Source organism: Micromys minutus (assembly GCF_963924665.1).
Source record: "Micromys minutus genome assembly, chromosome: 14".
Classification (NCBI taxonomy): domain Eukaryota; kingdom Metazoa; phylum Chordata; class Mammalia; order Rodentia; family Muridae; genus Micromys; species Micromys minutus.
Window position 1 is genome coordinate 43,252,963 of NC_137983.1, and position 143,304 is coordinate 43,396,266.

The window sequence follows — 143,304 nt, forward strand, 5'->3', positions numbered from 1 at the left end:
TCGCTGTTCACACATGAAATTAATGAGAAATTTTAGACTTTTGGGTTGGTGGTAGATGACTTCAGGATGTTTACTTTCTGCTTGTATTTTCTGGTTACAGATAAAGATGTCTTTCTCCTTTTAACCGTCGCAGCACATTATTAGACACTATTGACCAGAAATTAAAAAAAAAAAAAAAAAAAAAAAGCCTTTGGAGGCCATATCGTCTTCACGATCAGGACCCATTTCCGTGTGTTGGGATCGAAAAAGTACCATTTTCAAATCCAGAGCTAAGAAAATACTGTTGATGTTGGAAATGAACTTGAAGGAAATTTTACACCTTGGATATGCAAATTTCTACCTTTGCATTCGTTTTTTTTTTTTTTAAACACCTAAATTCTGGTATTTAGTTGATGCTTTTTTAAAATACTAAATTGTTTACTTCTTTTGCCTAGGTCTCTGTGTTGGTTAGTTGAAACAAAAAAAAAAAATATGGCCTTCTACAGTTATAATTCATTCTTAGCTATTTTCTGGACAAGGTAAGGCTTGGAATTTCCCACAAAAACTGTATATAAATTTATGCATCTATATGGGAAAAAATGTGTTGTACAAGAATTAATTTCTGGCCAGACATGGTGAGGAATGTCTTTAGTCCCCACACTCAGGAGGCAGAAGCAGGCTGGTCTCTGTGAGTTCAAAGCAATCGTGGGCTCTGTCTCAAAAACAAAGTAAACAAACAAAAAGAAAAAAAAAAGGAAAAAAGCAACCAACAGAACAAAAGAATTGGCTTAGTACACAAAACCTTGCTGAGTTTCAGTACATTTTAAGGAAGAGCATATTTTAATTTGAACTGCTTCAGCTGAGAAAATTTGTAAATATATGAAGAGGAAAAATAGATGAGAGTTTTAGAGTTTCTGTTACTGATGAAGATTACACGAGAACCTCAGGTCTAAGGAGGAGTAAAATGGATCTTGAACAAGCTCAGCCCAGGACTATGTTCAGGTCTAAGGTCTCTTGTCATCTCACTTAGCATTCAGAGAAATACTGACTGAACACTTGTCACATTTGTTGTTTGTTTTTCCTCTTGATCATTTATAAATTTAGATAAGAACAAAACTCACTCTCTCTCCCCCTCCCTCCCTCCCTCTCTCCCTTTTCCTTTCTCCTCTCTCCTCCTTTCTTATTCTTTTTGTTTAGTTTAGGGGCAGTTTGTTGTTTTGTGAGACAAGGTCTCTACTTTGTATCTGTGTTCTGGAACTCACTCTGTAGACCAAGGTGGCTTTGCAACTCAGGTCGCCTGCTTCTTCTGTTCCTGAGTGCTGGGTTTAAAGGTGCCAGCCACTCTGGCTGGCTGGCTGGCTGTTGCTCTCTTTACTTGGATGTGTTGTATTTTTAAGTTCTATTAAGATTTTTATGTTCTAGTTTAACTACAGTATCAGAATATAAAAACCATTGGTTGAGATGCTCAATTCTTATTCCTATTTTCAAAGGCTATTGAGGAATTTCATGGGGATTCTGTTTCATCACTTTGAGGGAATCCATACACACACGGACAAAGCAGTATCACCTGATTGGTTAATCCTCACGGGACTATAAAGTTGTTTCATCAAAAGAGTCTTGGTTATCAGTTGGTTAGCTAACAGTACAAGTCAGATCTTCATCTACTTTATGAGAATAGAGACAGTACCGTCAAACATCATCCTTGACAGAAATACGTTTTCGAATAGATGTTTTTTCTGATAATATATTTTACATCTTTTTGTTACTTAATTACTCAAAGGGGCATGCCCCTGGCACCCTTTTGACATCAGATCACAGAACATCTTGTGGAAGTCAGTTCTATCTAAGTTTTCTCTACCATCTGGGTCCCAAAGATTTATCCAGGGTTTGACAGCAAGTGCCTTTACACCCTTGAACTATCTCACTGGCCCCTAGATGTTTAAATTAACAGTTTGAGAACTTGTAATTTGCTACGGCAAATTACTCTTCAGAATTAACTTAATATTTTTCATAAGAATATATTCAATGATTGAGCACAGTTCAGCTGTTTAAAAAGTTAATTTTTAGTGTAGAGGTACAATTTAGTGGTTGAATACTTGTCTAGCATGTGTGAACTACTTTTTTTGGCTTTGATTTCCAGTATAGTGCATGCTTTAATCCCAGCACTAGGGAGGCAGAGGCAGGCAGATCTCTGAATTCCAGGAGAGCCAGAGTTACTACCTACATCAAGAAACCCTGTCTCAATGTTAGTTCAAAAACAAAAAAAGTTATATTTCAAGTACACACACATACACACACACAAAATTGTATTTTATTCATTAATAAACATCAGTTGCTTATAGCCTTATAGTCTTGTTTTAACCAGATAAAATATCCTTTTGTTGTTGTTTGTGATGAAATGTTTGTGTGTTGTGTCACTGAAAGAGCGTTGTCCTTCTTTTCCAGATTGCCTAGCCATTCTGTGTACCCTCCCTGCTCTCATTTCCCATCACTTGCATTTTTCCACTTGCCAGATCCTCATTTACGTACAACCTGCATGAAAAACTGTGGCAGCAGGAAGTACTCCTATCCCAGCCTAACAGGCAGTAGTAAAATCCATCCCTTACTAACTAGACTCCCACAAAAAATGCACACATCTTGCTGGCTACAACATGCCCCTGGTAAACCTCAGCTGGATCAAATCCCAGGGAAGCCGAAGGCGACAAGCCCTCAGCCTACCAACGAAGCCAAGACCGAGATTACAGAAGAAAAGCGGCCCTTGAGACAAAAAATCGTGGATGAACTTAAATACTATTACAATGGATTCAGTTTACTTTGGATTGACACCAAAGTTGCTGCCAGGATAGTTTGGAGGCTGCTGCACGGACAGACGCTAACCAGACGAGAGAGGCGAAGGGTAGGCAAGAAACACATTTGAAATGGGAAATAAAAATTCATCTTAAAAATCCTTAAGTAACTTTCTTAGCATGCTCTAGGCCCTGGGGTTGATGCAGAGCACTCCCTGCCTTCCTGAAGTAGAAATTATAACTACTGATCAGAAACCAAAGCTTCATGGCATGCTAGGGTTGAGACCCAGGGCCTTGAGCATCTAAGCAAGGACTCTAGCAGGATCTAAATATCCTCCCTGCCCCACAGAACTTGTTTTGTTCTGATCTTGTCTTCAGCTGGCTGGAATTCTTACATTTTATAATTTGCCTGGGATAAGTGTGTGTGTGTGCATGTGAGAGTAGGTGTCTGCAGAAGCCAGAGGCATCTGATCTCTTGGAGCTGGAATTATAGATCCCTGTAAGCTGACAAGGGTGCTGGGAACCGAACTCCAAACTCTTGTCCTCAGGAAGAGCAGTGTGTGCTCTTAATTCTGAGACATCTTTGCAGCTCTATAATTGTGTTTTTAATCTTTTCAAGGACTTGAAAGGTTTTATATTTCATAATACAAAAATATAAACCAAGCAGGGTAGCACATGCCTTTAAAATCTGCACTCAGAAGCAGAGGCAGGGAGAGGCCAGCTTGATTGACAGTATGAGTTCCAGGAACGCCAGGGCGACAGAGAGAAACCCTGTCTCAGCCCCCCCCCCCATATATATATATATTTACATTTTAAAACTAAATGCAAATAAAAGATACTGTTAATGATAGGTACTAGGAACACCGAGGTAGGAGCATCAGTTGAGCCCGGAGTTCAAGATCAGCCTGGGCAACATAGTAAACCCCTCATCTCAAAATGTGGGCTCTTCAGAGATGTCATTAATGCATATTGATTGTCATAGGTTTCTTTGAAGAGGAAACCTCGCCTTTCCAGCTGTGGAAAACCTTAGTTTTTAAACACTTTGAGGCAAAGGCAGGCGCTGTCTTGATGGTGGCTCTTGTTTGGTTTGGTTGGGGCATGTCCTGCATATATAATGTTGCTTGTGCGTTTGTCTCTTCAGCTGTTGAGAACGTGTGCTGATGTCTTCCGCTTGGTTCCATTTATGGTGTTCATAATTGTACCTTTTATGGAATTCTTGATACCAGTGTTTCTGAAGCTCTTCCCAGACATGTTGCCATCAACTTTTGAAAGTGAATCAAAAAAGGTATATAGGATTTTAACTTTTTTTTTAATTAATAGACTTTAGTTTTTAGAAGTTTTACAGGTTTACAGGAAAACTGGACAAAAAGTAGAGTTGACTGTTCCACTTATTCCCTCTCACACTCCACAGGGTCCTGTTTGTAACAACTTGCATCAGTGTGGTGTGTGGTGTGGGTGACTGATGTCAATACATTAGACAGTTGTTAATGAAAGCACATAGCTGACGTTGGGGTTCATTCTTTGTGGTTTGTAAGTGTGTCAGCTCTGTACCTGTCTACCAACAGAGTCACCTGGAATAGTCTCACTGTTCTAAAACCAAAATGTCTTGTGCCCGTTTGTATCGACTGTGTTTCTCTTTCAGTCTAGTAACTACAGATGTCTCACTCTGTGGTTATGTCTTTCCCAGAATGCCATGCAACTGTAGCCACACACTTTTCAGACTGAATTCTTCCACTTAGCAATATGCAATTACAGTTCTCCCATGAGGGACTAGAGAGATGGCCCAGTGGTTGAGAGAACTTACTACTCTTGGCAGAGGAACCTGACCCAGTTCCCAGCACTCACATGGTGGCTCACAACCATCTGTACCTCCACTTTAGGGGATCCAATGTATAAAAAAACAAAAACAACCCAACAACTGAAGTTCTTCCCTGAAAAGACATGACTTTACTAGTTTTATTTATGGATATACAAGTGGTTCTTTTTTTTTTTTTTTTTTTTTTTTTTTTTTTTTTTTTTTTTAATCATTCACCTTTTGGAAATTGGTTGCTTCTAATTTGGGCAGTGTTGAATAAAATGCTATGAATATTTGTGTTCAGGGTTTCGTTTTTTTAACTTGAGCAAGAGTGACTGCACACAGTAAGACCATATCTAGCATTGTAAGAATTTACTAAGGTGTCTTCCAGACCAGCTGTGCATTCTGCATCCCACCTGAGAATACTGTTTCCTGTCTTTCCAAGCATCTGATATACTCTGGACATTATCCATTCTAATAGGTGTATATTGGTTAGCCCCTTTTGCATCTGCATAACTTCTTCATGAAGGTGTATGTTTATTTTGCCCACCACAGTATGTGTGTGTACACATACGTGTGAGAGAATGTGCATGGTATATGTGTGTGGGTGGTCTTGCATGTGTATGCAAGTGTGTAGACCTTATATAGGGTTCTGATTTATGTATACATCAGCTTCCCAACTGTATATTGAGTTAGGGTCTCTTCCATAAGCCCATGGCTTGCTGATTTGGCTGGTGTAACTTCCCAGCTTGTTCCAAAGTAGGACTACAAACAGGCAGTCTGTTTTTTTTTTTTTTTTTTTTTTTTTTCCTTTTGAGACACGATTTCACTGTGTATCCCTGACTCTTCTAGAACTTGACCTGTAGACCGGGCTGCCTTGAACTCACAGAGATCCTTCTGCCTCTGCTTCCCGTGGGCCACTTGCCTGGATGTTTTGAGTTCTTTCTGTATCTGTATACAAGTCCTTTATCAAATATATACTTTGTAAATATTTTCTCCTAGTCTGTGTCTTCACCCCCCCCACTCCCATTCCTGGGAATGAAATCCTGGGAATCCTCCATTCAATAAGTGGGAAATACTGTCTAAAACACAAGAAAGAAACTGTTTTGTGTCAAGACTTTTGGAGCTGAGGTTCAGTAAGTGAGTAAAATTTTGTCACAAATCTGCAAGTCTGGGAGCCAGCTGGCCAAGGAGGCAGACAAAGGGCCGGCAGATTAGAAAGCATCACCCACTGGAAGGGATTTGAACCTTGATGATAGTAAATAATAGAAGCTGAAACTTTAAACAGTAGCGGGTGGCATGTCAGGTCTGCATTTTAGGAAGATAATTTTGCTGGTGGAAAGCCTGAAGGGGACAGAGCCAAGAGAAGGAAGGAAGTAGGGGCTAAATCGTGAGGTAGACAGAATGAAGAACTGAAGATAGATCCGAGAAGAGGTTCTCTCTTCTGTGCTTGCTTTTGTTGAGACGGGGTTCTTCTCTATGTAGGCCTGGCTGGCCTTGGACTCCTTATGTAGACCAGGCTAGTTTTGAACTCAAAGAGGCCTGCTTGCCTCTGCCTCCCATGTACTGGGATTAAAAGTGTGTGCCACCACATCTGCCTCCTTTTTTCTTTCAGTGATGTTAAGAATAGAATCCAGGGCCTTGTGCATGCTTGGCAAGGACTTTACCACTGATCTATACCCTTAGACCTAATTTAAGGTTAAAGTAGAGAAAAAAAAATCAAACTATAATATTTAACTTTCTAAAGATGGTTTGATTTACTTAAATTTTGGATGGGTGCTCTTTGCAGGCTGTTAGAATTGTTGGGCTGGAGAGATGGCTCAGTGGTTAAGAGCACTGACTGCTCTTCCAGAGGTCCTGAGTTCAAATCCCAGCAACCACATGGTGGCTTACAACCATCTGTAATGAGATCTGATGCCTTCTTCTGGTGTGTCTGAAGACAGTGACAATGTACTCACATACATTAAAATAAATAAACCTTAAAAAAATTAGAAAGGAATCACAGGCCTTAATTTACTTAACATTTAAAACAATCAGGATCTAGAAACAACCCACAGCATTCTAATGAAGATGTTCTTGAATACAAGATGGAGACTGGGGAAGTGTCTTAACTATATCTTCTCTCTACCCTTTGCCCCAGCATTTTGACCATGATTATTTCAAAATTCTACCACTGCCTGTCATTTATCATTTCTGATGATGAATGAGAGTCAGCAACTATTAGTCGACAGTGTCTTAAAAATGCACATTAAATAAGGTGTGGTGCCTCACTCAGGAGGCAGGTGGGTCTTTAGTTTGAGCTTAGCCTTGAGCAAGTTCTAGGACAGCCAAGAGTCTATAGAGAGACTCTGTCTCAAAACCAAGAATGTATATTTAATTCTCTTCTGTCTGGTGCTTTTTTTCAAATCTATTATACCATATAACCCTATGTTATAATTACATATTTTCAATTTAAACTGTAAGGTCAGTGAGTATAGAGTTAGTGTCTGAGTATTCTTTGTAGTGCAGAATCTGGGGCTATGTACTAGAGTTTGGCTTAAGTAGCAACCTAGATGAGGTTGGGAGGAAATAACTCATCTAATAACAGAACCTCTCACTGAGGCTTATTATCTTGGTATTAGTGAGAAATAAATGCAAGATGAAGGAGACAAGTCAAAGAGAAGTTCTTTCAAAGTGGCCTGGTTCTTACAAACGTTCTTAATCAGGCCTGCTAATAATGTTACTATGATACGTGTTATGGGATGAACATTAGCAAAGAAAGGGTTATTTTTCTTATTACCAACTTGCAGTTATGATTAACTTTTTCTTCTTCTCTTAAGGAAGAAAAACAGAAAAAGAAGATGGCTGCCAAATTGGAAGTAGCAAAATTCCTTCAAGAAACAATGACAGAAATGGCGAGGAGAAACCTAGCGAAGTTGGGAGATGCTTCTCAGCTTTCCTCCTATGTAAAACAGGTGTCGGGCTCACCCCAGGCCAGCAACTTCTGGGCTGGAGTTACAAAGCATGTCACCATGGATCACCCAGTTGTTCAGAACCTTTGAAATACCACATATCTAAGTTATAAATAAATATCACTTACACATTTAGAGTAGTTTGCAAAAATAAGATCAAGCCACCTTAAAGTAATCATCTGAAAGAAAGATCAGCACACTCCTTAGAAACACTGCAGATTTTTCTAGTGACTAAGTTTGATTCTAGGATTTTGGGGGTGGGTGTTGGACTAGGTATTGAACCCAGCATGCATGCAAAGCAGTACGCAGTCTCCCACTAATCTAAACTATTTATTCCCAATGAACCACTGGATCCATTTCTTCAACATCTTTTTCAAATAATCTATTGATGAGGTTTTGTTAAGTAAGAGGTAGATTTTAATTGGCCTTTGTCCCATTGCCTAGGTCCAAACAGGTCACAAGCCCTCCACTAAGGAGATAGTTCGCTTCTCCAAACTCTTCGAGGATCAGTTAGCCCTGGAACACTTAGATCGACCTCAGCTGGTTGCTTTGTGTAAGCTGCTAGAATTGCAGGCCTTCGGAACAAACAACTTGCTCCGCTTCCAGCTCCTGATGACCCTGAAGTCTATAAAAGCAGATGATGAAGTAAGAGCGTAACCACAGAAGGCACTGGGAGGCACTGGAGGGTAGCTTAGCTAACACTGGAGGGTAGCTTAGCTAACACTGGAGGGTAGCTTAGCTAACTGCACAGTTTTCTGTTGGGTCTGCCATAGAGTCTTCCAGCAAAGAGAATGGTTTAAGAAGCCATTCCTATGACTACTTCAACATTTACTACTCATCTCCGTATTAGTTTGTTGTACCTTGTAAAGGTCATTGTAAGCAGCCAGTAATCCGGATGTCTGGATGTATTAGCTGGGAATACTCAGTATTCCCAGTAGTTAGGATTTGCTGGGAAGAAAATACTTTCTTGGCCACACACACACACACACACACACACACACACACACACAAACTGTTCTCCTACAGAGGAACTGGTGCCAAAATAAAGATTTTGCTGGGTGAGTTTGTCTGGTGAGAAGGTGACAGAACACAATGGTAGGAGGAAAACCAAGGTCTGGCCATCTTGCAGAAAGCACCATTTGGACTACAAATACTAATTAGACTCCTTTAAAACATGGAAAGACTTTCCTGAATCTCAATCAGCTGCTGTAGTATTCTGCTTAGAGGAGCATGTTTCCCAAAATGAAGAAGACATAAGCACATTGGCCCTATTTAGATTTTAGATGTTGCTTTCAGAACTGTGGAATGAACAATACTGGTCCCAGAAGAACCACAGTTTTGGATCACCCCATGCAGAACTTATTTATTAGTGCTCTTGTAGCCCAGAGAACCCAGGCTGTTCCTGGGGTGGTGGGATTGGAAACAGCACTGAGACACTCAGCCAATGAGATCAGGAAGTTTTTCACAACAGGTTTTTTTTTTTTTTTCTAACAAGCACTAAAAATTAAAAGGAAAAGATGATGTTACAACTGATAAGAACCAAACCAAGATAGGAAATACTTTACTGACAAAACGCTGGGGTTCTTGGCATCCCTTCATCTCAACTGCCTTCCTAAGTAGTCAGTTTACAGCAATCTGTGCAGGGACAGAAGGACAGATGGAAAAAACATCAGTGTTGGGGTTTCTATCAATTTTACTGGAATATAGGGATCAAATAAAATTGAAATCCAAAGGTCTAATACTGTCCCTTACACTTGTTGCAGATAATTGCCAAAGAAGGGGTGAAGGCTTTGAGTGTGTCAGAACTGCAGGCTGCGTGCCGGGCCCGGGGGATGAGGTCGCTGGGCCTCACTGAAGAACAACTGTGCCAGCAGCTCACAGAGGCAAGCAGCACTCCAGCCCTCCTCACTGAGGCCTCCTCCCTGGGACTCAGAGTCCTCATGTGGGAACTTCTTCTTTGCAAGTTGTGAGTCAGCCTCCCATGGCTGTGACAAATGCATCTGAAGGAGGGAGGTTTGTTTTGGCTCATGGCTCCCATGCCTTCAGCCAGTGGTTGCCTGATCCCAGTTCTCTGGTTCTATGCCAGAAAATATCACACAGCAGAGAAGTCTTGTTCATGTTATGGTGGCCAAGAAGCAAAGAAGGGAGAGCACACCTTTAATCCCTGCACTTGGGAGACAGAGGCAGGCAAATCTGTGAGCTTGAGGTCAGCCTGGTCTACACAGTGAGTTCCAGGGTGGCTAATGATATAAAGTGAGACCCTGAATTTTGTGCTTTAAGAAAGGCAAAGAAACAGGAGGCAAGGTTTCAAAATTCCCCCCTCAGTGGTCCAACCTCTTACCACAAGGCCTCAACTCTAGAAGTTCCACACTTCCTAATAACATCATAAGCTGGTGAACATGTTTTTTTAACACATGGAACTTGGGAGAACATTTAAAGTCTAAACAGCTCAGCCACCACACATAACTTGCCTTGTTTCATGAAGCAGTTAAACATACCCTGAAGAGGTTCATCTGCTTTCCTGTTGGACACAGAGAGGGAACCAGTTTTCTGCAGTGCAATTACAAACTACAATGATTATAAATGATCACAGTGGCAGCCATTTAGTAGCATTCTGCCTCAAAGGTCACAAGTGCTGGCTAGAGTCCTTCCTCAAGTCCCCGGGGAATAATCCATTCCCAAACTCCTTCAGTTTATTGGCAGAGCCAAGTTTTCTGCAGCTGTAGGAAGATGTCCTTGTTTCCTCGCTGGCTGCCAGCCTGCCTGTCCTCAGCTCCAGGAGCCACCTGTATTTCCCTCTTGGCTCCTACTTCCATTTGCAAAGTCTGGCTTGTGCCAGACCCTACTCATGCCTCAGACCTTGGACTTCTGGTTTGGGCCTCCAGGTCTTGTGATTAGGTAAAGCCCACCTTGAGCTTATCTCAGAGTAGACTGACATGGGACCTCAATCCCATCTGTAAAATCCCTTCAAAAAGCATCTAGACCCTTCAGCCTTCCCAATGCAGTCCTTGAATACCGTTCCTCATGTTGTGGCGACCCCCCAACTATAAAATCATTTTTGTTGCTACTTGATAACTATTTTTGCTACTGTTATTAATCGTAATGTAAATGTTTTTGATAGCCTTAAGTGACCCCTGTAAATGGGTCATTTGACCCACAAGTTAAGAACTGCTGATCTAGATTAATGTGTGAATAACTGAGAGGTGTGTGTATATGGTGAATCTTAGGGCCAGTTTAGAATTTGGTTACAACAAAGTGGGGTCTTGGCATAAGTTCTCACCCAGGGCTATCACTGTCGGTCTCTGCTGACAGATCTCTTCTTAGAGCCCACTTTGGCTACATTTCCTCTTGTGTTTCAAATCAGCATACGGTGTTGGCTTTGGTGGTAGGTATCTGTAGCCTCCATCGGAGAGAACATTGTATTCTACCAGCAGCAGCAGTATATTCAAAACCAAGAATTAGCTCCTATTAGGTTCTCATTGTTATCAGTGTAAAAATTTGTATATCATGTTAAGATTATTTGGGGCCAGTGCTGTCAATTGGAAGCCATGTTGGGGAGCCATTCTCCTCTTAGCACAGTACACTGACTGACTCGAAGATGAACATTTATAGAGGTTGAGAGACTGAGGCAGAAGGATTGCCATGAATTGAGACCAGCTTGGGCAATATAGTGAGGATTGGGACACATGGGCTGTAGAGTGAGACCTTGTCTCAAAAAATAAATAAAGATATTAAAGATAGTAACATGTGAACTATCTTAACCTTACATACAAAATAAATGAAATCATAGACAAGCCACGTTCACATTATTAGCAAAGTTCAGGCTTTGTTAGAGGTCAGATAGAAGGGCACTTAGGCATTGCTAGCTGAAAATTAAAGGCATGAAGACAAACCACATCGTTTTTCAAAATCTAAACACACACACACTGCTTGCCTTGGCAGCTGATATCTCTGATCCTAGCATTCAGGAAGCTGAGAGGTATGAGGACCACCAAGAGTTCAAGACCAGCCAGCCTGGGTCATAGAGGGATGAGACCCGTCCTGAAAAACAACAGAAGACATGGCAGACAGAAGCATCTGTTGGTGCCTGGAGCTGGAGTCAGGGACAGCTGTGAGCTGCCTGGTGTGGGTGCTGGGACTGAACCTAGGTCTGGGGTACAGCAGAACCTGGAGCATTATGCACTCTTAACCAGTGAGCTACCTCTGCTGCCCCATCCTAAATTTTGTTCCGTTTGTTTAGAGACAAGCTCTCTCACTATGTGCCCCTGCCTGGCTAGAACTCACTGTGTAAGCCAAGCTGTCCTTGACCTCGCAGATCTACCTGCCTTCATTTCCTGAGTGCTGGGACTGTGACATTTTTATACAACGGAAACACATCCAGATATTTAACGGGTACTACATCTACTGACACGATTCCGCCTCAATGGGGATAAAAAGCAAAGGACAAAGGGCGGCAAGATGGCTCTCTGGTAAAAACACTTGCTGCAAAAGCCTGACACCTGAGTTTAGTTTCTAGACCTGACAGTGGAAGAGAGAACCCCCTCTCAAAGGTGTCCTCTGGCCCTTGCTGAGACCCATACTTATCACACACATAGAAGCAAAGTACAAAACAATGTGTCACTCATTACATAACATTTACCCAAGAACTGTGACATAGTGGCCCGTGCCTGTAATCCCAGCACTAAGCAGCCTTGGGACAAGAGGATCACAGGTGAGAGACCTGGAAGCAAAATTAGACAGAACAACAAAAAAAACTTGGCCAGTGTGGTGCTTTAAACTTATGTCACGCCTTCATTCTAATGCTGACTTCTTTGGTTAATAAGGTTGTTTTTATTTCGAGGCAGGCTCTTATCATGTAGCTCAGGCTGGCCTCGAACTCAACATCCTGCCTCAGCCTCCCAAGCCTGGATCACAGGCTTGTACCTGGCTTCTGGGTTATCTTTTCAGACCATCTGTTTGTTTGTTTTTTTCTAAGAGAAGACACTTAGCCATTTTGATCCAGAACTGGATGGAGACCTTCAGAGACGGACCCAAGTGGCCGCTGGGCACTTGCCCGGGGGCAGAAGCCAAGAGGCTGGTGTTTTTACACTGTGCCTGGTTATCAGTGTGCTCTGGGAAAAGCTACAAGCAAGGGAAGCGATAGATGAATACAGGCTCTCTCTAGCTATGGCAGACTGTAACACCATGTCTCATTACCTTCCGTTCTCCAGTGGCTAGACCTCCACTTGAAGGAGAACGTCCCTCCTTCTCTTTTGCTCCTGTCACGCACCTTCTACCTGATAGACGTGAAGCCAAAGCCTATTGAACTTCCTCCGAATATAGAGGTAAGTGCCCCGATGGGTCCCAGCAGCACAGGCCTCTCCATGATGTCTTCCGGTCAGAGCAGTCACAACTCTGGGAATTTAGGTTAGCTGGCCTTTAGTACTCTTCATCAGCAACTCCCTATACTTGTCTCCTTTTAAGCCAATGGCTCCTTTTCTTTCCTATTTCATTTGCTCATATTTATATGTAAATGTTAAAGCAAATAAGTGGTAACATAGAATGTTAACTTTTTCAACTTTTTTTTCTTTTGTTTACTTGTAGTTGTTTTTGGTTGGCTAGCTAGTTTTTCAAAACATGATTTCTGTTTGTATCCCTGGCTGTCCTGGAACTAGCTCTATAGACCAGGCTGGCCTCAAAATCAGATTGCCTGCCCCTGTCTCACAAGTGCTGGGATTGAGGTGTCCTCTACCACTGCCAGTTTTTTTTTTTTTTTTTAAGATTTATTTATTTTACGTATATGAGTGCACTGTAGCTGTCTTCAGACACACCAGAAGAGGGCACCAGATCTCATTACAGATGGTTGTGAGCCATGTGGTTGCTGGGAACTGAACTTAGGACCTCTGGAAGAGCAGTCAGTGCTCTTAACCGCTGAGCCATCACTCCAGCCTCACCAGCTTTATTATATAATTGTTATTATTATATGACTGGGAACAACACCAGAATTGCCACTGTTTTGTGGGGGTTTTGTTTATTTGGTTTGTATCTCACTATGAGTCCCTAATTAACTTGGAGCTGACTATGTACATCAAGCTGGTCTTGAACTCAGAGATTCCCTTGACTCTATCTCCTGGATCCTAGGATTAAAGGCATGAGTCACTGTGCCTGTTTTTGTTTGAGAACAGGGTCTTACTATGTAGTGCTTAATGACTTAGAACTGTTTTTTTTTTTTCTTAATTATTAACTTTTATTTATGAGTACACTGTAGCTGTCTTCAGACACACCAGAAGAGGGCATCAGATCCCATTACAGATGGTTGTGAGCCACCATGTGGTTGCTTAGAACTGAACTCAAGACCCATGGAAGAGCAACCAGTGCTCTTAACCACTAAGCCATCTCAATCCTAGAATCTAAATACTATGCAACTTTTGTATACAGGGAGCTCAATATTCAGACACTAACTTGTAGGAACATATTCTATATAACTCAAGAAAATCTACCAGGCATAGTGGCACATGCCTCTGATCCCAGACTAGTCTGGTCAATACAGTAAGTGCCAGGCCAAACATCTCATGGCAACACAAATAGGGAACAAAACAACAAAATAGGGAAAGATACAGTCACACACCTTTAACCCCAGCATTGGTCAGCTCTAGGCCAGTTAGATTTACATAGTGAGACCCTGTCCATACACACACAACCTCCACCCCACACAGAGGAAGGCAGACTGCTTAAAGTCACATATTCCTTTACATAAGCTCCTGGGCAGAACAGTTTATACTTACATAATGTTTTCCCAGACTCCAAAGACAAACCTTGGGATACTGGCATCTCCGCCCCCTGAGTCAAAGGAGAACATTACAGACCCTGCGCCTCAGCTGAAGGGAACAAAGGTTAGTTATAGTTACTCTCTACTTGATTCAACTGAAAAAAAATTTTTTTTCAATCTTAATTTTCTTTTCCTCAAAACGAGCTGTTGGTGTAGCTCAGGCTGGATTCAGCTCCAGATCCCTTGCCTCAGCCTCTGAGCACTGAGATGCCAGGTGTACACCCGCATCTCTAATCCTCAGTGAGACAGAATTCACTGTACTGAATGTAGTACTACTTGGTAATAAAGAACATCATTACACTGCTCAGTCTGTTTCTAAGAAGCTCAGCACACATGACTGGGTGTGCAGCTCAGCTTCCACCCCCAGCACTCCCCAAAACATTTGACTACATTTAATTTTCAGACTTTTGCCTTTCAAAACCTACATAATCTCGCTGTTACAAGTTCCTGGTATTCGTGATAGGTCCTAGTCTTCACTGGCTTAAACCACTAATCTCTCAGTTCTAACGTTTAAGGATGAAGAGTTTATACAACTGCCCCCAGTGCCAACATCACTCATTACACCATCGGCAACTCTCTCCAAAGAAGCAGTAAGTAACCAAGAGAAACCTCTCTCCCCAGTTACCTGGCAGGGCATCGAAACGGTGTCAGGCGAACCACAGAACACTACGGTTCCTGCTGTCATCCACACAGGAGTGTAGGCTGGACTCTAGCGGTTTCAGAACTGCTACCCTTCCCCCACTGTCCAAAAGCAGAGGGAAAACGCCAGGGCCCTGGTGGAGCAACCTAAGCTTGAAAGTCTAGAAGCTAATTACACTATAGGCAGAGCCTTAGTTGTATGTGCTATAAATGCAAATAGTTCCCACATGTTAAGTAGTTTACACAGGCTTCTGATGTCAGGAAATACAAGCAGGAAAGCAATTAAAGTTTTAGAAAAATACATGCAAATAGGACATTTCTGTGCCCACTTTTCCCATTTGGGCCAAGTAATTTGGGGGAGGTCGTAAAGCATGATACAGGCAAACAGTAGGAGTGGGCAGTTGGGGAGAGATATGACAGGTCCACTGTATGATAGATAGCCTGTGAGCCTGTGGCTGGATCGGCATTTAGAAAGGCCCATGCTTGTCTGTACCTTCACCTTTGTCAGCAAAGCAATCACACACGATATCATGGCCACTGTCTTGTTGCTTTTCTTTGGGGAGGGTTAAGGGTGGAGGATGTTCGCTCTGAGTGTAACTTAGGCCCCCCTGGAACTCAGGTCACTTCAACCTCACCAGCCTCGGGGTGGGGACCACAGGCATGACACACACACATTTTGAGTCTGGTTTGTGGCCATTAGTTTGGTTAAGAAGGTCAAAGTGGATGCCTGCAGAATTTAAGCTGCTTGTGACCAAAGCCTAAAGTCCTGTTTTATACTCAGATTCTCCAGGCCAATTCCCAGGAGACCTCACAGAACAGCAAGGCTACTTCAAAAGGAGCCTAAGGATCCCTTGAAGGTGGAGCTCACTCTCTCCAGTCACTGCCCCTCAGCAGTGGCGTCCTGGAAGGAATTGTAGCTAAGACTGTCTGGCTTGAGATAAAGGATCAGCCATGAAGTCGTTCGAGGCCTCGTGACCATTCCGGAGATATGAGCAGTGACACCAAGTTCAGGCCATTTAGAGAAGCTTAATTACAGTCTGTCTCTACTGTATAATGTCATCTTACTAAATGTTGCATAAAGCCATTCCTACCACAGTGTGCTTGAATGGCTTCCTGTTTGTGTGCACTTGGGAAAGGGGACAATGATGGGGGACTGAGCTGGGGTGGGGGCGTGGCTTCAAGGCAAGCACTCACTGAACTGTACCCCCTGCCCTTTTGCTTTTTATAAATCTCAAGGTAATATTGAAATTGCCCGGGCTAGCCTTGAATTTTCTGGAACTGAAATTTGGAATCCCCACCCCCCCAAATCTCCCAAGCAGTCTAAGATTATATAGACTTATGTAACCAGGCCCAGCTGGATGTGGACTTTTTAAGAGGAAATGTATTGCACAGTGGAGTCAGCTTGGCACCTACCTCTCTGCCTCTTATGGCTTGGAATCCTTAGTCAGAACAGGGAGATTCCCCAAACCACCTTTAAGAGCATCTGACCAGCCTTTGCAGAAGGACTCCTTAGTGGAGCAGTACCACAGACACCCGTGGGCCAGGATGGACACACTTCCCAGAAAGGCAGAACTTTTTTGAGAAGTGAGCAGTTAAAACAGATAGTGATGCTGGAGGGATTGTTCAGTCATTAAGACCAGTAAGTCTTGCAGAGTCGGCATTGTTCCCAGCTCCCGCATGGTAGCTACGGCCAATTTTGAACTCTAGTTCTACAGAAACCAGCCCTTCTTCTGAACTTCAGTCATGGTGCCCACACATACAAACAAAACACTTATACACATAAAACTAAATTTTCAAAGAAGTTAGCTAGCTAGACCATGGTGCTATGCACCTTTAATTCTAGCACTCTGGAAGGAAGGCTGGTGGATGTTTGTGAGTTGGAGTCCAGCCTGGTCTACAGAGTTTCAGGACAGCTAGAACTCCATAGTGAGACCGTATCTCGAACAAACAAGACAGACAGACATCCCCATCCAGTTCCCAGGCCTTGAACTTACGAAGTGCTAGGATTAAAGGTGTGTGCCACTACCACACAGCCAATGAGCTCCTTAATTCTCATGCTTAGTCAGTCTCCTTTGCTAGCAACTGAACTCCACCCCAGAACATGTACCTCAAAATGCTTCCTTGTGGTTTATCTTTGTAGGCTGATGACCACTGTGTTCATACATCATTCTGTGATGTTGCCATTGGTCTAATCAGGTGTTTCACAATAAAAACTTCCCATTTGAAGTGGTGGGTTTTTTTTAACCCAGTGCATATTTTAGGTACGTAATATGGAAAAGGGATTATTAGCCAGTTAACTGGTTTAATCCTCTTCCAGCTCACTGGCTTCCCTATGGATTCCTTCTGGCGTTCTCAGTGGGCAAATGGAAATAGTTAAGGAGCGTGGTAATTGGAGTCTCAATCTGTGCCTCCCCCTTCCCCATCTTACTTGTTGGAGACAGGTTCTCACTGTGCAATCTTGGTTGACCTAGAACTCCTCCATGGATGCCTTCTATGCAAGAAGCACATAATTGGCTCTAGAGAGCCATTCCCAGCACACCGCTGGAACCTATGGCAGCATGGCAATTAAACACAGCACTTCTATAGATGTACTAGGGTATGCACACACCCGGCAGGCAGAACAGTAAAGAGGATTCTGAATAAGGGAACCTGTTCCAGAGATTCCCATAACTTCAGTGTTCTTGCTCTTTTGATTTTGCTTTTAGAGAAGAGTCTCACTGTGCATCTTAGGCAGGCCTTGAACTCACAATGCAGACCAGGCTGTCCTTGAACTTATTAACATCTGCCAGTCTCTGCCTTCTGAGTGCTGGGGATTAAGGGCATTCACCACCAGGGCCAGCAACTCCAGGGTTCTTCTAGCCAGGGGATGGAGGGCCGCTTCAAAGCCCTCTCTTCTCCCTCACAGCTCGCTACCCTCCTGCAGATGTGCTGGAGCTTGGCTTCACCAGCAGCTAACAGTCTCACCAGGTACGATCCTAAGCTCTAACATGCACTTGTAATGACATTAGACAGCTCACATTTTATACAGATTTCTACTATAATAGTAGCTACTGCTACTTAATAGTATGACTGCACTAATGCCATGTCTAATTCTGTACAAGACGGATTGGTCATGCCAGAGTTTTACAATTCTATACCCAGGCCAAAAGTTCCCACTTGCAGGTAGGTCTGTTACTTCAGAGAAAACTGGCTCTAACAGTATCAACTAATAGTGTGTGTTAGTGTGTGTGTGTGTGTGTGTGTGTGTGTGTGTGTAGGAGGGAGATATTTCAGCTTGCTGGCTCCACCCAGTGGCAGCTGATAAACAGAGAGTTCATTACCATTAAGGCCAATTTCTTACTTCATTTATGTTCAATCTCACTTACCTGAAATCAATATATGACATTAACAGAGCCAAGGGACTGATGATCTCTAGCCTATGGCAATTAGAAAAGATAGGGAAAGCAGTATTGATCGACGCCTCGGCCATATTTTAACCCTCAGGACACAGGACAGATGCTGTGCTGACAGCACATCTTCATTCCATGAGCTGGGTCCCCCTTTCCACAAGACCCCATCTGGTCCACTAAGTGACACAGCCATTTCATTTTCCTTCATGTCAATCTCACTACCTTTTATTTGATAGCCACCCCTGTCCCTGGGGATATCTGTGGGCAATTTGAACAGTCACAGCAAGGACTTCAGTTCCTTCAAGGTCCTAGTGCATCTCCACGAGTCACACTTTAGCAATGAAAAAAAAAAAAAAAAAAAAAAACCACTATGATACGGTCTCCAAGAAAATTATTTTGTGCTAAAATTCATTCCCTGGTCTTCTCTGCCAAACAATGACTTCTTTTGGCACAAAACACCACTTACAATATTTTGACAGTCACATGTGTACAGGGACAATGATAAGAACTCTGACGGTGATCCAAACCACAGCTGTATTTAAAGAAGCAGCCCTAAGCCCTATAGATGAAACCATATTGAACCAGCAAAAACAGACAGACAAAGGCTAGATAGAGCCGCGCTGGTTTGAATTAGATACCAAGGTACCACTAACAACCAGCAGGTGGCAGAAGCTGACCAAAACCAGAGAGATTGTTTTCCCTTTCCTGAGGGATGGGTGGAGTTTGTAAAGGAAAAATTATAGGAAGTCAAGATCAGGATGGGGGACCCAACCTGGTAGCAGAGGCCCTCACAGGGGAGGATATTTACAGGAGAGAAGGCTGGGGAAGACAGACAGACATTAAATGTACCGCGTGCCTTGGGTGACAAACTTTCTCTCACAGAGGCATACACGCACCGACACAGGGTCTGTCCAGTTCTACAGGCTGGCTAGTCTCATGCCCCCCACCCTCTCCTCTGAGGAAACAATCAAATGTGTGGGCTTGGCTCTATGTCCTCAAGACCTCAGTCTTTCCCTGCCTTTCCCAGAGCAGAGACAGAAGGCTTGTCTGGGAGGTCTCGGTGCACAATCCAGGAGGCTGAGGTCCCGGGGATGGGGGATACCAGCTCACGGCCCTTTAGTCCCTGTCTCCGTCCTTTGAGGTGGACACCTGCTCCCTTGTCACACGCCCAGGATAAAAATGAAGCAGCAGCAACTTTTATTGAGGGACCTAAACTGAAAATAGGTTTAAAACATAATTTAAAAAAATAAAACAGCAAAAGTAGCAAAAAATATATGACCTTTTAAAAAACATTTTCCTTTTTTGTTTGTTTGTTTTTAATATATAGCAACCGATGCCTCCCAGTCACCAGGAGCATCTCACCCAATGGGTAAATCTCTAGTAACGACCCTTTTAAAAAGACATGTAAATATATACTCAGATTTATACACTTTGTGTTTTCTTCATAGCTATGTACAGAGCCCCCAAGTCTAGGGCTCAGCCCAAGGGCACATCACTGCTTCCAATCTCTGCTTCCCTGTCTTCTGGTACCAGGTATTTGGTCAGCAAAGCAAATTAGTATTGGAATTAAGAAGCTACTGGTACCATCCATCTGAAACAGAGGTTGACTTCAGTTAAGGCCTAAACAGAAACCTCACTGCTTCAGGAACCCCAAGGCCCCTGCCACCGGAACCCAAGGGGCTGACGGGCCAACAAGACCACTCAGGAAGCTCTTGCTTGTGCACTGCCTACTCCACTTGTTTCTACTCCGGAGACCTCCAAGCAGTGCCAGGCAGCAGGGTGGGTCTTGGTCCAACACCTGGGAAGGAGGAAGTGGCCACCAGCAAGCACCAGCCTCTTGGCTCCTCTCTCACACAGCAGGCTAAAAAGAGGAAGAGAGGGGTCTTGGGGGTGATGGAGGGGTAGGCCACACAGGAAGGCCTCAGTCAGGCACTGGCTCTTGCCAGCCGCAAAGGAGAAGGAGAAAGGCAGTGTGTCCAATAGGGAATTGTGGGTGAGGGGCACAGATGATGACGAAATTGGGGGAAGGCTGGGGACAGTTGGTAGTCAGCGCCGTTTGAGTCCGCCATTGGCAAGCTGGGTGGGGTGTCGAGGCAGACAGGGCTCCTCAGGTAGCGGCTCATGAGAGAAGACAGAGTCCTCCCCTGAAGAGCAGGTGGAGCTCCGTGTGTCTGGAAAGCTGGGCGAGTACTGGTCCAGCGGCATGGACAGGTCCAAATACTCCTGTGACAGAGGATTGGTGGGTGACGCACAAACCGTCCTGTGACAGTGCCCCCTCGGGTGCCTATGTGACTACGGCCAAAGTTCCAGCCCGGGGCAGCTCTACCTGGTTGGAGGTCAAGGCCACAATGCGGTCCAGGTCTTCCACCAACTGCTTAAAAGTAGGTCTCTGAGAGGGCACTGCATGCCAGCAGTCCCGCATCATCATGTACCTGAAGCAGGATGGTGACGTCAGAGAGACGGGACAAGAGCAGAGCTGGGTCAGAGGGCACAGGGAGGGATGGACAGGGAGGCCACGTCCTCCAAACAGAGCTTTCATTCCCTGACCACCATGTTCCTGCTTCCTTCCCAGCCTGGACCCCAGGGACCTCCCTCCCACGAGCTATCACCTGAGGAACCCTACCTGCAGTCCCAGCATTCAACCCAGCTTGCCAATGGTGGACTCAAACGGCACAACTACTAACCCTCCCCACCCCTCCCCCCCTCGCTCATGCTTACAGCTCATTGGTACAGTTACTGGGCTTGTCCATTCGATGACCCTCCTTCAGCAACTTGAAAAGTTCTTCCACAGGCACACCGGGGTATGGGGAGCCACCCAGAGTGAAGATCTCCCACAAGAGTACCCCAAAAGACCACCTACAGGAAGGAGAGCACAGTTCCACTGTGACTTAACAGCACAGGGCCAGGCTGCCTTAAAGAGTTCTTTCCCAAAGTCCTCTTGAGAAGTTAAGAGTAGTAGGTATGCATCTTGAACATTTCCTGCCCCCAACAAAAAACCCTTAAGTCCAGGGATCAGGGCACAGGAGACAAGAGGACAGCCAGCAAGAGACTATGCACACTGTTCATGGGACAAGACAATGTGGTCCCCACCCCCATCCCACCCTCCCCCCCACACCCCAGTGAGGGAATAAGATTCAGTCTAGTCATGCAGGGCTGTTAGAATTCTTTCTCCAGCGTATCCCAGGTAACTGTGTATCTCTAACTCACACATCACTCTGGTGGGTGTAAATCCGGTCAAACAATGCCTCGGGTGCCATCCACTTCACGGGCAGCCGGCCCTGCAAGCAGCAGTGTATGTGTTAGTGAGGATGAGACAGCCGATGCCTCAACCCTTCCCTGAGTATACCAGAGACATCGAAGTGGGCAAAAGTCTAGTGGCGTGGAGACCCGAGCCGTGCCGAGCAAGAAACTTACATTGGTGGTTTTCTTATAGTAGTCGATATGGTGAATGTCTCGAGCTAGGCCAAAGTCTGCGATCTTCATGACATTATCCTCTGTCACCAGGACATTCCTAGCAGCCAGGTCTCGGTGTATACACTGCAGAGACCAGGAAGGAACAGAGATGACAACCCTGAGCTGCCCCTCAGCCATCCAGTCCCCTCTACTCCAGTACTTACTACGTAGTGGGCAGTAGGACCGAGTTATCTCACGGGTATTCGGCCCACATACCTCCATACCCTTTAGATGACCCCTCCCAAATATTCCTTAATTCCTTCTCAGTCACTGTAGCAAGCCCCCCTTTATGCCTTCTTTCTTGATCCTAACCTTTAGCTTTTAGATTGGTACCTCCACACCAGACCTGGGCATATGCTCGGTCTGTGGAGGTGTGTGTGCTGAGCACTGTCCTTCCTGGCAGATCATGTCTGCTCAAGCAAAGACACTGGGAGCACTGAAACTGTGCCGGGCATAAGACCCAGTTAATATTATCCTCGTAAGAATTCTACTACATAGAAGTACCCTTATTCTGTATCTGAAGAAATACAGGGGCTGGAGAGAAGAAGAGCATGGTCTGATATGTTTTTTTTCAGAGGACCCAAGTTCAATTCCGAGCAACCACATGGTGGCTCACCACCATCTGTAATAGGATCTGAGGCCTCTTTAGTCATGCAGGCGTATATGCAAATAGAGCACTCAAGCACGCACATACGTATGTGCGCGCACACACATACAACACAAAATTTTTTCTCCAGTTTTTCAAGACAGGGCTTCTCTGTTAGTTTTGACTGTCCTAGAATTTGCTCTGTAGGCCAGGCTAGCCCCAAACTCAGAGACTGGCCTCTCCCTCCGGAGTGCTCGGATTAAAGCTTGCATCACCACTGCCCAGCAAATAAGCAAAGTTTTTAATAGAAGGGAGGGAAGGAAGGAAGGAAGGAAGGAAGGAAGGAAGGAAGGAAGGAAGGAAGGAAGGAAGGAAGGAAGGAAGGAAGAAAAAAAAGTTAAAGAAATGTAAGGCTGGGTTCGGTGGCGCATGCTTGTAATCCCAGCCTTCGTGAGACCGAGGCAGGATAATTACACATTTCAGGCCAGTCTATGCTACACAATGGATCTGAGGCTGACCTCTATTGCAAAAATTACTGGGACCTTAATTTCAAAAAGAAAGACATATAAATTAAAATAGCTGCCTGAGTCTATGCAGAAAGTGGATAGTTACATAGACTCATTCCTAATTCAGTCTGATCCCAAGGCTACTGAGGCTCTCCCGACTCTCAGAGCCTAGAGCATAAGAGGCCAGGCTCAGTGCAGCCACAGCGCTAAAAGCATTAACAGTTGTGAGCTGGAGACAGGTATGGTAGCATCCCAGCACCAGATGAGGCAGAAGGACTGTGAGCTCAAGGCCAGCATGGACAATGCAGTCATAAATTGGAGTGCTAGGTAGGTCCAGCCCCGCTCTGCCTTTTTTGGGGAGGGGCACATTCAGTCTCCGTACCTTCTTAGAGGCAAGATACTCCATGCCCCGAGCCACCTGATAGGCACAGGAGACCAGATCTTTGGAAGACAGCTGTTCCTCGGGGTTGTGGCTGGGGTTGTAGCAGTACTCCAGCCCAGGAGGCCTCCGGGCCTGTAGATACTCCCGAAGATTGCCTTTGGAGGCATACTCCACAATGACATACAGAGGACCTGAGAGCAAAGAGACGGAGACCACAGGTCAGCAAGGGCAGCTCCACGTCACGGAAACCCCTCCTGGTATCACAGCCCACTGTCTCCCATGCCCAGTGTAAACGCTTCCCTGCCTCCTACAGAGGGAACACGTAAAGCCATTCTGCCCGAAGAAAGCCAGAAGAATTCTTCCCACTATAGTTCAGAGCGTTTCCAAGCAAAGCTAAGGGTAGGTGCCCTAATGTAGACTCTAATAATGTCACAGTTCCTGGTCACATTGTGAATCTAAGTGTTGGTAAGTAATATTAAATGAATGCCAATCAGGCTGGCCCAGCTCCTGAGCAACACATTAAATCCCCTGCTAAGGCACTTTCTCAGCTGATGCCCAGAGGTAGGACCTGCCCTTGGAGCCACCTACCATCCTGTGTGCACGCCCCCAGCAGGTTGATGATATTCTTGTGCTTCCCGATCATTTTCATCATCTCCATCTCCGAGATCAGATCCGAAAGGTCCTTCTCTGTTGCATCGGCTTCATGGGCAAACCAGAGAGCAGAGTGAGGGAGGTGGGAAGGACCGCTGAGCGCCGGGGAAACAGATCCCAGAGGAGCCCCCTCTTCTCCGGGACTTCCTTCTCTTCTCCTGCTTCCCACCCAGAAGCTACCACTACCATGTGGCACTGAAGGTGGCTGAAGACACCACAAGAGAAATCAGCCACGTATGGGACTAAGATGAGCACTCGAGCCCTGGACAACGTTAAGAATCAAGGTGAGATTTAAATGGTGTGACATCCCCCTCCGCTCTGGCAGTGTGTATATCATATGATGTCTTCAACTGGGTACAGACCCACTTTGCTTAGAAAGGAAAGAGACCACAGGACATAGGAGGTCCACTCACACTTCAACATCTTCACGGCCACTTTGGTCACGCGGTTGGGTTTGTCCTTATCCAGCCCGATGGCCTCGGCCAATACCACCTGCCCGAAGCAGCCCTCGCCAAGCGGTTTGCCTAAGACCAGTCTTGAGTGAGAGACAAGAAGTGAGTAACAGTTAGGACTGGACCAATGAGCAGCGACAGCCGGGGCTGGTAAAAGTCAGCTCCTGCACACCTCCACTTTTCAAGATTGAGTTTCTCTGGGTAGCCCTGGCTGTCCTGGAACTTGCTTTATTGATCAGGCTGGCCTTGAACTCGAAGATCTGCCTGCCTCTGCCTCAGAGTACTGGCATCAAAGATGGGTGACACCATCACCCAAAAAGATCAAGCCTTTATTTAAAAATTATTTATGTATATAAGTACATTGTAGCTGTCTTCTGATGCACCAGAAGAGGGCATCAGTTGTGAGCTACCATGTGGCTGCTGAGATTTAAACTCAGGACCTCTCTGGAAGAGCAGCCAGTGCTGTTAACCACTGAGCCATCTCTCCAACCCGCAGATCAAGCTCTGCTTCTGGTATATCACTCAACACCATTCCTACAGCTAGAACAAAAGCGTGGGGGTCCACAGTGGAAAATTCCAGCAGCATTACCTGTCCCGTGGCAGCTCCCAGCGGGGATCTTCAGGGAGCTCATATTCTGAGACTCCAGCTAGCATAGGGGTCCCACTGGAGGAGAGTCGTGAAGGCCGAACCAGGAGAACCCCAGAGTTCATGGATGCACTGGAATCAGCTGACACCTGTAAGAAAGAGTGGGGTCACCCTTCTAGCAAGGAGAGGGTGAAGCAGTAGCCAACTCCTCCCCAATCCACAGCTTGCCTTTTTAAACCATAAATAGCACAGATGTGCTTCTATTCCTAACACTGTGGTAAAACAAAACAAAACAAACAAATAAACCCACAAGGACAGAAACTCTGACTGAGCAATTTCTACCATCAGAAAGCTCTTTCCGGAGCGAGGCGGCGGTGGCGCACACCTTTAATCCCAGAACTCTGGAGGCAGAGGCAGGCAGATCTCTATGTTCAAGGCCAGCCTGGTCTACAAACTCAGTTCCAGGACAGCTACACAGAGAAAACTTGTCCATAAATAAATAAATAAATAAATAAATAAATAGATAGATAAATAAATAAATAAATAAATAAATAAATCAAAAAACCAAAAATCTTTCTGGGTTCCATTTTACTCACCTAACCAGCGAACATAACAAATATACCTCTTTGAACTTAAGGTTTCATAATATAACTAATTGCTCTTTTCTTGTCCCCAACTCTGCAAAAACTCTCTGCCTCAGATTTATGGATTTCTAATCCTTAAGGCCACCTTTCTGGGTCAGCAGTGTTCTGAGGAATGATTGATCTTTCACACGTCTGTACCTTCTAACCCATTTCCTCCCACTGTGTCTCGGTGGAAGGATGGCTTTGTGGCCAGGGTCCAGGGTGGACAGGCATGGTGCCAGAGTTAGTTTACAATGTTCAATGTGTCTGGTCCAGAAGATGGATCAAAGTCCAAAGTGGGAGAAGAGGAATGACCAGAAGAGTAGGAAAGGGAGCAGGTAGAGGCAAGACAGTGGTGAGCCTGCAAATCCCCCATCTACTTTCTGTTACCTGTCTGCGCAGAGGGATGCTCTTAGCCAGCTTGTGCACAGCCATCTGGCTGTGGAAGTCGCTCTTCTTGGTGCCGCTCTTCATCTTGTAGATGATGACAGAGCCTACCATACAGGAGATCAGGAAGGCCCCGGTGCAGTAGATAATGATCTCCAGGTAGAGGGGTGAGGTCATCACGGCTGGTCTCTCTTCCAGGGCTGGGTCAGTGTGGACAGGGTGTCAGCAGGTCATGGGAACTTTACTCAAGAGGTGTGCCCAATGAGAAACCCAGCACCTGCCCCTTTCCCCTGGATTCTTGCCATCAAAGGCACCTTGGGACCTCTGAGGTATCCTTAAACTCAAACCCCATGGAAGGTAAATTCAACCTAGACTCTTCTGCCAAACAAGCCCAACACTACTAACTCCAGAGCCAACTTGCTTAGCTGACCACTGGGTTGGATGGACACCAAAGACTCCTCGGAAGCTCAATCTTGCTCATACATATCATAAGGAAACAGGCTGTTATGCCCAAAAGACCAGATAGTCCTCAAAACACATTAGCGTGGGTCTCTAATGAATGTTCATCCTGTGTCTTACCAAACACCCATCACCTCTGTTAGATCAGATCAGTAAATAGCTAAAACACGGGCAAAGTAAATTAATGTCTAAATATGTCTCTAGATTTAAAAAAACATGTATTTGGCAGTTAAGAAATCTATTCATGGCCCCACAGGATTCTTAAAATATAAGGAAATGGGGTGGAGGCAGGGCAACCATTTTTCTAGGTTCCTTCACCTCTAGTTAGAATTCCCACTGTGCTGGCTAGTTCTCTGTCAGCTTGACACCTGAGAGGAGGAAACCTCACTGGAGAAAATGCCTCCATACGATGAGGCTATAGGCAAGCCTATAGGGCATTTTCTTAGTAAGTGATTGATAGGGGGATGGCCCAGCCCACTGCGGACAGTGCCACCCAGGTGCTCCTGGGTGCCATTAGAAAGCAGGCTGAGCGAGTCAGTAAGCAGCACCCCTTCATGGTCTCTGCGTCAGCTCCTGACTCTCTGGGTTCCTGCCTCTCTGGGTTCCTGCTCTGTTTCCATTTCTCTCTCCTTCCCAAGCTGCTTGTCACCACCGCATTCGCCACCCTGGCTAAGACACACACTTAACCAGTCAGTCTCTGTTCACCACAAGAAACAGTGTCTACCTCCTGGAGCTTCCTTGCCCTGTGCATATACAGCTCTCCTCCGACAGTCCTCCCTTTAAATCCTCAGCCAGCCAAAGTGACACCTTGGGAGTCCTCCCAGCCCCGAGAACCCTCCCAGACCAACAAGGACACAACAGAGCTGATGACAGGGAACGTATTCTGTGTGTCTGTCCATCACCCCCCTCCCATCAAGTGTACAGATATGAGGGCTCACAGGGAGCACTGACTAAACAGACAGAGACGGATGATAAAGACAGGATGCTCCTCTGCTAGTGGCAGTGTGAGACTGCTGGGCAAGCAAAGTGGAAGGGAAGAGTGGAGAAGGTATGCACTCTGCAGCCACAGAAGAGCAGCTCTCAGGCCACATGCAAAGCAAAACCATACTGACCCTATGGTTACCAGTCCACCACCCAGCAAGACCACAGGCTCCTTCCTTCCTGGGTAGTATACTGACATAGATCTTCTCACTTGGGAGGGAGGCCAGGTCAAATGGATACCACCAGGCCTCCTGAATGTCGTCGACAGACGTGTCTTAGGTAGCTCAAGTTTGATATCTGAGCATGTCCATCAAAGTACAAAGCAGAATGAAGCGTGGTCCAGCAACACTGTATGGAATCTGTATTGGAAGCCCCCATTGGCCAAGAACTTGTATTTGTGGAGAAGAGGTCTATGGTTCTTCTTGAACTGGCTAAGGAAGACCCCTGCCATTTAAACCCTCCGTACAAATAGATAAGGGTAGATGCTTCACCCAAGGATGGAAGGAGCATGTGCTGGAAAGCCCAAATGCAAGGTAAACCCAGAGCTCACACATGCATTACATTGACCAGGGAGAGAGCCAGGTATTCATGTGCAATGGGAGGCTGCTGAGTCAGTTTCTGAAAATCCAGGGACTCCCCCAACTTGTGCCTCAAAGCCAGAGCAGAAAGGGGCACACGGCAAATGGGAGCTGCCTCTTTCTGCCTCTCCCTAGCCCTGTAATGGATGCGTTGCTCCCGTGGCAAAGGCAGGACCCAGAAAGGATCGGTGCAGTGTATACCTTCCAGAACGGTCAACCATGCAGAGTGATGGGAGAGTCCGATAGAGTTACCCGCCAAGCACGTATACTCCCCCGCATCCTCAAAGGAGACATTCCGTAGATGAAGCACCTCCATTTCCTTGTCGGTGGTATTAACTCCAGCAGTCTAGAAGAGACGACGGAAGCAAAATGGACAAGCACAGGACATGAGACCTCAGAGAGGCGGAGAAACAGAGGGGACAGAGCAGGGGACCAAAACCAGAGGAAGAAACGCTCCCCAGCATCTCCTTTGCAACAAGGCAAAAAAACCACCAGCCAGCGAGACCTGTTAGAGGAAAACAGCGAGGCTCTGAGGGAGGCTCTCCGGCAGACCTAAGGAGACGACGGCTTGGTTATGACCCTTCACCAGACGCTGGCAGCCACTGGCCCAGCCAAGCATGCGGGCGGTGGGCAGCATGGAGAAATAGGGCCTGGCAGGTAGGGGGGCTGTTTGGTTTTAGGTAAAGACAGTCAGCAGGTATAGATGGCAGGGAAAGAAAGGCAGTCCCCACACTCTCCCTACAACACACACACACACACACACACACTCACTCACACTCTCTCTCTCTCTCTCTCTCTCTCTCTCTCTCTCTCTCGCACACTCGCACGCATGACATGCAAATACTGGTCTGAAAGGGAATATCTGGCCCCTTCTCTTAGTCACCATTGAAAATTTCAGTTGAGCATCATTCCTAGTATCTCACAAGTTCACAGACAGGCACAAGAACTTATACACAGAAACACATACACACACAGAAACACACACACAGGAGGGGGGGAACAGTGGGGGGGGGGGAGAAAAAGAGAGAGTACACAAAAGTACCTAAGGCACAAAGGGAAGCACAGATAACCAACACAGTACCAAACCAAACCAGCCTCCCAAGCCAGGGATTTTTCCATGGCTCTGGGCATTAGGAACACAGTAGGAAAAAAAGGTAGAGTTGGTACTGGCTTCCCAACCTACCCCAGCAGTGTGGAGCCTAAATCAAGTACCCAGTACAGGGTCCCATCCATCTCCCCATTACCTTTTGCCACAGGTCTGGTGACAGTGAGCCACGCAGACTGGTTAGCTTCACCAATATAATTGGAAACCTTACACACATACTCCCCGCTCTGGGCCTCTGTCACATTGAACAGGGTCAGCACCTCCGCATCCGAGCTATTAATCCCCGAATGCTGGAACAAACCAACGACACACCAGTCAGTTGGGCAAACACTGAGATGTGGCCACACTGTGCTCCTGGGTAACCTTCAGCCCGAGGAACAGAGGCAAGGGAGACACTGAGACCTACAGTCTTCTCTTCTGAGTGGGACAAAACAAAACTGCTAGTAAGAGTGGATGGAGACAGAAAGCTAAAATAGTAAGACAGGAGGGAAGGGGGAGCAGGGAGAGAAAGGGAAATGGAGAGGGGAAAGAAGAAGAAGAGGGAAGGGGAAGGGGTCGGAGGAGAAGGTCACTGTTCCAAAGCAAATATTCCATATGTTAAACTCCCTCCTCCAAGACCAGGATGGGAACATGTAATTGGAGAATGTTCTCCAAAAGGCTCAAAACTACAGCTGGCCCCCTTTCTTCCCGAATGTTCTCAGCTCCAGTGGCAAAAGAAAGAGACAGCCAGTAAATCTCTAGGACAGCCAAGGCAGGGGAGGATGAGCTCTAACTTCTGGTCACTCCTGCCGCAAGATTCACTGGAGACTTTGCCAGTTAGCTCCCTGGATTAATGGAGCACTCGGACAATGAGGGTCTGGGAGCGAGAGGAAAAAGGAAGAAAGTGCCATTACTCCTCAACCGGCTTAGAATTTATAGGTGGCATTTTATTTTCCCAACTGCTTAAACAATGCTCTTATTGTTTACCTTGTTCACCAAAAGATTGTAACTTAGGAAAAACAAGCAGGAAGACACAGGGAAACATTTATGTTGGAAGGCTGTGGTCCCCGGCCACAAGCAAGCAGGAGTTCCGATGTCTTGAGTAACTGACCCAAGATCCTGGACCACTCTCAAAGCTCTTTAAGAACCAACCACCAGCATCACCCACCCCACCCCCATCTTCTGCTGTCACCAGCCTGTGGCCAGATCCCTACTAGGATAGGCTATGTGTACCTTATGGGTAAGGCTGAGCCCAAATCCCAGGCACAGAGCCCCAGGGAACACCTGGTTACCTTCCCAGCGAACGAGCCAAGAATGAGGGTAAGATTACCTTCAGGATCTGGACATATGGCAAGTTGTCTGGACCAATCTTACTCCCGTTCACTTCGATGTGCTTCAGCCACTGGATGTGAGGCTGCGGATCACTGTACACCTTACACATGAACTCCACGTTGCTGCCCAGGGCCACTGTCTTGTTGGCAGGTAGCCCTGCCTGAAGGATGGGCCGGTGAGGGGATCGCTCTGTGGAGGCATAGGGAGGATGGACATATTAGACTCTTCACTGGCCTGGTCATGGCTGGGATGCTGACAATGGCAAAGCCTACACTGACCTCCGCAGTATCCTTGCCACTGCTTCTGCTAAACTCCAGCCCCCTAAACCTGATCTGAGAGAAGAGATCCCATTTCCTCCAGTCCTACGCCCACATTTTTAGACACAACCAATCCTAAATATTTAGAGACACACTCCCAGATTCCAGCATCTTAGATCCTTCCCAGACCTCCTAGATTAGAATCTTCTCCCCGAGCTACATCAATAGCAAGGCAGGTGTTTGTTGTGAGGCTCTGAACCATACAATCTCTGGAGCAGAACCCAGAACCTTTTCAATTACAGACCGAAGATGTCTATACCCAGAGACACAAAGGACACAGATGTAAAGACCCTGGCTTGTTAGTGGTGTTTTTTAAAGCAATGGCTACTGTTACACTGTATTTCTTGTTGCTGCATCAATCTGTGTCTTCCTAGACATGGAGTGTAACAGTAGCTGTTGCTTAATGAGTGATTTTTTTTTTTTAAAGTGAGCCAGGAATAGTTGTGCATGCCTTTAACTGTATCACTCAGGCAGAGTTCAAGCAAAGCCTGGTCTGCATAGTAAATTCAAGGTAGCCAGGGATGCATAGAGATACTTTGTCTCAAAAATAAACAAATAAAAGGAAGGAAGGTTGAGAGAATAGTGAGGCTCAAGGCAGACTCAAAGACAGAGAGAGAGAGAGAGAGAGAGAGAGAGAGAGAGAGAGAGAGAGAGAGAGAGAGAGACAGACAGACAGACAGACAGACAGACGGGAGGGAGGGAGGGAAGGAAGGAAGGAAGGAAGGAAGGAAAGAAGGAAGGAAGGAAAGACAGAAGGACAGATGGATAAACGAACAGACAGACAAGTGAGACTTAAGGCAGGCCCAAGCCTATAACCTATAATCTTAGCACTTGAGAGGTTGGAACAAGAGGATGGCTATGAGTTCAAAGTCAGGCTAAGATATATAGTGAGTTCCACAGCTGCCTGGGCTAACGTCTGAGATCACATCTCAAATTGGAAAGAAAGAAGAAAGAAATGGAGGGAGGGAGGAGGGAAAGGAGCAGAACTAAAGCTCAAAGCAGGAAGTTTAGTACCAAATGTCCAGATTCTATCCTAGGACTTCAGACTCCTCCGCTGCCTTTTCCCACCCAACCCAGCCTCTGACTCTCAGCCCCTTGGCCCCAGCCTTCTTACCCACAACGTCAAGCTGGTAGGTGTGGTTAATGCTCCCATACTCATTCTCCACGATGCAGGTGTAGTTGCCCTTGTCAGAAGGCACCACAGAGTCCATGATGATGCTCCAGGTGGCATAACGAACCTGTAGGGCACAGACAAGGGGCTTTGCCGAGGGTCTCAGGGGAAATGCACATGAGAGGGCACACATGGAGAGTGCTACAGTACATGAAACACAGAAGAACTGGTTCCTGGTCTATTCACATGCAGAACCCTTCCTGCAAACTAAAACTAGCAAGGTGTGAAGACAATGGCCATCTTGACGGCAGCATTCAGGAGCAGCGGTGATCCTGTCAAACACACCTTCGGTAAATTCTCCAGACTCACTGGGAGTCCTCTCCAAGGCTGTCAATTTCATTCCTGTGCCTGACGTGGCAAGTTTCACAAACTGTCTCCTTCAGGGTTGGCGAGATGGCTCTGTGGATAAAGACACTTGCCCCACATGCTGGAGACAAGCCGTTCCTGCAAGCTGTTCTCTGACCTCCATGGTGCACACTACCACTTGCACACATGCACACAAAATAAATGAACATGTAATAAAAATAACAGAGACCCGCCTCTTCTTCTAGCTGACTCTGGTGAGAGCCATTCTCAAGCGCCCCCTGCTCTCCCACTGAGGAACTGCAGCGGGCTGCTTACCACAGCTGCCCTTTGACATTTACTTCGTATGTAGTTACAAAATCTTTCTTTTAAGATTTATTTATTTATTATATGTAAATACACCGAAGCTGTCTTCAGACACACCAGAAGAGGGCACCAGATCTCATTACAGATGGTTGTGAGCCACCATGTGGTTGCTGGGAATTAAACTCAGGACCTCTGGAAGAGCAGTCAGTGCTCTTAACTGCTGAGCCATCTCTCCAGCCCCCGTGGTTACAAAAATCTTAACTTGCAAACAAAAGGACTTGATAAGATCAGGTAAAGCTTTCCCTGTATTCCTTCTTAAAAGAGAGAAAGCAAGATTAACCCTAGTACTCAAGAGGCAAAGACAGGCAGATCTCTGAATCTATAGAGTTCATTCCAGGCCAGCCAGGGCTATACAGAGAAACCCTGACTGGAGTGGGGACACCAAATAAATACTAACAACTAGAGAAAGAAAAAGATAAATTACTACGTTTAAGTGTGTGTCTATGTGTGTTTGTGAGTTGCCTGATGTAGGCATTGGGAACCAGACTCTGACCCTCTGGGACAGGGCGGTGTATGCTTCACTGCTAAGCTGTCTCTCTACTCAGCCCCTCCTACTTTTCTTATACAGGAGCAGTAAGAAGCCATGCATGGTGACATGTCCTTGTGATCTCAGCACTTGGAAGGCTAAGACAGAAGGGTGAGAAGTTCGGGCTAGTCTGGGGCACATACAGAAGGAACACGGTCCAAAAGGAAAAAGTCAAAAAGGTATGAGAAAAAGAGACTCTAGGGGAGACCTTGGGGAATCATCAGATCTCTGAGGAAGTGATTCTCATCAAAATGTTCTTCCTACAAATACAAAGGACTTGACCCCGGAGGGAGAGGAAGCAGTTTATCAGCATAGGAAATGCCTAATGGCATCAAAAAGCCACACAAACACGTTCGCCCACTGTACTTCTTGGCTAACGTCTAGGAGTCTGTCATTCGAATATTCAGTTATAGAAGGGGACTGGTGGTTTTCCCTTTTAGGACTAGGGGACTGAAGATGAAACTCAATGGTGCAGGCTTTGTATGCACAATGGAGGAGCAGAAGGACTAGGAAAGGCCATGGGAAAGAAAGGGAAATGGATAATGGGTACTGACAACTTAAAATACATCTACACTGTTGGATCTGATAATTCTACTTCCAGTAACCCGTCCCGAGAAAGGTCCTTTCAAAGTACGCAAGGGGGCCAGGTGCGGCAGCATGTGCTTTTCTTTAATCCCAGAACCCAGGATGCAGAGGCAGGGGGGATCTCTGTGAGCTTGAGGGCAGCCTGGTCTACAGAGTGAGTTCCAGGCCAGCCAGAGCTAAGTAGAGAGAGACCCTGTCTCAAAAACCAAAGAAAAGAGGTTGGGAAGGAGGGAGGGAGAGAAGGGCTAATGGTGGCTGCCATTGGTGAAGAAAGAGACTTGTGTGTGTAAGCCTGATGACCTGAGAGGGATCCCAGGACCTCAGTGAAAGAGAACTGAGTCCTCCTTGTTCCCTCTGATCTCCACATGTATATTCCCCCAAATTAAAAAAAAATTAAAATAGTAAAACTCAAAACAGTGCATTTCATAGGAATCTTGACACCCTCTTCAGACCTCTGTGGGCACGAGGCACACACATTGCATGTATGCAAACGTACATACATACACGCACATGAAACAATTAATTATAAAATAAATTTTAAAGGCAACCAAAACAACGGCAAAACCAAAGAAACCAAAGCAGACAATACAGATTCGCTATCCCGGTCCCGCATGCCTCGTCTTACTCTCACTTTTCGTTGGTATGTACATACCTTGTAGCCTCCAATCCGGTGGTCGGGTTTGAACTCCTTGCCGTTTTTCAACCAGCGCAAAGTGGGGCTGGGTGTCCCACTCGACGGGCATTTGAACTTCACCGTCTTGGCAGCCGGCACCGCATGCAGTTTCTTTTCCATTTTTTCTGGGGATGTCCAGTATGGAGCTACAGCTGTCCAGGAAAAGACAGGAGAGAGGGCAGCAGGAGCGTGGTCAGGCTCAGAAGCCAAGGACCAGGCAGAACCGCATGCACCCATCCACCTGTTCAGTACCCCAGGTCATCTAGAGGGGCAGCAACCAGGCACCATGGCCCACGGGCCCTCTGAGACTCCTCCCACTTTAGACACGCCTTCCTCTAAGTCCCAAAGGCAGTAAGATAGAAAACTGTGTCTCACGCCTACGGTTTGGTTTGGTGTTGTCTGTCTCTTTCTCCTCCGAGGAGGAGTCATCGTCGTCGTCGTCATCCTCCGAGGACGGAAGTGCATCTGTGAGGGGAAGGAGGGGAACTGAGTTCTGTCTAAGCATTTCTAGACTGCCATACAACCAGCAGTTGCCCTGTCTGGACCACCTCAGTGCGGTCAAAGACAATAAAACATCCGTCCTATAAGGACTCCCAATTTTCCTGAATTTTGCCTCAGTGACAGTTTGTGTTTAAGAACTGTGTGCTCCAGCGCTTATCCCGGCCCAGGACACTGCCAGAAAGTCCAGATGGCTCTAGCTAGGCCAGCTCCTTTTTTCCAAATTTACTTAATTCCAGCCTATATACCAAGATCTCTCAGCTAATGGTGCCACCTGGGTCCCTGAAACAGCAGCTGAGGAAACATTATTCTATGGACAGCAACCACTGAGAGTCCCAGGCAGATCTAGACACCTGGGCCTTGAGGCTACTTCTAAAACCACAGGTTGAGCAGTCTGCAATTGGAACTTTCTAGTTATGAATCTCCTGAGGGCTGAGAGCCGCCTGCTTCTCTTTCTAAAAAATAAGATTTGTTGTTTTTTTAATTTATATGTATGGATATGAACCTGTATGAACATGTATCGTGTGCATGCAGGAGGCCAAGGGGGGGAGGACAGCACAGGGTGTTGGATCCCCAGGAACTGAAGTTACAGGTTAACTACTATAAACACGCTGTGAGTGCTGGGAACCAAATCAAGGCCCCCTACAAGAGTGTCAGATTCTCTTAGCTGGGCAGTCTCTCCTGCTCCAGAACTGCCTTTTTTTGTAGATGTTTTAAGGCAGGGTGTCTCATGATGTAGAGATGTAGACAAGGCTGGCTTCAAACTCAAACAGAGATTCCCCCGGAGTACTGGAATTAAAGGTGTACACTGCCATGCCGGGCTATAGCTGCCTTCACTCCCCAAATGGGATGCACCTCAGATCAAAACAGGCTATTTGTGATAGCATCTTTAATCTCAGCACCTGGGAGGAAGAAGCAGGCAGATCTCCGTGACTTTGAGACCAGCCTGGTCTACACGGTGAATTTTGAGACAGCCAGGTCTGTGTAGAGAGATCCTTCACTTGGCAAATGGGATGCACCCCATTTAAAAATAAAAGTCTTGATATCCACCAGAGGTCTCTCTAGTCCCTGATGTCACTCTTGGGGACTAGGGAAACATGTTCCTCAACTGGGGACAAGTTCTAAATGATACCTGAGATAAATAAGGTACCAAGCTCCCATGCTGGCATTAAGGAAACTTCTAGTTTTTCTTCCTCAGATCCTGGTTTTGTGGAAGTCCCATTCTACAGGAAACATATTCCCAGCAACAAGAGGTCTAGGCTTTGCCCATCTGGCTGCCAGACAACAGCGTTTTTTCCTAAGAAGGCTGAACATGGTGGTGTACCCAAATCCTTCCACCACAGCAGGAACCTTACGACATGTCTCGGTTCCAATCACTAAGCCTCGACAAGATGAAGCTGGCTGTGCCCCACTTAGCGTGATCTGGACATGCTGTGCCGGGGAAATGACAGGGTCTTAACACCCCGAAGCATTAATAATCAGCTCCGAGGTAGGTCTTAGCTTGCTGTCTGCCCTACCCGGTCAACCCCCTGAGAGCTAAGCCACGCAGCGGGCAGGGAGCAATGTTAGTGGGCAGCAGTCCTGAAGCAAGAGTCAGGGCGGATCGCCGAGGGGAAGTTTACCTCCCTTTAAAACTAGTCAAGTCGGGAGGAGTGGATGGGGCAGGGGGCATTGCTACCAACCTGAGACATTGACGGAGAAATAGGTGGTATCGCTCCCAGAGGGGCTGCTGGTCACGCAAGCGTAGAGGCCAGAGTCAGTGGGGATGGAATCCCGCACCTCCACCTCCTCCCCTGTGATGCGGGTACGGTTGCTCTCCACCAACTGCACCCCATCCCGCAGCCAGTTGATGCTCTGCACATCATCGCGAAGCCGGCAGCGAAGCTGTAGCAGGTCACCGGGGTGGACCAGGAGAGACTCCACTTCCACGGGGACTCCCCAGGGCTGAGCTGCAGCCACCCACAGGGGCCAGGAAGAAGAGCCAAGTGGAGAAGGGAGGAGGAGAAAGGGAGTTAGGTGAGCCATAGGCCACTGCACTGTCCGGGCCTCCGTCGAGGCCAGTGAGCTGGGGACTGGAATAATGTACCACTTGGAAATGATAGGCAACCTGAGGTCCCCAGCTCTCCTCCACCCCACTTCTCCATAAGTCAAAGAAGGAAGAGGCAAAGTTAGGAAGCAGCCGCAGCAGCATTAAGCAGTACTTCAACTTCCTCCATTCTAAGGGGAAAGGTCTTTCCAGATCTAGAATGCCCCCTTCCCCATATGCTGCTCAATTCTTTGCCACTTCCCACCAGAACACCCCAGTCCTTCTTAGCCCTGCCAGCCGCACCCCTTTCCCTAGTGAATCAATCAACCCAACCCCTCACGAACCCAGCAGCCCCAAAGCCCAAGATGAGAGCAGACATTTGGTAAGCCAGGGCTCTTGGTACGCATGACTCAGCGTGGGTGGGGGCCCGGCCCTCCAGCAACACAGATGCGTATGTGGAAGGGACAGCCAAGGAAAGGTCAGCTCAGGGGAGCCTCCAGCTAACAGGTGTTAGGCCCAAGGCTTGCAGCTGCCACAACGGCACATTTGCTCTGGCAGCCGACATGACACACATAAACCCTTTCTCATCGCCTGCCTGGGTTCACCCTCTCCTGCACCCCGTCTTCCTCCTTGAGACGAGATGTCACACTGTGTTGGTGTGACTGAGAAAAAGACTCCCATATGTTCATATAGTGGAACGTTTGGTCCTGGATTGGCAGAACTGGGAAGAAGTGGGAGGTGTCGGCTGGAGAAGGTTTATCACCGTGGGTCAGTCCATCTTCTGTCTCTCTCTCTTTCCTCCCTCCCTTCCTCTAACTTGCAGTAAGTAAGTAACTAAGCTCTCAGCTGCTGTTCCAGTGCCATGCCCGCCTGCCTGCTGTCATGCTTGCCACCAAGACGGTCATGGACTTGCCCTCAGAAACTGTAAGCAAGCCCCCAGTTAAATGCTTCCTTTCATTTGCTTTGGTCCTGGTGTCTCTTCCCAGCGATGAAGAAGTAGCTAAAGTGTGAACACCACTAGGCCTCCACTTCTGTATCTCAACCAAGGTGCAAGACCTACCCCTAGGATCCGACCTATGGAATGCACCTCCTGTGAATGAGCTGCCTCGTTCACACCAACCAGAAAGACCCATATTCTTGGCAATACCAGCAGTCAGCCATACTGGCCAGGGGTGGGGGTGATTTTCCGTTTGTTAAGGAGGAACCAAAGAACTTTCTGTTCTTTTTGGATGTTCAAATGAATGGCTGGCCTGCCCTCCTCCTCTGAATGTTCTAGGTGTCTGCCACCCACCTAGGCTTAAGTGACAGGTGCCTGAAGACTGAAATAACTCTTTTCAGCCTTTGCCTCTCTCTAGGAGTTCACCAGTGTTCAAACTGACAGGGACCTCGGTTCTAACTACCATCTGGCCTTCTTCCTTTTTCAGGATCTTACTTTGTAGCCCCGGCTGGCCCGGAACTCACAGAGGTCCGCCAGCCTCTTCACCCAGCATGCTGGGGTTTGAGGTATGTAACCAACTTACACCCGGACTTCTGTTTTCTGAGACAAAGTCTTACTACACAGCCCAGAACACCTTGAACTCACAATGTAGCTAGCACAGACCGGTCCCACAGCATCTGACTGCAGCACACCCCTTCTTTTGCAGGGCTTGGGATGGAAGCCTGTGCTGGACAGAGGCTGTGCCACTGAGCACCTTACAGCTCCTCACCTCTCTCTTTTAGATCGGCTTTGTCTTTAACTGTCTGTATGTGCTTGTGTCTGTCTTTGGGTATTTGCATGTGGGACTGTGGGTCCCTATGGTGGCCAAGTGTCACATCACCTAAAGCTGGAGTTACAGACAATTGTGAGCCACGTGACATGGGCAGAGGGAGCCAAACTGGGACCCTCCTTACTCCGATCCTCTTAAGACACCGAGCTACCATCCAGCTCCTTACTTCTCAATTTAATGAGTCTCTTTCTGAAGTGGTCCATTGGTTTGCACTAGAAGCCTTAGGTACATGGGGGTTAAACATGGCTTTTCTTCCAAGGAGCTCACACACTGCTGTTTATCAACCTAAGGACTCTTCTCTCCTAAACACAGTGCCATCTCAAGTAGTGTCTGGATACCGGTAAGCTAATATATGTTTATTTTTGTGTTCTGTTCAAGGAGAGCACCAGAGGAGAACAGAACACACAGCTGATTAAAAATAGCTGCTGCGGACTATTCTCTCCATTTTTATGGTTTTGCCAAAAGAAGAAAAAACAGCTTGGACTTGATGCTGAAGGAAAACAGCAAGCATTCCTTCCTCCTATTGATCGGATTTCATTTCCCTCAAGTGATCTCACTGATTAAATATTTTGCCGCCCGTGATCCGCACCAGCGACTGGTCAACAACAGCCAAGTCAAATTCTCAGAGTCAGGTGTCACACAGCTTACTCACACAGGACCCAGAGACAAAAAGTGGCTCCCAAAGAATTCAGCAAAAAGAACAGACAGGCATGCTCCCAAGGGAAGGAGCCAGCAGTCCCATGGCCTTAAGTTCTAGTTGGTGCTGACCAATGTGGAAAATAAACTAACCTCTGAGCTACTAAAGCCTCAGGAACCAGAGTTCTTGTTCCCAGATTGTCTCTTCCTCCCATTCCTGTAGCTATCCTGAGACATCACTCTTCCCAGCCTCTGGTTTACAGTCACTCTCAACACTAATCACTCTCAACATCAAAATCTTACCCTACATAGAAAGTAAAACCCAAGTCCCCTCCCCCCCTTTGGTTTTTTGAGTCCTGGATATCCAGGAACTGGCTCTGGAGACCAGGCTGGCCTGCTGGGATTAAAGGCATGTGTAACAATCCCTTGGCCCAAATCCCTCTTGGCCTCCAAAGCTCCTGCCAATCCTGTCTTTCCACTCCACCCCAACCTTGTTCCTGCCTTCCACCCAAACGTGGCTATGCCTCCTACACCTTGCACCATCCCCCTGCACAGAAATCATACTTCTAGTAATATCAGTCATAACCTCCCGAGTTCTCCTGCCACAATCAGTCAAAGACTACCGTTAGAAAATCCCAGCAGCCCTTATAATCTACCCAGTGTTTAATTCTTCATTAATATTCAGTTCAGATAAAAAAAAAATTCTGCCCAAAGGTTCTTCACCCATGGTTGACTGAATCAGCAAACATAGAACCCACAGAAATGTTTGAAAAACATTCCAAAAAAACTGAATTTTAGACTATTTTACTTTCCTGCCTCAAATAAATCCATACCCATAAAACTGAATCCTCATCTCCTACACATCCAATAGACAGACAGACAGACACCCCCACATACATGGTTTCTCAATAGCCCTGGCTGTCCTGGAATTCACTGTAGACAAGCCTGGGCCTTGAACTCACACAGACTACTTGCCTCTGCTTCCCAGGTCCTGGGATTACAGTTGCCTGCCACTTCACCCTGCATCCGTACCACATACTAACCACCAATGTTCTGTGTATTTCCAACAACGAGACCATGCACTGTATGGTATTTTATGACTGTGTCATGTAGGCAAGGTCCTTCTACGTCAGAGTTGCTCTCCATACTCCTTTTTAATGGCTGAACAGTGTTTGGGTGTGTGATTGATCAGATGCCAGTGGATAGAGGACATCAGGGAATATTGCCCCTCAGTGATGACAGATACCTTGCCTCTCCTAAGAACTAGCAAGCAATCCAGACCAGAAATGACTCTTACAATTAATACTAGGAACACAGAAATGGGTCTTTTAGATGGCTCATAAATCAGCCAAGGGGCTATAAAGTATTAGTGGCTTTTTTCCTGGATGGCGAGGCCTTAGATGTATGGGTTCTCCATTTACAAAGCAGCTATAAAGAAAGCTACTTTGTTGTGGGAGGCATGGAAAGGTAACCAAAGTTGGATTCTTTGTGTTAGAGTGACCCTGACATTGACTCTGTTACTAGGTAAGGTGACTTAGTTGCACAGTAGCAACTCACTAAGGCTGTTAAGAACTGTGTGGCCCTCACTCACATCTTTTTTTGACAAGAGGTACTTACTTGGCATTCATAGCCTCCTCTGAAGGGATTTTCTCAGTCCATAGCAATAGGCTGGAGCTACAATGTGGCAGGTTTATTGGCCAACAAGAGACTAGCTTACTGCTACGTTCATTAAACAGGCTATGAAGGATGGAAAATGGGGTCATCTAATTGCTCAGCCAATTCGGAAATCTGTAAGTTGATGTCAAAGCGATACATGATTGGACAGTAGATAGTGGGGCGGAGGCAAAGTCTGTAGAAGAGGAAGAAAGGGGCAGGAGATTTGTGATGGAGCCGGCAGAAGTAGATGGTTCAGAACAAGGTGAATCAGATCGGTTTCATCTTGTGGGTTTATATCTTTATTAATTGACAGTGAATTTATTATTTAGATGTATTATAGGTTGAGAATTTAACATATAAATCTGTTTGATAAGTTATTGTTTGTTGAGTCACGTTCTTACCGAGTTGTGGAGGACAGTGCAAAAGCAACACTCAGGGGCTGGAGAGATGACTCAGTTGTTAAGAGCACTGACTGCTCTTCCAGAGGTCCTGAGTTCAAATCCCAGCAACCACATGATGGCTCATAACCATCTATAATGGGATCTGATGCCCTCTTCTGGTGTGTCTGAAGACAGCTACAGTGTACATAAATAAAATAAGTAAATAAATCTTTAAAAAAGAAAAGGAAAGAAAGCAACACACTGGGGTGGTCGTGGACTACCTGGAACAGAAGCAACAAGGGTGGGTGGCGTGGACTGAGCCTGGGTCAAAAGAAGCCAGTGTCTGTGAGTACTTAGAGGTGGCATTGGAGCCGCTAAGATAAAGATACCTCATGGTACCATGTGGCCCTATGGGAGCCAGCAGTAGGATGGGATGAAAGGTTATTCTCATTTTAGTATTTACCACAACCACATTCTAATCCTTGATAGAAGATAGGACAGGATAGAGGAGTAGGATGGGGTAGAGTAGGGTAGGGTAGGATAGAGTAGGGTAGGATAGGGTAGGGTAGAGTAGGGTGGGGTAGGGTAGAGTGGGGTAGGATAGGGTAGGTGGGGTAGGGTAGGGTAGGGTAGAGTGGGGTGGGGTAGGGTAGGGTAGGGTAGAGTGGGGTAGGGTAGGGTAGGGTAGGGTAGAGTGGGGTAGGGTAGGGTAGGGTAGGGTAGGGTAGAGTGGGGTAGGGTAGGGTAGGGTAGAGTGGGGTAGGGAAGGGTAGAGTAGGGTAGGGTAGAGTGGAGTAGGGTAGGGTAGAGTGGGGTAGGGTAGGGTAGGGTAGAGTGGGGTAGGGAAGGGTAGAGTAGGGTAGGGTAGAGTGGAGTAGGGTGGGGTAGAGTGGGGTAGGGTAGAGTAGAGTGGGGTAGGGTAGGGTAGAGTGGGGTAGGGTAGGGTAGAGTGGGGTAGGGTAGGATAGGGTAGGGTAGGGTAGAGTGGGGTAGGGTAGGGTAGGGTAGGGTAGGGTAGAGTGGGGTAGGGTAGGGTAGGGTAGGGTAGGGTAGAGTGGGGTAGGGTAGGGTAGAGTAGGGTAGGATAGGGTAGGGTAGAGTAGGGTGGGGTAGGGTAGAGTGGGGTAGGATAGGGTAGGTGGGGTAGGGTAGGGTAGGGTAGAGTGGGGTGGGGTAGGGTAGGGTAGGGTAGAGTGGGGTAGGGAAGGGTAGAGTAGGGTAGGGTAGAGTGGAGTAGGGTAGGGTAGAGTGGGGTAGGGTAGGGTAGGGTAGAGTGGGGTAGGGAAGGGTAGAGTAGGGTAGGGTAGAGTGGAGTAGGGTGGGGTAGAGTGGGGTAGGGTAGAGTAGAGTGGGGTAGGGTAGGGTAGAGTGGGGTAGGGTAGGGTAGAGTGGGGTAGGGTAGGATAGGGTAGGGTAGGGTAGGGTAGAGTGGGGTAGGGTAGGGTAGGGTAGGGTAGGGTAGAGTGGGGTAGGGTAGGGTAGAGTAGGGTAGGGTAGGGTAGAGTAGAGTGGGGTAGGGTAGGGTAGAGTGGGGTAGGGTAGGGTAGAGTAGAGTGGGGTAGGGTGGGGTAGGGTAGAGTGGGGTAGGGTAGGGTAGGGTAGAGTGGGGTAGGGTAGGGTAGAGTAGGGTAGGGTAGAGTGGGGTAGGGTAGGGTAGGGTAGAGTGGGGTAGGGTAGGGTAGAGTAGAGTGGGGTAGGGTAGGGTAGAGTGGGGTAGGGAAGGGTAGAGTAGGGTAGGGTAGAGTGGAGTAGGGTAGGGTAGAGCAGGGTAGGGTAGGGTAGAGTGGGGTAGGGTAGGGTAGAGTGGGGTAGGGTAGAGTAGAGTGGGGTAGGGTAGGGTAGAGTGGGGTGGGGTAGAGTAGAGTGGGGTAGGGTAGGGTAGAGTGGGGTAGGGTAGAGTAGAGTGGGGTAGGGTAGGGTAGAGTGGGGTAGGGTAGAGTAGAGTGGGGTAGGGTAGGGTAGGGTAGGGTAGGGTAGAGTGGGGTAGGGTAGGGTAGGGTAGGGTAGAGTGGGGTAGGGTAGGGTAGGATAGGAGCCTGTTGAAATAAAATACAGAACCAACCAGCCAGATGGTACGGGGGAAAGACACTTGCTGCAAAGCCCGACGACACAAATGTAACCCTGAGAACCCATGTGGTGGGAGAAGGGAATGAACTCCCCTGACCTTATTACATACATAATAAGTGACTTGTAAAACTGTTTTGTTTTGTTTTGAGACAGGCTCTCACTATGTAGTCCTATCTAACCTGCGACACTCACTATGTAGCTGGCTTCAAATTTACAAGAAATCTGCCTCTCTCTGCTTCCCAAGTATTGAGATTAAAAGTGTGTCCCTCCAAACTGATTGATAAACATTTTAAGGGGGCTGGAGTGATGGCTCAGAGGTTAAGAACACTGGCTGCTCTTCCAGAGGACCCAGGTGTGGTTCCTAGCACCCACATGGCAGCTCACAACCACCTCTAGTGCCAGTTACAGGATATCTACTGCCCTCTTCTGGCACCTTTGGGTGGCACATATGCACGTGGTGCATGGATACCCTTACACATAAAAACAAAAATAAATAAATCTTGGGGGCTGGAGAGATGGTTCAGCTGTTAGAGGGCCGGAGTTCAATTCCCAGCCACCACATGGTAGTTCACGGTCATTGATAATGGAATCTGATGCCCTCTTCTGGCATGCAGGAGCACATGCAGATAGACACTCATAGACACAAAATAAACCTTTCTACAAAGTAAAACAACAAAAACAAACAAAAAAATTTTTAAAAGACCTCTTAAATTAGTACAAAAATAGTCCTTTGTGTATATAGACTATGAGGAAACGTGCTGAAAGACGAGACAGGGCTCTGTCTGGAAACACAAAGCATCTAGATCCTCAGTGATCTAGTATGAGGCTGATAATGTCTAACTGTGAGTCAGCTTACACTGTCTACCCCGTCTACAGAGTATTAGACAGTAAGCAGCAGTAACAATAAAACTATACACTCAGCATCAGGACCTACCGAATGGCATTACTATTAACCATCACCAGGAGCCAAGCAGGTGCAACCCTGAATCCTAAAGCCTGTGTAGACAACTGTCTAAAACATAGAAGGGACAATCAGATGTGTATCCTAGCAACAGGGAAGCTGAAGAGGGGGACACAGAAGTCCTAAACTGGCTACACTATAAAGGATGCTGGATGGACCACAAAAAAAAAAAAAAAAAAAAAAAAAAAAAAGGACTAGACCAGTGGTCCCTTTAGAGCAATGGTTTTTCAACTCATGGATGATGACCTCTTTTGGGTCGAAAGATCCTTTCACAGGGTTTGCCTAAGACTATCTGAAAACACAGATATTTACATTACAATTCATTTTATTTTATTTCAGACAGTTTTTCTGTGTAGCCCTGGCTGCCCTCAAACTCAGAGATCTGCCTGTCTCTGCTTCCCAACCCCCACCAGTGCTGGGATCAAAGGCATGCAACTAAGTTACAATTCATAACAGTAGGAAAATTATGGTTACTAAGTAACCACTTCTTTAGAGGGAGGGGAAAGTGTGTCAACCCTAATCCAGATTTTCCATCAGAACCTGGAGAACAGAAGTGGGGAACCAGACTTCAGTGATCTTCAAAAAGTCAGCCACAGTCTTCAAGAAGTCAGACAGAGGGCAGGGATGTAGATCTTTCTCGTAGTACTTTTATGTTGAAGAACATGGTAAGTGTGAATGAAACCCTATTGTCCCGTCCCCCCCCCCCCACGCTTCTTACTTGTAACCCACACACTTCAGCTATTGTGGTAACTTCTCAAAAAGCCAAAAGGGGCGGCACTTTGCTTATGGCAGAGCAGGCCAGAAGTGCTCCGGTCTCTTAGCAGGTAATTCTGGTCTGCCTATGCTGATCTGATAGATTTGACTCTTAAATCTGGTTTCTGATATGAGTCCTGGGTAAGTGGGAGACTGAAGCCTTGAGGCCCAAATCCATATAAATCTTATTAAGCTTCATTTGGCCTGTACATCGGTCAATAGAAGACAGCCATTAAAGAAATCCCTGGAGACGCACCTGTCTGTGGAGACCCTACGTGCAGCCCACTCATGCCGCATGACGAAGCAGAGCTGGAGCAGTAGCTTATGTTACGGTATTATTTCCTAGAAGGGCAGGATGGTTCACTTGGCAAGAAAGCTGGCTGCAAAGCCTGGCTTGCAGGACTCACGTGGTAGAACCAACCCTACAAACTATACTCTGACCACTACACAAGCACAGTGGCATATACATAATGCCCCCTGCCCTCCCTCCTTCCTTCCCTCCCTCCCTCCCTCCCTCCCTCCCTCCCTCTCTCTCTTTCTCTCATACACACACACACACACACACACTCACACACACACACACACACACACACACACACACACACACACACACGCCCAAGCCCCACATTTTTGTGTGACTTCAAAGAGGAGGGACCACACAATTACACAGCCATTCATGCCGGTGTGAAGCTTCCCATTCACAGCCCGGCCAACCAGATACTGACACCCAGCAGGCCGAGCTTTACTCCAGGCTGCCGTCTCCCCTGTGAGGCAGCCTTACAGAGTCCTCTCTATCCTGTGGCAGTGGGGTTGGTGTCATGTACAGCTCTCTTCTTGTGTTACCTCATCAAATCCTACAGTCCGTAAAGGGGGGGTACCATCTATACCCCCATTTCAGAGAGGGGAAAACGGAGGCATACGGAGCTACGAGGCTTATTAGTACAATCCACCTGGGTAGAAAGTGCTACACAGGGCTGGGGTCCAAACCCAAATGCCATGGTTCTTCAGAACACAAGTCATGGCACACCTCACCCTCCTGTTTACTTCATTGTATCTTCTGTTGTGCTCCCCCTCGACCCCCCCATCCCCCGCCGAGACAAAATGGCCTGGGCTGGTCTTTTATATATTATGAAACTCATAGTGACCTCAAATTTATGTCAGGCCTCCTGCCTCTGGAGCGCTGAGGTAAATGAGCTACTGTGTACAGTTTAGCGCCACCATGTCTTTAAAGTCATTGATTTTTTTAGAGATCTGCAAAGCGCTTTTTTGGTTCAACCCTTTTAATCTCATCTAGTAGAGCCCAGTCTCCTGTCTTCCTGCATGGGGTTCTAAAGTTGGCAGCTCTGAGCTTATTCCCCACCCCCAATCTCACAGCTTAATCTCACCAATACCTTAAGAATTCCTTGCTATGTGTCAAGGCACACAACTTGAATCCCAGCACTCTGGAGGCAGAGTCGGGCAGATCTCCGTGAGTTCAAGGGCAGCCAGGGGCTACATGGTGAAAACCCCATCTCAAAACAAGCAAACAGAGCAAAACTAAGAACAGTGCTTTTAACTTGAAAGAACTCCTTCAGCTGAGCAGGTTTAGGAATTGGGTGTCCCCTCCTCATGGCATACCCCTAACTAATAATGCTGGCCCTTCTGGGCACTGCATTGGCCCTCCTTGTGATCAAGCTACTTGTTTTTAAGAAGTGGGGGTTGTGAGATTTCCTGAAGAGTCACAAAACAAAAGGCTCTGAGTGTCTGTCAGCTGTGAGCTGGGCTCCTCCCTGGTGCTTCTCAGTGTGACTGTTTAGTTAGGGATGACCTACTGATGGCTGGCAGACACAGCAATGTCCTGACCACAGGGAGGCTCACCGCCCTCCCTGCTGTCCTCTCCCCTCAGCTCTCAGTCACTGAGACCTGTCTTCTCACCCTTCACTTACAGCTTACGGCTGATAACCTCTAGCACCATCTGCATTAGTCAACGGGCCTGGGCCTCTTCTCCTTGGACAAGATCCATAGATCAGAGGTCCTGACTCAACAGCAGAGGTGACAGGCTGTCTCCTGTCCCCTCACACTCTGAGATCATCAGTCCATTCTCTCTCCAAGCATCCAGAGCTGCTGGGTACAGGAGGCAGCACTCAGTTAGCCCCAGCACTCAGGAGGCAGAGGCAGACAAGTCTCTGTGAGTTCGGGTACACCCTCACCTACAGAGGGACGGCCAGGGCTACACAGAGAACTTCTGTCTTGAAAAACAAAAACAAATCCAGAGTCTTTTAGCCATCTCCTCTCCCCTCTTCAGCGGTCCCGTCCCTGTTTCTTCACAGTGCTGGCATATGAAGCTTCCTTGTCACTTTAGAGACTTGGCATCTCTTAAATGCTTTTTCTCTAACAGCACAGGCAAATCACTTCAAATTCCTTCTGGGGTTTACAGTTGAAGAGCGACATCCCTCCCTCCCTCTTTCTTTCCCTGTGAGGCAGGGACTCCCAAGCTGGCGCTGAGCATTCAGGAAGGATGGTACCATCAAAGATGTTTACCACCAATGCTGCTTCCTGTGATGCTGAGGCTTCAAAGATCTAAACTAGCATTCTCTCTCACCTGAGCTACATGACTGTGTTCAAACCAACAGAGACCCACCTGCCTCTGCCTCCCAAGTGCTGGTATTAGAGGTGAGTGCCACCAAACTTGGTAACTAGCCCCCTTTTTGTTTGTTCAGTTCAGAGACAGCCTCTCCCCCATGCCCCATGTAGCACAAGGTGGTCCAGAGTCAAGATCCTCCTGCCTCAGCCTTTTGAGTTGAAATTTCAGATGTGTACCACCAAGTGTGGCCTTCATCCCATTCTTAAATGTACTCTCACCCTAGACTTGAAAGCGGCTTAATTCGAACATTAGCCTGGTTTACCTGACTGTTAGAGGGTTCTACACAAGCGTCATATCTCTCAAGGGTCAGGACTGGCAAAGACTCCCTTTCAGACACAGGTGCTTTGAGTGATCTCAGGGTCACCCCCATGAAAACACCAGTGGTTGGGAATTTGGGAGAAAATGAAGGGAGAGGGGGATCTCCTCTCAGCAATAAGAGGGAGATGGTGGTCTGGGAGTGTTTACAGTCTTGGCACAAGCCCCCAGAGATAAATGAGGTTGCAATTGTGGGTGTGGGAGGAATTTGGGGCGGCACTGAAAGCATCTTAGAAGGAACTAAGAACATCGCGGTGGGGCTCCAGGGCCCTCAGCAGAGGTTTTTATTACGTTATTTTGACTCTGAAATAGAACCGAAAACTTAACTTTCGTCTAGCAAGACCAAGACAGAACAAGCAATCTCAGCGAAATTCCAGGTGATAACCATCACTCTACAAGGGATGGGACATCATTGGGAAAGGGAAGTAGAGATGTCCTCAAAACAAGGGAGGCTGCAAAACTGGGGGAGCACAGATGTGTTGTGGCCACACCAATCAATTACCGGGACTTCTGTCCTGATCAGCAGTTTCGGGGCCCTGACCTGGGGTTTGGACAGGTTTTTCTTTTTTTTTTCTTAAATAGAAAAGGGAGAGGTGCAAGGAACATTTTGCATGCAAATGGGCCGCTGCCAGGACAGCCCATTAAAATGTAAAACTCCACATTCAGCTGACAGAATGGTGCAAGCCACAGTGCCGGCCACAGGGGCTGCAATAAAGCTCACAACAAAGAGGCCAAGGAACAACAGGGCTGAACGGCCTCTGTCAGCAGGTCCCCTCTCTCGTTGCCATGGGGACTCCACCCGGGCTTACTAAAGGTATTTCCTGAGGAGAAAGGCAGCACACACTTGCCCAGGCAGCCGAGCTAATCCTGACAGGAAGCCTTCGCCATTCAGGAGCCCAGGGGCTTGGGGCTGAAGTTTTGTTTTGTTTTTATTAAAAAAAGATTTCAGTCTTTTGTGCGTCCCACCTCATCACTGTAATTTAGTACGGAGCTGCCTGTGCCGGCCAAAGCCGAAGCCAGGGTCCTTGCGTCCACCACATGACTCTCCCTCCCCCCAAAATCAGCTCCCCAGGAGCTGAGCTTGAGGAGGTAACAGGAAAACCCTTACTTAGGAGTCCCAGGCCAAGAGTTTTGTTTCAACCTCACAAACCTTTCAACAAAGGTATCCACCAGGATTGTGTTCAGTTGGGGCTCAAACTTCATGCCACTGGCATTATGGTACCCAGGACCTGGTGTCCCCTGATTCCCACCGCAGCCCCGTCCAGTTAGAAGGATCATAATTACATGATTAAGAAAGAAATTAAATCCCCCCCTCTTCCCCCACAAAAGTTCTGGCTCTGCTGGTAAAAGTCTGGACCAGGCAGACTCTCTCTGTACCCTTTTCCAAAGCTGGGTCTTTAATACACTGTTCCTCTTCCTCTTAGCTCACTGGCCAGAAAGAACCCAAAAAGAGGGGATGCCCTGCAGCTTCAGGAAGGGCGGTCTGTGCTCAGGGCTCCCAGAAGTTTGAGTCACCGTGTCTCACTTGGCACCAGAAGAATGCAGCCATGGCAGATTCAGGGAAGAAAGCCAACCACACAGCTGGCACTGAAGGCAAACTCCTCTGTGACAACTGCCCCCTAGGGCAGCTTAAGGTCCACTAACATTTCCTGAGCAACTTTAAGTCAGAAGATCCATCCCCAATAGTGGTGTGAGGGGGGAAAATAAGGCGGGGAGGGGGGGACACTGAAGTGGCTAAAACCTGGGCCGTGTACTTGCAAAGCCTGTTTGGGGGTTATATTGGGGGTTATATTCCTCCAGTCCACATACACACAACATAGCCTCAATCGAGACAAAATCAGAAAGGAAAAGTTTGTGGAATCATTGAGATTGCCTATCAATACAATACCCACACCCAAAACACACACACACACACACACACACACACACACACACACACACACACACACGCCTATTAGAAAGCTTCTTTGGTTGTTCTAGGTAGTTTCAATTTTGGGTAAAAGTAGCTGGAGAGTGATTTGAAGGGCCTAACGCGGTGGGCCATAAACAGGTGAATCTTGTCATGGTGTCCTTCACCCAAAGTCACTTCCTCAATTCACACAATTGGTCACCAAGTGATAGAATGCCTAAAGCCGCCTCTGCTAAGTTGTTGGCCAGGAAAGGGGGGTGGTGGTCCTGTTGCTAGGGCGGCAGCTTGGACCCTCCCACTACTGGCAGGGAGCCCGGGCCTCCCAGCCATGTGTCTGCAGCTGCGACCTGTCATACACTTCCTGGTCTGGGTTCTGTAATGGAAAGATCATTAAGTGTGGGGGGGGGGGGGGGAATAAGAGGACTCTACAGGGAAGAGGTAACTCCCGAAGTCCGCTCTACTCTTAGGCCCTGACCTTAAAGTCTGCTCAGGTTCCTTAAAGAAAGGAATGCACTGCCCTGCCCCCAAGCGCCCGGGAGCCTCCTAGGGCCACCCCTCCCCCAGGCTTGGAAGCCCCAATTTGGAGAAGGAAAAGGCCAGCAGCTGGGCAGGAAAGGTTGCAGTCCCCAAAAACTTGCTGATCCATTTATTCAGTAGGAGTGTCAGCTGTTTCGGAATGTGCCTTCTGTCCCCCAAAACCACAGATGGTGCCGGGGTGAAAACGATTTTGTTATGTGTTGCCTGCGGTCTGTCTGCACCGTGCCAATGAGTCTGGGGGTGTTTAGGTCCAGAGAACCCAGCATTAGACCACCCAATCCAGAGTGGGCAAATCTTGGCCATGAAGAAATGCCCACAGCTGGGGAGACACCTTAGGGGTGGAGCACTTACTTGACATTCTTGAGGTTCCAGTTCAATCTCCACTATCAAATTCACTCACCGGCTTAAGAAAAGGTGTGTGTGTGTGTGTGTGTGTGTGTGTGTGTGTGTGAGAGAGAGAGAGAGAGAGAGAGAGAGATCTTTAATAGCACTCACACCTTACATCCCAGCACTGTGCATGTGTATGGGTGGGTATGTGCATCCAAAGGCAGGCAGGTTAACTGAACCTGGTCTACACAGCAGTGTCTAGGCCATCCAGACTACATCAGACTTTAAAAAATAAGATAAAATAAAGACCCTTATTTTTACTTTATGAAAATACACAAAATAAAATGCCCTAAGGTAAAAATAATCCAGAGAAAGCTGGTTACTTGGTAATAGGCCGAATGTCAACTAGGGAAGGTGACAGCAATGTGAGCATGGACATGGTGGCTCTTGCCATGTAAGCCTGGTATTTATGACTCGGAAACAGGAGTGCTAGCAAGGCTAGCCTGGGCTACATAGCAAGTTCCAGAACAGCCAGGGCTACCTAGAGAGACCCTTGTCTTTAAAAAAAAAAAAAAATCATACAACGATTAGGTTAAAGTAGAAAGCTTTAGTTACACATATTTGTACCAAACTCGTTCACACAAACTAAAAGACCCCAAAGATTGGGAGCACAAATGCCTGAAATGGAGCTTCATTTATAGCCATAACACTGGGGTCATTCTTCAGCCTCTATTTCTTACACACACGGTATCAAACAAGCAAGCCGTCTTTGCTTGAACACTGGAGAGCATGGGGGTTGGGAGAGGAGGGAAGAGTTCTGAGTTTGGGGAGGGGCTCTCTGTACCCTTTTTACCTGGTACTCCAGAACCATGGAACTCTTTGGGTACAGACTTGCCTCAGGCAAGCACCCCTAATGTCCTCTGGGAAGAGGCCTGGCTAACATTCACTTAGTGCGTTAAGCCAGAACAGTTCAGCAGAGACGACGGCTGAGCTGGAAGAGCCTAGCACTGTCCACTGTGATTCTGGGCTAGTTACCTCCTGTTCTGACCCAGTCTCCCCGTGCAACATGAAGGTCAACCCTCCAGCCCTAGGTCCCTTCTGGCTCAATGTCCATGCTTCACCCGAGTCCTAGGATGATAGTTAAGAGTCACTGTGCCCAGCCAACTTTTCATTTTGAAGGTTAGAATGTTAGGGTCTGAGAGATGGCTGAGAAGGAACACTGGCAGAAAGCTGGGGTTCAATTCCCAGCACCCTTGTGGAGGCTCACAGTGGTCTGTAGGTCCAGTAACAGAGGATCCTGGCAGGACTCATTGTATACAGGCGGTGCATTTAAATGCATTGCAGCCCAAACACAAAACGTGTAAAAGTTAAAAGAAGAAAATAAAATTTAAAAACAAAGATACCTTTTTAAATGGAGCCAGCATAGTGGTGCATTCTTTAATCCCCAAGCTCGGGAGGTAGAGGCAGTTGGTTCTCTATGAGTTTGTAGCCAGCCTGGTCTACATCATGAGATAAGCAGGGTAGCCTAGGCTATATAGAGAGACCCTGTCTCAAAAAAAAAAAAAAAAAAAAAAAGGTTGTTAACTTACCTAGGCATTCACTTATTCAGAAAGTATTAATATGTACCAGGTATGATTGCATCATTTAATAAATACATAAACTTTCCAACTTAAAATTATTCTACTTAGGGGCTGGAGGGATGGCTCCACTATTAAAATATAAAATACATCTTTGGCAGAGGACCTGAGTTGGTCCCCAGCATACACACATGGTGGTTCATAACCCCCTGTAATTTCAGCTTTAGGGGATCTGACCCCCCTCTTTAACTTCTGTGGGATGCAGTCACGTGCTCATTAGCACACACAAAATTAAAAATAAATCTTTTAAAAAAAGAACCTTTCAACCATAATATGGTAGGAAAAGAGAAACTGTACCATACTCTAGGCTAGTCATAGGCCACACAATCTTGATATGTTGACCATACGCTGTGGCTCCCTGGCAGCCTAGGATTACAGGGTACATGTCAAACAAGCACCCAAAGTTACAACCTCTACCTAAATGGTCTCAAACTCCCAATCCCCATGCCTCAACCACCCAAATAGCTATAATTACAGGCAGTCACCAAGACGTTCCACCATTGGCTAAGATTAGGCTTTGTGTTTCAAGACTTTGCTAAGCTTCAGGTTAAAGTAAGTATGCCAAAGGCATTAATCGTGGGCTGAACTGGGATACAAAGCAGATTCGATGTACTAAAGCACTTTTAAAAAAAATTTTCATTGTCATTCGGTACACACAAGCGCGCACGCACACATGCACACACGCACACATGCACACACGCACACATGCACACACGCACAACTTTGTGGAACCGGTTCTCCGCTTCTACTATTACAGAAGTTCTGGGGATTGAATCCAGCAGCAAGTGATCACCAGGGCTTGTGCAGCAAGTGCTCTTTCCTGCCACACCATCTCGTCAGCTATGACTTTTAATTGCTATTTTAGAATGTCGCCCGTTATGTAGGAAAGGTTTTGGGCTTGGGTTCAATCCCTGGGCCTCACGCAGTGGAAGAAGAAAACTGACTCCAGCCAGTTATCCTCTGACCTACATGCACACACACTTCTGTCTTTTTGAAATTTCACCATAATATTAGGTGTAGTGATATAGCCTCAGCACTGGGGAGGTGGAGGCAGGAGGATTGGGAGTTTGAGGCAGCAGGGCGTAGATGAATGCCCCATCTTTAAAAGAAGAAAAAAAAGTTCACTATAAAACAATGTTTTACATTATGTCAACAACAGGTTCACACACTCAACCTTAATCCATGTGTAGCTGTATCACAATCTTTTGAACTTGATTTAAACTTGCATTGTCTTATTGTGGCCAGGGAGGGAGGTCCAAATTCCATAAACACAGAGATATGTACCATATAAGCCTAGGTGTGAAGGGCTACACCTTGTAAATTTGTAAAAACACTTTATTGTGTTTGTATGATGACAAAAATCTTCTCGTAATACATTTCCAAGAACATCATCAAGGCAACAAATCAATATAAGTATCTCTCTGTATATTCAACCGTAATGAAATTAATGAGCTGGCGCTGCCTCAGATAAGCAATCTGCCCCCTTTACTTTGAGCTCTTTGGCCGTCTTATGCAGTGTGAGGCGTTCTTACATAACCTGTCTTTCCTTGATGTGGGCTTCAAATATCGCTCCCTAAATGAGTTATTTATTATACCTGCAAATCTATTAAAAGGTATGGCAGTGTACCAGTTTAATCTCAGCACTCCAGAGATGGAGTGTGAAGCCAGCCTGGTCTTCAGAGCGGTCACAGGACACCCAGGGCTACAGAGAAACACTGTCTCAAAAATCATGATTAAAAAAAGAAAGAAGGAAAGGAAGGAAGGAAGAGAAAATGCCACAGTGCAAACCACTAAACATAACCTAAATTATCTGCCGATAGTAAAGGAGTAAAAATTTTGTAACCTACACAATGCAATACTATGTAGTTACTAACAAAAAAAGAAAAATATGCATAAGAATATATTTAAGTTACAAGCCAATATATACAGTATAAATTCTATTTCTCTGATATGAACACAAGAATAAAATCTTAAAAAAAAAGATTCAGGTCAACTGTGACTACTGATGGAGGGTGAGAATCTAAGACATTTTTCTGTCTGTACAAGTCTGTAATTTCTTGTTGTAAACATATCAAAATAATGTTTTGGAAGTTTTCTTGTTTGTTTTTATATTTTATTGTTTAATTGATTTGTTTGTTCTGTTTTGATTTTTTTTTCAAACAGGGTCTCTATAGACCAGGCTGGTCCCTAACTCACAGAAACCCACTGCCTCTACCTCCAGAGTGCAGATAAAGATTCTACACCCATCAAAACAATGTTCTTAAGGACTGATGGTGTCACTCATCTGTAACTGCAGTACATGGGAGGTCACGGCAAGAAAGGCCTTTGCTGCATACTGAGTTCAAGGTCGTCCTGGCCTACATGAGACCCCCTGTCTTAAAAAAGAAAAGATAAAGTCATTCTTTTTTAGCTGCACAGATCTTTGTTCTAGTGGACTAAATAGGACTGTTTACCCTAGTATACAAGAAGCTGTAGGCACTAGGGGTGCAATGGGGTAACACACCAAAAATAAACAACAGCAACAACAACAACAAAAATATACCCTGGGGGCTGGAGAGCCCGCTCAGTAGTTAAGAGAACAGACTGCTCTTCCAGAGGTCCCGAGTTCAATTCCCAGCAACCACATGGTGGCTCACAACCATCTCTAATGGGATCTGATGCCATCTAAGGATAAAGAGGGTGTACTCACACACATAAATAAAATCTTTTTTCTTAAAGATTTATTTATTTCATGTATGTGAATATACTGTCACTGTCTTCAAACACACTAGAAGAGGGCACCAGATCTCATTACAGATGGTTGTGAGCCACCATGTGGTTCCTGGGAATTGAACTCAGGACCTCTGGAAGAGCAGTCAGTGCTCTAAACCACTGAGCCACCACTCCAGCCGAAACAAAATCTTAACACAAAACAAAACGCCCATACACCATACAGAATAAAATAAGTATTCAACTACAAACTGAAAGGGGGGAGGGGTAACCTAGGATTCTTTAAACTGTGGAGACATGGGGCTAGAGTGTTGGCTCAATGGTTAAGAACACTGGCTGCTTTTTGTAGAAGACCTTGGTTCAATTTTCCTGCACCCACCCACACGGTGGCTTACATCTGTATGTGATTTCAGTTCCAGAGAATGACGCTCTCTTCTGGTCTCTTCCAGCACTGCAAGCACATGCACATATGCACACCCAGTCACATAAGATGTGGAAACAAACAAACAAAAAAAAAAAAAAAAAAACCACGAAGAAGTGGCCTTTTAAATAAAATCTCACTGTGAACCCAAACTAAATCTTAAGGGTAAGAATTAAGCATATATTATTAAAAATCAAAAAGTTGGGCGGGAACAGGTGGGCATTTCATGTTAAAGGAGATGGACAAGCAACGGTCATGTTACAATCTAGGAAAAAATAGGAATATGTCTGGATAGATGAGGGGCGGGGTGTCAGTGAAGAAATGGGTTGGAAACCAGCCTGAGTGTAGCTCACTGTGGGGGACACAAGGAAGAAAAGGGTGAGAGCTGGACTCAATTTTCTTTGCTAATTAACCATTTGAAATTTCAGTACTGATGTTTCCTATCCAGACAGCACGTGAACATTTTGCTGAACTCCAGGCAGGCCCTCTTACCCACTTTGCCTACACATTCAGGGTCTGGGAAACAGTTGCGTTCAGGCGGTTGTCCCCAATCACCTCTCTTACACAAGCCGTCCCAGGAGGCTCGGTGGCACCACCGAACAGCGGATAAGGACAGTACTGGGTTTCAACTCTCACCCCAGCCTTGCTCAGTATGCAGGACAGGATTCCCGGATGAAGACAGCAGGAACCACGTGTGGTCAGGGACAGTAGTGGCAACCAAAGACCAGTGGGGGTGAGGGAGGGCAAGCGCTCAGGCCAGCGTTCACAGCCATGAAGAAGGTCAAGGTGGCAAAATAAAGTCAGAAGCAGCCCAGACTCCAAATGATTTCTCTAATGCTGTGACCATTTAATACATTTCCTCGTGTTGTGGTGAGCCCCCCCCCCCCGCCGCCATAAAATTATCTCGTTGCTACTTCATAACTGTAATTTTGCTACTGTTATGCATCTGAGGATCTGTTATGAATACTGTTAGGAAGCTAAGAGAGAGCAGCCGGGCCCCTGTTAGGGGAGAAACAGTTGTCTCTCTTTCCAGGTTCCAGGGTAGAGGGAAGTAAAAATCTGTGTGTGTGTGTGTATGTGTGTGTGTGTGTGTGTGTGTGTGTGTGTGTGTGTGTGTGTGTGTGTGTCTGTGTGTGTGTGTGTGTGTCTGTGGAGGGGGGTGGGGAATGACCAAACAGCCTTCCCAATAGCCTAGAGGAATGAGACCTTGTAAAAGCAGGGCAGAGCTACTGGTCAGACTCTCTGACCTGGCTCTCACCTCCTGGATAATGATTCCCCAGAACTCGCTTCCCCAAGAGCATCTATTACATCCCAGAGGCATCCTGCTCCTTGGTAGGAATGACCCCTTGCCTAGGCCCTGCAGACCCACTGGGAGGCAGCAGCAAAAGCTCCCTCTGGCTCTGCCCTCCTCACAGGTACGTCCCCAGACACCAGGTGACAGAATCCTGGCTGCATTCTTTGTATGGGGCTCCCTCCCTGCCCCCACCAACAGCAAGTCCTCTGGACAACCATTTGTTCTTTCTTCCCTGAGAAATTCCTCCTCCTCCCTGACTTTGGGGAGCGGCTGGCAGAGCCAGAGTGGAAAAATCAGTGAAGCTAATGGTGTAGCAATGCAGAGGCCCGAGCCAAGAACACAGCCTTGAGCAGCTCGGCTGCCCTGGCCGAGCTGCTGCTGCAGACACGTGAGTACCCTCACATTCTCTCCCAGGCTGAGCACTGCCCTCCCACCCCACCCCCTCCACTAGCAAGCAAGCACCTTTCAGAGATCCTGGCACCACCTCCAGGGAGGGAATGTACTTAGAACACATCTCAGACTTCATGGACCTAAAGCCTCCACCCTCGCTTGAGCAAAAAAAAAAAAAAGGGGAGGGGGCACATCATTCAACACCTCTTGTTTCATATAATTCCACTCTCACTCTAAAATCCTCTACCATCCAGGGCCAGTTAGAAACAAACAGGGTCTTTTCATAAAAAATTTTTGCTGGAGGGCAGGGAAAGAGATGTATTATTCCCCCAAGTGTATTCTTAAGCCAGCTATGTGACACTACCCCTTAGGCCACACCATCAGGCTAAAGCTGACTATAGCCTGCCTATCGGTGGATGACCCTACATACCTAGGTAGGTTCCCAAGCAGCTAGGCTGAGATCCACACCCTCTTGGACCAAAGGCAACTCAGGACCCACCCCCAGTGGGGTGGGTGTGGGAGGGCTACCAGGGAACTACAGCTGAGGCCAGGGCCAGATTTTGGCAGCACCCCCAGCCTTTCTCCCATAGGCACAGGTTTCTGTAGAACAAGGACAAAGCCCTGCTTTGTGGCACACGGGCGGCCGCAGCCAGCATCATCGGAGACTGTGCTGCTTTTCCATTAACTGTAACCTCCCCTCCCTCATCCAGCCACTAGACTCCTTCAAATCTGGGTGGGTGGGAGGAGCTGCAAAAACCTCAGCCATTAAGTCGCTTATGAGTTGCAGGTTTCCGTGGACTGAGGAAAAATATTTCAAGACTGGAAGTCTCACTCTCTCTCGGCTCCTTTAGGGTGCTCGGGGAATGGGTGAGGAGGGGCCTCTACAAGTGGCCCTGCGAAGTTTTGGACATACCCACTCACACATACATGAAAACGGCCTTCCTCAGGTTCAGATAGCTCCTCAGCTGGCTCTTATCTTTTGGAAGGGGGTATTCTGCCCCTAGGCCTGTGTCCCGGTTTCATTTCACCCATAAACCCCAAAGCCCAATCTGAAACTTCAGACTCAGTAAATGGGAGAAAGAAGGGGGGTGGGGGTGGGGGGAGGAGACTGGTTTTCCTGGAACCCTTATTAAATCAACTTTGTAAGGACAGCCAGAAACTGCAGGCTTCCTGGGTCCCTTCGGAGCAGGGGCGTTTGCAGCCCACAGAGACTGTACTCAATCAGGGGAGGGGCTGCCATCTCTTCTCCCCCTCCCCTAAAGCCTTCCCAAAGCTCAGAAGTGCAAGCAGAGTCTGGGATGGGTTGTTTTTAACTTCTGGACCAATCTTTGTGACGTAGAGTAGTTTTGTTTTTTTAATTGTTTTTAAGACAACAGCAGCATTACTTAATCAGTAGGGCCAAGACTACAGCACGCGGCATGTGTACAAGGTTCTAAAAGTTTACAAGGTACAGAGAGAAAACTATTCCCCTGACATCACAGTCAGGGTGGGTCTGTGTTCTGTCTAAAGCGTTCCCCCTCCAAGCAGGGTGTGGTGGCATGAGCCTTTAATGCCAGCATTCAGAGGCAGAAGCAGGTAGATCTCTGAGTTCAAGGCCAGCCTGGTCTACATAATAAGTGCCAAGACATCCAGGGCTACAGAGACTCTGTTGCAAAGAAATAATACAGTGACCCACGTGGCTATCACGGGTGATTAGACCCAGATGTCACTGTAAGACTTCATTCTTGACAGGATACCCTAGAACAAATGACTCGAGTGCACGGTGACAGGAAGTAACAAAATGTGGGTTGGAGACAGCAAGAAGCATGGGGAAAGCTTTTGGGATGACAAACTGATCTCTTGACTAGGATGGTAGTAACATGAGGTGTGGACCAGAGCAAGTTCCAGGACAGCCAGGGCTACACAGAGAAACCACATGTCAAACAAACAAAACAAAACAAAACAAAAAAAAAAAAAAAAAAAATAGCAAAACAGGTAAAAAGGACCACTAGATTCAGTCTCTGTCCCTGCCTCAGCAGCTTCAATGACCCTCCCATCCCCTTAAAATTCCTTACATGGGGGGCTGGGAGAGATGGCTCAGAGTAAAGACCATTGGCAATAGCCTTCAGAAGGACCTCGACGCCGGTCCAATTCCTAGCACCCAAATGGCAGCTCACAACTGTCTAGTGGATCTGATATCTTCACACAGACACACACACTTGACAAAACAGCAGTGCACATAAAAATGATTAAAAAAAATAAAGCCATTTAAAAGTCCTTGTAAGAGGACCATTCAGAAACTGCCTGCCCACAGTGCCTGGACAAGGTCTGAACTGCCCGCTTTCCTTCCTTGGGCTGCAAAGAGACAGTGGTAGAGGATGAGGCTGGGAAGGAGGGAGAGGAGAGGAGAGGACGGGGAGAGAACCCATGGATTCTATTCTAGAATGTCATCTTCACTCTCCCAGGCCCTCAGTCCCGCTCCCCTGACTGACACTCAGCCCTACTCCCTCTCTTCCTGATGCAAGAACAGCCACGCAAACTTTCACGGGAATGTATTGTGACATTTGAGCCTTTATTGTTCCCAACTTAATGGTTTGTCGCACAGAACAAACCAGCTTACTGAAAACTTGGTCCGTGACAGTATACTTCAAATTTCTCAGCAAGAACCATTCAAATATACTAAGTTCCTTGGCAAGATGCAAGCCTTCCATATGCTGGCTGAATTCAATCTTTCCGGATGTTACTTTCTACAGCTATGTACTCAATGAGCAATGCCGTTGTGCACACATCTTAAACCTCTGGACTTCAAGAATGCCCTCTCTTACCCCCACCCCCCCGACCTGTACCTTAGTACCCTAAGGTAAGATTACAGGTAAACACCTGTAATCCAGCACTCAGAGGGCTAGGATAGAAGACTGTGAGGCCAGCTAAGGGCTACACCGAAAGATCCTATATCAAAAATAAAAAGATAAAAGACTCCTATTTTCTTTTGAGACAGAATCTAAGTAGCACTGGCTGGCTATACAGACCAAATTGGCCTCAGACTCAGAGATATGCCTCCAAGTATTGAGATTAAAGGCATGTGGACCGTGGACAGTGTCACTGTGCGGTTTAACTATATGGTCTACCAGCAGCCGGAGATGGCTCAGAAGTTAAGAACACTAACTGTTCTTGTGCAGGAAAATGGGGTCCAGCACCCACAAGGCAGCTCACAATCATACTTTTTTTTTTTCTTTGCTTTATTTTATTTTATTTTGAGACAGGGTTTTTCTGTGTAGCTGTGGCTGTCCCAGAACTTGCTATGTAAACCAGGCTGGCCTCGAACTCATAGAGATCCTCTTGACTCTGCTTCCTAAGTGCTGGGATTAAAGGCATTTGCAACCACTGCCTTATACTCTCACAACAATCATTCTTAACTCCCATTTCCGTAGGATCCATGAATCCTCTTCTGATCTCTGCAGGGATCAAGCACATAATGCAGAACATACATACACACATGAAGAACATACATACACACATACATGCAGGCAAAACACGCATACACGTAAAATTTTTAAAGAAGTTTTAGTAAGTAAATAGTCTGCTTTGTACTTTTTGTCTCTCCACTGCTTGACAGTAACAATATACTACATATTTATAGCCCTATGGGTACAGAGGTCCCTTCTTGCCTTGAGCCTCAAGCATGTCCTTGTTCATATCTGTCTTTGGTGCTACTACTGAATACAACGTGAGCATACCAATTTCAGCCACTGCACCCCTGCTCCCTTCTCACTACCATCTGTACACACGGGTCCACTCACTGATCATCAAACAGGTCCCCGACAACTTAGAACACAGCCCTGCACACGTGGCCACCATTGGCATGTACATCCCAAGTCTTTAGCCCACTCTACCTACAGCAGCCACTAACTAACTCTCAAGCCTTTCGAGAGCAGAAAAAGGTCTCAACCTTTATCTGTGAGTCCCTCAGAAGCCACCAGGAATCTTAGGAGCAGTAACAACTTCCAGGAACTCATAACACAACACAGGCCAGTGGAGCCCGTGATGATGCTCCCGTGCCCCATCCTGCCTCCAGTTCTTTCCCAAGTCTCTTAAACAGGCCATCTCCAAAGCAAACTATTCATCAGGCCCCCAGGTAAGACCTGGAGAACCAAGTCCAAAAAGGCGAGTGGTCCTGACTGCCCACACCCTCCTAGAACACAGGTCACGGGAACAGCTTTCTGGAAGCCAGAAGCAAGCTCTTTTTGCGCTAGGGTGATTTCTCCAAATCTATATTCATGTCACTCATCATCCAAGTTTAAAGACCTAATTACACTGTTTCCCCAGAAAGAAAGCACTCCCCAAATTCCTCACCTCTGGCTAGCCTTTGTGATCCCTGCCTCTGACGGTATATGATATAAGTTGGTTTGGTATATGATCTCAGATCAGCCCAGGCGTGGGGAAGGGGCACTTTCTGGCTGACAACCTCACCTCCATGCCAGTAACCCACCCTGTTTCTTCAGCTCAGGGGGGTCCAGCTTGTTGTCTTACCTTGTTCGGGCAAGGTTGGGGCTGGCCTGGCAGTGCAGAGAGTGGCTGTGACCAGCACAGCCCAGAAGAGGAGGCACCTCCAGCCCCACATCCCAGTTCTTCAGTTAGAGGTTGGTAACAAGGCTCCGCACCTCCATGGATACTCCACCTTGAGCGTGGTCTGCCTTCTCAAGCTGACTCTGGGGGAAAGAAACAGTAGGTGTAATAGAAGTTGGAGAAAAGAGGGGTGAGGGGAAAAAAGAAGGCGCCTAAGATAATGTCCATGGTCAAGACATGAAGTAAGACTAGGCAATACAGTAAGACTAGGCACCTCAGGGCTGGAGAGATGATTCAGCAGTTAAGAGCACCGACTGCTCTTCCAGAGGTCCTGAGTTCAATTCCCAGCAACCACATGGTGGCTCACAACCATCTGTAATGGGATCTGATGCCCTCTTCTGGTGTGTCTGAAGACAACTACTGTGAACTCATATACATAAAATAAAGAAAAAGAAAGATTAGGAACCTCCCCTTATATTAAGGCTGGATGAGGCGACCCAGTATGAGGACAAAGGTCCCAAAAGCAGGCAAAAGCATCAGAATCAGCCTCCATTCCCTCTGTTAGGAATCAATCCCAAAAAATCCACATCTACACAAGGTAACATATGCAGAGGGCTTTTGTCAGGCTATGTAGGCTCCCCCATTCTCAGCTCAGAGCCCTAATTGATGTTGTGGGTTTCTTGTGGTGTTCTTGACCCCTCTGGCTCCTACAGTCCCAGAAGGATGCTTCTTAAGGTGCAAAGAGAATGGAGTCTATCTGGACACTGGATCAGAGGTAACAGGTCTTAATTAGGCTTAAATCCATAATATGGCTTGTTCCCTAATAGGCACTTTTGGGGAGGCACTTTAGGAGACAGACCCTCCTGGGAGGTTTCAAGTCAGCTGGAGACATGCCTTGAAGATTACAGAGATTCAGTCTCACATCCCTCTTCACCTTTTCTGTTCCTGGCCATAAGTGAGTGGGATTTCTCTGTTACCAAGAGAGATCCGCACTTGCCTTTGTCCCACCATGAAGCGTGCCCAAAAGCAACAGTCAACCACAGATTGAAACCCACACAACGGAGAGTTTAAATAGACCTTTTCTCTCTTTAACTTGATTACCTCAGCTATTTTGATAGAGTTGGGAAGCTAGATTCTACCTTTCAGTTCTACCAGAATGTTCTCAGTACAGACCAAGTGCCAAGTTGGCTGGGACTGTCACCATGATGTTCTTCAAGATAAATGCCTCGCTCAACTATGAAAGGAAGGTTAGCGCCTCATGGAAGTCCCAAAGAGCCAAATTGTGGTGAAGGGCTTGAGAAAGAAAGTTGTGCAGTTTCAGGTCCCCAAAACTTCTGATATAGGGTTTGTAGGCACGACCAAGTTCAAGACCCATCACATATAAGCAGTCCCCCAAAATGGCACAGAAATGGCATGAAGAAACCCCAATAAGAAAGCTGGGTGTGGAGGAGCACTCCTATAGTCCCAGCATTTGGGAGGCAGAGGTAAGGGGATCTCTGAGTTCAAGTCCCCCCGGTCTCTATAGAAAGGTCTAGGACAGCCAGGCATACATAGAGAAACTCTTTTCAACACCCCCTCAAAAAAAAAAAAAAAAAAAAAAAAAAAAAAAAAAAAAAAAACCCAAGTCACAAAGATATACATCTCGTAAGATGGAGGCAAGCAAGACAGAAGCAACAGTGCACATGGGTCAGCAGGGCCCTCCTGAAGCCTAAGGAGGTTCAAGATGCCAAAGAGTCCCAACCACAGGGTAGGCAGACTTGCTTTCATCGCCCACCCAAGCTCGGGAATTGGATTCATGGCCACATGGCCAAGGGTTGCAAACTGTACCAACTGAAGACTAGGTCCAAGCAAGGCTGAGACTGCAGCTGCAGCTCAGGGTCCCAAAGGTGTGTAGGTCCCCATGAGGGTCTCAAAGTAAAGACCTTTCTCAACCCGAAAGCAGATAGACCAGTGTGACCCCCCCCACTCTCCTCAACCCTTGCCATATACCTGCACTATCTGTAGATGGTTGTTGTAATGTTCAAGTTAAAACAAAATAATAACAAGAAAGAAAGACACACACACACACACACACAAAAGAGAGACAGAGAGAGCCTTGTTTAAGTATTGTGCAATCATTGTAAGGGACAGGAATCTGCTGACTTCCCGACACGAGACTTCATCCAGGACAAACCAATCCCTCTGGTAAAGAGTAAATAGACAGGTCAAGAGCAGGGTCACAAGTCAAGAAACAGAAGGTGCTGTAGACTGTCGTTAATGGGTAGGTAACTAAAGGAAAGATGGTGCATGTCATTAATCCCAGCATTCTGGAGGTAGGCAGATCTCAATGAGTAAGGCTAGCCTGATCTACACAGTGAGTTCTAGGACATACAGAAAGAAAGAGGGAGAGAGGGAGGGAAAAGAGGGAAAAAAGAGAGAAAGGAAGGGAGAGAGAAAGGAAGAGAGGGAGAAATAGGTTGAGTACCAGTTTACAGCTTCAGGTCACATGAAATACGGAGACCCCATAAACCCCCTTTTTTTTCAACTAGAGGAGGAATCCAGGGCCTTTCACAAGCTTAGCAAGTGTTCTACGGCAGAGATCCATCCCCACGTCTCCGGAGTCTTTCTTTTTGCCCCCTAACATGAGAAGAATCACAGGACCTCCAGTCACGCCAGCCTCCATCCCGGAGAACACATGCTTTTCACCACTACCTGAAGGCAGACAGGACACTGTGAGGTGGATCCAGGTACCTCTGACAGCAATGAGTGGAAATGGGGGTGGGGGTGGGGGTCTGCACAGAACAGCCAAGCAGTCAAGAGCCAGCTCAGAGGCTGAGGCAAAGCAGCTTACACGGACCTAGCTAAAGCCATGGATTCTGCAGCCCTCGACCCATCTCGAGTCTTGTGATGGTAAATTTTTGGTATTGTGTACGTTCTATTTTATTTATTACTGCTGGGGGCGGGTAGGGTTAGGGTTATGGGGACTGAGCCATCTCACTGGCCCTGTGATGGTAACCAAGGGTCCTAAGGATGAGATGACAAGTAACAAGAAATGGCTGGTCACTGTGCATGGAGGTGACCATCTCCTGTCTCCCAGGTGGTTTCTGTCCTCAGTGCTTCAGGAAAACATCCAAGCTATTCAGAGAATCTGCTTCCGGAACATGCCCTAATGTGGTGCCCTGCCTCCTCCTGAGCCGGGTAAGGGCCCTCGCTGGCAAGTCAGTCCTGGTTGGCAAAACCCACAAATCCTTGGCCAGCAGAGTATGTGCGCACCACCACTAGCTTGTCTCCAAAGGCTTACTAAAAAAAATTTAATACTTTTAAACCAAAAGTGAAGTAAATATTTCTCTTCTGGTTCTTTCTTTCCTTCTTTCTTCTTCCAAATTTAAGAAGGATTAGAAATGAAAGGAATATTTGCTGAATAAAATTTCCTTTATTCCTCCTGCTCTGTCTCTAAGGATAGTACCGGTCTCTGCTAAGCGATAAAAGAAACTGGGGGTGAGCGGTAGTTGGGGATCCAAGAGCTTAAGTTCTTTGTCCAAGGAAATGAAGTTGTTGGTAACACTAGAACTTGATCACCCAAGTTTGGGGAACATTAATTCAAGGTGGGAGAATGCAAATCATTTCGCCACACCTAAATGGGATACGGCTCAGAGGAGAAATCAGAGGCCGTGAGTTCATCCCCAACACAGGAAATTCGAAAATAAAAACCAGCCCCCCATCTGATGCGGGCAGACACAGGCAGACTCCCACACACTAGAGAAACCAAGAGGGCAGATAAAGAGAAATCCAAGTTAGTGCTGGAAATGACAAGTCCCTCGTTCTGTTTGGCGGACAGAAAGACCTTTAGAAACAAATCATTCAGGACCCTTCGGGACGCAGGGCCAGGTAGTCTCAGGCCTGAAGATACTTTAAACCCACACCTCAGATCCCAAAGTCACATCTAATCAGTACAGATAGGCCTGCTATGCAGAAAGTAGACTGAACAACAAAAACCCAAGTTCCACAGTAACCCTGAGTACTAAGTCTTTAGTATCAACAAAGGGTAGGTAGGAGGAGCCGGTGTCACCGTGAGATGACTGATTAGACTCCAGCAGACCGCAGCTTCCACCTGTCACTCTGTCCCCTGAGACAGCTGCCCACCTACCTCTTCCTAGGGGTGGGCTAGCTACACACACCTCCTTTTATCCCCGGTGATGAATGCTCTTCAGACACCTGAGACTATTCTGAGAGTATTCTGGCACCTTCCTCCTGACTCATGTCCAAAACAGGTACAAGAGTTCCTCCTGCCTTCCCCCTCCCCCCAGGCCTCAAGTTGCACAAAGATGCTATAGATACTTGGCCACCTGGTACCAACCCCAGGAGTGACAAGGTTGCTGGGCACATGCCATGCACGGCTCCGCACATCTGCAGAACATGTGGTGACACAAACCATGAATCCAAATGCCATGGGGAATCCTAGAGACTGGCACCCTTAGCCCTTAGGAGTCCCTTCCATCCTCCACTGCTTGACAGGTGTGACCCGTAGGAGGACACAGTGGTTCCCACACAGTGCTACAAGGGCCTCCCCATCAGTCCCTCCACTATCAGCAGAGGCTCCCAGCTTCCAAGCCCAAGCTGCTTAGATGAAGAGGTCTTCAAGGGAAGGCAATGAGATCACATGACCTCAGTTTTCATACTTGTGGGGAGGCTAAAATATTTATCCTGACGATGAGAGGGTCTCTTTTTAAAGTACTTACAAAACAGGAACTTCAGGCTATCTAGTAAGTCAGGGCCTGGGGCACTCAGCCTTTTACCTCAATTCTAAAGGTATAGAGAGCCTACTAACATCAAATCTCTGTCTAAAATGATGCAAGAAACCTAGCTGGTGCATTCAGGGCCAAGAATCTGCCATGGTCTCTTCTTCCTTTATATCCTCCTCTTTTTTTCTCTCCTTTTTTTTTGGGGGGGGGGTTGAAACAGGGTTTCTCTGTGTAGCCCTGGCTATTCTGGAACTCACTCTGTAGATCAGGTTGGTCTCCAGGTGCTGGGGTACAGGGTATGCACCAGCACCACCCACCTTCTCATCTCCCTCTTAAAGACTTTCTTTTTGCATGTGTGAGTATGTGCATGTGTGCTGTGACTATGTGCTGTATGTGTAAGGGTACCCAAAGAGTCCAGGAGACAAGGTGCCATGTGTTAGTAAGTGTGTGTTATAATTGTGTGCCATAAGTGTATGTGTACCCAAGGAGTCTAGGAGAGAGGGTGTCATGTATGAGTGTGTGTGAGTGTGTGTGAGTGTATGTTGTGACTGTGTGCCACATGTATATGGTTACCCAAGGAGTCCAGGAGAGAGAGCTGGAGCTAAAGTAACAGGAGGTTATGAACCACTTGATGTTGGTCCTGGGAAATGAACCCTGGTCTTCCTGAGGGACAATGAGAGCTCTTAACAGCTGAGCCATCTCTTCAGCCCCAGGTCTTCTCCCTGTTCTTTAGAGAATGCTGTCAACAACTGCTTTTATTCATGACACTACCCCCATGGCACAGTTCCTTACCCTGGGCATTGATTCCCAAGTGAAGGAGACCTGAACATTTGCCTTTCCACCTCACAGGTGGTTTCACGCACACATGTTCATGTGTGTAAACACGGCCAGTATAGTGAAAAGCCTGCTTCTGCTAGTACTAGGCTAACAGAAGAAATAGTAGTAAACTTGTATTTTTAAAAAATTACTTTTGAATTTATTTATTTTTGTGTATAGCTGTTTTGCCTGCCTGTAAGTCTGTGTACCACGTGTGTGCATGAAGAAGCCAGAAGAGAGCATCAGATCCCGCTGAAACTCTTACAGACTGTGAGCCACCATGTGGGGGTGCTGGGAACCAAGCCCAGATTCTCTGAAAGAGCAGCCAATGCTCTTAACCACTGAGCCATCTTTTCAGACCCCAAACTCAAGGGGGGAAGCTCGAGTCTCCCCTGTACAACACCCTCCTATAGGACGGGCTTCCTCCCTTCCCTTCCCACAGGTATTTTGCACACTACATTCTCACAGCCCTAACACTCTAGACCTAGTTGGCAAATCTGGTGGCTCCAAGCCACGTTGCAGCTGTTAAGCTATTGAAATATGGCTCCTGCCAACTGGGGTGTGCTAAGAGTGAAAAACAGAATGTGGTCATCAACATTTAGCAGGAAAAGAAAAATGAAAAACATCTTAACTTTTTTTTTTTTTAATTATTACTGGGAGCAGAGACAGTGTGTACTTCAGCATCCTTGAAGCTGTCCGTCCAGTGGCCAGCACTTCCTAATTTTTGTGTTGGTTTCATATAAGAGGATATTTTAGAAATAGCAGTAATACGGTATAAAAAAAGACTTAATATAAAATCTAAACAAATACATTTAAAGTGAATTTCACCTGTTTCTTCTCATATACTCTCAAATGAGGCCACGGACTGCCCCAAAACCTAAGAAGCTCCCTCCCATCGTATTTGGGAGTTTGTGCCAGTGTCTCTCTTGCAATTTGGTCCTCACAATTAGGTCAGGCCTGACCTAATCAATGAATCCCGTCTCACCAACTCCACTTTCACACGCCTTCTACTCCTCTCCCCAGTCCTCTGATTTCCCCATTAATGACCAGCCCCTCCTCCATGGTGCTTATGCCAGCTCATCAACTTACTGGGCATACTCACAGTCCCCTCCCTCTGGCTAGTTCTATGTCAACTTGACACAACCTAGAGTCATTTTGAAAGAGAGAACCTCAGTTGAGAAAAATGACCCACCAGAGTGACCTATGGGCAAGCCCATGGAGTATTTGCTTGATTGATGACTGACGTGGGCAGGCCCAGCTCACTGCGCATACTGCCACCCCTGGGTGGCTGGTCCTGAGAAAGAAGGCTGAGCATGCCATGGGAAGCAAGCCAGTTAGCAGCACCCCTTTGTAGCTCTGGAACCCTGGTTCCAGGTTCCTGCTCTGCTTGAATTCCTGCCCTGCTTTCCCTCAGCAATGGACAGTAACCTGGAAGGGTAAGATAAAATAAATCCTTCCCTCCCCAAGTTGCTTTTGGCCATGGTGTTCCATCCCAGCAAGAGAAGCAACAGAAACTCTAAGACACCAAAAAACCTGTGGCTTCTGGGAAGCAGGACTGGTGCCTATCTGCCTTTGTGGAGCCCCCAGGCCTCAGCATAGGAGTTGGGGGCATCTATGTTAAAGTGGAATAAAAGGCAAGCAAGCCTGAGAAGAACAAACCCAGGCCCAGGACCCTCTTTATGAAATGTCTGGAGCCTTCCATGTTTCGGATTTAGAAGTTGTTTGGATTTCAGAACATTTGGATAGGCTTTGCCAGTAAGATCTGAGTGTGAGATCCCAAACATCTTGGAGTCTGAAATTCTTTGCCAGCATGATATGTGCTTCTGGAGTCCAGGTTCTCAACCTGTATGTATTCTTCAAGAAACAAGAATAGATTTTCAGAGGAAGAAAAAAGCCGCAGCCAATTCACCATACTAACTACCCACGATACCAACAGAGTAATGTTCTGAACATATTGAGGCCCCAGATTTGAGGACTGTGATACTGAAGTATGACTCTCTTTAGATAAAAATAAGACTTACTAAACAATAGAGGAAACTTCCCCTCACAGTGCTTTAATAAACACTTTTTAAAAAAGATTTATTTGCTTATGTACACTGTATAAGTACACTTATTTATATGAGTACACTGTCGCTGTCTTCAGACACATCAGAAGAGGGCATCAGATCTCATTACAGATGGTTGTGAGTCACATGTGGTTGCTGGGATTTGAACTCAGGACCTCTGAAAGAGCAGTTCACTGAGCCATCTCTCCAGCCCTGAAATACACTTTTAAACACTAGGGTAGTTTTGCTCACAACACTGTAACTCAAACAAAAGAAATGCTAATTGTGACCACTCAGCTCCCTGTGGTAGCTCTAGACCTTCACCGGAGTTTAGTGAGTTCCATTCTGAGTTTGGTGCCACAAGTTCACATTCACATGCGGACACAACATATACATATAGGTAAAAATAAAATAAAAAGAAATGCAATGCTTGCATGTTTTATGAGGAAGCTTGGTCTATTACAAATATTTTAAGCATGAGGATTAAAAGAAGGAAATGGGCTTTCAGAAAGAAAGAAACACCCAAGATGGCAGATGTGGGCTTCTCTAAAAGACAGTGATCTGGCTTATTTTGCATCTGTTACAAAGTATCCAGATTGAAAAAAAAAACAAAGTAACCAAATGATTGGCAACAAGGCTTTGCTTTTAGCTCAGTAGTAAAACTATTTACCCAGCAAGTACAATACCCAGGGTTCTAGGATTCTATCCCCAACACTACTAAAGCAAAACAAATGTGTGTTCATATATATAAAATCTAAATGTCTTTTTATATCGAAAAATTACTAATTGTTGTATGGAGGCATGGAGCGTGTCTACGACCTCGGGAGGCTGGGGCAGTAGTATCTGACCTTGAGGGCTGTGAAAACCAGACTCAAAAAACAAACAGGGTCTGGAGAAACAGTTATTAGTACCTGATCTTAAAGATGAGCTGGGTCTAGTTGCCAGCAACACCAGGTGGCACCTGTAACTCTAGTTTCAGGGGATCTAACACCCTTTTCTAAATGCATCAGGGACCAGAAATGCATGTAGTACACATACAAACACGGAGACAAAAACACTCATATACATAAAATAAACAAATCCAAAAAACAAGCAAACAAAAAATCAAACCAACCAAACAAAAAACAGTAACAAGAACACAGCAAGTGAACAACAGCTTAGCTGCTGAAGACAGAGGAGCAGAGTCCAGTGTTAGTATATTCTTGGAATTCCTTACCCAGGTGAACACTATTTAAATTTCCAGGCCTGGGGGGGGGGGGGTTGGGGGAGAGGGGAGCTTTTTCCTAGAGGGATAGTAGTAAGTAAAGAATTCCTATTTAAAGCCAATGCAAACTTGGGGGCAGGGGGTGGATTTAATCCTTCTGGAAACACCAGCACCTTCCCTAAAGTTCCACATCTGGACTCCCATGCACATTCAGACCCTTTCCAGAGCCCCCCCCCGGGGGGGGGGGGGAAGAAATGCAAGACAAATTTCCCAAGAGGAAATTAAACTCCTCTCAACCGACGGGGAGCGTGGCCTTTTCAGAACAAGACATCAGAGGCAGTTCGAACTCCTCTTCCTCCTGCAGCCTGGGTCCAGACTTTCCAGGGAGGAAAAGGGGTCCTCACAATGTCCTGACAGGGCCCATGGCAGCTTCAAACGCAGCATGCAGGATGACCTTGAACTGTGATCTTCATACTTCTACAGAGTGCCAAGTGTTAATAGGAAGACAGGCATTACCAGAGTTCCTAGGACACTCTTCCACAGCCATTTTGATCAAAGAGCTTACAAAAACTGGAGGCAAGAAAAGGCCCTCCGGGGCCACCAAGACAGCTCAGCAGGTGAAGAAGGGGGAATTGCTGCTAAACCTGATTTAGATCTTAGACCAAACCCACATAATGGGAGAGAACCAAGTTCTTTTTTATTTTATTACATACATATGTGTGTGGATATGTGTATGCCAGTATAGGTGTCTTCAGAGACAGTACCCCTTGTGAACTGCCTGATGTGCATGCTGGGAATCAAACCCCGGGGCCTCTACAAGAGCAGCCAGTTCTCTTAACTGCTGAGCCATCTCTCCAGTCAGAGAACCACTTCCTGCAACCTATTCTCTCGTCTCCACTAGAGCACTGTGGCACCCACATAAATAAAATGAGTAAATAAATGTGATTTTAATAAAAAAAAATAAACATGAAATAAAAAGGCATTCAGAGACACTAGCTGCTAAGCCAAGTTCACAATGACCAACCCTTTTAAGCGTCTTGCATGGGGTCAGCATCACAAATAAGAAAAGAGAGGGTCACTAACAGCAAAATCCACAGATTATCTTGGCCTCCAAGGTTGATGTCTGCCTACGCAATGCTCAATTCAGTTTTCTCATCTGGAGTCCACTCTGAGGAAGGCTAGCTCAGTTTAGGGTGCAGATATATATACATATATACACATACATACATTCTAATCCTCTCCCACGTATGATGCTCCTCTATTCCTTCTGTTCCTCTGATTCAAAGGATTTTGATTTAACCTTCCAACATTGCTTCATAGCCTGAAGCCAAGGAAAACAACCCTCTTAAGACTGTATACCAAGGAAGCAAAGGAAGCAATGGCCCTGTTCATCCAACCTCCTCCCATTGTGAAAATACCACTAAAACACATACTGGAAATACACAAGGCTCTCAATCCACTGCCCCTCATTGAAAAGCTGACGTTCAGCTATGACTAACAGTAAAAGCAACATATTTCAAGTAGCTTGTCACTGATGATGTGTGTAACTGTCCCTGCTGGAACCAAGCCCCAAAGCAGCAACTTGGTCCCCAAACAACCAGCACTCTGGGGTTAGCTGGGTCTCCAGAGTGTGTCCCAACTGGGGAAATATGTAAACAGGCCATTAGGGAGGGAGGCAAGCCATCAGCACAGTTGGCGGGTATTAGTTGAGCTTGTTGGCCTTAGGTCACGAAAAGGAAGAGACACCACCCTGGTGTGGGGGTAATTGGCTAGTCTGTGGCTGGTCCCAGAGGCCAGCTACTTAGCTTTAAAACAAGCCCTGGAGAGGAAACCAGGAGCTTGGCCAAGGGAGGAAGACAGCCACTTTCTGCTCAACCATCTCAAGGCAATGGTTCTACAATTTAGATACTATTCCAAAAAAAGCAATGGTCCGGAGGTGAGAAGGACCAAAGCACATCTGGGAAGGAAACAGTCACTTTAATTACCATGTCTAGAGAAAGTGCGATTTCATTACAGCCTCCAAAACTACCGCCTTAAGAAGGAAACCAGAGAAGTGTTTTCAATTTAAAAGGCTGGAGAGGGTGAGAGGCACCCACTCTACCCAGCCAGCCACTAACTTTGGACCCTTCTGATACTTTGTTGCTCCCTTCCTCCAAGAGTGGACATTCCATCCCTGGCCCTGTAGTCATTGTTTAAACGGCAAAACCACTCCATTTTAAGCTTCTGAGGGCTGTGACCCAGGAAACTCAGTGAAAACACATGGTACCTCTGGCAGTTACAGTACCAGGTGCCGCACCCTGCTCCCCAAATGGAGGACGGAACCCCCTGAGGGGGACTGGGCGCGTGGCGATAGGTGGGTCTGCGGTGTCCACAAGAGACAGATGCTCCGACTATAATTAAATGGAGAGGCGATATTTGGTTCCAGTACACGTCAGGGCCAATTTTGGCCCAGACACACCGACAAAGGCTACCTCTAGTAAGCAAGCTGCTCCCAAGAAGGTCTGGAGATTCTTAAATACCGCCCCCCCACCCCCACCCCATCGTCGGACACCAGAAAGAGTGGAGGAATCTAAAAATCACTTGAGATCTATAACTTTCTTTTCTCTTCCAATCCTAAAGCCTCCTCTCCACGTCTCAGGAAATTTTAAGGGGTGGCGGTAATGGTAGTAACGACTAGTCCAAGAATCTCAGTTTTAATTTAGGAGGGGGAGGGGAGGAAGAGGGATGTTTAATAATGTGGCTGCGGTGTACCCGTGTAGGGTGAAACGGAACCAGATGCGGCAGCTACATCTGGGAAATGGGGGGTGGGGTGGGGGAGAAAAAACGCCATCCGAAATGCTTTGCAAATGAGTTAATAGCTTCTAGGCCCAGAAAAAGAGAACTCCCTCCTGCACCCCCAAGGTGTCCAGCTGCCTCCCTGTGGGTAAATGTCTATTACAAACCCCATCTATGTATTTTTTTTAAGTCAGTAAATTCCTCCAAAAATGAGTACTGGGTTGTCTTACCCCGCCGGAGACACCACAGGAGGAGGCGCAGGAAGCCCGGAGAGGGGGCCTGAGCCAGAGAAGCAACAAGCGGGCAGAGGAGGGCTCCACACTGGACAAGCTCTCCTCACTTCCTCCACTTCCCAGAACGATCCAGACCCCGAGGGGCCCCTTCCCCTTCTCCAGACCCCTTCAAGAGTCCTCTAGGTCTAAGACAAAATAGAACATCACCACCACCACCCCTCCAAGGGGCGGGGGGGCATCTTTGCTCGCTCTCCTCTAAAGCCGATTCAGCCATTTGGTGACGACACCTCCTTCAAACCTATTCCAAGACAAGCTAGCCTTCCCCGCCACTTCCTTTCCTCCTCAATCCCCCAACCTGGACCCCAGACTTGCCCGGAGGTGGAAAAACACTTGAAAAGATCCCAGATGTAGGGTGTTGAGCCCAAAGCCACCGGCTGAATCGGGGTGACTCTTCAAAAGGACCAAAAGATATTGTATACACACGTACACACACACACACACACACACACACACACACACACACTACCTCTCAGCCCACTCCCGCCCTCCTCCCCAGTAGGGAACACTCGGCTTCCGCCGCCTTCTCCCGGGCCGGGAATGTCGGGGTCTGGACTCGAGCGCATCAGCCACCTCGTTAGCTCCGGAGCGCGAGTTGGCGGAAAAGTTGGGCAGCGGGCAGCAGCAGCGGGCCCCGCGCGCGAGGAAGGGGCGCGGGCGGCGACACTGGCCTAGGGAGGAGGAACGGGGCGCCGGGGAGGGAGCGGAGCCGGGAGGGGGGTCGGAGGAGGGAGGCGCGGGCTGCGACTGGCGAAGCGCGGGGGCCGCTCGGGACGCCCAGCCAGCCGGCTCTGCGGGCGCCGGCGACTCTTACTCACTTGGCGCTGCGGTCCCGCCTCTGGAGAGCTCGCCGTGGCGCGGCGGGTGTCTGTGTCTTGCGCTCCGGCCGCTCGTCCCCGGGCTCCGTTCAGGTCCTGGTGGGGTCTCGAGAGCTCCGCGGCCGAAGCAAGACTCCCGGCGGCACACGGAGCCGGGCGCCTCCAGCCCGGGCGGGAACAATGGAGCCGAAGCTGGTGCCCCGGAGGCGGGGCGGGGGGGGAGGGCTCGGGGTCCGCCGCCGGGGGTCCCCAGATCGTGCGCCCCCGGCTCTCCAGTACGCGGCGGCGGCGGCGTCTCAGGCTTCTGGCAGTCCGAGTTCCATCGCCCCTCCGGGGGCTACGGCGTGCGTTGACTGCAGCACGGCTGTGGTGCGCCCCTGGGACCTGAGAAAAGTCCTCGGTCTCCGCCGCTTTTCCAGCTGCGGCGCGCGCTCGCGGCCGGGAAAGGCGAGGTCGCCGCAATGCGCTAGGCACAGTCCGTCCAGTCCGGACGTCGCGGCCCCGCTCCCTGCGCAGCCCGGGTCCTCGGCACGCAGCGGCTGCACCGGCGTTCCGGCTCCCCTTCGGCGCCACCGGCTGCCCAGAGCCCCGCAAAGGTACCCGCAGGAGCGCTTCGAGCGCTGTGCGCCGGCGAGGCGCGAGGGCTCGCTCTCTCACTCCCACCCGGCGCTAGTCCCACCTCCTCCTCCTCCCCCTGCAGTTGCCTGCTGGGCCTTGTAGTTCTCAAGCCACAGCCCGGGAGAAGCCCGGAGCGAACAGAACTAACTGCTGTACAGTCTGATCTGACTTGAGTTTCGCCTGGAGGGCGCCCGAATTTCAGGCCCTGGGTAGATCAGCAATCTGGGGACCGGAGCGGAGGTTGGGGAGGGGCGGGGGCCTGGCTATAGTTTTAAGGGTGTACTTGGCAACTTTGTCTTTGGTTATCTGTGTTGCCTTGGGGTATGATTTTCGTGCTCTAAATCTGTTTTCCGGTCTGTAAAAGGGAGATAATAATACACGTAAAGTGGAGGAATAAATTGGACCCTCATATAGTTCGCAATAAATACAAACTGTTTTTTATTGATGGATCCGTCGACTTCCCCCCTCAGACCCTTTCCTTGGATCTCAACTTTCCCCCAGCCACATAATTTAGGTTTTGTGGTTCACTCTGGAATAGACGGACCCTGCAAATTCTACAGTGCTGTTAGAGGTAGCCTCAGAAATCATCAGCTTTCAGAAAATAAGCAAGGAGAGGAGGGTTTTTTTTTTTTTTTTTTTTTGTTTTGGTTTGTTTTGTTTTGGTTTTGGGTGGAGAGGTTGTTTACTTGCTTATTTTTTGTTTGTTTTGTTTTGTTTTGCCTCAGAAACTAACCAGTCAACCCAGAGCCCCCCACATTCTACTATGAACCTCAGGGAAAATCGCTGAAGTGTTCTTCCCACCAGATCCATGCCCAGAGCAGCTAATCTGTGGTTCTTTAATCCAACGGGTCCAGTGGACATGGATCACATTGAGAATGTTGAAAAAATACAGATTTTCGGCTCTACTTGGAGATGAGCAATCCCAATGTTTTGGTGAAGAACAGTAACAATTAGGAGACAGTTGGTAGGGCCTTTCCCTAGTGGCAGGGGCTTAATCTCTAGCACCGCATAGGTGAAAAGTGATGTGTGCACCTGCAATCCTAGCACTAGGAAGGTGGAGGATCATAGGCGTAGTAAGACCGTTGGCCACATAGGTACTGGGAAGACAGCCTGTGCTTACAGACCCTGTCTCAAACAGGTGGGTTGGGGTTACAGCTTAGCCTGAAGACAGGGTTCTGATTCCAGCACACTCTAAACCTGATTAGGTGGCCAATGTCTTGTAGATTTGCTACATAGAAATGGGGGGGGTGAGGGAGGCACCCTACAAATTTTACTGGTGACTGTGATATGATGGTGTTTACTTGGGGACCACTGGAAGAGTGGAATATGCCACACTAGGTGTGGCTTCCACCTCTCAAAGACTTTGGACAAGTCATGCATCTGATGAAATCAAGCGTCTCTCTGGGTCTCGCTCATTAGAAGCAGACTGAATGAATATAAATATACATACCAAAAGGGGGCACACACATAAAAGCCACCGTGAAAGGGACTGTCCCCTCATGAACCATCAGCTGGGCAAGCTGTGACAGCCGGAATACCAAACTATCTGACCACTTCAGAAACACTGAGGAGACCACCAGGTGAGAAAATAGTAATCTCCAGGATATGATCACATTGGTTTATCTCCAGGGAAGGGTGGGGGAGAAGGGCTATTGTTGAGTTGATTGGTTTAGTATTGCATTGGGTTGTTTGTTTTGCCTTTGTTGATAGAGATAGTCTTACACTGTAGCCCAGGGTAGCCCATAACTCATTATATGGCCCCAAACTCCAGGCAGTCCTCCAGCCTTTGCCTCTTGCCTACTGAGACAACAGTTTACAAGCCCCCACCATGCCCAGCAGGCTAGGGGTTTAGCTGAGTGGCGTGTCCGGTGCTTAGCATTTGCAAAACAATCTGAGTTCAAATTTGGAGGAGGGGTACAGAGAGAACACAATGATTAAGTGCCTAAGAAGTAAATACTCAGCATTTCTGAACATAAACAAATAAATAAATAAATAAATAAATAAAACTAATTTAAAAAACAGAAATGATTTTGGAAAAAATGAACATCACCCAGTATTTAAGGGTTATTACCCACACAACCATACCCTTGCTCTGTTCAGCCCCTTGGCTCTTAGTCAGGCTCCAATTCTCTCCCGGAAGCTACCAAACTGCCACAGCCCAGCCACCGGGAGGTGTTGCTGCCTCCTGCTGTATCTACTGATTTGATATTTAGCATAGTTTTAGTAGTTCCCTTTTTTATTTTGTGGGTTCTCTCCAGCAAGCTTTGGAACTGTTCTAGGTCGCATGAATGTGTCTCATCTGTCTCAAGAGTTTTCAGGACATCTATAGATCCGTTGCTTGGGGAATGGCGCTGTGTGAGAAACCCGAGTTACTGAGAAGGCTGAGTCTATGACACGCTTTAACTTGACAGCTCAGGAGACGAGGCCTAAATCTCTGTTTTTAAGAACTGGGTAAATCCAGGCAAGTCTAGGCCTCAGGAGCTGTTCTGAGGTAAGGACAATCAGTCAACAACAGTTTCTTGACTTCTTCAGCGACTTCCTCAACAACACTTTCCAGTCCTCAAGCCTAGGTAATGGGATGTCCCTAGAGACAGAACAAGATAAAAGTCACCAGGAACCCCCTAATGTACTTTAAATCAGCCCTTTGGACTCACTTGGTTGTCTTTCTTGGTAATGAGAGACTCCAACATACTAGACTTCTACAGAATAAAACATTCTTTATGTTTACATATTACGTACGATTTGAGTCCTAAGCATCATTCTATGACAAATCATAGACCCTTACATTACCAGAGAAAATAAACTTACCACTTGGGGTAGTGGTGGGGACAGGGAGTCATGAAAACTGCAGGACTGACCACCGAAGGCCAACTGCATTGTCCATCGTTCCTAACAGAGCATCACACTTCCTCTCAGCAGTTCTTCCCACAAAAATATTTATTTAGAGACAAGATCTTACTAGGTAGTCAGGCCAGCATCAAACGTCAGTCAACATCAACCTTTCCCAAAGCAGGGATTCAGGCCTGCACTGCCAGACCCTTCTAAAACAAGAGGATTTTAACACAGCACTGGGCTGAGAATGTGGCTCTGTGATATGCATGCCTAGAAGTCAGCTTCTCTCTCTCTGTCTCTCTCTCTGTCTCTGTCTCTCTCTCTGTCTCTGTCTCTCTGTCTCTCTCTCTCTCTCTGTGTGTGTGTGTGTGTGTCTCTCTCTCTCCCTGTCTGTCTCTCTCTCAATGTGTGTTGCTCATAGTTAAATTTATTAAATAAATAATCTAGTCTTTTATATTTTTTCCTTCTGAAGAGCATGTAAAAGGTACAAGTTGAAGAATGTGCCCTTGCTGTTACCAGAAAGAAAGAAAGAAAGGAAGGAAGGAAGGAAGGAAGGAAGGAAGGAAGGAAGGAAGGAAGAAAGAAAGATCCAAGTGCCTATTTGGTATTGAGGCGCAGAGTTTGACACTGTCAAAAAGATTCCTCTACAGTGTTAGGGGAGTGGGGATAGGAGTAGCCAACTTACTAGCCGCCCACCTGCTCTCCCGGAAAGAGCTAGAAAAAGCTAGAAAGTTGACAGCCCCTTGAGGAGACAGTGCTCCCCAGATCCAGCCAAGGATCCTGCTTTTTCCGTTCTCGACCCTGCCCGGGGCCTCGGCACTCCCGCTCGGCTCTTGCAGAGCTACAGCCTCTCTTGGTGGAGCCCAGAGGCAGCTCGGGGACGCCGCAGGCCACAGGGTGGGGCGACGGCGGCGAGCCCCGGGCCTGCTCCGGGGCGAGGACGACTGGCAGTTGTCTCTTTACGGGGAAACGTAATCTTCCCTCTGAGATAACAAAGAGCTGGGAAGTTCAGGAAGGGTTTGTAGGCCCCTCGCCTTGCGGGTAGGTCCGCAGAGGGGGAGACAAAGGCCCTTGCGCTCCAGGACCAGAGATAACCAGGGGGCCTGCCGCCTCTGGGATCGGTGGGAGGAGGGGAGCGGTGCTGAATACAAGTAGGGGAAACGGAGCTCTCCCCAAAGCCCCAGCTGCCTTCTTTGTTTAGGAACACGGCTGCAGAGCCTTCCCCCTGCCTCTGCGGTTCTAGCAGGAAGGCAGGAATTCTATATAGACAGACTACCTCCAGGCTGTTGACTCAGGAATCAACTGTGCCCACTATGGCCTGGAACCCCCTCCTGCTCCAGCCATCAGTGCTCCCTGCTTGGGAGAGAGAGAGGATGGGCTCCCAGACCCACAAAGCCCAGCGGGCTTGCAGTCCCTGGAGAGCTGAGAACTGGCCCGGGTAGCTGGGAGAGCCTTCGCAGGAGGGGGAATGCAGGAGCAGGGAACTGCTTTGGCTCTCCGTTAAAAAGTAGCTGGTTCACAGGCCCTGGGTAGCAGGTGGGCAGCTTGTGCCTTTTGCCCCAGGCTCCTGGAGCTAGGGACAGCAGCCAGTTACCATCTGGCCGCCATTTGGTGACCCCTGGCTGTTCCTAGTGCAGCATCCGTGAGGGAGGGAGGGGGAGAATCTTGTTTGGCATGATGTTTTTTTGTAAATAACTTTCGGTTCCTTCTGGATGCTGAGAGCAGAGCGGGAAAGGGAGCTGCCACATTCATTCTTGGAGACTGAGGGCGTCTGTGTGTTGGGCTCTGCCTCCAAGAGAACAGCTTAGGAAAGGAAGAGATGCCTGAACTTTTTAAGAGACGCCAAGCAAACATGCAGACTTACGGAGGAAAGGCTCTGAGAAACATGGGAGTATGGGCTAAGTTGACATTAGGTCACTCTGGAGTATGGGTTCCGGATCTGCCACGCCTTTCTGCCTGTGTCCTTGCCAGTTCCCTTGTCAGATCCGTTTCCACGATGGTACCTTGAAGATCCCAAGAGTGATTTCTTAAGACGGTTGAACGGGTTAAATGAGATACTGCAGCGACTCCGCCGGCACGGGGTCCAGCGCACAAGAGGTGCAGCATAAATCCTGGCCTCTGTTATTCCGTTAGCCCGGGAACTTTGTTTTGGCCTAAGCCATCTCTTTTGGGGCCTCCTTTCTAGATTCTGTGTGGCTTCACTAACCACCCTTTACCTACGCCCCTGTTGAAATTCCTTTCTCCAGCAGCAGCGGCAGAGAAGGATATTTTTTCCACACTTGCCTCCCCTTCCTTTTGGCACACCAAGATAAGCAGCCAGCCCTCTTTGTTACAGGTTTTGCTGTGAAACAAGAAGAAAACAAAAACAGGTATGGAAAGGGAGGCTTATAAAAAAAAACCTCAGCAACTCTGTACAACCTTGGTTTCTGGGTTTTCCACCTCCTCTCAGAATGCTGGCTGCAGGCAAGTTGGCCTTTTGTCCTGTTGTTCTTCAGGCCTCTTCCAAAGTTTCCCTTCCTCCAACTTACAAACCTTTCCCAGTTAAAACCAACAATTCATCCAAGGCCAAGAGACTAGAGAGGTGACAGAGCAAACAATTTGCATTTCTGAGAAGCCCTGGGGGTGGGGTGGTGCTGGATGAGTTCTAAGGCTTCTTGCCTAGGGACAAAGATCAAAGATTCAGGCTTAGACTGAAGACACTTGGGGTTTGAACTTTGAAGTGGATTCTACCCGAGCTGCAAACAATTTCTGCGAGGTGGCTAGAACTTTGGGTGACATTGAGAGAGGATAGAGTGGAGAACTTCAAAGCCGGAGATGGAGAAAAATCAGATCCAGGAGATTGTTTGCCTAGCGTGCACATAACCCTGGGTGGCATACACAGCAGCACAGAAAGAAAGAATCCCTAAGGCTCCCGGCTTGCTGGTGGGAGGATCAGTAATCCAGGGCCATCCTCCTGCATCGGTGAGTCTGAGGACTGCAGGAAGCCCTATCTTTAAGAAGGGAGGGGAAAAAAAAGAAAAAGAAACAAACCCCAAAACATTCGGCTCCAGTAATTCTTTTCTTTGAGATTATTACACAGATTTTCTGCATACACATAGATTGGATAGGCTATGTTTATGTAGGTATGTATCTATACGGGTGTCTGTTTTCTTAACGCAAGATTACAGACACTGTGATCTTTTTTAATCCCTTTTATAAAAGGATATTTATTTAATTGTGTGTGTGTGTGTGTGTGTGTGTGTGTGGTCAGAAGAGGGTGTTGGACCCCTTGGATTGGGACTTTCAGGAGGTTGTGAGCAAAGTACTGGAAACAGAACCCGGAGGATGCCCAGCTTTGAATTACGGATGTACATGATCTATTTTAACCAAGTTCTCTGTGGACTAGTCAGATAATAGACGTACACACTGACTTCAGTGGTTTTCAGTCACCAACAATGCTGTGACAGTTCTTTTTACCTTCCCATGAACACCAAAATGGTAGATACCAAAAATCCAAGCATGCTGAGATGCCTTACATAAAATGGATGTTTGCATTCAACAATGTACTTCTTCCTATGTACTTCAAAGCTTCTCTACATTACTGATCATTTCCAATACAAGATAAATGCTGTGTAAAGATTGTTACTCTGCATTGTTTAGGGAATAATAGAAAGAAAAAAAATGGGCATATTCACCAGACACAATTTTTAAAAATATCTCGAACTCTAGACTGAATCCACGGATGCTGAGTTATGGAAGACTAACATGTTTGTTCATCTAGAATATCTGGTAAGAATCTCACAAAACTGATGGACTAAGCAACTATTGAGCCAGTGGGATGGAAGATGCTTTTGGAGTGTGTCTTAGACTTGTACTGCTGTGAAAGACACCATGACCAAGGCAACTCTTATAAGAACAACATTTAATTTGGAGCAGGCTTAAAGGTTCAGAGGTTCAGTCCATTATCATCAAGGTGGGAACATGGCAGCATCCAGGCAGACATGGTGCAGGAGGAGCTGAGAGTTTTACATCCTCATCTGAAGGCTGCTAAGACTGGCTCCCATATGACTAGGAGGAGTGTCTCAAATCTGGCCCCACAGTGGCACACCTCCTCCAACGAGGCCACACCTCCTCCAACGAGGCCACACCTCCTAATAGTGACACTCCCTAGGCCAAGCATATTCAAACCACCACAGAGTACGGTCTTTAGAACTTGACTTTTTTTTTTTTTTTTTTTTTTTTTTTTTACCACGGGAGCCAGTGATATTGCTTAGCAGGTAAAGATATGAGCTATGGTGCGGCTATGCTTGATGGCTTAAGTTAGACCCCCAGGACCCTTATAATAGAAAAAATTAACCCCTGCCTGTTGTTTTCTATTCTCCATAAGTATATGGTGTTTGCTGGCTAGTTCTATGTCAACTTGGCACAAGCTAGAGTCATTTTGGAAGAGGATACCTCAATTGAGAAAATCCCCCACCAGATTTGTCTATGGGCAAGCCTGTGGTATATTGTCTTGATTGATGACTGATGTGGGTGGGCCCAGCTCACTGTAGGCAGTGTCACCCCTAGGCTGGTGGTCCTGGAGGCTATAAAAAAGCAAACTGAGCATGCCATGGGGAGCAAGCCCTCTCTGAATTTCCTCACTGATGGGCTACCTGGAAGGGTAAAATGAAATAAACCCTTTTCTCCCCCCTAATTTATATTCATGTTTTTTTTATTACAGCAATAGAAATCCTAACTACAATACTGTAGTGCATATGTGCCCATATGCTGCATAGACATATACATACAACACACACACACAACTGCAAGCACTCATGTGCACATACACACACAAACATGGACACACACGTGCACACAACAAAGAAAATGAATCAAAACAAAACCCTCTAAACCTACATTGACTGGTGTCCTGGCCAGTTGTATGTCAACTTGAGACAAACTAGAGTCAACTAAGAGGAGGGAGCCTCATTTGAGACAATTTGTCTAAGGGATTCAGCTGTAGGGTGTTTTCTTAATTAGTGTTTAATGTGGGGAGAGCCCAGCCCATTGTGGGTGGAGTCATCACTGGGCTGGGGATCCTGGGTTCTATAAGAAAGCAGTCAGCAAGCCATGGGAAACAAGCCAGTAAGCAGCACCCCTTTCTGGCCTTTGTATCAGCTCCTGCCTCCAGGTTCCTTCCTGTTTGAATTCCTGTCCTAACTTTCTTGAATGACGAGTATGCCAAAAACCCCTTTCCTCCCCAATTTGGTTTTGGTCATGGTGTTTTATCACAGTGATAGAAACCCTAAGAAGCTAATACCAGATACTGGGGTTTTGCTATGACAGAACTGACCATGGGGAGGGTTGTGGAAGCCATTGAGAGACAATTCAAAGCTTGGTAAGCTATTCTTCAGTATCTTTGGAAGAATGTTGAAAGCCCTGCAGACAATGGAAACGTGGGTTGTGAATTCCAGAGGGAAGTTTGAGAGTCCCTTAAAGACTTACAAGGTGTGTTTGGTGTTTTGAGTTGAGACTCTGTGGTTCTTAACACCGATTACAAAGAGACCACCATCACTGGGGTGAAATGTGGGAAGTGTTTCCTCAGGGTCAGCACACAGAAGCTGTGTTCCAGGGGCAACCAAAGTTGTACCTCTGTGCTGGAAACTGAACTTTAATATTGTAAGAGTCTCCCAGGTGTATGGGTTTTGAAGGTTTGGAGAGTTCATGGAGAGCAGCTGAGGCTTGGCACTGTGAGAGGCCAGGAGAGCTATTGGTAAAAGTGTAGCCCAGTTGTAGCAGAAGACTCCAGTATATTGAAGATGCCAGTACCATTGGATGACCACCTAAAACAGCAACAGTGGAATACAGCTGGCCAAAGCTTAGAAGACAAAAAGCTGTGTGTGCTGTGGAGGACAGAGCTGGGGAAGTGACCCAAGTCCTTTGGAGGAGCTCAGAATAATGTGAGTGAATCCAGGTAATTAAATATTGAGTTAAATACACAGTTTGGAGTTGGTTTTGATCTGATTGTAACTGTCCTCTGGTTTCCTCTTAAAATAAGAAAGTATTAACTTATTTTATTATTTTACAGAAGCTCACAGTAGAGAGAGACTGCTTTTTGTTGTTGTTGTTGTTGTTGTTTTAAATGAGACTTTAGATTTTTTGATTGGTTGGTATTTATTTATTTATTTATTTATTTATTTATTTATTTATTTTGAGGCAGGGTTTCTGTGTATCGCCCTGGCTGTTGGCTGTCTTGGAACTCACTCTGTAAATTAGGCTAGCCTTGAACTCATAGATCTGCCTGCCTCTGCCTCCTGAGTGTTGGGATTAAAGGATACCAGTAAAATTTTGGATTTTTAAAAAGACTGAGTTTTAAAGTGCTCGAACTTGCTGTTTACAGTCCTGGATGTGTTTACATCTCCAGTCTGTGACTTCCACTCCTGCCCAGTAACGCAGTCCTTCTTCATCTTTCTCCTTATACCGTACAGATACTTGTGGATGGCAGAAAAACATGAACTTCAAAGTTTCCGACTTGGGCTAGTCGATTCTAACCTCTTTTGAAAATACGGTCTCTGTAACTCCTTCTATTTCTCTTCCTACTTTCAAATTACCTTCATTGGCCTGTTCGTTAAAGTCTTATTTTATCTTGTGTTTCAACAGTATCTCTAGTTGCCTCTTACTGGTTCCCCCCACACCCGGAACCCCCAGCCCATCCCTAGGTCTGGTTGCTTGCTGTGGTTGGAGCTGAGCTTCTTTTCTAAGACTGGGCTCAGGCTCCGAAGTGAAGCTGGAGAGGTTGGAAGGAAAATGAGAGGGAAGTTGGAGGGGGCTGGCAGGCCCTAGCATCTTCGGTGACTGAGCCTGTGTGTACGTGCTTTTGTTTGTTCTTTAAGGCTAATATTTGCCAGTGTCCACTGTAAGCTGGCCACACAATGAAGCAGCAGTGTAGTGATCTCATTTAACCCTCCCAACAATGAGGCAGGTACTATGATCAACTCCCATTTCACAGGTGAGAAGACTGAGCTGTCATCCAGAGGCTCAATAATAAAATAACTAGGCAAGGCACAGATGAAAGCCTCCACATCCACACAGACTGACTACAAAGCTTTCTCTACGGGAAAAGAGACTGCTCTCAATTAGCATGCCTACAGTGGGGATTTAGAACTGGTATTTCTTTAAATTTTTAATTATTAAAAAAAAAAGAAGTATCAAAAAAGAATGGTAAACAGCTGGAGCAGTCTATTGAAGAGGACTTGGAATTAGTCAACCTGAATCCACACCGGTTCTATCCTGTCTGATCCAGTGACTGGGTGTGTTTGTTGGGGAGTCTAGAGGCATGTGTGGCAATGCATGTGAGTGTTGAGGAGGGGGCCAAGTGGGGTGATAGAAAAATTATTGAGGGGCTAGGAAGATGACTTGGTAGATAAGGAGTTCAGATCCCAAGATCCCACATCTGCACTGGGTAGGTGGAGTGGTCCACTTGTAATCTCTGTGGAGGCAGAGAGAAGGGATCCCAGGAGGCCAGCAGAGTCTGCTCTGGGTTCAGTGAAGAGAGTCTGCCTCAGAGAATCAGGAGAAATCTTGGTACTGTCAGTCTTTGAGTCTGCCTCAGGCCTACACACACACTCACACAAACACTGTGTGTATACACCCACACATGTGTGCCCAACATGTATTCATACATGTTTACACAACATACAGACACTTAAAAACAACCCCCCCTGGAATCTGACACCTATGGGTTAGGATTTGTGTCCCCTCGCTGGGTTTCAGGGTCACTGCAGCTGCTCAAATTCAGCTGGTCTTACTGGAGGTGCTGGTCAAGAGTTCTGAGTTCATTTGAGGCAGGGCCAGCAAAAATATGGCAGGCATTTTTTTAAGGAGACTCACCCAGCCCGTGCAGAAAATGTATTTTAAGAAACCATATCTCTGTTATGAATAGGCCCAGGGAGAACGGAGATGGAAAAATTCTTCCAAATCAAGTATGCTTTCTGCTATGTATGCTTCAAGTTTATTTTTGTCTTTTTTTTTTTTTTCCACTCCCTTCACCTGAATTTAATTCCATCTGCTTTGGTCTTCTAAAGCTTGGGGTCCAGGAGTAAGAGGCAGTATTTCCGCTCAAGAATTGGCTTTGCCTGGTGTAGCAGCACCAACACCCTGGAGGTAGGCCGATCTCTGAATTTGAGGCCAGCTTGGTCTATGGCCATGATGTTTTCTTCCCTTTCTAAAACACCCTTTGCCGAGTACCACCCCTACCCTTACCTTCCTAAGAACAGAATGGGGGTCTCTAGCTGCCGAGATCAGAGTCGAACTGAACACCATGACTAAAACCAATGTTGTTCTGTTCACTTATTTTGATTTTTTTTTTTTTAACACAGAATCTCACTATGTAATCTGGGTCAGCTTACAACTCACTGTAGACCAGGCTGACCTCAAACTCATAGAGTTCCTCCTGCCTCTGCCTCCTGAGTTCTGGGATTGAACCATATGCAGTGAAGATCTATTTTTAATTTTTAAATTTTGTGTGTGTGTGTGCACGCGCGGATATGTGCACAGAAGTACAGGTGCCCATGGAAACCAAATCCTGTCCTGCAGCTGAAGTTACAGATGACTGTGAACCTGATGTGGGTCCTCCACAGGATCAAGCAACTGCAGTTTTAGCTGCTGAGCCATCTCCCCAGCCCTTTAGTGCAGGAAATGTGATTAAAAGAATTAAGTGCTGAGCATTAAATACAGAAGTGAAGAACACACTTCAGGAAAACAACACCCAACATGGACATCCTTCTCTCTGTGTTTGCCACTGAGCCAAGGCTTCGACCAGGAGGGCCACCTCCTCCTCCTCCTCGGCAGCAGCAGGTTAGTGACCTGCAAATCCGGTCCTCAAGACTTGATGGAGATTCGGGGAGACCTGCTGAGTCAGAAGCTCTGTGGCCCTTGGAAGAGAGCCAGGACATCCGATGATGTTTCTTTGCTGTTTTTCTGTTCTTTCGGGTCAGATCATCATGTGTTGGCAGCATAAAAGTGTGTCTGTCGGTGTCAAGTAGTGAAGCAGAGCACACTGTAAGATAAATACCCAGACACTGTCATACAGGCAGCAGGCTGGACGGCCACTGTCCCGGACCCTGGGAGGGCCTTGTTTCCTGCTTTGGTTTTAACTCTCAAACCTCTTGGAAAATCTAAATGAGACATTCACTGGTCTTAACCAAAACACAGACTAACCCAAGACAGTGTTTGTTTCTCTGCTCTCCAGGGTTCTCCTAAAGACAAGAGGATCATTGCTCTGTCTTACAGGTTTGTTTCTTTGGCAAGTTGAGTTGGGGTGACATTTCCTCAGCTATAAGACTGCATGGTCTCCAGACAACTTCATTCCCACAGCATCCTGGGGAGTGTGTGCTCTCTCTCTCCTCAGCCGAGACTCCCAAGGGTACACGGAGAGCTGTTCCCCAAGTCTGTGACCACAGTGGCATTTCCAGGAAGGAGGACCCACTATCTCCTAGCTGATCTGGTAGTAATTCCAGGCCTTCTTGAAGTAGGGCTAATTAAAACTGCAAATCCAACTATTTTAGTTGGTATAGAAAGTAGCCTTGGGCTGAAGAGATGGCTCAGTGGTTAAGAGCACTGGCTGCTCATTCAGAGGACCTGGGTTCAATTCCCAGCAACCATAATGGTAGCTCACAACTGTTTGTTAACTCCAATATCTGATATCTTCACACAGACATACTTGCAGGCAAAACACCAATGAACATAAAATTAAAACATTATATATGCAAAAAAAATGTAGCCTCATTAGACCTCAGAGTCTAGACCTGAAGTTCACACGACCTGAAAAGTTGTTCATAGTAAGCAAGGTATGAGTATCTCTCTAGGAGAATCTCTCAAGGTATGAGTATCTCTCTAGGAGAATCTCTCAAGGTATGAGTATCTCTCTAGGAGAATCTCTCAGCTTTAAGCTGTAGCCCTTGGCCAGGACCTTCAGGGTGACACTGGGGATGCAGAAGAATATTGGGCTCTTCATTAGAAAACTGCTAACTGTGGCACTGCAGGGTCCGTCCCTCTTGCTAGCATGGCCAGGCTAAGCAGTCTGTGCTGGGCTGTGCCTACTTCCACAGAGTTCTGAATGTTTGGATTTGTTTAAATGGTTCTGTGGAATACGTGAGGGACAATGTGGGATCTTGGTAGTAAAATGGTCTCTCTGTCTTAAGTTTTCTTTTCCGACGCTCAAGTTTCCTGTCTCTTTGTGTTTCAGTTTATCAATTTTTAATTTTTTTTATGTGTGTACAATCATATGTGTGTACACAGAGGCATAGAGGGAACAAAAGATAGGTCCTGGGTACCATGCCTGCGTGCAGTATTTGCTCTTAACCCATAAGCCATCTTTCCAGCTATCCTGAACACCCACTTTTCTTGTTTTGGCCTTAAACTTACAGACATGTTTGTGGCTCTACCTCCTGACTGCTGCTGTTACACAGAGCCATAGAGACAGTCTCTAACCCCCCCACACACACACTCACACACACACACACTTTCTGTCTTTCTTCTTTTGCACACCTGGTTTTAGAGCTGTGTTCTCCCTCAGGAAAACTTGGTACCAGTACCTCCCAAAAATTCACCTCTCAGAGGTGGAATAGAGCTCAGCTACAGCAAAGCCTACCTAAATTCAATATTCTCTGAGTCACATATCGGCTCAGACATTTGGTATTTACCTGGTTTTTGTAAATCTCATCTGACGCAAATTAAGCTTCCGGAGGACGGGGGGGAAACAGTTTCTTTGTTCAGTGATTCTCTGCCCCTCTGGGAGTTTTTTTTTTTTTTTTCCAACAATGCAATTGAGTCTATACTTGTTCTGCAAAAATGTTAAGCGGCAAACTGTGTGGCTGGCTGAAGCCGGGAGGTAGCCAGGAGGATGGAACTAGATGGATGGGAGACATTTGAGGCTGTGTTTGAAACAACAGAGGTAGCTCTCACAATCTCAGGACTCAGTTCTAGGACTGAGTTCATGGGAAAGGACATAGGCTCTCACATTTCTGGACAAGAGAGAAGGTGTCTGAAGCCCCAAAGTAAAGAAGATCTGGTGAGAGTGATCACATTTCCTTCTTATTCTGGAATCTTCGCAGCTTCCTCTTCTGCAGGTTGCTAAATTGGAGAGTAGACTCATCTAGTCTTCCAGGCCCTAAGTAAAGGTAAAGGACCATGTTCCTCTCCCTCAGCATTGTCCCCGTCATCTGGGAGGAGGTTTGCCAGCTTGGTGTTTATTGTCCCAACCCAGGAAGGTCTGGTTAGGCTAAAATAGAGGTTATCCTTTGTCTTGTACACATTACACAAGCACACACACACATAGGTAGACATGCACATACATGCACCCACATATATACATACACATGTAGGCACATATGCACACACATGCACAGACACATACGCACATGTGTACATATGCACACTCACACACATGTGCACATCCATGCACACACAATAAGAAAGAAGACTTCCCTTGCTCTGAGGTTTTTGGGCTGTTTCTAAAGCTCTCAGTCCAGTGTGCACAAAGACTGAACAGATCATTCAGCTTCAAACCGGACCATTCAAGACGTTGTGCCGTGGCCCATGGTACCATTCTCTGCAGTAAGAGGCCTTTGCTCAGAGCGGGTTTTGTGATCAGCTGGCAGAAAGTATTCAGAGGAGGCAGGAGGCAGGAACTTGCCACACAGGAGAGCCCTAGACAAGGATTTTATACTGGTTGAGTCAAAGGCACCAGTTTGTTCAAAAGCCATTTCTTACCTTACCACTGTTAGCTGAGACAAAGACCAGAAAGAGAACGATGATAAGGTAAGAAATGGCAGGTTGCTGCCACAGCACAAAGGTTGGCATAGAAATCACCTTCCCCAATGTTTATTCGGACTTAGTACTAAGGAACAGTAGTTTAGATTAACAGAAAATTCACCCACTCGCTTATTTAAATTAAATACCATGTATATACAATACATACTCTCTGTCTATTATATTCATCTAGCTTTCTATTCCCTCATCTGGAAAGAAGGAATGTGTACACACACACACACCACACACACACACACACACACACACACACACACACACACCACACACACACACACACACACACACACACACATAGTGGGTCCCTCTGTAAGAGCTGCAAGAAGATTCAGTAGTAGCCCAGGCTGGGCTTGAACTCACCAAGATCTACCTTGCTTCTGCCTTTGCAGGACTAAAGACATGTGGTAATGCACCTAACCCTGTGGGGTGCTTCGTTTGTTTGCTTGTTTGTTGTGACAAGGTTTTTCTGAGTAGCCTGTCCTGGAAGTTGTTCTGTAGACCAGGCTGGCCTAAACTCACGGAGCTCTGCCTGCCTCTGCCTCCTGAGAGCTGGGATTAAAGGCCTGTTCCACTAAGTCAATATCTGTTGGCAGTACTGTCATCAGAGGATAAATGGCCCGTCAGTAAAAAAGAACATGGATTTGTCTTTCTGCTTATAATCCCAACTCAGGAGGCTGAGGCAGGAGGATTCCTCCTTAAGGTCAGCCTAGACCACATAGTAGTTTAAGGCTATTTAGGGGTACATAGAAACAGCTTGGGTTTTATTTTTGTTGTTTGGTTGGTTGGTTTGTTTTGTTTTAAAGACTATTTCTCATGGGGAAACCAAACAAAAGCCTCACAGGAGTAGGATTCAATTAAAGGGCTGAAGATGGTGAGATATGGAATTTGGACCTATTTAATGCATTAGGGATAGAAGTCCAGTCACATCCCATTGAGTCAACAAAAGGGCAGAGGCAAATGATTCTTTGTTGATCCAAGCCGTAACTGGCTCAAACAAACCGTCAGGCTGTGGAAAAAGGGTCACGCTCAAAACCAAACAAGAGCGGGGAGCAAATAGATCACGGGACAAGTAGGTATTAACATCAAATATATGTCAAGCCCATGATGGAATCAGGAAGGTGTGGAGTACCGGTGAGGTGAGGAGAGAAAGCGTGCGGGCTCGGATGCTGGGAGAGGCTCCCCAGCTGAAACCCCGGCCTTCAGGTAGAAGTGAGCAGCATCCAGGAAAAGCCACTGTTCACATACAGTCAGCCGGAGAAGCTGCCAGGGGCTTAGCTGATCTGGGAAAACTTCCCAGAAGAGATGGCTTTCCTAGCCGCTTGAATAGGGCAGAAGATCAGGCTGCGGAACGGACTGCCGGGCAGTCTTTCGGGGCAACTGACAGCGATCCACAGTCAGATCTGATAGTGTGCTTGGTTATCGTCTTTCTGTTGTGGCTCTCGCTCTTTTATGTCTCCTTCAGGATCTCAGAATCTGCCAGGGGTCTTTTATCATAGGCTGGCAGCAAGCGAGTAGACACCAAGGATTCAGCATCCTTGGTGTCAGGTGAGACAAAGGGGAACTGGCACCGGATGAAGTGGTCCCGGCAGAATGGAAGCAGAATAGCAGGAGGAACGGAACTGTAGCGACTAGGAGCCTGGATCTACTGTTGGACCACGTAGTGAGAGACCCTGTCAGGGTGGGGAGGGGAGGAAAATGTGCTCAGGAGCGGGGGGGGGGGGGGATAGGGTGGGGTAGGGTGGGATGGGGTGTGTTTCTAGTCTAAGTGGTTCAGTCATTGATAGCCAAAAGAAACAAGCCTTTCAGGCGGTAGAATTAAACAGCCTCAGAGCTAGCTTCCCTGTGTAAACATCACTTATAGGCAAGCCTGCCAACTACATTCTAAAGGTCCTATACCATTTCATCTTGTCTGGTCATAACTTACAAGGCCGGTAGGGCCAGTGTATATTATTAAACCACCTTACAAAGATGGAAACTAAGAAGCCAACTCAAAGTATTCAAGGTGCTGTCCTGACTCCCCTCTGGGTACCCATCCCTGTTAAGTGTCCTTCTGAGCATGCTCAGTACCTGTAGGGTTTTTGAAGCCCTGATGCAAATTGCTTTTTGGTTTATAGTCAGGGTGTCTCTTTGTAGCCCTGGCTCTGGTCTGGAACTCAGTATGTGCTCTTGGGGCAGTGGCACAGGCTGCTTGGGCTCCAGTGTGAGGGAAGTGTCTTTACTTTGCTCCCAGCCTGGCTTCCTGTCTAGACATCTTGAATGGTCCACTGCATTTAGCATGCTGGGTTTGCCTGCCAGCTCTGTCAAGCCCACACAGTTCAGTATCCATTGCTGCCTCCCCCACATCAGGCCTGAGTTTTGGAAGGAGAGATTGGTCACTGAGGATTGAGCCTAGGAAACTGTATAATGAGAGGGTAAAGGGGAACGTAAAAGACACTAACATCTGAGAATCGTGTCCCCATGCAAGTACCCTCCCTTTTCTCCCACACCTGAGAGAATAGGTTGTCAAGGCAACTTCTCCAAGGCCCCAGCATCCACAGTTTCATTGGTCCCCATGGGCCACTGAACTTGACTGAAAGGGATGGGCCTGGCTCTTGGATTGGCTCTGGAAAGATGTGAATGGAGCCTAATCATCTGGAATATTTAATCTCCAGCCAAGACTTTCCCCTTCTTGGATTCTGCCTCACTAGGGTGACCCCCGAAGAAGAAGCAAATCTAGGAGAGACATCATCCTAGCTGGGAGAGCCAGGATGCTACGAGGGCTTGTTTTTCCAATAGACAACATACCCACTTGATACACACAGCTCACCTGCTCCTGACACAGGACTTTTAAGATGGAGGGAAGGAGAGAGTGATTCCCTCTCCCTAGCCCAGACAACAGAGGTGGTCTCAGCTCTAGAGTCTCCACTGTGGTTCCAAGAGACCAGAAATCAAAATCAAGGTAAAGAAACAAATCCCAACTGAGTGAGGACCTACAAAATAGTTGGCCTTTTGTATTTGGGACCATAACCATAATTTAACCAGCCTTAGGTTATCCTTTTTCAGTCTTCCTTAATCCATGTAATGTAAGGACTGTTATATGACATGTGCATTATATTAGGTATTATACATCATCTAAAAAATGATCTGAATGCAGGAGAGTGTGCATAACTTCTGTGGATACACAGAATCAAGAGACTTCAGCATCTGCAGATCTCACCACCCTGAAACTAATCCCTCATGGATGCCACAGCAGGGCCATACCTGATCTGAAACAAAACAAACCCAAAACAGCAAAGTGGGGGATGCCTGAGATCCTAGCAGTCAGGAGATGGAAACAGAGTTGGGAGTTCAAGGCCAGCCCCTGGAACAAGAGAACCAATCTCCAAACATCAAATCACACCAAAACGACCAGGGTTATTAAAAATAAGAAATGTTAGCTAAACAGTTAGAAGCAAGAGAAGCATGAGGAGGTATCATGTGTGGAGCAGCCGTGTGCAAGGCACGGTCTACTATTCATACCTGTAACAACCAACTTTCTCAGAGCGATTTTCTGTTTTAAAACACATGAATTTTTTTTTTTTAATTTTGTTTTTTAGGGATGTGCTCATGTGAGTATGTGTACACAAATATGGGTGTGCAAACTAACTCTTGAAGGCCAGAAGAGGGTGTTGAATTCATGGAGGCTGGAATTCCAAGTGTTTTCAGGACCCCTGGCGTGTTAGGTAGATGCTGGGACCTGAACCACAGCCTCATGCCTGCACAACAAACCCTGTTTCTGTTGAGCCATTTCTACATCTTTATCTCACAGAGCCTGGAGAAACGGTTCGGTGATAAAGTTTGGATGCACAGAACCAACATAAAGCTGAATACAGTGGTCTGTCTGTAATCCCATCCAGTATTGGGGTGTGGTACTGAAGACAGATGGATCCGGGGGCTCGCTGGCCAGTCAAGCCAATTGGTAGACCCAGGTTTAGTGAACACCCCTGTCTGAAAAAATACACAGGGCCTGGAGAGATGGCTCAGTGGTTAAGAGCATTTGATGCTCTTGCTGTGGACCTGGGTTCTGTTCCTAGAACACACATGGAGGCTCACAACCATCTCTAACTCCAGTTCCAGGGCTCTGACACTCTCTTCTGACCTCCACAGGCACCAGGCACCCACATGGTGCACATATATACATGCAGGCAAAACACTCGTATGCATAAAAATAAAATTGAATGAACAAAATAGACATATATGAAAAAAAACCTCAAGGTTATGGGGGTGGGGATGGGGAGGGGAGGGAACATCCAGTATCCATATGCATTTCTTTGTACACGCAAACACTGAGAATATCAGTTGTTAAGACTGTTTAGATCCTATGCATGAAGCCCTGAATTTTATCACTAGCAGCATCATATCAAACAAGTATGATGCAGCACATTATCCTTGGCTACATAGCAGGTTTGAGGTAGTCTGAGTTACTTAAGATCCCATTTCTCTCTCTCTCTCTCTCTCTCTCTCTCTCTCTCTCTCTCTCTCTCTCTCTCTCTCTCTCTCACACACACACACACACACACACACAATGTTTATATATTTAGAAATAGCCAGACATGGTGGCATAGACCTGTAATCCTTGCACTTGAGAAACTGAGGCAGAAGAATTGTCATGAGTTCAACACCAGCCTGGGCTACATGGTGAGTTTGATACCAGCCGAGGGTAAGAGAGAGACCCTGTGTAAAAAAGGGGGAAAGCAAAGTGAACCATCATCGGCGTGACTTGCCCTGTTGCCCTGGGTCACCTGGCTGAGGGACTCTAGTGTATATTAGGATTATTCACTGTCAGGCTTTGTGAAAACAAACTTGCCTTTTGTTTGGATTTTGCTGGTGGTAGTGGTTCTCTCAGGCAGGGTCCCACTGTGTAGCCCAAGCCTTAACTGAAGGTTTAACCACCCCAGCCTCCTGAGGAGGTTATGACAGGCTGAAAGCATGACTCTAATGTATTCTCACTGAATCTTTAGGACTTTGCCTCACCACTGAATTGTGGGAGGGGGACACTGAGTCACATCTCAGAGTCCCTGGTTCTAAGACTCGGGTGCATTCTGGCTTAGAGAGTCGGGTAGCAGCCAGATCTCTGCTTCAGCTGCTCTCCATCCTTCCCTAGAAAAGACAGACTCACAGGGGAAGGAGTGGACCGGATATAGACTCCACTTTTCCCAGGGCGAGGAAGGCTTTTAGACGCTCCGTCAATGAGCATGAGCACGGAAGAAAGTAAGTGGATTAGCTGGATGAATGGACAAGATAATAAATTGGTTGTAAACTAACTAAGGCCTAATTCTGCGCTAAGCATTACAAGGAACAAAGATGTCTGGGAAGTGAAGCCTTTTCCAGCACCATTCCAATCCCACCTTGTCCCTGAGGCTATTGCTAAGTGTCTTCTTGTCCCCCTTTGTACCTTCCAACCCTCTGTTCACTTCACATGGCTTGCTAGAAATTCTGTGCATATATGACTTGCCCTGGTATGGGTATGGGGGGAATCCTGCTCTTTGTCATCGAGTTCTTATGAAAACATACTCTTCCGTCTTTATCAAGTCTGAGGTCGCAAACTAAGGTCTTGGGCTGGAGAGATGGCTTAGCGGTTAAGAGCACTGGGCAGGCTTGCAGAGGTCCTGAGTTCAATTCCCATCACCTATATGGTGGCTCCCAACCATAACTGGTGTGCAGACGTGCATGCAAACAAAACACCCATGCACATAAACAGATAAACCTTCAAAAGAAACTAAAGTCTTACTAGGTAACAAATCTGCTGGACTCTAAGGATAGGTGGCTTCCTGGAAGAAATGAGTCTGTGAGCATGGCTGAAGGAGAGCTATAGGTCATTTTCCCCCTCGGAGGAGGCAAGGGCGAGGTGCAAACCAGACTCCTTACTCAGCTCAGAGGTCAGGTCCTCAATACCAGGTCTTGAAGGTGGTCCCTTCCTGTTCTCCAGAGCCTTACCGTTCAGTCTCAGCTCTGTCTACTCACATCATCTTCCTTCTGAATCCCTGGTCACTGTGGTCTTGGTGACTTTGCCAGGCTGGTATGGCAGTTTTAAAACCTCCTCTAGTAGACTAGACCCTGACCTGGATTGGGAATTGTATTTTGTGAACTGGTCAAGCTCAGCTCTAGCTTTAGTGTATGCATGCCCAGTCTACAGGGCTGACAGTATGGATTCCTCTGTCTTCAAAGGCAGAAGTCTTTTACTTCATCACATCTCCAACACCTGACTGGTTTCCCATCCCTTTCTTGCCCAACCCCCTTTCCATTGATGGCAAAGTTTTTGAAAAGGGAACAAAGCTCCTATCTCCCCGATTACTGCTGCTCCCACTGAGCTTGGGAACTTGTCTATCACAGATCCAGAACATCCCACACAGTCTGTATCCTAGCGACTCTGCAAGGTTACAGCCCCAGCATTTCTCAAATGAATAGAGCAGCTTGTGTGTGTCCTGTGAGGTAATATTGGGATGTGAATCTTTGTGAATGTGTGTGGGTGTGATATGGAGTTGTGTGTTGTGTGTAGATAATGATGGGTGTCAGTATATATGTGAGTTCTACATACACCAGTATGGTCAGTGTGTGTTATAGTGTTACATGTATGCTTGTATGTGTGTGCATGTAGGTTTTGTGTGTCTGGTATGTGTACATGAGTCGAAGCTGAGTCTGTGTAAAGAATAATGTATGTGTGGGGGTGTCTATGTAGGAGATAAGAAAATTCTCTAGCCTAATTCTGAGTGAAGAGTCAGGACTAGATCCTGGCCCTCTCAGACTACAGTCTGAGGTGGAGGAAGCTTCCACACCTCTCCCATGTCTAAATTTACTCCCCTAACTACCAGTAAGTCCTTCACAGACATATCACCAAGAGCTCATGTCACTCCAGCCCCTACTGGAGATGACGGTCCCATGAGGAAGGGCACTACCCTCCCCATCTTGGTCCAGTCCTTTACTACTAAGGGCAGGGCTGACCTTGCTCCAAACACTAGACATCTCCTAGACCCTACAGCCCAAGGAGATGAATTTGGCAGCAGACACCAAACAGGAAGGAACTGCTGACATAGGCTGAGATTGCCTAGGCCCTGCCGAGGTGATGGATGAAGAGCTTTCAAGAGAATCGAATAGAGAGCCCATGCATAATACATCTTTATGGGAGCAGATTCCAATTTGCATCCCATTAGGAAGCTGAGGTCTCAGGGGCCCCAAAGTACAACTCAAGCGTCTGTTAGAGGGAACCCTGAGAGGGGAGATGCCTTGGCTGAGAGACAAGACTAGTAGACCGGGCCATCCCCTCATGCCCTCTTAGGAGCCCCAAACGTGACTCTAGTGACTTTGGGCATGCTTGGTGTCCCCAGGCTTGTCATAAACAAGGCCAAAGACCAGATGTCATTAACATCCATCAGCTTATTATAGATCAAGAATAAGGAGGAGGCCAGTAGTCGGTGACACAAGCCTTTAATCCTCGCACTGAGGAAGCAGATCAGACAGATATGTGAGTTTGAAGTCAGCCTGGTCTACAGAGCAAGTTCAAGGACATACTACACAGAGAAATACTGTCCTAAAAGCAAAAATAAAAACAGGGAGGATAATAGTGTATGCCTCAGTTTCCAAAGATGTAATTGGGGCCTGAAAAGGCCACAAGCTTCTCCTGGCAAGGACCAGGTACTGGAGACAGTGGAGAGACACGTGGCACATAGGTACTGTTATGTTGCAGTGTTCATCCCAGAGAGCTAGGACATGCGGGCAGGCTCACACCAGCTCTGCTTTCCGTTGTCTACCCTATGCACCTAACCATTCCATTCGCTCCAGTTTTCTGATCTTGGAAGGAAATGCAGTCATCTGCTCTGCAGAGCCTCCGTGTGCTTGGATGAGACCCTGGAAACCTCACAGTGCTGTAAAACTAAGGAGGGTCTCTCTGGACCCCAGAGGTGATACTACAGTTGAGAAGGGAGGGCTGGCCCAGACCATAGTTAGAGATGTCTAGGGAAAGGGAGGACAAGCTGAAGCCCAGGATCCTGCCTTCCATTCTTCCTTCTCCTCCCTCCATGCCCCAGTGTCCCCCAGGCCCTAGGCTTCCACTGTAGTCAGCCAGGGTGGTGGTGATAGTAGTTAGGGCTGGCCAAGTAGAGCCTCAGCTGGGAGTCCTTTGGTTTCCTTTCTGGACAGAGAAGTCTGGGAGAGGAGGAGTCTGGGCAGTGGTCAGTACAGCTAAATTGAAGCTCTTGATATTTTAAGGGCAGAAAAGAATTCTGGAAAAACTGGAAGACTAGCCGGGTGTGGGGGGAGGTAGAATATAATCTGCTGGAGGAGCCCAGACCAGAGGCTTGGGCTACCGTGCACATCCCTAACTGCTCAGAGGTGGTTCCCAGCTTGTTTGTTTGCTTTTCACCTTGCAGTGCTGGAGATGGAACTCAGAGCCTCGTGCATGCTAAGCAGCCAGTCTAGACTGAGCTGCACCTCCAGCGTTTCCCTGGGTCTTAACTGGGGTGATGAAGATTTGCTGCTCCAGGATCAAGCCTCTTTGTATGCACTACCCAAGTCCCACTTGACTCTGTTCTGATGGCCACTGGCCTCTCTCTCGTGCCCCGTTATCCCCACAACCCTGACTCAAGGTCCCAGACAAACGTCGGAGTTCTATGAGGCCATTCTTTCTGTGGCCAGGTTGGTTGGTGCTCCTAGACATCAGCGGCTCCCTACAGTTTGTGGAGAGGCTGGAAGCTGTGGTTGGGTGAGTCTGCACAAGGCCCAGCTCCTCTTGGGATGTGCACACCCTCAGTAGTGCGGCAGGGCAGAGTTTAGGGAGGGTTCAGTTTCTCAGTTCTTAGATTCATTCTGTTGCCTGATACCATATAGCTCAGGATGGCCTCAAACTGGCAGTAATCCTCCTGCTTCAGCCTCTCAAGTGCTAGGATTCCTGGCATTTGATACCATGTCCAGTTCTAGACTTCACACTTTGTATGACATCAATGGAAGTGAATTACATTGGGGTTCTTCTAGTTTTCCACTCAGTGACCAGGGAAGTGGGGGGTGGGGGTGGGGGTGCAAGCTGATACCAGTACAGAGAACATCATTTGGTGACACACCTTAATTTGGAGAGGATGGGTGTCCTAGTATGGCTACAGGAGCTGGTGAGTCAAGCACAGAAACAGACTGATATTTCCAAACAACCTCAGGTCCTAGAAGGCTTAGCTATACTTCAATTTTCTTTCCTTGTCCATCTTGTTTTGTTTTGTTTGAGACAAGGTTTCTCTATGTAGCCTTTGCTCTTTGGGAATTGGCTGTGTAGACTAAGCTGACCTTGAACCTGGAGATCCACCTAAGTCTACCTCCTCAGTGCTAGGATCAAAGATGTGTGCCACCACCACCCAGCCAGTTTTCTTAAAAACACTTCAAGTCTCATCATTTTCTTCCAGGAGCTAAATGGGGGGCATGTTAAGTTCAATAAAAAGGTGAAAATGGATTTTTCTTCTTGTTTCTTTTTTTGGGAAGGGGATGTGAGGGGGCTTTTCATGTGCGTGCTGGGGTACTGAAGCTATACCATGAGATCCTGTAATGCACTGAGAGTCCTAAGTATACTGTAAGTCATGACATCATTGCCTGTGTGCGGCTTATTAGACTAGCCCTGCAGAGTGACAATAATGTGTTTCTGGGGCAGGCCATCACACTGGTAGGCAAGTGTCACACACAATTGTCTAGACACCAAGGCTTTTGGTCTAATGCCACAGCGTACAAGGTCCCAAAGCCTGACAGATGTATCTTGAGAGTTTCGAAACCTCCAGCATCTAGAGGGACCAGGTACTTTCGAGCCAAGTCTTCCTTGGGTTCACAGGCTGTTCTAGCATTGTCCTGTGGGGGCTGGGCATCGGTTCCTTGTTCTTTGTCATCATTATTATTGCTACTTTGAGACAGTCATTTATGACCCAGAATGACCTTGAACTTTTGATCTTCCTGCTTCCCACCCAAGATCACCACATACACCAGGACACTGGGTTTCACTCAGTGCTAGCAGCTTACCTACACACTAGGCAAGCAAGCCCTCTATCAACTGGACGAGAACCTCAGCTAGGTTGTTCTTTCAGACAAGGTCTGCCTATTTAGCCCAGGCTGACCTTAAAGTTACAGCATTCCTCCTGCCTCAGCCTCCTGAGTGCTGGGACATAGGTGTGCTCTACCTTGGCTGACTATTTTGTGGTTTTGAAAAGGTGGGCAGGTGTTTGTGACTCTGTTGATTACCTCAACAGTAAAATTATTCTTTTCCGACAGCTCAGTTAGACAGGGTTGGTCGACTGGTTGTCACAGCTCAATCGCAGGACATTCGGTGGTGGCCATTTCCCAAATCATTCTTGAGTTTGCGTTGTCACACCACACCAGTGCTCACATGTAAGGCTCACCACTTCTGCATAATCATTGTTTACCTGATTGTGGGGCCCTCAGCCAATAGGGTGGCCTGGCCTCTGATTATACCTTTTGTTCCGCGGTTTAGTGGGCTGTTATTGTGCAAGTTTTCACCCCTGAAGAAGTCAGTTTAAATGGGTAGCAGCGAGCACATGATTCTGCCGCAGCCAGATGAGTATAGGGTCCTAACCAGGAGCTTCACTTTCTTATATCACAGGCCAAAACAAACGTTCTTTGTCCGAGACTGCGTCTAAGCTGCTTCAAGACGCTTTTTAAAAAAATTATTTATTATTATTGGGTATATGGTGTGTGTGTGTGTGTGTGTTGATGCCCACATGCCATGGTACACAGGAAGAGGTCAAAAGACAACTTTGTAGAGTCACTTCTTCCTTCTATCTTTGTATAGGTTCCAGGTTTTGAACTCAGGTTGTCAGGTTCTTGTAGCAAAGTTCTTTATCTACTGAGCCATTTGCTGGCTCTGGGATCAAGCATGCTCCCTGCCTCCCTTGGCCTTTGTTATTGACCCCTCCCCCCATAGTTTTTCTTACAGATTCGGCTGTTCAGTTTTTGGGTTTTAATGCAAAAATCCCTCTAATTTTCACAGGCCAACTCGTTTGCTATAATGCTCATGTAGACTTGCCTCACTTTGTAGCAGAGGATCTCTCTGTTGTCAGTGTGACTTATTCCTTTCCACCTGGGGAATGCAGAGGCTTTTGAAGAGCATTTGTGTAGATCATTGTTCATTAACACGCTGACATTCTGTAAGTTGCCTGCTTTCAGACCATCTGACAATGCCCCGACTGTGCTAGGATAATGTCACATGGGAACAGTTACCTAACATTACCTTCTTCCCCTCCCCTGCTGTCCCCTCTTCTCTCTTTCCCTCCCCCTCCTTTCCCCTTTCCTTTCTTCCCCTCCCCTCCTTTTCCCTTTCCTTTTTCCCCTCTCCCCCTTTCTCCTCCCTTCTCTTCCCCTCCCCTTCTTTCCCCTCTCCTCTCTTCCCCTTCCCTCCTTTTCCTTCCCCTCCTTTCTCCTCTCTTCCTTCCCCTCCTTTCCCCTCCTCTCTCTTCCCCTCCCCTCCTTTTCCCTTCCATCTCTTCCCCTCCTCTTCCCCCCTCCCTTCTCTCCTTCCCCCCTCCCTTCTCTCCCCACCTATCTTTCTCCCAGAGACAGTTTGACTATGTAGCCCAGACTAACTTTGATTTTTGATTCTCCTGCCTCACCTCCTGAGAGCTGGACACATCATCATGTCTGGCTGCACATCTTAATTGTTCCCACGGTGTTTGATGTTCTCTCCTGTCCCTCTTTATTCCGCACTTATGGAAATGGTATCTACTGGGTGCAAGGTGATAAGCAATGTCAGGTAAACAGAGGAAAACAACAAAAGATCCTTGAAGACCCAGAAAAGATTCCTTTGAGGAGAAGGGACTATTGGGAAACTTGACTCTCATGGGACAGTTTACAAGGTTGTAAGCCTTTTTGAGGGTAAAGGCTAAATCTTCATGCAAACACACACACACACACACACACACACACACACACACACACACACACTCACACACACACACACACAGAGAGAGAGAGACAGTCAGGGAGAGATGGAGACAGAAAGGCAGAAACAAAGACAGAGAAAGAGAATAGAGACACAGAGAGACCTTGGTACAACCTTCATTTTTTTTTTTTTAATAGTCTTTGTACTGAAATTTTAGTCCCTGAAATGAACGATTCGCTTTGGGGTGGGGTAGAGGAGAGTGTGTCAAATTGGGGCTGTGCTATTTTCTATATTATACTATAGTTTAATATTTACAAACCAGAAAGGAAAAAGACTTTTAAGTGTTAATCTGGGCAAGTAAAACAGCCCCGGGGAGGGGTGGAGATGTTGATTCTCTATCAGTTTTCCCAGGGGCGATGGAGGAGCTCTCTGGCTTTATCTCAAGTTGTTCTTTCACAATTTGGTTTAGTTTACATTTCTTTTTGGCAAGGCCCATCTTGCCAGGGAACGCAGGGACCTGGCTGGCCTGTCAAGTATACCTAATGGATTTGGAAGTGAGCTGCTTTCTGGCAAACTGGGGAGCCAGCCGGTATGGGTCTCTGCTTCATCCCCAGACTTTGCAAAATGGCCTTTTATCACACTGTAAAGGCTGGGAGAAGCCACAAGGATGGTCTCCTTGGATTTCATGACTTGATTGATGGGATAGGTAATCACTCAGAGAGACCAGGAAAGGAGGAGGAGGACAAAGAGAGGAGGAGGGAGAGTCAGAGGGGGATGAGGGGAGGGGGAGGAGTGAGAAGGGTAGGAGGAGGGGGAGGAAAGGGGAGAATAGGAGGAGAGAGAGGAGGAAGAGGAAGAAGAGAAAGGAAGAGGAGGAGAACAACAGGATGGAGGAGAGATGGAGAGGAGAAAGGGGAAGAGGAGGAAGAGAACATGGAGAAGGAATGGGAGGAAGAAGAGAAGGAGAGAGGAGGAGGAGAAGGAGAAAGAGAGGCTCAAAACCAAAATAAAGCAAACACTAACAAATACAAAAAACAAAAACAAAAAAACAAAACAAACAAACAAAAAAAAACCTGAATGCAGACAGGATTCCTTTGGAAAGGAGGGGGCAGCGGGGAGTTGCAACCTAACCCCCTGGGACTGCAGCTCAGAAGCACAGCTGGGCAGTTCAGTGAACCTGTTAGTAACATGAACTTGGTTGCTGTATTTCTCAGCTTTGGCTCATGCATTATTTACCTGGCGTAAGTAAACCTGCTTCTCCTGCTGTTGCTGGGGAAACCACTTTGATTTATCAAGTTCTCTTATACTTGCCAATGAAAATGCTCCATAGTGGAAGGGAGGGAGAGGGCGATCCCGGGTCTCAGGGGCTCAGGGTATGGAGCAATAAGGGGAGTCCCTACTTCCCCTGGGGAGGGCTCATCAGGAATAGTATAGATTTCAGTGCTGGGAGCCCCAAAGCTGTATTTGCTGCTTTGTGGGAGTGTCACCCCTGCTAGCTGCCTATGCCCAAATCCCAAGGAGAGAGGTAGGCCTTTTCTAAGGCTCTGTGGAGGCCACAGCAACTGTGCAGAGATAGGCATCAGTCTGCACCGGGTCAGGAGAGAAGGGAGTCAAGTTTCCCCAGGGGCTGTTTCCCAGGTGAGTCAGGCCTGGGGAAATAGTTTCAAGAACACAGGTAGAGTGGTCCTCTCTGCTCCAAACCCCACTTGAGCTCATATTCAGAGAGCACCCTTTTTGATCACACAGCCGTGGGGGGCTCAGGAAGGGACTGAGACTGTGAGCTTAAATCTCAGTGGTTTTATTAATAATGTGCTCACGGGCATGTTATATAATCTCTCTGACCCTCTCCTCCCCACCAATGGAGGGCAGAGACTAGGACCTGCCTTAAAGTGTTTTGGGGAAGCAGTGTTCATTGACCCCAGTCTGCCCATTGCAAGGCCTGTGATTCAGGGTAAGGACTCAGCAACTTTGGCCCCAAGCTGCCCTTGCTTGACAAGACTCTGACATCACCCGCCACCAGGCGCTTTCTCTTTATTGCTATTGATTTTTCTTTTCCTCCCTTTGTTCTATTTATGGCTTCTTGGCCCTTCGAAATTGCATTATTCCTTTAGAAGTGGGCTGGAGGTGGAGGCCTCAGCCTGCTCTGTGTCCAGCCAGCCCATGTTGTTCTTTCGGCCAGTGACCTTGGTTCCTTCTCCCGGATGAAAAGTACCTGTGGAGTCTTCCTCATTCTTGGAAGGAAGCTGCTGTTTGTCCAAACTGAGTGCGGAGGTATCTGCCTGGAGAGACAGACTCAAGATCTGTCAAGAACATGTCTTAAATGCAAAGCACTTACTTAAGCAACGGCCATTAATCAGAGAATTTTGATATTTTTGTAAAACAGAATGAAATGCTTTAGAGAGGGATTTCCCAGCTGGGCCTGGTGGCAGGTGGCTGAGGCAAAGGGATTGAAGGTTCAAAACTTGTCCGGGCAAGTTAACAAGACTCTATTTCAAGACACAAGAAGCAAAAGGGCTGGAGACGAAGCCTAGAGAGCGCTTGGCAGCATGAGAGAGGCCCAGTCAACCCTCTTTGTACTAGAAACAAACCGCCCAAATGTCTCTGCTACCTCGGTCTAGATTTTCTTCTGTCCCTCCTCCTTGGGCGACCTTGCTTATAATCGAACTATGTTTAAATCTGTTTTAACGATGGTTGAGATTAGTATTCTGGCATTTTTAACATTTCTGCTCTTTAAGTAGGTGTTAAATGTCCTCCAGGTGACTTGATTTTAACTCCACTTAAGCCAGTTCACCTGCTCAAGGCCTCTGGCACTCCTGTTCTGTTTCTGAAATGGCTTCAGGGCCCATAGATCATCTGCCTTCATCTAGAACCTGATCCTAGATAGAGGATGTTTCACACTGGCCTCTTACAGGTCCATCTAATTTCTTCCCAAGTAAATAATAAAGGAAAGAAAACACAGATGGTGTCACAAACGTTGAGATTCTTCTGAGAGGTAGGATGCATGAGTTCCTCCCGAGGGATCTAGCCAAAGAGGCTCAGGGTAGGGGGGGTGGGGTGGCGATTTCTAGGCTGGTAGCTCTCTGTCCTGGGGCTTCTGCCAGTGACAAGATCCTGATATCACTTGTATTTCTAGTAAGTTCTTAGGAAATGCTGAAGAAGGTATTTAGTAGGACCCACTGACCTAAGCAGAAAAAACATCAAAGGCATTGGGGAGAATGGGGGGGGGTCAGGACTGCTAAAGGGTTCAAGGCCATAAAAAGAAGTCTGGAGAGTGTGGCTCAGTGATGCACGAGTAAGGTGGTGGTGATGGGGGGTGGGGGCAGGGAGGGGAGTGCAGAGGCTTCCAGTAAAGGATAAAGCAGGAAAGCCAGGAGCAGCAGCAGCAGGGGCCTGTGAGGCAGTGGGTGAGGGGTGTTTGAAGATGGGGGTGTGAGATCAATCTTTTGCTATTGTCATTCCATCTGATTCTTTCCAGAGTCAACACCCTGTAAGCTCCTTTGTTGTTGTTTGTTTGAGATGTGGTCTCATCTTGTAGCCTTGGTTTGCCCACAGACCAGGCTGGTGTCTGTCTCACAGAGATCCTGGTCGGTCTCTGCCTCCAGAAGGTTGGGATTAAAGGTGTACACACACACAGGGTCTGGACCCTTGGGTTTCATGGCTGATCTCAACTTTGTAGGCTCAAGCCCTCTTCCTTCCTGCCTCAGCTTGCAAAGCTCTAGGACCCCAGGAGTCTCTGGTCATCCATCTCCACTTGGCTTCTATGACTAACTACATTTTCTCCTCCTACTGGTCCCTAAAATGGGACCTGTTACAGCCTTTTTTTTTTTTTTTGTTCTTATATTTCCTGTATATGAGTGCACTGTAGCTGTCTTCAGACACACAAGAAGAAATCAGGTCCCATTATAGATGGTTGTGAGCCACCATGTGTTTGCTAGGGAGGTGGGGGTAGAGATTGCTGAGGGGTGGGGGGGTGAGGGGTAGGGCAATCTGAGGTTGCATGACTGTTACTTGTTTTTTATCTGCCTTTTAAAAAAAATTTGGTTTTCAGTCCTGAAGATAAAAGCTGAAACCTTGAGGTCTATCACTGAACCTCACCCGGACTTCCTGGTTACCATCTAAACAGTGAGGCAGGTTCAACCTGGATCACCTCAATGCAAGTTTCTCCACAGACCTGTGCTGCTAATAGCCACAAGCCTTAAATGAGTGTCTCTCGGTGCCTGGAATTAAACTAGGTGGACAAAGATTCTAACCCAGGAGCAGGCCCCACCTAGCAGGTGTAAGGGCGAGGCTGGTGTCCTGCAAAGATAGGACAGATAGTTTTGTTCTCCCGAATGAGCCTTCTGTTCGCAACCTTGCTCCCTCCAGAGCTGGACCGTGCTAGCAGCTGAGTTCCTGGGCCTCAAGGTGCCAACAGGGCCGGTTGTTCCACAAAGCTGCACTGCTCGGGAGAGATAGTCTTCCCCCAGGGAGCGAAAGCTGATACTGTAAACACTTAGGGCTTTATCTTTGATCTGCTGGGTCATCAGAATGGTTCTCCTGCCCAGGTAGAGTTCCCAGAGGGATGGCTGACCCTAACCTTTGGGAAATGCTGCCTGCCTAGCAGATGGTACTGGAGCTCCAAAGGGGCTGGAAGGAGCCCAACCTGAATCTCAGCCACCTAATTTCCAGAATTTCTTTCTTTCTTTTTTTAAAAGATTCTTGGGGGCGATTGTAATTTAATTTGTTTTTGTTTTCCAGACAGAGCTTCTCTGTGTAGCCCTGCCTGTTCTGGAAGTTTCTTATTTTAATTATTTTTTTTTAATGTGCGCAAATGTTTTGCCTGCAAACATGTCTGTGCACCACACGCATGTCTAGCACCTGCGGAGGTCAGAAGAGGGCACTGGATTCCCTGGAACTCTACTATGGTCAGTTGGAAGCCACCACATGGGCGTTGGAATCAAACCCAGGTCCCCTGGAAGAGCAAGTGCTCAAACCACTAAGCCATCTTTTGGTGCTCCTCTGCTCCCTCCTACTTTGGGGTAGCCTTGGCTCTGTCTGGCACTGAGCTTTCCTAAGCGCTGCAGCCACGGCTCTGGCTGAGGACACACCTGTGCTCACATTCTCGATTTTTCTGGCTCCCTGTGTGTCCTGGTTCCCTGCGGACAGGACACAGCAGACTCTGGCACTGTACACACCAGGCTCAGAGTGGGGAGAAGGAAATCTATCTCTGAGAATGGAACGGGCGATTAGAAGCTTTAAGTTCAGAGACGTCTGGCGTGTGGCTGAGATGGTGTGGTGGTTCCTGGGAGAGTCTGTATGTGTGTATGAAGAGTGAGTGGGTGCTTCTGAGTGTGTGCATGCTCTGGTGTACAGGAGTGTCTTCTAGCAGAAACTCTTATGTAGCTTCAAGTCTTAGGCTGGGACTTCTAGAAGCCCATTCACTCCCCCAGGTCTGTGATATAAACAGTGTCTCCAACCAGACACTCTGTCTAAACAACAGCATACAGTACTCCCTGAATTTAGAAAATACTTAAAAGGGGTTGGAGAGATGACTCAGCACTTAAAAGCACCGACTGTTCTTCCAGAAGTCCTGGGTTCAATTCACAGCAACCACATGGTGACTCACAACCATCTGTAACTCCAGTTTCAGGGGATGTGACTCTCTCTTCTGGCCTTTGTGGGTACTAGGCATCCCATTGGTAAACAGATGTAAACGCAGACAAAACATCCAGGCACATAATACAATACAGTACAATACATAAGTTTAAAGAACATTAAAACTCCCTTTTCTTCCCTGGCCTTCTTTAGTACCCATGATCAAACCAGTTCCTCACACATGCATGGCTGGTATTCAAGGTGCTACCTTCTGAATTTTTTCCAATTAGGAAAATTACAAAATGTATATATATATATATATATATATATATATATATATACATATATATATGTATATATATATATATATACATACATATATATATATACACACACACACACACACATACTCAAGAAATTTTGTTTCTTTTATATAAATTTTTTGATAAAATAGAAACATATTATATGTTGTACTACTTCATCTTAGGGTATTAGAGAGCAAACTACTTTGTATATAGTAGGCAATTACTCTCCCATGGATCTATGCCTCTGGCCCTATATATACCTTTTAAAAAAATGATGTTTTTTTTTTTTAATTTGAAAAATATTTATTTTTTTCTTAATGTGGATGGGTATTTAGCCTGCATGCAAGTCTGTGTACATGTGTGCTTAGAACCCACGGAGGCTGTAAGAGGGTGTCAGGTCCTCTGGAACTTGAGTTACAGATGGTTACAAACTGCCTTATAGGTGCTGGGAATCTAACCTCAGTCCTCTGGAAGAGCTGCCAGAGTTCTAACTTACTATACCGTCTCTCTAGCCACTACATGTATTTAAAAATATATATATATATTATTTAATTTTATGTACATGAATGTAAAGATATCAGATCCTTTGGAGTAGAATTACAGACAGTTATGAGCTACCATGTGGGTGCTGGGAATTAAACCCGAATCATTTGGAAGAGCAGTCAATGCTCTTAACCAGAGCCATCTCTTCAGCCATATATATATATTAATTTAAAGTTCAAGAATATCACAGGCAGTATTGATATTCCCCTTTATCAGGTTACTAGTCCACCAAAGAATAAAGCTGTGTCAGCTGCATGCTCCCGCCATGAACCATGCCTTCTCTGCCACCAGGGACTGGGTTTTCTCAAACTGTGAGCTAAAATGTTTGAACTGGTGCACCCTTAAATTCCTCTTTGTAGGGCTTTTGGTTACAGCCAGGAGAAATGTAAGGATTGACAGGACTGAGAAGTGGCTGTTGCAGTTCCTAGACTGTATTTGGAACTGGATTGTGGAAGTGATACAGAGTTTGCAGCTGGAAGCCTCAGAATCCCTACTGTGCAGTATCCACAGCTTAATGGGCCCTCTGCATAGAAAAGCCACAGAAGACCAACTTGCCTACAGAAATGCCGAAGTGCCTGAGTGAGGTTTCTGAGTGAAACAAAGACTCTCAGGGATTCGCTGGAGGCCATTTGTGTTACATTCTGGCAACAAACCCTAACAGCTAGAGCAACGAGGAAACCAAAAATGAACAAAACCTGAGAAACTGGCTACTTTCTGCTGTTGATCTGAATAAGGTGAATACAAAACAAAGGCACTGTAGTGGTTTGAATAAAAATGGCCCCCATAGGGCCCTATATTTGAATGTTAGTCATTAGGGAGTGGCACTACTTTAGAAGGGTTAGGAGGTATGTTGTTATTGGAGTAGGAAGTCTGTCACTGGAGGTGGATTTTGAAGTTTCCAAAGCCCAAGCCAGGCCCAGTCTCTCTTCCTGCTGCTTGTAGATCTGGATGTAGAAATCTTCATTGATTCTCTAGTACTATGTCTGCTTGCATCCTGCTATGTGCATGATATTGAACTAAACCTCTGAAACTATAAGCTGGCCCCAATTAAATTATTTCTTTTATAAGAGTTGCCCTGGGGCTAGAGAGATGGCTCGAATGGTTAAACTGCATAGCATACACGCTGCCTCCGGTTGTGGCTATACAACTTTGGGGGCTGGATGTCATGTCCTTAGGCTGTGGTTTGTTCGGAGCTGAAGCTTGGCGTACATTCTCCTTATGCCCCTGCCTTCTGTTAGGCATGCCACCCTCATTTTTACTTTACTGATGTATCCAACGATGTCCTCAGTAACCAATTTGTCCCCCTCTGTTCAGAATGCAACACAAGACCCCACACATATAACTGTCATCATTTCTTTATTGCCATAATTTTTAATTTTTGTGGAGTTGCTGATAGAACTTGGCAAGCAGTCGGCTGCTTAGCACACTCCAGACCTCTTCACTTAGTGTTAGACTGAATGCTTCTTAGGGTTTGTGTGTGTGTGTGTGTGTGTGTGTGTGTGTGTGTGTGTGTGTGTGTTTCATATGCCCTTGACTCTATTTTGTTTCCTAAAGTAGCTCAAATTAGGCCTTGACATTTTAAAGGAATTTAGGCCAACCATGAGAAGTTTCCTCAGCTTGGCATTTTCAAGATGCTTTATGATGATCAGGTCCTTATTATATTTATAAATATTTCTTTTTTCTCATCAAAGCTTTGCACAATAAATGTTCAAAAATTATTTGTTGAACATGGTGGTACCTGATTTTAATATCAGCACTCAGGCAGAAGCATGGCATAGTGAGAATAAATAGACACACACACACACACACACACACATATATATATATATTTAATTGTATGAATTTATGGGGTATAATATGTACATGTATAATGTATAAGATGTAATGATAAAACCATATTTACTCTTTATATCTCTTTAAACTTTTTTTTATTAATTTTTTTTCTTTCATGGCTACACTATGTAGCCCAGGCTGGCCTCAAACTCATGAAGACCTGTTTGCCTTTGTCTGATGTGTGCTGATGTGTGCTGATGTCCCATGTTCACTATTGTAATGGTCACAAATTCCAGCTCTCTTTTTAGTTTATTTTTGTTTTCTGAGTCAGGGGTTCTCGTTGCTGTTCCAGCTGATCTGGAATTCATTCTGTAGCCCATGCTGGTCTAAAACTAAAGAGATGCACCTGCCTCTGTCTCCTGAGATATGAGATTAAAGGCATGTGCCACCACCATGCCTGGCATGGTAACTTTTCATAGCAATATGAAAGTACCTAAGTCAGGAGTTGATACCAGGGACATGGTCAGGCTGTTCCAGGCCTGGCCATGCCGTTCTCAGGAAGAATGTGGAAGGCTTTGGGACATTGGACTGCCAAAGTAGTTGAGCTCTGTAATCAGGGCTTAATGGGTCATCCAAATAAAGCTGGGGAGACAGCAGCCCTGAGAACAACGTGGACAGCAGAGGCCCCTCAAAAGGTCTTGCACAGAAAAATACTACCACCTAGGTAGAGACCACTTTTGTGATATTTTAGCAACATTTATGGCCTTTGTCCTAACAATTTGTCTGAAGCTAAATTGAAATATATTTTAATAAATTTTAATAAATAAATAGATTTCAAGAAAGTCTAAGCAGTATACATAAGGCCTGTATAAGGTCAAGATAGATGAGGGAAGGGGTCCAGCACTGAGAAGGCGAACCATACTTAAGGGAAGGCTCCATGCCCAGCAGGAGATGGCCAACACACAAAATTAACTCAGTGATTTTTTTAAATATACTTTTTGTTTCTTATGACTTTGGGCATTTTTTTTTTTTTGTCTTATTGCTTGTTGTTATTGTTGTTGTTTTGTCTGTCCTGGAGCTTGCTCCGTAGACCAGGCTCTCCTTGAACTCATAGAAATCCATCAGTCTCTGTGTCTCCTAAGCATGTCGCACCACTGCCCAGCAGTCTTACTGATCTTTTGTTGTATATTAATGGTTTCTTATCTTATGTGTTTATGGGGTTTTATTTTGTGTGTGTGTGTGTGTGTGTGTGTGTGTTTCCTTTTTGAATTCTGGTTTACTTGTTTTGTTTGCCTGTTTTATTCTAAGGAGAGACAGAAGGGCATGGAATTGGATGGGGAGCTGGGAGGAATTGGGGAGAAACTGATCAGCATATATTTTATGAGCAAAATTATTTTCTTTTTTTTCCCAAAGAAGGTTTTTGTGTGTAATACGGCTGTACTGGGGCTCACTCTGTAGACCATATCTGGCTCAAACTCAAAGATCTACCACCTCTTGAGTGCTGGGATTTTTTTTTTTTTTTAATTATTTATTTAATGTATATGAGCATCCTGTTGCTGGCACACCAGAAGAGGGCATCTGATCAAACAGATGGTTGTGAGGCACCATGTGGTTGGTGGGAATTGAACCCATGACCTCTGGAAGAACAGACAGTGCTCTTAACCACCGAGCCATCTCTCCAGCCCAAGTGCTGGGATTAGAGGCATGGGTCACAATACCCAGTAGGGAAAAAATATTTTCAATAAATACTATGTTTTAAAAGTTGTCCTCTGACCTCCACATGTTTACTTCTGAAGCACATGTGTCCATCTCTGTGTTCAAATGCAAAATAAATGAATGTAAACATTTAACAAGAAAACAATGATCAGACACCATACTAATATCTCTGTCACATGGTTATTACTACTGACTCTTACTCAGGTCAGAGGTATCTGAGCTGGTCATGGGACAGCTTTCCTGCTGTCATGCACTCTGGGGCAAGCTTACCAGCAACCCCGAGCATAGCTCCAGCAGCCACCAAGGCTAGCTCCATCCTGCTGCCCAGGTGAGGGGCAGAGCCAGCTCTCATGACCCCAGGGTCAGCTTTCCTGCTGGCTGTAGATCAAGAGGTGAGAGTAGGGGAAGGCATCTCTTCCACACCTATGTTACTGCATGGCAGACAAGCTGCAGGCCCAGCTCTTCCATGCTCACACCCCCGGGGCTGGCTCACCCCTGCCTACACTGTCAGGGTTATACCCTCTGTTTCTTCAACTGTCACAGAGTTGGCTACTAGATATGGCATTACTCTTTAGCCTACTGTTTATTGGACTCTTCATCTATTTGTGAGTGAGAGTTTATTCAACCAATAATATTTTTTGTGGCACCCAGGGAACAGACTCTTTGTCTATAGCTCTTCCCAAGACTTTTCCAAGCCAGTCATGTGTATACGTTTAATCTCAGCACTTGGGAGGTAGAGGAAGGCTCTGTGAGTTCAAAGCCAGTCTGGTCTACATAGTGAGTTCCAGGATAGTCAGGACTACACAGAGAGACCCCCATTTCAAAAAACCAACTATCAAAAAAAAAAAAAAAAAAACCAACCAAACAAACAAGCAAACAAACAAAAACCATGTTGCAAGCTGCCCATCAAGGCCTTCCTGCCATCACAAGCCTTTAGGTCACTGGTACGTCTCACAGCTTATACAGGGATGAGAAACAGATGGGTTCCCAGTGTTCATTGAGGGTTCTTGTGCATCTTCCTTGGACCCTTGCCTTTAACAATGGAAAAAAAGGTTCCTAGAAATATTCAAAACTTGTATCATCGTGGCACGATTCCCAAAGGACTCATGGTTGCTACCCAATGGCAGACCTGATTCGTTTCTCACGGTGTACAGTCACTTGGTGTATCTCTGTGTTTCTCTGTGACACTAGGATAGGTAGGTGTCTGTCATCAATTCAGAATCCTTCCTTTTTTTTCCCTTTGGTACTTTGCCTCCAATTTTGGAAGAGACGTTCACCCTCCATTTCTAATCATGTTCTAAAGTTTGAATGTTGTGTGTAGGTGGAACCCTTGAGAGGTAGGCCTGCTAAAAGGGAAGAACGCTGCCACTGAAGAAGATTTGGGGACCCTAGCCCATTCAGGTCCTTTAGCCCCCTAAACAATGCTTATTAACTGTTGTGTTCCACAACCACAGCTTCTTATTGCTCTCTGGCCCGGCCCCTGACCTCCCTACCCCCAACCCCCAAGATGCTAATCTTGGAATGGAACCACCAGAATGAGGCAAAAAAAAAAAAAAAAAAAGAAAAGAAAAGAAAAAAAAAAGAAAGAAAAGAAAAGAAAAGAATCTTCCTTATTAGGTAATCTTCCAGGTATTTTGTAGAGATATGGAAAGCTGACTAATGTAGCATGTGATCTGGAAGGGACTGGCCCAATCCAACCACAGAGATCAGAGATAATTCAGAAGTGGGCACATGATCAGAGCTGGGCCCCTAAGACTCTTCATAGTGTTGAAACTGTTGGGAAGAGAGTTCTCCCAGGCTGAAGGTATAGTTCAGTTGGTGGAGTGCTTACCCAGCTTGCCCAGAGACCTGGGGTTGATTTTTAGTTCTGCATAGACCATGGGTGGTACAAATCCCTCAACCTTAGCACTGGAGAGGTGAAGATAGGAAAATAAAATAAAATAATTTTTAAAGTGCATTTCCCCCTTTTTCTGGAGTAGTTAGATACAGGGAACCATACAGCATGGGCTTTCTGGCACGACCCTGCTCACCGATCCTGCTGGAAGAAGGAGAGTCAAGACAGGGAACACTGAGTCAGATTGAGTGTTGGCTGACATTAGTTTAGGCTTAATCTCACTAAGCCAGAATCCATCTGCTCCTGGACATTTTTAGTTTCAAGAGCTAAATAAGTCACTTTTCGATTTTTGCTGGTTTGCTTTTTGGCTTCAGTCATTTGCAGTGAAGGGTCATAATTAAACCTGCCTCTTTGCAGTCTCAGTCCCCACTTCCCAGAGCTTCAGAGCCTCAAGGATTAGATAAAGTACCCAGGCAGGAGCAGAGCAGCCAGCCTTGCCAGCCTCACAGCTAGTCACATGAGGAGACCACAACGTGTGACTTCAGCTCTGGCGGCTGAGAGCCATGGCTGCTTGTCCGCTGGTTTGGTTTCATTTATGTTTGTCTCATTGTTTTGTGTGTGTGTGCATGTGCATGCACATGAGCATATACCTGTGTGCATGTGTGTATGAATGTATGCATGCACATGTATATGTGTGTACATGCACATCTGTGTACGTATATATGTGTGCATGCACTTGGGTATGTGCATGTGTGCATATGTGTATGTATTTGCATGCATGTGTGTACATGTGTGTGTATGTGTGCACACATATGTATGTGTATGTGCTTTGTGTGAATTTGTGTGTTCTTCCTTTTAGTTTGTAAGACTCAGCTGGGATTGAATTACTGGAGGCATTTACTTACCCTTTTTAGTTCGCTCCAGTGTCTTCTCTCCCTTCTCTGACTCTGTGTGTGACTTAAGGGTCTGAGTGTCTTTGAACTTCCAGCATCCTGGGCCTGTAACAGGGTGAGGACATGGTTGCCAGAAACTCACACTCCTTTCAATTGAGTTCATCTGTGTGAGTGAGACATCTCACTCACTGATTAATTCTCTGTCACATGTTTATGCAAATCATTATTTGCCTTGAGCTGACAGCCCTAGTCCTTGCTTTGTTCCGGATGCAGCAACAGAGGCCAAATGTGCCATGTTTTCTCTGGTGATGGCTGCCAGTTCTCCAAATGTCATTTCACAAGGGAGCCAGTGCCTGTGCTGAGGGCAGCCTGGGAGCATCTAGGAGCTTGTTTTTTGTTTTCTTCCTCTTTATTTTTTGTAATGCATTTAATGTGTTTTGTAATACATTATTTTTGTAATACATTTATTGGATTTGTAAAAAAAAACATTCTAATTGATCAACATAGATAACTAAAAATTGTTTTTTTTTTTAGTCCAACTTTACTTTGTGTAGTAAGCATTAACTAAATTCATCTATTTTCACCCATTCCACCCACACTTTCCCATATACACATTTTTCATATTTTAAAATATTGGTTAATCCTTTTAATTTTTAGTACAAAATACTATTATATGTAATATTCTGATTTTTTTGAGGGGGGCAGGAGAGATGTAGCCCAGCCCAGCTGGGAACTCACAGAGATCTGTCTGCCTCTGCCTCCCGAATGCTGGGGATGAAGGTGTCTGCCACATACCCAGGTCTTAAATTTTCTTTTAAAGCTAATAATTACCATTTTAGAGACTGTGTTCTATTTGTGGGCATGCCATAATATTTTCTAATTAATAAGTTTTCTAGGTGGTTTATAGCTTTTTAAAGCTACTCATTTCATGTAATCTAAAAAATAAACAACTTTGTAAATACATTTATTTATGTTTAAGAAAACATTTGATGGTTCTACTCTCTTGGTTCGTATTCTGTACCCTAGGGACCTTCCCGATGTCAAGATCTCCTGTGTGCATTGTCTTCCAGCTACACATGGCATCTTCCCTCTCTAAGGCATTTTATTTATTTGCTTGTTTCTTTCTTTATTTATTTATTATAAGTACATTGTTGCTGTCTTCAGACACACCAGAAGAGGACGTCAGATCCCATTACAGATGGTTGTGAGCCACCATGTGGTTGCTGGAATTTAAACTCAGGACCTCTGGAAGAGCAGTCGGTGCTCTTAACTACTGAGCCATCTCTCCAGTCCACTCCCCCCACCCCCCCTCCCCAGCCAGTGCTGTGGACATAGTACCTGCTTAGTTAACAAGGAATAACTCATTACCAGAAGCATCTCTTTGAAGTTTGGGTCAACTCTGAGCCATCTGAGAATCAGTCAGTCAGACAATTGAAACTCAGATACAATAATCTCAGGCCCAATCTTAAGAGTGAATAGGTTCAGGCTCTTTACCCTCATTCAGCCATTTTTCCTGAACTGCTAGAGTCAACCCTCTCTTTTATTCGTTCCTTTTCTCAGAAATTGGGCTGAGGGAAGGAAGCGTCAGCCCTCCCATGAGGTGATATGTCTGTGGTGTCTCAGAAGCAAGTTCTGAATCATGTATGTCAGCGCTGCCAAAGGACCTGGCCAGTGCAGCCAAGCACTTGGGATCTGGGTGGGGCAAGGAGGGTGGGATGAAGCCAAAGGGGTCAACTGAGTCTAGGGTTAGGACTGTCTGTCAGTGTTGTCTTCTGGGTTATCAGCCATTTCAACTATTAAGACAAGCCCCTCATGCCCAGGGCTGATCTGGGTGCATTTTAGTTGAAAGAAGCGATGTCATCTCATCCCTTCTGGGAAAGGAGAAAGGACCCACTGTACTGCTCAGACCCTGATCAAGGATGCCATGCCAGCCTCAGTTGCATCTTGCTCTCCTAGGCCCAAGTGAAGGCATTTTGTTGTGGTCCCTTCTGCAAAAGGCAAGGGTGGGGTTGTAGGATTTCAGGAGTCCTCTCCTCCTCCTGCCTGAAGAATTCAGCCCTGCTGCTCTACAGGGAAGTGGGTGGGGGAAGTGTTCAGCAGGAAGAAGGGACAGATGGCTCCTGCTGGACTGTGCTCAGAAATGTGGTGTGTGATATACAGTGTGAATGAAGTGTGGTGCCCTTTAAACACAGCCTCCCCCTGTGCTCCATTCTTCCTGGCTCGCTGACTCTCATTCACAGTACACTGTCACTCTCCCACAGGCAAAACCTTAGATACTTTTGAGCTGGGGCATACACATACACCAGCAGACTCTGACACACACTCAGTGACTCACCGCTGATCCATCAAGTACACACAGAGGGTGACTCAGCAGGGACCCTCATAGGAAGGCTCATACTCACTGCAGCTGATGTGCACAGAGGGCCTCTGCAGTGGTGGCAGGCACTCCCACCTCCCACGGGGTCCTTGGTTGAGCATCTCACCAAGGCCTGCAAATGATTTGCATTCTTGGCTCCTTGGAACTGCCTGTTCTTTGTCTTGTGTTTATGGCTCAACCCTTTCTTTACCTTGTTCTCTTCCCTGGCTGGTTTTAGAGCTCAGCAGGCAATCCCACAAACCCTGGCCAGCCAAAGCTGCTTTTGTTTCTAAGAAACATCTTAGCTTTGTGTGAGTTCTTTCCCCACAGGGTCTCATCTCTCCCTGGCCTGGATACCTCTGCCTAGCTTCCTAGGGTCCATGATTTGAAAGTCTCCACTATTCATGGCCTTTGGGTGGTACCTTTCACAAGATTAGAGGGACTGAGGGTGGGTCACAGATGGAGAGGATGGGTAACTGGATGGAAGGTGGTCATCGGGTCTCTGAGGGCCCCTTCCCTTCCCAGTGAACCAGACAAGTGCTTCTTGGACATTGTCTTAGCACTGAGCAAGACCAGCTCTTTCTCTCTGATGATCAGAGAAGGGAAGGTATTCCGTGTCTCCGTATGATGGACAGGCTAGGACCTCAGCTTCTGCATGGCCCTACCACAGAGTGAGCTCTAGGATGAGAGAAAAGGGGTAGAAGAGGGAACTCTAAGCACCCAGTGCATCTTTGCTGGCATATGGCCTCTGTCATGCTTCAGTCTGGAGATCTGAAAATCCCGATGCCGTGGAGGACCTGTTTTTCTCCTCCCCAAGAAGATGTCACAAATGAAAGGAGGCAGCAGAGAAGATTGATGGAGGGAATGGTCAGCTGTGGTCGGGTGCTTCAGTGTTTGTCTGGTTCTCTGATGCCCCCACCGCTATCCCCAGTGTGCTTCTCTTCATACTGAAGCATGCAGCATACTAGGTAAATCTGTACCGCTGAGTCCGGTTCTTAGCTCATCTCGTCTTAATGGCCCTGTAGCCCCACTGAGCAATTACCTACTCAAGCCTGGTCCCTTTGGCTCTCAAATGCCCACAGACCCCTCTCTGTCCCTTCAGAAGATGTGCTTATAGGAACAGACCTTTGTTGTGACCAGGCCTTGGGTCACAATGTGGTACCCAAGAAACAGTAAGGAGAGATGCCAAGGACGTGTGCTGCCCATGCTTAGGAAGCAGGAGTGACTTGCTATAGGTTCCCTCTGACTGCAGCAACAGAGTCCTAGCTGAATTCTGTCTCTAGACCACATGGCTTTAGGCTGAGTGCTGCTGTCTTGGGAGCGGAAGTGGTTATTTACTGAGGAATCCCAGCTAAGAGATGCCCCATGGAGTCTCCTCTTCTCTGCTAACTTCCCCATGATGTTTTATGCCTAGAAACACAGGCATGCTCGAACTAGCTGCTTAGAACTCAGGATTGAAATGCCTCTTTCAGCTCTAAAATTTTGAGCTTGGTAGGTCTTGGTCACTTTTTTTCCTTCCTTCTACTTGTTGGAGAACATTATCTTTGATGACCTTTGATTCACACCACAGAGCTAGAATCAAGAAGGAACCATCTAGCCTTAGCAATACCCTTTCTATGACTTCAGTCAACACACTGTGGGAGTCTCGGGTCAAGGCTTCCCTGCAACTGGTCGGTTGCCAACTTGGGTTCAAGGTTGCTGACAACAGTCGAGTTGAACCCTTGCCTGGTAGGCTCAGCAAGCCTCACCCTGCTTCCATCAACACCCTGGGGCTCCCAGCCCCTCAAGTGGAGAAGCTCCTTGTCTGCTGGACTTTGAAAGACAAGGCTGATCCTCAACAGCTCATGTTGAGCTCTCACTGGAAGTGTCAAAGAGTTTACCCACAAGTCCCTCTGTGCTGTGAGTCTTTTTGCAGACATAATCCAGTAATGAGAAGACCTACTCTATTTAAATATGCTTGGGTGTGGAGGAAGGCCAACTCCCAGCTCAGACCTACCAGGTAGAGAGCACTGGCCAAGATCCAGAACTGTAAAATGGTTTTTCTGCTGTTGGTTTTTGCAGCACTGTGGATGGAACCTAGACAGGGTATTGTCCCTAACCCTTGTAAGGTGTGATCTGCACCTCTGCTCCAGATAAGCTCGACATATGGAAAATTAACACCGTGCTGGCTGGTTTTGTGCCAACTTGACACAAGCTGGAGTTATCACAGAGAAAGGAGCCTCAGTTGAGGAAATGCCTCCATGAGATCCAGCTGTAAGGCATTTTTTCAACTAGTGATCAAGTGGGGAGGGCCCAGCCCATTGTGGGTGGTGCCATCCCTGGGCTGGTAGACCTGGGTTCTATAGGAAAGCAGACTGAGCAAGACAGGGGAAGCAAGCCAGTAAGGAACATCCATGACCTCTGCATCAGCTCCTGCTTCCTGACATGCTTGGGCTCCAGTTCTGACTTCCTTTGGTGATGAACAGCAACGTGGAAGTGTAAGCTGACTAAACCCTTTCCTCCCCAAAATGCTTCTTGGTCATGATGTTTGTGCAGGAATAGAAACCCTGACTAAGACAAACACAATGCTTAATCCAGTTGTATGCTAACTTACTGTCTACTATAATGTTGCTTTACTTAGTTGTCATAAAACCCTTATGAAGTAGCCACCCGTCTATGTGTGTGTGTGTGTGTGTGTGTGTGAGGTAGGCACTTCTCTCTCTCTCTCTCTCTCTCTCTCTGTGTGTGTGTGTGTGTGTGTGTGTGTGTGTTGTGTGTATGTTTCTCCAAGTAACCCTGTCTTGGAACTTGCTCTGTAGACCAGGCTGGCCCTCAAACTCAGAGAACCACCTGCCTCTGCCTCTTGAGTGCACTACCACTGTCTGGTACTCTTAACCTGTGTTGCAGTGGAAAATCCTGAGGAATAATGTCAGACCTGAGGTGACACAGTACCTTACCCAGAGGTGACTGTGCAACTTTAATACAAAACTCCAGCAAGCCATGGGTGGTTGTCCCTAACTGGTACTTAGCATGGACCCACTGGTAAGCGCTGGCAAAGACTTTCTCTCTAGTTGTCAGCCTCTATCCTCCCAGAGTAGCAGGGTAGTGACCCTTGAGCTATGAAATGGGTCACAGCCCTACAGGACACCTTTGCTCTGCCCTAAGTCTTCAACTGACAGGTGGCCTTTGTCCCCACCCCAGGTTTGTTTCTTACTGGTTTGTTTCAGGGATACTATCCCCTGGAGGCCGAGCCTAGGCTCTGCTCCCCCTCACTGCCCAACAGGCTCTCTAGGGGTCCAGCAGAGCCATTGTTCTCCAACCTCAGCTATTGGGCCTCTTTTGGCAAGGCCTTAGTGGCTTCTTATTTACCCATTAACAATTAAGCTCTAGGCATTTAACATATAAACATAGAAAACATCAGCATAATTACTACAGAGATTTCAAAAGCTTTTGGCAAGGGAGGGCCTGAATATTTACTTAACAAAAGAATTCCTTACTCCAGTCTTAAGAAATAATTCACAATAGGCTTAAACAAAGCTAGCTTCTTCAGTAAATTAAAAACATTCTTTTACTCATTCAAAATATGATCTCTCTCTCTCTCTCTCTCTCTCTCTCTCTCTCTCTCTCTCTCTCTGTGTGTGTGTGTGTGTGTTTTCAAACACTTCACACACAACTTTTTTGGGAACACTCATTACTTCTTTCCTGAGTGCTCTATCCTCAGTCACCGGTTCTCATTTCTGGGGCCGCCCAGAGTTCACTCGTGGAGGGGCAGTGACCATAAGAGAGGCTGTTTTGAGCTTGCCTCCTCCAGAGGAGCATCTTTTATTATCAAAGGAGAATAACTGGTCAGGATCTTGGCTCTGCTGTGTTTTCTTTGTGATTAGAGAGAGAAACACAGGCCAGTCTGTTGGGTTCAGGGTTGAGGGAAGGGAGACAGAGAGACAGTACCACTGAGTTTCCTGGGACAAAAGGGTTTCTTCCTTAATCTTCTAAGTCTCTATACTGATGCTGACCTTGTTAGTCATTTGGGATACGAGGGTACAGAAGAATACAGGATAGTTAGGTGAGTGACCAACAGGTCAGCTACACAGTTAGCTGGGGTTAAAAGGAAGGCTAGATGCCAGTCCTCCCTGCCTGGCCTTGGCAGATGGATGAGACTTGGGACAGTTTGGGGAGGACTTTGAATAGACCACAGCTGAGTTTTAGTGGATGAGGAACAATAACAGTAAATGAATACATATGTATTTGCTTTGTTCCCGGCATTGAAGTAGCTACAATGTGTGTGTGTGTGTGTGTGTTTCGGGGGGCAGAGGAAGGTTGTGACAGGGACTTGCTATGAATCACAGCTGGATGCTGCCTCAGTCTCTTGAGTGCTGAGATTACAGGTATACACTACCATAGTAGGCTAGCATCTTGCACTTTGATTCATATAATCCTCATAAAAATAACCATAAGGAATTTTATTATGCTTTGGACGATGCTCCAAACGCCATGTCTCGAAAGGTTGGTCCCCAGGATGGTACGACTGGAAAACTGAATAATTAGACCCAATAGCAGGTCCTCAGGTTAATGGGGCTCTGAACCTGAAAAGGATACAGAACCCTGGTATACGGCTTGTCTTTGTAGCTGTCCTGTCACCATGTACCGGCTTGCTTTTCCATGCACGTGTGTATGCATGGTGCACACACATGCATGTGAGCACATGGAGACCAGACGTTGGTGTGGGAGTATCCTCCTTGGTTGCATTCTGAGATGGGTTTCTCACTGTTAGTCTAGAACTTCCTGTCTCAGCTAGACTGAAGGCTATTAAGTCCCATCTCTGCTCCCCAGTGTATCAGTTTTGGCACGCTGGGAACCACCCGGGTTTTATGTGACTATTGCAGATCAGAAGGCAGGCTGCTGTGGCTGCTGAGTACCCTTTGCTCACCAAGCCTCTCCCCCACTTAGATGAGAAGGGGAGGGAGAATGGGGGGCAGGAGGAGGAACTGGAAGAGGGTAGCATTTGGGAAATAAATAAATAAATAAATAAATAAAATAAAATAAAATAAATTTTAAAAAAGGGAAGGTAGTTGTTGTGATACCCATACCTTTAATTCTAGCTCTGGGGAAACAAGGGGAGGCAGATCTTTGTGAGTTCAAGGCCAGCCCAGTTTATATTTCTAGTCTGAGGCTAGCCAGTACAATGAGACTTTGTCTCAAACAAATAAATGATAAATAAATAACATGTTTAAAATAAATAAATAAAAAAAAGAAAAAGAAAAAAGGAAGTGAAAGGGAAGGGTAAGGAAGCTGTGTGGGAGGTGTACACCTTGAACCCCAGCACTAGGGAGGCTGAGGCAAGAGGATCATGAGTTCAAGGCCTGCTTGGGTCACATATCAAACTTAAGGCTGATCTGGTCTATAGATCAAGCCCTTGTCACAAACAAAGCAACAAGTGAAGTGGGGATGGGGAGAAGGAGAACACGAAAAGGAATGACAGATACAGTTGGGGTCCCTCTGCCTTCTGCATCCTGAATGGCCCTTCCTTCTCCTAGGGAAGGATGTCCTGAGATTGTGTTTATACTTCCTCCGATTCCTACCAACTACATAGTGGCTCACAACCATCTGTAATGGAATCTGATGCTCTCTTCTGGTGTGTCTGAAGACAGCTACAGTGTACTCATAAATATAAAAATAAATAAATCTTAAAATATGCATACATAAATGTATACATACATGCGCGCGCATGCGCGCGCGCGCGCACACACACACACACACACACACACACACACACACACACACGAGTTCAGGCCGGACAACAAGACAAGACTTTGTACCACAAAACAAAGTGAAAACCAAGAGAGTGGAGAGTGAGTACAACTATCAGGCAGAAGACAAAGAAGAGAGAGAAGAGCAGGAGGGGGAGACAACAGCAAACAGGAGACTCTGCACATTTTCTTTCTCCCTAATTAAAGTCTTAAAAGAAAGACCTATGGTATTAATAAGGTACACTTTTAGATGTGTCCTTTGAGGGCATTCTTGAGAGCTCTAACTGAGGCCAGAGGCCTGCACACGTACACACTTCTGCTTCTGCTTCAGTTTCTGCCTTCAGGTTCCTGCCCTGACTTCCTGTCCTGAGTTCCTGCCGAGTTCCCTCAGTGATGGAGTATCACCCAGGAGCTGAAATAAACCCTTTCCTTTCCATGTTGTTTTTGGCATGGGTGTTTTTATCACAATATTAGAAACTCTGAGACAGTCCTGGTTTCATTCTGCCCTTGTCCTGAGAATCTGAGAGAGACTGGGTTCAGAAATGATTGCTTAATTTGCTCAGTGGTGATTTAAACACAAAAATAGCATCCAGGTGATGGCACAGTTATTGCTTACTATATTTATGCAAATTTATAATTTGAAAATAAAAGGAAGACATGATGAATGTGCAACTTAGTGGCCAAAGTGACAGAACCAGTTCAAAGGTGGCTGCAATCCTTAGAGAGATTGCTGTCATCAAAGGGATGTTTTCTGTGCCTGGCTTCAAGGTGGGTGCTGGGGAGTGAACCCAGGTACTTATGCTCATGGACCAAACAAACACTCATAACTTCCCCTTCTCTCCAGCCCCTGCTTATCTCTTAAAATAGATACTTTTTTTTAATTAAAAATTTTGGCAAAGAGCCAGGCAAAGTTATATGTGTATGTAATCCCAACACTTTGGAAGCTAAGGCAGGAAGATGCTAAGTTTGATACCAATTTAATTCACAAAGAATGAGGCTGTTTCTAAAAGAAATAGAAGAATATGGAAGGCAAGGAAATAAAGTTGACTTCTTCCGGTGCAGGTCAGGGTTTTTCTACAGGCATAAACTGTATAACCACACTAATAGTTAGGATGAAGAGTAATTCTTTTATCCTGAGAAGGTAAGCCACGGATTCCATTTCTTGAATAAACATGGAGTTATTTGAGTCATCTTGAAAAGCTTCATGACTTTCAAGGAATATATTTATTATATGCAAATTTCCAAAGTGACATATATACATTTGTATATAAGAGCCCCTTGCCTTCTTCTGCTTTTGTCCTTTGGCTCCTTCTGAGTATGTGATTTTCCTACCTTAGTTGAGTTTCTACCAGTGAGGTCTGTAGTGATGTCTCTCTCTCTCTGTCTCTCAGTAATCTTCCTCTCTTCCTCTCTCTGTCTCTGTCTCTCTCTCTCTCTCAGTACTATCTCTCTCAGTAATCTGCCCCCAGCCCCCCCCCCCTCAGTAATTTGTGTCTGGTCTCATTCCTCCCTCCCATCTGAGGTTATCTGTTCCACTGTAATTTGGGGATCACTTTGCTCTTTTGCTTGAAGTAAGAGTTTGGAATATAAGCATTTCATAGCCTGTCTCCCACCGAGCAGCGGTTTAGCTACACATTGTAACTTTTGATGTGTTGTATTTTTAACTAGTTTTAAGAAATGTCGCGATTAGTATCTTCTTTAGGAGGGAGGGGGTGCTGGGAACTGAACCTACAGCCTGGTGTGTCAAAGCCGTGTTCTACCACTGAGTTTTATCTCCAGCTCCAAGACTTTCCTTAACAAAAGAAAAGCTAAAGCTTTTTATTTTTATTTTACACGTATGTGTGTCTTGCCTGCACATACTCAGGTGCGTCTCATCTGATGGTAACTGATCAGAAGGCGTTCGACTCTGTGGAACTGGAATATGGATGGTTGTGGGCCACCATCTGGGTCCTGGGAACTAAATCTGGGTCCTCTGAGAGAGGCAACAAGTCCTCTCAACCACTGAGTCATCTCGCCAGACCCTTTAAAAACTGTGTGTGACCCATGTGTGCTTGCAAGACAGCCTTGGATGGCCTGGAACTCACAGAGACCCATTGCTGCTGCCTCCAGAGCACTGTCAAAGGAGCATCTCCATAGTTGGATAAGACTTGCCTTTTGACATAGGAGTTAATATTATTGAATATCTATTTTTCTTCCCCCACCCTGACTTCAGGCAGGCCTCAAACTTGCTATATAGTAGAAAATGACCTCAAGACCTTCTGAATTTTTTTTTCTTTTCTTTTCTTCTTTCTTTCTTTCTTTTTTTCTTTTTTAAAAAGATTTATTTATTTATTTATTTATTTATTTATTTAATGTATGTGAGTACATTGTAGCTGTCTTCGGACACACCAGAAGAGGGCATCAGATCTCATTACAGATGGTTGTGAGCCACCATGTGGTTGCTGGGATTTGAACTCAGGACCTCTGGAAAAAACAGTCAGTGCTCTAAACACTGAGCCATCTCTCCAGCTGCCCCCATCCCCCTTTAACATTGAAAAATTGTGTGAGCATGAGCCACGCATCCTGGCACCTTTGATCCCAACACTCAAGAGGCAGAAGCAGGGTGATCTCTGTGAGTCCAAGTGCAGCCTGGTCCACACAGAGTGTTCCGTGTCAGCCAGAGCTGCTATGTAGAGAGACCTTGTTTCAAAACAAAAAGTTTTTAAAAAGTTATATGTATGTGTGTACAATGTGCATGTACATGTTTGCCTACACATACACTGGGGTTGGCAGCTACTTTTGGGTTCACGTGGCTCACATACATGCAAATATGTATACACTCATGCAATATATATTCACATACACACACACACACATATACAGGGAAAAAATTGAAAAAGGTAGGAAATTATGGGCTCGGGCACATCTTCAGAGATGCCATCTAAATGCAAAGCAGAGAGGGTCGGAGGACTGGCTTTGGCAAAGAGAACCGGCTGGAACAGGTTTCCCCTATAACCCTCAGGGGAACTAGTGATCCACCACCTTCTTCTGGACTTCCGGTCTTCCGAAGGGCAAGAACGGATTTCTGTTGTTCTTTAAGTGTAGTTCTGAGGAAGAATGAATGATGGAGATGTAGAATACCATGTTTGCACACTACGAAAGGCAGAATGCCACATGTAGGCGGGGTTCATAGCACCATGCTAGGACTGTCCCAAGTCTCTCAAAGCCACAGGGCAGATCTCTCACAGGAGTGAAGAGTTTTGTCATAGCTGAAAAATGTGGGCTGTGGCGGAGCTTCCTGCGTCCCACAGAAATATCTTACCAGAAAGAGCATTTAGGAGAACATCCAACACAGGAACTGAAAACATTGGTTTGAGATCGTGTTTATTTATACTTTAAAAATTTAAGGAAAAAAAAGTTTCTAAAACCACCTGGAACGGATACTTCGATCAGCAAGGCAGAATTTTAATAGCTGTTGGTTCAGTTTGACTATTTTGGGGTCAATTTTGGTAGCTTGTTGCTATCCGGAGATGTGCTTCATCTGAACTTTACGTGAACAAAGCTGTAGTCAGTGTTTTAAACTCTTTCGGGTAAGTAGAGTCTGTAGTTTTGTTTCCTAATGGCATTCGAATGCTTTCTTTTTTATTGGCTAGGCACTTGCTGAACACTTGTCTGGTTAATTAATTCCCTTTTGGAAAGGACCAGCATTTTCATGTCATTCATTCTTTTATTTATTTATTTATTTATTTATTTATCTTTGAGACAAGGTCTCATTAGGTATAGCCTTGGCTGTCCTGAAACTCTCGTCAAGTGGTTTTCAACCTTCCTAACGCTGGCAACCCTTTTAATACAGTTTCTCTTGTTATGGTGAGTTCCCCAACCATAAAACTATTTCTGTTGCTACTTCATAACTGTAATTTGCTGCTGTGAGTGGTCTGCAGTGTAAATATCTGTGTTTTCTAATGGTCTTAGGTGACCCCTGTGAAAGGGTCATTCGACCCCCCCCCAGAAGGGGTCGAGACCCACAGAGCGAGAACTGTAGCTCTGCATAGATTAGATCACAGAGATCTGCCTTACCTCTTCTCTCTTACTGCTGGAATCAAGGAGCATGCCACACACACCCCTCTTATGTTTGTGTATGTGAAGGTACAGCTAGCTCTTCAAAGTCAGTTTTCTACTTGCACCACAGAGGTCCTAAGGAGTGCTTCCTAGGATCACCTGCTGAGCCATCTCGAAGACCCAACATTTGTTTTTTGATGAGACAGAGTTTTGCTGTGTAGCCCAGGCTATATCAAAATTTGCTTGCCATCTTCCTGCCTCCAACTCCTGAGTATTAGGACTGTCTAGCACAATGCTTGCCTGGCTTAAGTTTCATCTTTGTCTCCAGTTCACACACTTTAATTAAGATCGAATTGTAGTATAAGACCTTCTAAATACAACGAAACCAACAGCCTACCCTCATTTGTTTTTTTTTTTTTTTGTTTTTTTTTTTTTTTTTGAGAAGCAACTTTTCAACCTTTTTCCAGCTCCATCAACTGGCTCTTTTGGTGTTCTCCATCTCTCTGTAAAATTGGTGCTCATGTGCTTGCTTAAGTTCCTGTTAGAGCTGAGACCTGGGCATATTTAGGTGGACATTCTCCTCTTCTGTGCCTCAGACTCAGAGTTCTGTCTCTGCCTCCTGAATGCTGGGATTAAAGTCATATGCCACACCATGCCTGGCTTAGTTAGTTATTTTATCTTATTTTATTTGTTGTTGTTTTTGAGATAGGGGTCTTTGTAGCCAGGGCTGGCCTGGAACTCACTTGGTAGCCCAGGCTGGCCCTGGTCTACACTTACAACTTCCATTGCTTTCCCTTCTATTTGCTTGCTTTTCTCTATTCGTATTACAAGGTCTCCCTTGGTGTCCCTGTTTTATCTTATATTATTATGTCTTTCCTCTCTGCAGCCTTTTGGTCCAGTTCCTTTTGGTTCCTTCTCTTATACAGCCATTGTCTTGGTATCTTTTCTTTCCGGGTGTAGCTTTATGTATCTCCTGGCTTCCTCTTTCTTGGTTAGCTTCTTTTGTGTGAACCGGTGTGTCACACCCTGCAGCAGCCTCCCAAAAGATAATACTTAGATAAAACATTTTGTACTTGACAAAGAAAAAAATTCCTCTCTTCTTCCAGATGATTAGCATTTTAGTAGAATGTAAGTTCCGGTTAGAAATAATTCTTTTCCAATCTGAGGCCACCTTTATTTCTAGAGAACAGTTTTATTTTATTTGCTTATTATTATTATTTTTTTTTTGTTTTGCTCTCTGTTGTCCCTCATCACACAGGTCTCCCGAGGAGACCCTTGAATCCCACAGGTTGCTGAGGATGACCTTGAACTTCTGCCTCTACCTCCAGAGGTTACAGGTCTGTGCATAGGCTGTTTGCACATCAATAGGGCTTCTTCCTGGGTAGGCAAACACTCTACCTAGGAGCCACAGCCCCAGCCCACTGGCTGACTTTTGAGGAGTCAAACAGCATTCTGATTGCTCATACTTTATTGCAAGTATTACATTTGTATATGTGAGGTAAGCATTATATGTTTTCCTATTTTAGAAATGTGCAGTGCCGTTTTTCCCCTTAATGCTCAATATTTTGATATTTTTATGTGACAAAAATACCAGAGGAAGAAAAGTTTATTTTTTAAAAATGTAGTTAGTATTTTTTTTTTTCAAAGACAGGATGTACATCCTGGGCTAGCTTAAACTCAGAAACAGCCCTCTGTTTGCCTCACTATTGAAGGTGCTAGGGTTACAGACATGTATCACCATGTCCAATTGAAGAAACCCACCAGTTTCTACTAAACAGCAGTAACGCCATTTTGCAAGACTTGCCAGGCACGCATACAAGAGAAACTAGAGTTCCGGGCAAGGTCAGTTTGGGACAAACAAGTTACAACTAAGCCAAACAGGATATCTGTGGTCAGCCATCTGGCGAGAAAATAGAGAACTAAGACAGCCTGACCTCAAGATAAAAAAACAAGCCAACACTCAGTGGAAAATTCCGAGAACAGGGTGGGTTGGCCCCTGTTTGAACCGGTCCTCATTTAAATGCACCAATGAGAACCCTGTAACCATGCTTCCCGCTTCTGTAGCCACGCTTACCGCTCCCTAACCCTATAAAAACCCACCGCCCCGACCTGTCGGCGCGCCAGTCCTTCGAGCGACTTGGACGCCCCAGGTACCTGTGTATCTGAATAAAGCCTCTTGCCGTTTGCATCCGAAACTTGGTCTCGTTGATCCTTGGGAGGGTCTCCTCTGAGTGATAGACTTCCACGCTCGGGGGTCTTTCATTTGGGGGCTCGTCCGGGATCGGAGACCCCTACCCAGGGACCACCGACCCACGTCGGGAGGTAAGCCGGCCGGCCAGAGTTTTGTCCGTTTTGTCACATTGTGTTTGTCCTGTAATTTGCGCTTGCGTCCGAATTAGTTGGCCATTCTGTTCTGGCGGACCCGAGGAGGAGCCGACGGGCTCAGACTCCCGACCGCAGCCCTGGGAGACGTCTCAGAGGCATCTGGGGTCCGTTTTGTGACCCGCCCGACTCAGACCCGTGTAGGGTTATTTGGAGCGGCCCCTCTATCTGAGGGGTACGTTGTTTTGGAGAAAGGGGGGAAACCCTCTCCGCCGACTCCGTCTGAACTTTTGCTTTCGGTTCTACGCCGAAGCCGCGCCGCGAAAATTTGTGTTTTAAGTCTTGTCTTGTGTGTGGTGTTATTACTTGTGTTTGAGACTTCGTCCACCATGGGACAAACTGTCATAACACCGTTGAGTCTCACTTTACAGCATTGGAAGGAGGTCCGGACCGCCGCCCAAAACCTTTCCGTGGAAGTCCACAAGGGAAAGTGGACCGCCCTCTGCCAGGGACATTGGCCTCAGTATAATGTGGGGTGGCCGCGGGACGGGACCTTCGATCTTTCCATCATCGCCAAACTAAAAGCATTGATTTTTCACCCAGGTCCCCATGGCCACCCTGATCAGGTCGCCTACATCGCTACCTGGGAAAAACTGGCATGTGACCCCCCGCCATGGGTCAAGCCATTTGTCCCCCCAAAACCTCCCCTTCCGTCGGCTCCCGCTCTACCTTCTCCTCTACAGCCCACACGGGTGGAAACCCCTCCCCTGTCTGCCTTGTACCCTGCCCTTACTGACCCTCCTAAGCCAAAACCTCAGCCTCGGGTTCTCCCTCCGGACGAGACGCCCCTCGTCGATCTCCTTACAGAGGAAGAACCTCCCCCTTATCAAGGGCCCTCGGCTCCTCACACTCCCCCTGCCGAGCCCGATTCAACCAACGAGGCAGGCCACCCTCAGGCGCCGTCACCAGTAGCTGGCCGCTTGAGAAACAGGCGGGAGCCGATACCCCAGGCTGAGGCCCCTTCCTCCTCCGGAGCCTTCCCACTTCGCCTGGGAGGAAACGGCCGAATGCAGTATTGGCCGTTCTCGGCTTCTGATCTTTATAACTGGAAAAATAATAACCCTTCCTTTTCTGAGGATCCCTCCAGGCTTTCTGCCTTAATTGAGTCTGTCCTAGCAACCCACCAGCCCACTTGGGATGACTGCCAACAACTCCTGCAGACCCTGTTGACCTCCGAGGAGCGCCAGCGAGTCCTCCTGGAGGCGCGGAAAGAAGTCCGGGGAACAGACGGCCGCGTTACTACCCTCCCCAATGAAATTGATGCCGCCTTTCCCCTGGGTCGCCCCAATTGGGACTTTGAAACCCAAGAAGGTAGGAATCACCTAGCCCTCTACCGCCAGTTGCTCATAGCGGGTCTCCAGCGGGCTTCGAGACGCCCTACCAATTTGGCACAAGTGAAACAAGTATTGCAGGGGCCTGAGGAGACCCCCTCGGCATTTTTAGAGAGACTTAAGGAAGCTTATCGGAGGTACACTCCCTACGACCCAGAAGACCCAGGACAGGAGACTAGCCTGCTGATGTCTTTCATTTGGCAGTCAGCACCGGACATCAGACGCAAGCTAGAGCGTTTAGAGGGTCTAAGAGAGAGTACTCTCCGAGATCTACTGAAAGAGGCAGAGAAGATTTTTAATAAGAGAGAGACTCCAGAGGAGAGGGAAGAAAGGATCAAAAAGGAAGTAGATGAGAGAGAGAGAGAGAGAGACCGTAAGAGACATAGAGAGATGAGTAGGTTGTTGGCCACCGTAGTGTCAGGACAGAGACAGGACAGACAGGTGAGGGAGCGAAGGGGGCCCCCAGTGGACCGGGACCAGTGTGCCTACTGCAAGGAAAAAGGCCACTGGCTAAGAGATTGCCCAAAGCGGCCTCGCGGGCCTCGCAGGCCCAAACCTCCGATCTCCCTCTTGACTCTTGAAGATTAGGAAAGTCAGGGTCAGGAGCCCCCCCCTGAACCCCGGATAACTCTTGATGTGGGGGGGCAACCCGTCACCTTCCTGGTGGACACCGGGGCTCAGCATTCTGTTCTTACCCAAGACCCGGGACCATTGAGTGACAAATCTGCCTGGGTCCAGGGGGCCACCGGAGGGAAAAGATACTGGTGGACTACCAACCGTAAAGTCCACCTGGCCACGGGAAAGGTGAGTCATTCCTTCCTCCATGTACCTGAATGTCCCTATCCGTTACTGGGAAGAGACCTACTGACTAAATTAAGAGCCCATATACATTTTGAAGACTCAGGGGTTAAGGTCTCGGGACCCCAGGGGCAGCCGCTACACATCCTAACTCTAAGCTTAGAAGATGAGTACAAACTCCATATATCGGGAGCGGAAAAATTGACAGACACTCCAACTCCAGTACAAGATATGTGGCTAGCAGAATTTCCCAGTGCCTGGGCCGAAACCGGGGGAATGGGGTTAGCACACCAGCAAGCCCCGTTGGTCATCTCCCTAAAGGCAGCGGCAACCCCCGTCTCTATTAAACAGTATCCCATGTCCCAAGAAGCCAGGGAGGGAATCAAACCGCATATCAGGAGACTTCTAGATCAAGGAATACTTAAGCCCTGCCGGTCCCCTTGGAACACCCCTTTGCTCCCTGTAAAGAAGCCGGGGACCGGGGATTATAGGCCAGTTCAAGATCTAAGAGAAGTAAACAAAAGAGTAGAAGACATCCACCCGACCGTGCCCAACCCATATAATCTCCTGAGCGGGCTGTCACCTTCCTATACTTGGTACACTGTTCTGGACTTAAAGGATGCCTTTTTCTGCTTGAGACTCTGCCCCATTAGTCAGCCCCTATTTGCCTTCGAGTGGAAAGACCCGGAGATAGGCATTTCAGGACAGTTAACCTGGACCAGGCTCCCGCAGGGGTTTAAAAATAGTCCCACTCTATTTGATGAGGCCCTACATCGAGACTTGGCGGACTTCAGGATTCAACACCCCAATTTGATGTTACTACAATATGTAGATGACCTCCTGTTAGCAGCAGCCACTCAAGAAGAATGTCTTGAGGGGACTCGAGCCCTGCTGCAGACCTTAGGAGACCTGGGGTACCGTGCCTCAGCCAGAAAGGCCCAGTTGTGTCGGAGACAGGTTATCTACCTGGGGTACCAGATCAGAGAAGGTCAGAGATGGCTGACCGAGGCCAGAAAAGAGACTGTGATGCAACTTCCCATACCTAAGACCCCTCGGCAACTAAGAGAGTTTTTGGGGACTGCGGGCTTCTGCCGCTTATGGATCCCGGGGTTCGCGGAAATGGCAGCACCGTTGTACCCTCTCACTAAGACAGGAACCTTGTTCGAGTGGGGTCCTGACCAACAAAGGGCCTTTCAAGAAATCAAAAAGGCACTCCTCGCAGCTCCGGCCTTGGGTTTGCCAGATCTAACCAAGCCTTTTGACCTGTTCGTAGACGAGAAGCAAGGCCATGCCAAAGGGGTATTAACTCAGTCATTAGGGCCATGGCGCCGGCCAGTTGCCTATCTCTCCAAAAAGCTGGACCCAGTTGCCGCGGGATGGCCACCATGCCTCAGAATGGTAGCGGCCATTGCTGTCCTGACCAAAGATGCCAGGAAACTGACTCTGGGACAGCCCCTGACTATACGGGCACCACATGCCGTAGAAGCCTTGATCAAACAACCACCGGATCGATGGCTTTCTAATGCCCGGATGACTCACTATCAGGCCCTGCTCCTAGACGCAGAACGGGTCCAATTCGGGCCCGTGGTAGCCCTAAACCCCGCAACCCTGCTTCCGTTACCAGAGGCTACCGAAAAACATGACTGTCTTGAGATCCTTGCAGAAGCCCATGGGACCAGGCCTGATCTCACGGACCAGCCTCTGCCCGATGCCGACTTCACCTGGTACACGGATGGAAGCAGTTATATCAAGGATGGAGAGCGCAAAGCTGGGGCAGCAGTGACCTCCGAGGTCGACGTGATTTGGGCAGAGGCTCTGCCTGCAGGGACCTCCGCTCAACGCGCTGAGTTGATCGCCCTCACCCAGGCCCTTCGGATGGCAGAAGGTAAGAAACTCAACGTCTATACCGATAGCCGGTATGCCTTTGCTACTGCCCATATTCATGGAGAAATCTACCGAAGAAGAGGACTATTAACCTCAGAGGGAAAAGAGATTAAAAATAAGACTGAGATCTTAGCTTTGCTCAAAGCCTTGTTCCTCCCGCTAAAACTCAGTATCATGCATTGTTCTGGGCACCAAAAGGGGGAGACGCCCCAAGCCCGGGGCAATCGCCGGGCTGATGAGGCAGCCAGGCAAGCAGCCCTGGAAACTCCTGCAGCCATCCTTCCGGTGATGCAGTCTAACAGACCATTAAAATACTCAAGAGAGGATCAAAAACTCCTAACTCAGATGGGGGCATCCTATGACTCCGCTACCAAAAACTGGATTTGGAAGGGTAAGACTGTCATGCCGATGGCATACACCCGCGAAGTGCTGGACTGTTTACATAAATTGACCCATCTCAGTCCGCGAAAGATAAAGATCCTGCTAGATCGAGAGGAGCACGACAAGTACTTGCTGGAGAGAGACTCCATCCTACAGGACGTCACAGACAAATGTAAGGCTTGTGCCCAAGTCAATGCAGGGAAAACACCACTCAGCAAAGGAGTGCGGGTCAGAGGGCACCGCCCAGGGACACACTGGGAAATAGACTTTACCGAGGTTAGACCAGGCCTATATGGATACAAGTATTTACTGGTCTTTGTGGACACCTTCTCTGGATGGGTCGAGGCTTTCCCGACCAAGCTTGAGACAGCCAAAGTGGTGACCAAGAAGCTGCTTGAAGAAATCTTCCCCAGATATGGGATGCCACAGGTACTGGGGACTGATAACGGGCCTGCCTTCGTCTCCCAGGTAAGTCAGTTGGTGGCCAAATTGCTGGGGATTGATTGGAAACTTCATTGTGCCTATAGACCCCAGAGTTCAGGGCAGGTAGAGAGAATGAATAGAACCATTAAGGAGACTTTAACCAAATTGACGCTTGCAACTGGCTCTAGAGATTGGGTGCTCCTACTGCCCCTAGCTTTATACCGAGCCCGGAACACTCCAGGAGCCCACGGGCTCACTCCCTTTGAAATAATGTACGGGGCACCGCCCCCGTTTATAAACTTCTTTAACTCTGACATTTCAAGTTCCACTAATAGTCCCTCTCTTCAAGCTCACTTACAGGCTCTCCAGATTGTACAGAACGAAGTCTGGAGACCTCTAGCGGCGGCTTACAGGGAGCAGCTGGACCAACCAGTGGTACCCCACCAATTCCAGATTGGAGACTCCGTTTGGGTCCGCAGACATCAAACTAAGAATCTAGAACCACGCTGGAAGGGCCCTTACACCGTACTGCTGACCACCCCAACAGCCCTAAAGGTAGACGGGATTGCAGCCTGGGTCCACGCCTCCCACGCCAAGCCGGCACATCTGGACACGGAAACCGGTCCTGAGACATGGAGAGTCCAACGCACTCAAAACCCTCTAAAGATAAGACTTACTCGTGGGCCCCCCTGATCTTCTTCCTTGTTTGGGAAACAGGAGCAATAAGGACGGGCAGCCCACACCAGATTTACAATTTCACATGGGTAGTCAGAAACCAGGCGGGAGACATCATGAACATGAGTTCCTCCACCGGGCCCCAGCCCCATTGGCCAGACCTCGAAGTAGATTTGTGTAAACTAGCCTTAGGGGCCAGCCTTGACTGGGGAACCCCAGACAAATTTTGGCCACAAAGCAAACCCGTCGATGCGCCTGACCCTAGCTTCGACGGGCACTTGGGGGGATGCAATAGTTACACCAAGAGAGCCTCTCTGGCAGATGACACAAGTGGGCTCTATGTTTGCCCCGGTCCCCATCGAGACCGCAGCCTAAATCGCAAGTGTGGTTATGCTAATGATTATTATTGTGCAGCTTGGGGCTGTGAAACCACAGGAGATGCCTGGTGGAAACCCACCTCATCCTGGGATTATATAACCCTCCGAAGAAAATACCTCCCCAAGTATTTGCAGAACAAGTTAAAAATTGTTACAGAAGTTCCCAATAAGGCACTGTGTAAAAACGACTGGTGCATCCCCCTGGTGATCGCCTTTACCCCTCAAGGAAAGACTAAAGATTGGACTGGTAGAGGATTTGAATGGGGTCTCCGTTTAAGAGAGTGTACTGGGGGGACCCTAGGGTGTCAAGATCCAGGCCTCACTATGCAAATTCAATTAATAAAAGCACCTGTTACCCGGGCCCAAGCAATCGGACCCAATATAGTCCTGTCCGACCAGAAGCCCCCTTCTCAACCTGTCCACATGCCGCCCCTAGTACTATTCCCCAACAATACAGAAGAGCCCACCTCCGTGCATGCTCACCAGACCCCAGAACCTACCTTGTCTCCTGTACTCCCGGGAACAGGTGATAGGTTGCTCAGTCTGGTGCAAGGAGCTTACCTTGCCCTCAATCTTACTGACCCAGCAAAAACCCGGGAATGTTGGCTATGCCTGGTCTCAAGGCCCCCATACTATGAAGGCGTAGCGATACATGGCAACTACACTAACCATACTAGTGCCCCTTCCAATTGTCTAGACACCCCACAACATAGGCTCACTATATCCGAAGTCTCTGGTCAAGGCCTATGTGTCGGTAAGGTTCCTAAAACTCACCAAGCTGTGTGCAATACCACCTCCCCCGTAGTTAAAGGAAACTACTATTTGGCAGCATCTAATGGCGCTTACTGGGCGTGCGATACAGGCTTGACCCCCTGTATCTCAGCTAATGTGCTAGAGGAGACTTCTGATTTTTGTGTCCTGATTGAACTATGGCCAAGGATCACTTACCACATCCCAGAATTTCTCTACGAGCACTATGAAGGCATAGTTAGACTTAAAAGAGAACCGGTGTCCTTATCTCTAGCCCTGCTACTTGGCGGATTAACAGTGGGAGGTATAGCGGCAGGAGTAGGGACGGGGGCTTCCGCTCTCGCAGCCACTCACCAGTTCAAACAGCTACAGGTGGCCATGCACACTGATATCAAGGCACTAGAAGAATCTGTTAGTGCGCTTGAAAAATCACTTACTTCTTTGTCCGAGGTGGTTTTGCAAAACAGGAGAGGATTAGACATACTGTTCCTGCAAGAAGGGGGATTGTGTGCAGCTCTAAAGGAAGAATGCTGTTTCTATGCAGACCATACCGGACTTGTCCGAGACAGCATGGCTAAACTCAGGGAAAGGCTAAAGCAGAGACAAAAATACTTCGAGTCTGAACAAAGTTGGTTTGAAGGCATTTTTAATAGGTCTCCTTGGCTCACCACTTTAATCTCCTCCATGATGGGACCCTTAATCATATTACTGTTGATCCTGCTCTTTGGGCCGTGTATTCTCAGCCGCTTGGTGCAATTCATGAAGGACAGGCTCTCAGTTATACAGGCTTTAGTCCTAACCCAGCAATATCACAGACTTAAACAGTATGATCCGGAGGTCATAGAATCCACTCCCTGAATAAAAGATTTTATTCAGTATACAGACAGAGGGGGGAATGAAGAAACCCACCAGTTTCTACTAAACAGCAGTAACGCCATTTTGCAAGACTTGCCAGGCACGCATACAAGAGAAACTAGAGTTCCGGGCAAGGTCAGTTTGGGACAAACAAGTTACAACTAAGCCAAACAGGATATCTGTGGTCAGCCATCTGGCGAGAAAATAGAGAACTAAGACAGCCTGACCTCAAGATAAAAAAACAAGCCAACACTCAGTGGAAAATTCCGAGAACAGGGTGGGTTGGCCCCTGTTTGAACCGGTCCTCATTTAAATGCACCAATGAGAACCCTGTAACCATGCTTCCCGCTTCTGTAGCCACGCTTACCGCTCCCTAACCCTATAAAAACCCACCGCCCCGACCTGTCGGCGCGCCAGTCCTTCGAGCGACTTGGACGCCCCAGGTACCTGTGTATCTGAATAAAGCCTCTTGCCGTTTGCATCCGAAACTTGGTCTCGTTGATCCTTGGGAGGGTCTCCTCTGAGTGATAGACTTCCACGCTCGGGGGTCTTTCACAATGTTCAGCTCCTTTATTATTTTATTTTTAAATTTTTTAATTTAAAGATTTATATAGGCAGTAGGGAACCAAATTCAGGTGTTCTAAAAGTTCAGGGATTGCTCCTAACCACTTAGGACATCTCTCTAGCCCGATTTCTTATTTTATGAGTCAAGTTGGCCCCAGGCTCTCCATAAAGTTTTGGTGTGTGGTGGGATAAAAGCCCAGAGCCCTGAATGTGCTACATGTGCCCTCTGTTAGCCTCTCAGCCCTACTCAGCTTCATATGTTTGAAGATTTCAGTGCTATTGTTTGGCCCTGAGGTGGTAGGTTCATCATGGTGGGAACAAACGGTGATATGTCCATCTCATGGTAACCAAGAAAGAGAGAAAGACAGGATGAGTCAGGGTCCTGGTACTCCCTTCAAGTGCTCATCCTCAATGACTTTCTTATATCGGCCTTCAACCTCCTAAAGGTTCATACTCCCAATGCAACATCACTGTTGACCAAACCCGTTGTGTATGGGTCTTTGGAGGACATTAAACATCTGCACTGCAACAGTGTCTGACATCTTCCTTTGTTCTCGGAACTATGTGATCTCTTTCAACCCACACCTAGATGGCTTTAGTTCTGACATTTCTTTAATGATGCCTTTTCGTTAGTTCACCCGAGTTAGCATTCTAGAATCCATTATTTGAAAATTGGAAGTCACGAGCTAGTTGTACAGCTTCCTGAGGTTCTTTCTATTATCTTATAATTCCTCTAATTTTTTTTTTGAAAAAAAAAAGTATTGTTCTTCAAATATAACCCTTATGTGTTTATCAGTCACCAACAGAGACAAATCAAGAATAACATGCTATCTTAATGTACTTTCTTTCTTAAGATTTTGTGGGGTTTTTTTTTTTTTTTTATGTGAGCATGTATGTGTGTTCAGGTCTGTGTGCGCTCATGTGCACACATGCCACTGTGCACATATGGAGGTTAAAGGACAATTTGCAGAATGGGTGTTTTTTCCCACAATGTGGGTCTGTGTGATCAGTCATCAAGCTTGGTGGCAGGTCTCTTTACCTACTGAAGTATTTCCTGGCCTTAATGCACTTTCTTTTTCTATAGCAAAACATATGAGGTAATTTATAAAGACTTATTTAGCTCACAGCTCTTGAGGCATATTCCTCTCACCTCTCAGAATACTGATGGGTATCGAACCAGTGTCTTGACCAAACTAGACAAGTGTTGAAACATACCACAGCCTACCTCTTCTTTCTTTTCTTCGGATTATGGTCTTGTTACATTTCCTAGACTGTCTTGAAACTTGCACGTCTCCCAGCCTCAGTTTCTCAAGTATGTATAAAAATAAGGGCCCTGTTGCTGCATCATAACTCAGCCAAAGAGTCCACTTGTGGAAAACGAGGAAGCATGCCGGCTTGGGTCATAAGATGATAAAGTCACCTATGTCCTCATGGGAGGGGAGAGTGTCCTCATTTAACCTTATCTGTGCTCAAAGGCTGACCCTTATCTCCAAACAACTTCCAACATAGGACTTTGGGATTGTTTCCAATACAATAATTCTTGGGAGACAAATTTGAAAAAGAAAAAAAAAGTCTGGGGGTTGGAGAGATTGCTCAGTGGTTAAGAGCATGGACTGTTCTTTCAGAGGTCCTGGGTTCAAATCCTAGCCACCCACATGGCAGCTCACAACTGTTTGTAACTCCAACATCTGATACCCTCATACAGACATACATTGCAGGCAGAACACCAATGTGAATAAAATAAAAATAAATTAGTTATTAAGAAAAAGTCTCTGTGTATATTCTGTGCGTGGTATGTGTCAGTGCCAGCATGAGCATAGTGTGTGTCGTGTTGGGTCAGAGGACAGCCTTAGGTAGTGGTCTTTGCCTTTCCACCTTGAGACCACTTTGAGTCTCTCACTGTTCATGGCTATGTATGCCAGGCTAACTGGCTATGTCCTGTCTCTGCCTCCTAGAAAGCTTTGAGTTCAGAAGCTCATGACCAGGCCCGGCTCTCCGTGAGTTCTGATGATATAAACTCATGTCCTCATACCTGTGTGGGAAGTACGTTACCCATTGAGAAGCATCACTGAGAGGAAGTTGGGTAGGTGGGTGTACTGGCTGGTTTTGTGTGTCTACTTGATACAAGCTAGAGTTATCACAGAGAAAGGAGCCTCAGTTGAGGAAATGCCTCCATGAGATCCAGCTGTAAAGCATTTTCTCAACTAGTGATCAAGTGGGGAAGGTCCAGCCCATTGTGGGTAGTGCCATCCCTGGGCTGGTGGTCCTGGGTTCTATAAGAAAGCAGGCTGAGCAAGCCAGGGGAAGCAAGCCAGTAAGTGACATCCCTCCATGGCCTCCATATCAGGTCCTGCTTCCTGGGCTGGTGGTCCTGGGTTCTATAAGAAAGCAGGCTGAGCAAGCCAGAGGATGCAAGCCAGTAAGTAACATCCCTCCATGGCCTCTGCATCAGCTTCTGCTTCCTGACCTGCTTGAGTTCCAGTTCTGACTTCCTTTGGTGATGAACAGCAATGTGGAAGTGAAAGCTGAATAAACCCTTTCCTCCCCAACTTGCTTCTTGGTCATGATGTTTTATGCAGGAATAGAAACCATGACTAAGACAGTAGGAGAACCTAACTTTCAGATTACACTGTCCTTGTGGTTCAGGTAATCAGGTTATTATCAAGATGCCAGTGAAAGGCAGGGAATCTATACAGAGATCTCACTTTCCTTGTAGCCCTGTGGAGGATGACTGGCTATACAGGATAGTCCAGCCGCACTCCTCATAAGCCGTGTCTTCCCAAGATACCTGATGCTTGCTCTGGGGAGGTCGGTGACTCTGGTCTCCAGTTTGCCACCTAAATAAATCTGTACACAAAAGTAAAAGAGTTGAGAAGCTAGAAGTAAACAGACAAGCAAACAAACAAACAACCGATAAACAAACAAAACCAGATAAACAAAAACCAAGTTTATCAAAAAAAAAAAAAAACAAAAAACAAAAACAACTTTATGACTATTTTTACCTTTTGCTCCTTCTAGAATCTTCCTTGGATTCAAATTGTTTAGTTTTGTTTATTGAGACAGGGTTTCTCTCTGTAGCTCTGGCTGTCCTGGAACTTGCTCTGTAGACCAGGCTGACACAAACTCACAGAGATCCACCTGTCTTTGCCTCCAGAGTGCTGGGACTAGAGGCAGTCACCACACTCCCTGGCTTCTAAATCTTTTTGGAAGGGGGATGGGTTGAACTCTCAATGCACACTTAATGCCATAGCCTGTCTTTCACCCCGTACCCTCTTGGCTCCATTCTTGGCTTCTTTGTGCTCCATTCCTGTTTTGGATAAATTTGTCCTCGCTGTCTTCCAACCGATAGTTTCATTTCTTTTCCTCTTTGACTGCATGCAGTCTAGAGTTTAACCTGAAGGCTGACCTTTAAGGAAATCACAGTTTATTTTTACAGCTCAGATTTCCAATGGGTTCTTTTTTTGCAGCCCCCTCCCCTTTTACATTCTTCATATGGTCCGTTTCTAAATGTTTCCATTTAATATTTCCTACACATTCTGCCTTTCTTATGTCTTGGTGCTATATAGATGGGAATGTGTGTGAAGGTCTTTTCTACACTACTCTGTAAACCACTGTCAACTAGAATGACTCCATGTGGTTGATTTTATCACCCCCTAACAAGGAATCGTTAGATGACATCATTGTGTGCATTTTGGAATTTTGACTTGTAGACCTTGAAAGGTAGTTCTCTCCCCACATACTTTGTGTGTGTGTTGTGTGTGTATGTGTGTGTGGTGTGTGTGTGTGGTGTGCATGTGTGTGTTTCCTTTTTTTCTCTTGAAGGTGCAGTTTGTAGTTTTGTGGTTTGGTTGCTTCCATTGAAAGCTTTCCCAACCTCTCATTCCAGGAAAAAAGCCCTCTGTTGTTTCATGGTTCTGTATCCTGTGCTAGACTGATGTCCATCTGGAAGTAGAGCTTGTGGGTGGCTTCCTCCTTGTGAGTCTGTGTTCCTCTCACCCTCTGAGCTCATCCTACTCAGCTCACAGAATCTCAAAGCTGCAACTTCCTCCAGCCTCCTGTCTCCCGGGAAACCGTTTTTGTTTTGAAGAGTAAGTGCTTCTGTGAATGTATAATGGACATATTAAGATGTACACTAGTCTAAATGAATACCTGGACGCTTCTCTGAATGAATGCTCCTGTGTGACGGGCAGGAACAGAGCTCTTTGGAGAGGCATCAATCAACCAAGCGTAAGAATGGAAGCAGAGGCTGGTGGATCTCTGAGTTCAAGGTTAGCCTGGTCTATAGGCTGAGAGAGAGAGAGAGAGAGAGAGAGAGAGAGAGAGAGAGAGAGAGAGAGAGACAGAGACAGAGACAGAGAGACAGAGAGGCAGAGCATTATCTTTCCCCAGAAGGCGCCTAGTACTTAACCAGTTGCTCTCTTTTCTAACATGATCTATGCCTGGCCTTTTGGGAATGCAGAGCCCATCACAGCCTCTTTAGTGGTGTTGGGCTTTGCCCTCCATTGGCCTCAGAGGAAGCTCACCTTCCTTTTCAGCCCAACCAGGTACTGACCACCACTTCTTTGTGGCAGGAGCAGGGATTTGCTAATCTACCTTAACTGGAACTCCAGTGGCCTTTTTATGGAATGCCATTCTTAGGACTGGGGACCAGGGAGATGGGAACAGATAAGTCAACTTCAGGTATGGAAACCTTTTGAATGCTCCAGACTGATTTCAGACTTTCATCCTTTAGGTGATTGACATTTAGTACAAAATGGCCTGCAGGTGAGGGAGATACACTCTAGAAACCATGTTCTGGCCATGAAGGGAGGGAGGGGTGGAAGAGTCATTTAGGGTTCCCAGCTGATGAGAAGTCTCAATTCTGCCAAGACACGCCCATGGCCCATAAGGCAGGAGAGGTGATGAGAAAACTGGGAGGGTCAAATCCAGGAGCTAGGAGGTGACTTATTAGATCCACACAGGGACAATCTTAGTTTCTGGAAATCTGATGGGTGCTGATACAACCCTCAGAGCTTAAAGAAATACAAGAGAAAGTTCGTGAGGGTTCATCCTATTCCGCAGTTTAGTCAGTGGCTAGCTCTGCAGGTCTTCTCTCAAGATTTTGGTCCCATGACTACCCAAAAGATGTGTTTGTGAGCCTCTATCAGCAGCAGCTAAAGCCTGGAGAGACTGGGTGGTTACGGAACTAACTACTAGACAGTACTGCCTCTAGGCCTGGGCTCTTTCAAGTGAGAGTACGTCAGCAGCGTACAAGGTGACAGGCCCCAGGTTTCGTCAGATTGATGTTTGTGCCCAATTAAGTGTGGAGGTGTCCAGATAAATGTGGGGGTGCCCGGATTCTGAGTCAAGACATGTGGAGATGCTAAGGGGAGACAGCCTTTCTTCCGGCTGGTCAGAATCTAGTCCTTTATGACCCTGACATACAACTTCTGCTTCAGACAGAGATATTGTCTCTCCCAACTGCCTCTTCAGCATGTCCAGTGTCCAGGAAGCTGAGATTTCTTTTTTTAGCTCCTCACCCTCTTTATCTACCCATCGGCTTCTCCCTGTTATGGAATGGGTGAGCATTCCACCGGATCCCCAGTAAAAAACACTATCCAGTTTTCCAGTGAGCCAAGGCTAAGTGCTGCTGTCCCCCAGGTCAACTGTTACCTCAGAAGTGATCTGAGAAGGTTCTAGAAGCATATCGTTGGAGTTGGGAGGTTTCTAGCTTAGAGCCTAGGAGTTTGCTCTGTGAGGGGCCCGAGACATAGCAGGCTGAAGGCAAGAGGCAGGCTGAAAGGCATGATTCTGTTTTTCATACTCCATTACATTGATGGGCACTACTGTCGTTATTGCTTGCTTTAAGCTGAAATCGAAGAATAGGTTACTATGACCTGTGAAGTCACACTCCACACACCACCCCCATCGGTGAGGCCCGGAGAGGTTGTGTTCCTCATTTAGGGTCAAATGAGGAGCAGTTTATTTTATTTTATTTTTCTTCCTCACGCCCAGAGGGGTTTTAGAGCCACCTTAATGACCTTTGGGGTGCTACGGCCAACCAGATACTGACACATTTGGGGGCTGGGGCGGGAAGGCTGCACACCTCTTGGTCCCGTGGGCGTTATAGAATCTGAGCTTAGGGTCTTAAAGTCCTGCATTTCGTCTGCGTTCTCCCTGCAGGCTCTGCACCTGGGATCCGAAGAATGAATAGAAAGCTTGTTTAGTAGGAATTTCTTCCTTCTGCTGTTTGCTTTGGGTTTTTTCCCTCTCCGTTCCTGGCTTCTAACCCAATATTTGGCTTTCTGTTAGCACTAAATATATATTTTTTCATTAACTCCCAGAAACATGGCTTCCTACCTGCTTCCCACCACCGGATCCCCAGCCTGGAATGAAAAACACTATCCAGAGGGCATGGCAGAGATGCTGAGCGTGGGCAGTTCCGGGGAGGAGGGAGGCGCAGCGCCAGGAAAGGGGAGCACTCACCCACGCGGGCATCTCTCAGTCCCAGTCAAGGGAGCATCTGAGGGAAGGAGGGAGGGAAGAACAGAGGGAAGGAGGCAGA

The 143,304-nt window shown here is 46.7% G+C and overlaps 2 protein-coding genes across 5 annotated transcripts; one reads left to right on the forward strand and one right to left on the reverse strand.

The window, feature by feature from the left end:
* Nucleotides 1-259: 259 nt before the first annotated feature.
* On the forward strand, nt 260-15,935 carry LETM2 (leucine zipper and EF-hand containing transmembrane protein 2). 2 transcript variants are annotated; one of them, XM_080928330.1, is made up of 10 exons: nt 260-518; nt 2,425-2,875; nt 3,907-4,050; nt 7,380-7,514; nt 7,956-8,156; nt 9,275-9,394; nt 12,722-12,835; nt 14,291-14,383; nt 14,835-14,909; nt 15,740-15,935. In XM_080928330.1, exons 1-10 carry the CDS (start codon nt 472-474, stop codon nt 15,800-15,802), a joined length of 1,443 nt encoding a protein of 480 aa, XP_080784456.1. In that variant the 5' UTR covers nt 260-471; the 3' UTR covers nt 15,803-15,935. The 2 variants fall into 2 exon arrangements, with proteins under 2 accessions (XP_080784456.1, XP_080784455.1); XM_080928329.1 differs by lacking the exons at nt 14,291-14,383; nt 14,835-14,909; nt 15,740-15,935 and having other exon boundaries at nt 9,275-9,477; nt 12,722-12,958.
* Nucleotides 15,936-19,527: 3,592 nt separating this feature from the next.
* Nucleotides 19,528-74,607, reverse strand: FGFR1 (fibroblast growth factor receptor 1). 3 transcript variants are annotated; one of them, XM_080928451.1, is made up of 18 exons: nt 74,468-74,607; nt 61,763-61,941; nt 36,529-36,795; nt 34,730-34,813; nt 34,328-34,500; nt 31,839-31,962; nt 30,406-30,596; nt 28,193-28,337; nt 25,977-26,173; nt 24,967-25,112; nt 24,339-24,460; nt 23,863-23,973; nt 23,275-23,465; nt 21,762-21,884; nt 21,555-21,625; nt 21,066-21,203; nt 20,674-20,779; nt 19,528-20,570 (listed from the first exon to the last, which is right to left on the reverse strand). In XM_080928451.1, the coding sequence occupies exons 2-18, from the start codon at nt 61,851-61,853 to the stop codon at nt 20,394-20,396; spliced, it is 2,457 nt and encodes an 818-aa protein (XP_080784577.1). In that variant the 5' UTR covers nt 61,854-61,941; nt 74,468-74,607; the 3' UTR covers nt 19,528-20,393. The 3 variants fall into 3 exon arrangements, with proteins under 3 accessions (XP_080784577.1, XP_080784576.1, XP_080784578.1); XM_080928450.1 differs by having other exon boundaries at nt 34,724-34,813; XM_080928452.1 differs by lacking the exon at nt 36,529-36,795.
* Nucleotides 74,608-143,304: the final 68,697 nt, after the last annotated feature.

What these genes read in the sequence shown, in the direction of transcription:
- FGFR1 (XM_080928450.1), bottom strand. Translation starts at nt 61,853, where the DNA reads ATGTGGGGCTGGAGGTGCCTCCTCTTCTGGGCTGTGCTGGTCACAGCC. An exon ending in TTTCTCCGTCAATGTCTCAG is followed by an intron (nt 34,814 to 36,528) that starts GTTGGTAGCAAT and finishes TTCCCCTCACAG; the next exon opens with ATGCACTTCCGTCCTCGGAG. An exon ending in GCATCCCTCTGCGCAGACAG is followed by an intron (nt 25,113 to 25,976) that starts GTAACAGAAAGT and finishes TCTTTCTTACAG; the next exon opens with GTGTCAGCTGATTCCAGTGC.
- LETM2 (XM_080928330.1), top strand. Translation starts at nt 472, where the DNA reads ATGGCCTTCTACAGTTATAATTCATTCTTAGCTATTTTCTGGACAAG. An exon ending in TTGAAAGTGAATCAAAAAAG is followed by an intron (nt 4,051 to 7,379) that starts GTATATAGGATT and finishes TCTTCTCTTAAG; the next exon opens with GAAGAAAAACAGAAAAAGAA. An exon ending in AACTTCCTCCGAATATAGAG is followed by an intron (nt 12,836 to 14,290) that starts GTAAGTGCCCCG and finishes ATGTTTTCCCAG; the next exon opens with ACTCCAAAGACAAACCTTGG.